Below are 142,481 nucleotides of genomic sequence, written 5' to 3'. Positions count from 1 at the left end.
CAGACAGGTCACAGTGTCCTTGAGGGAGATAAATAAGGGCAGGTGTTACAGATGCTCTGATGGAGTTATACACAAGGTACCGAGGTAACACGGGGGATGGTGTGGTCACTTGTCCTGGTGTGGGGGTGGGGTGGATGGTCAGGAAAGGCTATTTAGATGAAGTGTTGCTGAGCTGAATAGCTCAATAAAAAATACATCTATTTAAAAGATATGTAATAGAAAAGAATGGTGGTATATCACTTAGGCTTTTTTGTTTTTGTTTTTGTTTTTTTTTAAAGATTTTATTTATTTATTTGATAGACAGAGATCACAAGTAGGCAGAAAAGCAGGCAGAGAGATAGGAGGAAGCAGGCTCCCTGCTGAGCAGAGAGCCCGATTCGGGGCTCGATTCCAGGACCCTGGGATCATGACCTGAGCCGAAGGCAGAGGCTTTAACCCACTGAGCCACCCAGGCGCCCCTATCACTTAGGTTTTAACCATCCTCCTGATTTTAAATAGGAAAGATGGTATTCAGTGAAATAGGTGCTTTTCAAATCCTGGAAAGGATGGAGAAGCAGGGCTAGGCTGGGACTCTAGGAGAACAGCACAGAACCGATCACAAGAGGAACAGCCACATTCATCCATGAGAGTCTGGCAATCAAAGAGTCACCACTGATGGGATTTTCGGCTTCAGAGCCACACCTCATCTGCTAGACTCCCAGCAGTAACAGGTGACTCATACTTCACGCACCTCTTTCTGTAGGTTACTCAGTTTTAATTCATGTCTTGAGGGAGTGCATCTGATTGGTGGAAACTAAATACATCCTACATTGCTAGGGAATCTGGGAGTTTGTAGATTTTTAGGTCCTCAAGAAGGACCTAAAGCACAGGAAAACTCACCAGATGGTGGATGAAACAGATTGTGGGCACACCTGGTTGCCAAATTCTCTGTGAGCTGCACACTGACCTCTAATGGCAAAGCCCTGGTACACTGATGAGGAGGTCTGTCTAACAGGACTGGCAAATTAAAGGCCAGAAAGCCCACACCAATCAAACACATGGAAAAGTTTCAAGACTGCAATTTATAATTAACACACACACAGATACACAAACCCATAGCCAGTTACCTGCTGTTCTCAAGGCTATCGTGCTCATGTCTTTTTTTTTTTTTTACATATTTATTTTTTATTGAGATATAGTTGACATATAACATCATATTAGTTTCAGGTATATGACATAGTGATTTGATATTTATATATATTGCAAAATGATCATCACAACAAGTCTAGTTAGTATCTGTTACCACAGTTACAGTTTTTTTTCTTGTGGTAAGAACTTTTAAGATCTCCTCTCTTAGCGACTATAAAATGTACAATACAATATTGTTAACTATAAGTCCTATGACCTAGGACTTATTTATTTCATAACTGGAAGTTTGTACCTTTTGATCCCCTTCACCCTTTTTGCCCATCCGCCCCCCCCCATCCCCTACCTCTGGCAACCATGAATTTGTTCTCTGCATCTATGAGTTTGGGCTTTTGTTTTTAAAAATATCGAATGCTTCATGAATTTGCACATCATCCTTGTGCAGGTATCATGCTAATCTCAGTATCATTCTAGTTTTAGTACCTGTGCTCTGATGTGAACACTCATTTCTTTTCAAATAATGAGAAAGTCATATACCACATCTGACTTTCAAAAGACCTCAGAATGAAATCATTTTTGGGAGAGTGTGTTTCCCAAGTCAGAGGCCCACAGGCCCCAGCACTCAGACTTTCTGTCCTACTTGGGAGAAGACAAGGGTACCTACTATCCCACTGGGTCATGCCCATGTTGTTCATTTCACTTGCTAATTGAGAAGCAGCTAAAAATCTATTCCCGTGGGGTAAAAGCACCACAGAAGCCTGTCCAAGGTGAAGAGGAATGGCCTGAGCTTTGAAAGTGAACAGAACACAGGAGAATTAATGAATCAAAGTCAATGCTCTCAGATATCTTAGATATTAACAGTTTTAATCTTCTTATTTTCTAGATATTGGGATGTGGGCTTGAAGGATGAAAGTGACTTTCCCAGCTTACTGTTCCTAGAAATCATGTCTCCATGTCTCTGAATCTCAGTCCCATGATGCGCCTTCCAGAAAAGCGTGGTAGATGCTCTAATGCCCTGTCCACCCTCCATTGCCTGTTACAGTAATCCATAATTCCTCCCATCTTTCACACCCCCACAGGTTCCTCAGACATCCTGCTTTCCTCTGTCAGCCCTATCCCCATGTTCTGATGGGGATTGGTTTTCTTAGTGTCTTCTGACTCACCATTTTTTTTTTTAAAAGATTTTATATATCTGAGAGAGAAAGAGAAAGAGAGAGAGCACAAGCAGGGGGAGAAGCAGAAGGAGAGGGAAAAGCAGGCTCCCCGCTGAGCAGGGAGCCCAATTGGGATCTCCATCCCAGGATCCCGGGATCATGACCTGAAGTGAAGGCAGACACTTAACTGACTGAGCCACCCAGGTGCCCCTCACCTTTTCTTCATTATCCTCTTTCCTCTCCTTCTAAACACTGCTATACTGTAAAAGGATGAAATAAACATGAGAGTCTTTTGGGGATTTTCTTCTGGGTGTAATTGCAGAGTATGCCTGTCCTTTTGGCTCTTTATTTTTGGAATAAAGAGGAACAGGATCAATAACATCCACTCTGCAGCAAGTGAAAGTTACAAATTCTCAAAATTTTTCTATGAATGATGGCAGTTTAAAAATACCCTTGCTAAAATTGGGTTAAATATATCAAAGTATATGATCTTTTAATATGCAGTAATAGTAGCTACCCACTTCCTTCAGATGGATATTTTATAGTTCCCATTTGTATTTTTTTATTATCTGTAAGTCTTAGGGAACATTGGGCTTACAGATATAGAATCAAGTAAGGCATTAATAAATGACTAGTAGCAATAAATGTTTCAAAAAAGTTTTTAATAAGAATATACATTTATCAGTAACATTAAAAAATTCTGAAAACCAGAAAAAAATTATCTCCAAAGGAAGTCCTGTTTAATTCCACAGATATTTATGGAGTACCACCACCGCTAAAGGAACAGTGAAGTATACAAATGGTAGAAAAAGGGTAGAACACAATCCCTTTATACAAAGAACATACAATTTTTATGAGCAGCAAGACACTCTTCCTAGATGTAATTTATCTCCTGATAATAAATCAAGTGAGTCTAATAAATGTTAGCCGTGGCACTAGATGCTGGGAATTCAAGGATAAATTGCATATTCTCCACTCCCAAAGCACTCACAATGACTGAAATTTTTTCCATTCAGATGAAGACATAAATTTATAAACTACCAGTGGGTTTCAAAACAATAAGACAGCCATCTCAGTGCAAGTCCCTAGTAAAATTCTGGAAACATGTGATTGAACAGATAATTTATAGGCATTTTGGAAAGCCTGGTGATTACTAAGAAGAGCCCATATGAAGTGACCCAAGATAAATCATGCCAAACGCACTTTATTTTTAAGATTTATTTATTTATTTGACAGACAGAGATCACAAGCAGGCAGAGAGGCAGGCAGAGAGAAAGAAGGGGGGGAAGCAGGCTCCCCACTGAGCAGAGAGCCCATTGTGGGGCTCGATCCCAGGACCCCGGGACCATGACCTGAGCTGAAGGCAGATGCTTTAACCCACTGAGCTACCCAGGTGCCCCACACTTTACTTTTAAAATAAAGCTTTTCAATGGTTAGATTTATATCACTATGCTAGTGTATTTTGATCATATGAGAAGATCTGATAGACTTTCCATGGTATTCTTGGAGAGATGGTTTATTACAGATTGGATGGTGAATTTTTTTTTTAAAGATTTTATTTATTTTATTTGACAGACAGAGATTACAAGTAGGCAGAGAGGCAGGCAGAGAGAGAGAGGAGGAAGCAGGCTCCCTGCTGAACAGAGAGTCCGATGCGGGGCTCGATCCCAGGACCCTGGGATCATGACCTGAGCCGAAGGTAGAGGCTTTAACCCACTGAGCCACCCAGGTGCCCCGATGGTGAATTTAAAAAAAAAAAAGATTTTATTTATTTATTTGACAGAAATCACAAGTAGGCAGAGAGAGGGAGAAGCAGGCTCCCTGCTGAGCAGAGAGCCCAACGCAGGGCTCGATCCCAGGACCCTGAGATCATGACCTGAGCTGAAGGCAGAGGCCTAATCCTCTGAGCCACCCAGGCACCCTGAATTGGTTATTTTTTGATGCAAAATATACCATTTGAACCTTAATGACTTACAATATCTATCATTTTATTTGTCCATGTTTCTGTGGGTCAGCATTTTAGCTAGTTCAGCTGGGTAGTTCTTTTGCTGGAATCACCAATGTGACTGCATCATCTGATGGATCAGCTGGGGTTGGTCTAGGGAACCTTCTTGATAGCCTATCTCTAGGTGTTATCCTAGCCCCGACTTCATGTGGCAGTCGCTGGGCAGCAAGAGGGGACAGATACCAAAAGAGTAAGTATAAGCTTCTGCTTGCAATATATTTGCTAATGTCCCATTGGCCAAAGCAAGTCACATAACCATGGGGGAAAGGGGCCACACAGAGGCATGGATCCACTGGAGGGGGGGGTCATAATTGTGACAGTGTACCACCAGTGGTATTTACTGAGCATATTTCTAGCTGGCTGGACAACAATTCCCAAGTAGGAGGACTATAGATGTTCATTTGTATTTTGTTCTGGATATTGGTTAATGATTTGGACAAAGGAAATGAAATATGATTGTAATTTTGATCATGTCATAAAACTATGATGAATAAAATCCTGAAGATGACTGTGGCAGTTTGGATCACTTGGCCCAAACCAATGAAAAAAAAAACCCAATATATCAGTGTTAGATGAAAAGTCCTACAGGGGCATCTGGGTGGCTCATTTGTTTAAGTGTCTGACTCTTGATTTCAGCTCAGGTCATTATCTCAGGGTGGTGAGATTGAGCCCCATGTTGGACTGGTGAGCTGGGTGTGAAGCCTGCTTATGATTTTCTCTCTCCCTCTGCTCTTCCACCCCTACCCCCACTTACATGTGCATGCTCTCTCTCAAAAAAAATGTCCTACATATATATTAGTAAAATAAATTATGATCAGGCAAAATTGAAAGTCAAATGAAATGATATGGAGATTTTATTTGATACCAAATTTATGAGAGGCTAAAATGATCAAGGTGAATTGATAGAAACGTAGTTCATAGGTCATGAAAAGTAACAGTTCCCCAGAACAAGATATTCCCACTGCATTGTGTTTATCTCTGGGTGAAAATTTGTAGAAGGATATGGAGCTAGGGAAAGTTTAGAAGGTGACTGGTGTGTGAGCATTTAAATATGATCTCTTGGAGAGAAAACTGATGGAATATTTGCTCTAGAGAAAAGAAGACTAAAGACTTAAAGAATATACAAAATCTGTTCTAGTACTTGGAAGAACTGTCAAGGAGAAGAAATCTCCAGAGGGCCAAAATAGGATCAGTGGGAGGAAGTTGCCTGTAGATGGATTTTAGCTCAAACAAGTATGTGGTATTTTGACAACCAGAGTTGTCCAACAAGGAATATGGTGTCTTACAAGTGAATGATCTTTCTCCTTGGAAGCTCAAGCAGAGTCTGGAACACTGAGGTGCTGTAGAAGGGATTCTTGGGGAGTCAAGATTCAACACTTCTTTTCCTATATTTTCATTTGTTAAATTAAATAACATTTTCCTCCATTACTATTACCCTTTTTATCGCTACGGTGCTCTTTAAAAGTCACAAACACTGATTTTGTATCCTGCTACATTACTGAATGGCTGTATGAGTTCTGGTAGTTTGGGTGTGGAGTCTTTTGGGTTTTCCATATAAAGTATCATGTCATCTGTGAAGAGCAAAAGTTTGACTTCTTTGCCAATTTGAATACCTTTTATTTCTTTTTGTTGTCTGGTTGGTGTTGCTAGGACTTCTATTACTATGTTGAGTACTAGACTAGGACTAGGACTTCTAGTACTATGTTCATAGTGGTGAGAGTGGACATCCTTGTCATGTTCCTGATCTCAGACAGCCTTCAAATTGAGAATGATATTCACTGTGGGTTTTTCATAGATAGATTTTATGAAGTTGAGGAATGTTCCCTCTATCTCTATAATTTGGAGAGTTTTGATCAGGAATGGATGCTATATTTTGTCAAATGATTTTCCTGCATCAATGAAGAGGACCATGTGGTTCTTCTCTCTTCTCTTATTGATTTGTTCTCTCAAATTGATTGATTTGCGAATGTTGAACAACCTTTGCATCCCAGGGATAAATCCTACCTGGTTGTGGTGGATAATCTTTTTAATGTACTGTGGGATCCTATTAGCTAGGATCTTGTTGAGAATCTTGGCACCCATTTTCATCAAGGATATTGTCTGAAATTCTCTTTTTTGATAAGGCAAAGGAAACAAAAGTGAAATGAATTTTTGGGACTTCATCAAGATAAAAGGCTTCTGCACAGCAAAGGAAACAGTCAACAAAACAAAGAGGCAACCCATGGAATGGGAGAAGATATTAGCAAATGACCCTACAAACAAAGGTCAACAAAGATCAATAAAGAACTCTTCAAACTCAATAAAGATCAATAAAGAACTCTTCAAACTCAACACCCAAAAAACAGATAATCATGTCAAAAAATAGGCAGAAGACATGAACAGACACTTCTCCAAAGAAGACCTACAGATGACTAACAGACCATCATCGCTAGCCATCAGGGAAATTCAAATCAAAACCACATTGAGATATCACCTTACACCAGTTAGAATGGCCAAAATCAACAGGAGAGGAAACAACAAGTGTTGGAGAGGATGTGAAGAAAGGGGAACCCTCTTACACTGTTGGTGGGAATGCAAGTTGGTGCAGTCACTTTGGAAAACAGTATGGAGATTCCTCAAAAAATTAAAAATAGAGCTACCCTATGACCCTGCAATTGCACTACTGGGTATTTACCCCAAAGATACAGATGTAGTGAAAAGAAGGGCCACATGTGCCCCAATGTTCACAGCAGCAATGGCTACAATCACCAAGCTGTGGAAAGAGCCAAGATGCCCTTCAACAGATGAATGAATAAAGAAGATGTGGTCCATATACACAATGGAATATTATGCAGCCATCAGAAAGGACAATTACCCAACTTTTGTATCAACATGGATGGGACTGGATGAGATTCTGTTGAGTGAAATAAGTCAAGCAGAGAAAGTCAATTATTCCATGGTTTCACTTGCTTGTGGAGCATAAGGAATAACATGGAGGACATTAGGAGAAGGAAAGGAAAAGTGAGCTGGGGTAAATTGGAAGGGGAGATGAAGCGCGAGAGACTGGACTGTGAGAAACAAACTGAGGGTTTTGGAGGGAGGGCGGTGGGGGGATGGGTGGGCATGGTGGTGGGGATGGAGCAGGGCACATATTGCATGGAACACTGGGTGTGGTGTATAAACAGTGAATCTTAGAACACTGAAAAAAAGATAAAAGTAAATAAAGATGTGGAAAGAAAAGAAAGAAAAAGAAAAAGTCATGAACAGAATCATGAGTTTTCATTTTGGTTAACAAAACAAAAATATGTAAAAAAAAAAAAGAAGAAAAGAAAAGACAAAGGTCCCCCTTCCTTTGGCCAACTGAAAAGCCTCCTCTCTCTCTCTTTCTCTTGCCATTCAGAGCCTCCTCAGCCAATATTATTGTGTGAAGATAACTTAGTATTTAGATATTTATTTATTTATTATTTATTTTATTTATTTATTTTTTATTTTTTAGAGGGAGAGAGATAGGGAGGGGAGGGGCAGAAATAGAGGGAGAGAATCTTAAGCAGGTTCCATGTTGCAGGCTCAATCTCATGACCCTGAAACCCTGACCTGAGCCAAAATCAAGAGTCAGATGCTTAACTGATTGAGCCGCCCATGTACCTCTAGATTTTTAAATACTTGTGCTGTCATCCTGGATATATCTTTTTTAGTCATTTTTGTTTCCTTTTCTAAAACATGAAGACAATGGTTCTTACTATGGGCTAAGTGAGATAACCCGCAGGAAGTGCCTAGCAGATAGCAGGTGTCCAATAAGTGTTGATGCTTGTCCATCCATGCCCAGGACATCAGGCTACCCTCCATGATACAGCTTTATTTCCATTACACAGTAGCATTCATCTCTTCCAGTGATCCTAGAATAGTGAGCCATGCTTCAATTTGCTGAGGACATTCCTGGCTCACATTGTCTCAGCATAGTTATTAATAGCATCCCACTCATTCTCTAACATCCAATTTCAACATGTCATGGGATCATCCTACCTAGAACTTCCTCAGTGCCTTCCTTAGGGCATCTTTCAGTTCCTTGTTCCTTATACTGTAGATCAAGGGGTTTAGAATGGGAGTGATGAAGGTGTAGACCACGGACACCATCCGGCCCATCTCAGGAGAGTAGCTGGAACTGGGGGACAAGTATATAAAGCTGGTGCAGCCATACTGCAGGAAGACCACTAAGATATGAGAGGAGCAGGTGGAGAAGGCTCGGTGGCGCCCTTCCGCTGACCGGATCTGTAGAATGGCTGCCACAATGAAGACATAGGAGATGGAGATTAATGACAGGGGGATGCTTAGGACGATGAAGCTGATGATATACAGGGCAGTCTCATGAATGTGTGTGTCTGCACAGGCCAGGCGCATGACTGCAGGCATGTCACAGTAGAAGTGGTAGATCTCATTGTTGTTGCAGAATGGGAGATGGAAGATTAAAACAGTCAGTGGCAGCGAAAGCAGGAACCCTAGCACCAGGGACCCTACTATCAGCTCCACACACAAGGGCCAGCTCATGATGCAGGTGTATCTTAAAGGGTAACAGATTGCCACGAACCGGTCATAAGCCATGACTGCAAGCAGGACACAATCAGCTCCACCCAAAAAGACGAAGAAAAACATCTGGGTCCCACATCCATGGATGGAAACAGGAGTTTTGCCCATTGAGAGGAGGTTTGCCAAGGCCAGGGGGGCAATAGCAGATGTATAGAAGATTTCCAGAACTGCCAGGTTAGCCAGGAAGAAGTACATGGGGATGTGGAGGGAGTGGTTGATCTGGACAAGGACCGCAACAGTGGTGTTTCCACTGAGGCTGGTCAGGTACATCACCAGGAAGGCCACAAAAATCCCCATCTGGATCTTAGGGTCAGTGGAGAATGGACGAAAGAAGAACTGTATCTTTGAAGTTTTATTTATTTCTTCCATGGGTAGTGTATTTGATCTGGGAAAAGGAAAACTGGCATGCATCTCTAGGCCGCTCCCATGCCATACGATGCATTTGCACTCCCCTGTCATTGTTAGAGCACTTTCTGAGGTACCTCAGCGATTATGTGCACACACTTTCATGTTGGTGCAGATCATGGAACGTTATAATGCACGCGTTTGGCACCCCTCACCTTTCCAACTCTACCCTCAAATACAAAGCCTGAGAAATCCTCAGCAGTGGGGATTTGGATGCTCTTTGCTTTGATTTTGGTGCCTAGCACAGTGTCTGATATAGAAAGCTTTCCAACTGGTAGTTGCTGAACGAATTAATGAGTAAAGACAATCTAAAGTTCAAAGTTACAAAATAGGTAAAATAGGGCTTTAGTTCATTATGTGAAACTTGAAACAAAAATGTCTTAGGAAACTTTCATTAGATGTATGTTATAACTTAAAGAGAGCCGTGGTCCTGCTACATGGATAATACAGCACAAAACGCAAAACAATTTAGCTCAACACAGAGAGATGTTAGTAACGCATCCTGCTTCCTCTCCTTTATCCAATTTGTTTCTAAATACTGATCATTTGTCCAACAAAAATTTCTTATATCTATTTCTTTGGTCCTTTTCCACTGCCCCAGTCCGTCCTATCCATTGTTATCGGATGTTTGGATTCTTGTGATAACCTCCTATCTCTTCTCCTGTTTCCTTCCTCTTCCGTTCATCGTCCATCCTGCTCTCCATGATCACATCACCCATCTGCTTCAGTGCCTCTTTTTGCTTACATGACAACCTTTGTGCTCCTCTGCTGATTATTCCAGTCTCTCTTGGACATGACTCTTTGAGGCTAATGCCACTATGGCCCCAATTACCCTGTCATGTACCATATGGTCTACTCAATGGCCTCTTCTCCATCACTTCCCTTCCTGTTTCACATACTTCTGTTCTCCTTCCAGTTAGAAATCTAATCCTCTCTCTTTTGCCCTATTAAAACATGACTATTAAATTCTTGGTCATGTTCTTCTTTTATAACATCTTCCTAGGCCACTCCAGTTTAAACCTCTCTCTCTTTTTTCTGAAATTCCGCATTGCTCAGTGTTATGATTTTAGTGCTAATACACTGTCTTTTGCTGTATCTATTGGTTCTTTCCCAAATTATATTCTAGGTTCCCTGAGGACAAGGTATCTTACGACAAATGGTCATTTTATTCCATGTTAAGTGTTAGGCATGGTGAAAAATGATTTATGGGCATTTGTTCACTTGTTCCACAAAACTACTTCAGGAAGCCTGTACTATTATTACCCATTTTACAGTTGAATACAGGCTCAGAGAGGTTAGGAAATGTTTTGGAGTCACACAGGTAGAAAGTGGGAGAGCCAGGATTTAACACCGTCTTCTTGACCACAGAAGTCTTGTGTTTAATCTAGGTTCATACTACACCACTTCCCTCTATACTACTTCAGATTTCCTAAGTGACTTTGTTATTTGATAATATTTCAGCCATCGGTAGAACTCTAGATGGCCTATGGTAAAAAAAGCACCTAAGATATGAGACCAAAAACATTAGATTACATTATTTTCAAACTTGAGAGGCATAATTACAATCTAGATGATTGTTTTATCTAGTAAATTTTGCCCCTAACAATGCAACAAAAAGAATTTCCCTCATTTTTAAAATTTTTTTTTAAAGATTTATTTATTTATTTGAGGGAGAGAGCAAGAGAGCATGAGCGGAAGGGACAGAGGGAGAGGGAGAGAGAATCTTAGCAGACTCCATGCTGAGTGTGGATCCCCATGAGGGGCCCAATCTCATGACATTGAGATCACTACCCTGAAGCTCACAACCTGAGCTGAAACCAAGAGTTGGATGCTTAATTGACTGCACCACCTAGGTGGCCCTCCCTTCTTTCTTTTATAAGGAGTAGAGAGAAAGGGTTTGGTTAAAAACCATGATATTTGGGGACGCCTGGGTGGTTCATTGGGTTAAGCCTCTGCCTTCCACTCAGGTCATGATCTCAGGGTCCTGGGATTGACCCCCACATCAGGGTCTCTGCTCAGCAGGGAGCCTTCTTCCCCTACTCTCTCTTCCTGACTCTCAGCCTACTTGTGATCTCTGTCTGTCAAACAAATAAATAAAATCTTTTAAAAAAATCTATGATATTTGGGTCAAGATGGAGGGAGAGTGGCTTAATTTGTCCTCCATAAGAGATAGCATGGGGACAAAGAGAAGGTCCTCTGTGATCCAGGACTCAGGGTCCTGAGTGATACCTGAATAGTTTTCATAGGAGCCTACATTTTTAATCTCCTGCCTTCTGATGGTTAAGAGTCTAGTCCCAAAACCAACACAATAGCTTTGGGTTGAGCCAAACCTATGTGGGTGATACAAATGAATAACTCATTTCATAAGAACGCTAGCGATGAAAAGTCCCAATGGTAACTTCTGTTCATTTTTTTTTTCTTACTTACCACCCCTTGGACACAGGAAGTCCACCTAACCTCTTGGACAGCAGTCCACCAGATCTCCTCAAAGCACTTGTGTCTAAATGCAATGCATAGGCTGCATCGGCTTCATTTTATTACAAGGTCTAGAAAAGGGAAGAGGAAATTAAACATAGAGAAATACCATAAAATCCAGGGTGCTGAATAATAAATCCAAGTACTGGGGCACTGGGTGGCTCCATCGTTGGGCGTCTGCCTTCGGCTTAGGTCATTATCCCAGGGTCCTGGGGTTGAGCCCTGCATCGGGCTCCCTGCTGGGAGGGAAGCCTGCTTCTCCCTCTCTCACTCCCCCTGCTTGTGTTCACTCTCTCTCACTGTGTTTCTCTCTGTCAAATAAATAAAATCTTAAAAAAAAAAAAGAAATCCAAGTACTGAATTATCCAGTATATTGTCTAACTAGTCTCTTCATTTCTTTATGCAGAAGTTCCCCACTCATTGTGATCTCTGCATTGTGACAAGATGAAGATATAAGTTAGGTTCTATCTCTAAGCTATATCAACTTTAGGCTCTATGCAATGCTTTTGTTAATACAAAGAAGAAACCAATTAGGCACATTTCAAAAGATGGTCTAGAACTTTCAGATATTCCTTCTAGATGATGCCAAAATATTGAAGTAAATGTTGGGCATCGTGCAAAAAATAATGGAATGCTTTGCTGACAATTCTTTATATAAATCTGGAGTGATGGTGGTGGTTGTTTAGGTCTGTGCATGCTTCCTAAACTAGAATGTGTACATTCTAGAGTCTACAGGGTACAAAACTGTGTCCAGGACAAAATGAAGTCCTGGGATCAACATGGTGCAGCTTTCTTAAAAGGTCTCTTGTAACTTGAAGGTTCTTGGAAAATCATTTCATATAAAAGAAACTGGAGATGTATACCTAAAAGGAAGATCTGCATGAATTTTGGGGGATAAAAAGATTTCCATGAAATTTCTTACTTGTGGTTGCTCACGAGGTCCTTAGGAATATAAATTGTCTCTAATGCTGATTAATTAGTAGTTAAGTAGAAAAGTTTTAGATGTACTGATTTAGACCATGGATTGGCTGTTACCCAATGAAAAATAATTTTCCACACTTCCCAAATACACAACTCTGATTTGGAACAGCTCCTTCCTTCTTATTCCAAAGAAAACAACCAAAGTAGTAGTCAATATTTTCTAAAATAAGTATGGCTCAGAGAAAACTCCCAGGGGATAGCTAGTCTTTGGAAAGGTGGTTTATCATCTCCTGAGACTGGTTACCGTCATGCAATGAAGAACATGGCTCCATGAGTTCTTTGTCCTTCATGTAATTCCTGTCCAAGCTGACTAGCGGCCACAGAAGGTTATAGAGGCCCAGAGAATCAGAGCACTGCCAAGTGATCAGGTCTATCTCTTCTGAAAAGGTTGCTGGGTTTGTCCAAGGTCCCACAAGTGGGTCCTTTTTTAATTCATCATTTAAATATACAAGGTACCGTAGAGGATGTGAAGATGATTGAGATGCCATCTGTGGAGTCACAGGGACAAGACTGTTGGCTAGATTTTCCCTTATTCTTGTTCTGTTTAAAACACTTGTTCCTCCCTTGTCAGTTTTACTCAATTTGATTTAATTTAATTTGTAGACAGCATTTATAACACAGGGAGAAAAGGTGGTTAAAAAGTGGTCTTTTAACTAAGTCAGTAAACTGACTCTTTGGTTATATGACCAAACAATCTTAGGACAATGCATATATTAAAAAAGCATATAATTTGGGGGAGATGATCCTCCCAGGAAAGACGGTAGAAAGTAGGCTATGTTGAAATAAATGATGTGTACTCAAATTCCAGCTTTGCTACTTACTAGTTTTGTGATTTGCTAAGTCACTTGCCCTCTCTAAGACCCCATTTGTTCAGAATAGCACCTCACTTCTTCACAAGGTTGCTGTGAGGTGAAAATGAAATTATGTCTGTACAAGAACCTACTGGAATGTCTCGCACATATTAACTGCTCAATAAAATATATTGATTCATTGATTCCTTTCATTATCTATCTTTTTAAAAAATATTTTATTTATTCATTTGACCGATAAAGATCACAAGTAGGCAGAGAGGCAGGCAGAGAGAGAGGGAAGCAGGCTCCCTGTTGAGCAGAGAGCCCGACGTGGGACTCGATCCCAGGACCCTGAGACCACGACCTGAGCCAAAGGCAGAGGCTTAACCCACTGAGCCCTCCAGGTGCCCTTCATTATCTATCTTGAGACTGAAAAAGATTTAAATTGCTGAATGGGTAGAATGCCTGGCAGGTCTGTCTGATGTTTTCTGGGAAAGATATTATGTCATATCTGGTTCCACTTCTAGTTTTCTGTGTCACCTTATATTGCAGAAATCCCTCTTTAAATAGAATGAAGAATGACCACTGTTTCATAAATTAGTTGTTACAGCTAAAAGAGAGCTTATATAAAATGTCTTGGCTTTGGGTTTATCTGGTCTAATTGACTTACATGGCATTGTACTGAATATAGCACAAAGTTAGACTCACCTGAAGAGGAAGGTGAAATCTTAACTCGATTGTAGGAGAAACAGAGAAGAACAATGTTATAACCATCATTCACAGGGCAACAGTCCTGTCTGAAGCACAAGTATTTGTGGCTTTTGGAGATGCTCATACCAGCTGTAAGGTCTATTATACCTAGTCAAACAAAATGTTCCAACGTCAGATGTATCCAAACAAAAGGTTTATTCATCCTTACAAGACATTCTTGAATAACATTTTCTATATGCTTGAATATATATGAATTTCATATATGAATTATGATTTCATAAATATTATTCATAAAATGAAATTCAAATTTTGTATGCATCTATATATCTGAAGAGATTAGATGTCTGAAGAGACTCCTTACTTTCTGGAAGAGACTTCTGTGAGAATTTCCTGGCAGTAGCATCTGGTAAGAAGGAGCCCAATGTGATATCGATTTATTGCTAACACATTGAGTCATTTGGAATTTGTTTCTGAAAGCCAATAATGGTAGCATACAGGCAATTTCACATGGTTCAATACAGTACTTTCACAAACATATTTTGAATATGTCAAATGAAATATTCAGGCATGCGACAAAAAGTTATTCTCCTTCTGAATACCAGTGGGTGACATTTATTGGGCCCTGATACGCTGTGCTAATCATTTTAAAGGCATCATTTCACTTCAGTGGTCCTTTTCAACAGGTCGAAAGACAATATTCAACAGGGACCTTTATTGTCTATATTTTTTCACATGAAGAAATTCAGGCTTCTGGGTTTGACTGATTTTCCCAGCGGTTAAATGGCAAGGTAGAGGGGTGCCTGGGTGGCTCAGTGGGTTGAGGCCTCTGCCTTCGGCTCGGGTCGTGGTCCCAGGGTCCTGGGATCGAGCCCCGCGTCCTGCTCTCTGCTCAGCGGGGAGCCTGCTCCACCCCCTCCCCGCCTGCCTCTCTGCCTACTTGTGATCTCTATTAGATGAATAAATAAAATCTTAAAAAAAATGGCAAAGTAGAATTTAATTTCTATGTCAGTTCAGAAGCAAGTGTAAGCTTCTACCATTCAAATAAACTGTACCATCACTGAGCAATGCACTATCTGTGAAGCTGAATGGTAAGTGTCCTAGAGAGAAAACTTTTTTAATTCTTTTTTTTTTTAACTTTCTAAATTCTAATTGACCCTTATTAACAAAACTATTTCATTGAAAAAAGATGTGCCACAAACCTTTCTCAGTTCATTGCAAGGTCAATGCTCAGTCCCTTAATTTGCGATCTCTCGCTTTCCTTTTTGCTCCTTCTTGTCTACCTCCTCACCAACTACCCATTTAATCAACAATATTTACTTTAATAAATCCTTTAAAAATATTTGTTAAGGCTCTACTCTATGCAAGACATAGCTCAAGTGTCTAGGAAAAAAAGGAAAAGTGTACAGAATGAGAGAAGCCAATGTTCAAAGAGCTGAAAATTGAGAGCAATAAAAATAGTAAAAGTCAAATTCATTTAAGTACCTTCTGTTAAATTCATTTAAGTACCTTATGTTAAAGGACAGCATGCCCGGGGAGCACAGGCATATCTCTCTTTTTTGCAATAATGTTTTTTGAAAAATTGCATGTAATTAGAATTATTTTTGAACATATAAGGGAGATTCTTGATGTGAAGGAAGCTTCTAGTCATTCCTTTTGTAATAGATGTTTCCTAATTTTTTAGCTTCTGTAAGTTTGATGTTTGGAATGATGGATTTTTTTAAACTAGAGAAAGCCTTTGAAGTACTGACATCTGTATGTTTCAGTGCTACTTAGCAATGAACTCTTAATCTGATGTAGAGTATGATTCCTCAACCATTTTGGACCGAACCTCCTTCTTGCCATTCACCAATCTGAAGAGCATGAATTTTGCGGCGTGAGTTCTTGAGTTCCCCTTAAACCATCCGGTATAAAACATTGGTTCTGAGTAGGAACTGAACTTTGACTCTGTGAAAAGTTCCATCCGTAGTTTCTCTTCCCTGGCTAGTGCCTACCATAAAGCTTGACCTAATTACAAGCTAGGGATTTTCCTAATCTCAAATCTGGAGTCTGGGCGGAAATTCTTACCTTATACTGGGCTTGTGTGGACTGCAAGCATTTGCAGATATACTTGGATTCTTTGCTAAACACTGAGGACCCTGGAGTCTGCCCCTAGGTCCTTTTGTCCTCAGAAGATCCCTGGGCAGGGATGCTCACTACTTCTAGATTTCACATATCTCACTGATTCAGGGCACTATGTGAAAACATGTCTCAAACTCAACCGATTCCTATCTAATCAACTCTTAGCTTGAAGAAGGCATGTTCCATCCTGCCTTTTTCTTCTTTGTATAAGGTAACATCCAGGCTTTAACTACTACATCCCCGTAGCCTAAAATCTATCTTTGAATTTCCCCTGACATTCAGACTCGAAATTATCATCAAATAAGGACATTCATAACTAATCTGGCTAAAGGGACATTCTTGGTCTCCTGAGATGACAGAGGTCCGCCTGGGAAGCATAAAGTGACAAGATAAAATACAGGGTTTCTTAAGAATTAAAATTGCATCAGGATTATCCCATTGGTACATCTTCCCTGGGGATTGTCTTTCAGTAACTTGTTGATAAATTCAGTGATGTGGTGAGTTGGGGGAAAGAAAAAATTATTATTTTCACTTGACTCACCTTGAAATCATGTTTTTTAAAAAGTTAATTCCTACATGCAGCGTTCTTTTTCTCCTTCTCCTCCCCCTTCTCCTCCTCCTTTTTTTCTTTTTTAGCGGGGAGGACATATTCTGCAATATCTCCTGCTTTCTTTACTTCCGGAAAATTAATTCCTCCTAATTTTACTTTATATTTCTGATATTCCTTCTTGGTCTGCTTTGCTGGTTTCTTCTTTTCCCCTAACTTCCACTCAAGCTGGGTCTCGGTCCTAGGTCCTCTTTTCTTTTTACATTTTTTCCCCCAGATGATTCAATTTAGTTGTTTGGCTTTAAATACAAGCAACGGGCTGATAATTCTCAAATGCGTTATTTCCAGCTAAACTTGTCCTTGAACTTCAGACTTGTATATTCACTATTTGACATTTCTGTTAGATCACTAATAAGTGTCTTCTGTTCCATACATCCAACACCACACTCTTTACTCACCATCTACTTGGGTGTTCTGTATTGAACCGTCTAAATCCTGACAGTAGTCTCTCAGTAATATTTGTTGAGATTAATGAAGACTGATGCTTCATTCAATATCATCCAAAGACATGGTTTTCTTTTAGTGTTCCCTGGAGAAATGAAGGACCATCTAGAGCTTTTTCTTTTTAGAAAGGTCATTCACAAAATTACGGAATGAAAAGGGATTTTATTTTATTTTTATTTTTTTAACACAATAAAACTTTGAAAAGGGATTTTAGAGGTCATCTAAGTGTTACCATCTCTGATCCCCATATCTCAAAGGCCCTTTGAGATTATTAATGGATTTTCCAAGGTAATTTTAATATTTCAAAAGCTCTAACATATGTCATATATTTTCCTGGGATGATTTTATATTATTGTTATTATTACTACTTTTGTTTTTGTTTATTTGATAGAGTTGGGGGGCACCTGGTGGCTCAGTCTGTTAAGTGTTCAACTCTTGATCTTGGCTTATGTCTTGATCTCACAGTTGTGAGTTTGATCCCAGCATTGGGCTCTATGCTAGGCATGGAGCCTATTTTAAAAAAAGTTGTAGGTAGTAATTTTCAAAACATGGGGTTTGGAGACTATATATATATATATATATATATATATGAATGGCTAAAGGAGGGATACCTGGGTGGCTCAGTCAGTTAAGTGTTTGCCTTTGGCTCCCGTCATGATCCCAGAATCCTGGGATCGAGTCCCACATTGGGCTTGGGCTCCCTGCTTAGCGGGGAGCCTGCTTCTCCGTCTCCTTCTGCCTGCCATTCCCTCTGTTTGTATGCTCACACACTCTCTCTGTGTCAAATAAATAAATAAATAAATAAATAAAATCTTTGAAAAAAGAAAAAGAAGACTAAAAGAGTAGGTCTGAATTCAGACAGACTTGGATTTAAGCCTTGGCTCAGCCACTGGCTCAGTGTGCCTTTGGGTATGTTAATTAAACTTTCTAAGCCTTGCTTACCTTACCTGCAAAGTGCGAATGATAGTACTGCTCCTCTTTAAAATTTTGACTGTGGGGCTCATAGAGAAAACACCGTAAATTTTGTGTGGTGCAGAGAATGTTGAGAGCTACTGATTTCATTCATCCTTACTTCCAAATATTCATCCCCAATATTTTGTGTTCCAGCTGAAATTGACAAATAAGAATTGTATATATTTGAGGTATGTAATGTGATTTTTTTATATATGTATACATTGTGAAATGATTACCACAATCAAGCTAAATAATATATCCATTACCTCATACAGTTACTTTTTTGCGTGTGGTGAGAATACTTAATATATCTCTTCACTTAGAAAATTTCAAGTGTACAAGACATTATTATTAACTGTAGTCACCATGTTGTTACAGGTGGTATCCAGAATCTATTCATCTTATAACTGGAAGCTTGTAATCTTTGGCCAACATCTCCCCAATTTCCCCACACCCCAACCCTTGATAATCACCCTCTACTTTGTGTTTCTAGTTCAATTTTTAAGAGTCCACATATAAGTGATATGACTCAGTATTTGTGTTTGTCTGGTTTATTGGACTTAGCAAAATCTTCTGGTTTATCCGTGTTCTCACAAACAGCAGAATTTCCTTCTTTTTCTTGCCTAATTACTTTGGCTAGGACTTCCCGTGTTAGATCAAAAAGAAGTGGCAAATAATTATGCTCAGAACTGCAGAAAAGTTATCTGATGGACTTCAGCAGAGATGCTTTATAAAAGCGCTGAATAAAATAAGAATAGAAGTAAACTGTTTAAATATACTATAGTTAGCTTTTAGCTGTTCTGTGAATATTTATTGAGTACTTACTGTGTGCCAGGACCTGGGAGTACAAAGGGGAATAAATCAGGAAGGATTTCTGCTCTTGTGTCTACATTATTGAACGCTGCTTCTGACCTAGGCAACTCTTCTAAGTACGTCACATGTATCACTTACTCTGCATAATTACATTATGAAGGAGGTGCTACTATTCTCATCTTTCAGAGAAGGAAACTGAGGACCAACATGTCAAGTAGCTAGCAAGTGATGGCACCAAAATTCAAACCTATGCTGTCCCTAAAGCAGGAATCAGCAAACTGCGGGCTACATGTCACATCTCTGGGCTGTTTTTTTTTTTTTTTTTTTTTAATTTTATGTATTTATTTGACAGACAGAGATCACAAGTATGCAGGGAGGCAGGCAGAGAGAGAGGAGGAAGCAGGCTCTCCTCAGAGCAGAGAGCCCGATGCGGGGCTTGATTCCAGGACCCTGGGATCATGACCTGAGCCGAAGGCAGAGGCTTAAACCCACTGAGCCACCCAGGCGCCCCTGGGCTGTTTGTTTTTTGTAAATAATGTTTTATTGGAATGCAGCTGTGCTCATTCATTCCCCTGTTGTCTACGACTGCAGCAAAGATGAGCAGCTGTGACAAAGGCTGTACGGACCACAGAGCCTAAAACACATGCTTTCTGGGACTTCACAGAGAAAACTTGCTGACTCCTTCTGTGGAGCCTGATAACTTCATGTAAAAACGACTCTATTAAAATCTCACAGCAGGTGTCATTAAAATGGTGGAATAATTAAACCACATTCACAAAATATCAGGTGCTAGACAGGACGCTTGTCATCACCGTGATTAATCAACACTTTTTGGAGGTTCTAAATAATGCAGTCAGACAAGAAAATGAAATAATTGGTCTCAGATGATACGATTTTACACTTAGAAAATGTAAGAAATTTTAATTTAAAACTTCTGTCTGTTAAGGGATCTGGGGTGGGACCTGAGATTCTGCACTAGTACCAAACTCCCAGCTGATACTGATTTTGCTGATTCCCACCGTATTGCACTTAGAATACCAGTGTATTCTTTGCAAGCATGTAGTCTAGAGGGTGGCTTTGAAGTCCTTCAAATTAGATTCTATTTCTAGGTTTCTCTGTTTTAAGATACCTAATTTTGGTCCCATTATTTACTCTGAAGGCCCCAGTTTCATAATCTGTAAAATAGAGGTAATCATGGGTAATAAGGCACATGACATGCTTAGCAGAAAATGTGCCCATAGTAAGTATACAATAACTTCATCTCTATTAATACCTTTTAGAGATCAAATTTCCTTTGACAACCTGTGGAAATGCAGAGGGCAATAGGAAATATCCAAACTACTTATTTTTTAATAAAGCCAGTTAGATAAAGTAACCTGTTGGAGAGGAGAACTATGCATCTTTCTCTCACATCTAGCAAGATCTCTATATAATTGATATTTGAGGAGGAGAAGGGAGGGCAGAAGGAAATGGGTGAGTTTGATTCTGGGACCACCAGTCATCTCATGGCATCCGAGCTTACTGACCATCTTCCTGACTTCTCTTCCTTTCTAGTATATTCTCTGCATCATAGTTGAGTGACCTAGTTGCAACACAAGGGCTAGCATATCCCTCTCCTTAAAAACCTCTAGTGGTTTTCCATAACACTTACAATGGAATCCAGACTTACTGTGGCCCTCATATTTCTGCAGGATTTCAGCTACCTTCCTCTGGCTTCCTCCTTCCTTTTTCCCCATTGCTGACTCCTTTGCATCCATCCACCCACATCGTTGTCTCTGTGCTTCACTAAACCAGTCAAATATTCACTGCCTCAGGACCCTTGCTCGTGTGAATACTTCTCCCTGAATACTTTTCTCCTTCTGTTTATTTTTACACATTCAGGAACCTTGTAAAAATTATTTTATTTTACTTTTTATTGTGATAAGAATACTTAATATGAAATCCACCTTTTAAAATATTTTTGTCATTTTATTTTATTATTAATAAATTTTTAAATTTTAATTCACGTTAATTAACATACTATGTATTATTAGTTTCAGGGATAGAATTTAGTGGTTCATCAGTTGCATATAACAGCCAGTGTTCATTACATTAAGAGCCCTCCTTAAGGCCCAACACCCAGTTACCCCAACCTCCCACCCCATCCTGCAACCCTCAGTTTTTCATATAGTTAAGAGTCTGTTATGGTTCCCCCCTCTCTGTTTGTATCTTATTTTATTTTTCCATCCCTTCCCCTTTGTTCACCTATTTTGATTTTAAAAATTTTCAATTGAAGTTGATATTATATTATATTAGTTTCAGGTGTGCCACATAGTCATTCGACAATTATACACATTACAAAATGCTCACTGCAAGTGTAATTACCATTTGTCACCATACAATGTTGTTACAGTGTTACTGACGACAATCCTTAGGCTGTACTTTAATCCCTGTGACTTAATGATTTTATAACTGGAAGTTTGTACCTCAAATCCCCTTTATCTATGTACAATATAGGATTGTTAGGTATAGGCAAGTTGTACAGCAGATTTCTAGAATGTAGTCACCTTGCACCTGTTCTTTTTGTTTATACTTTCAGGCCTCCATTCAAGTCATTTTCCCAGAGGGGTCTTCCTCGAGTCCTTTAGCTGAAATTGCCTACCCCACCCCATGACTCTGCTATATCTTCCATATGCACTTATCATTACCTACAATTATATATTATATATATACCTGTGTATACACACACGCACACACACACATTTTCTTATTTCCTGTCTGTTCCTTCTTGTGAGGATGTAAGCTTCACCAGGTGGAGGGCTTTTTCTCTCCTGTTCATGGCTCCACCTCCACTTTCCACATCAGTGTCAGAGGACACAGTAGGTGCTCAATAAATAATGTCAGATACATGGGCTCAGTGAGGGGTCTTGTGAAGGAGAGACAGGACATGGTTAACCTCAGGCTCTGGCATCCCTCGGGAGAAGTTTCGGGAAACTGGTAGCTCAGCCTCCCTGGCCCCCAAATGATATGGAATGTTGCCAAGCTCTGAAGGAAATAATGTTTAAAGAGCCCTCTGCTTGCTAACTTACCCTCCCAGTGATTCTCAACCAGCCTGAGGTAGGTTTTGGCATTTGTTTAGAAAAAGACTCTCTGGTGATGGGTTCCCTCATTTTTATTTAAAAAATACTTTAGGGGCACCTGGGTGGCTCAGATGATTGAGCATCTGCCTCCGGTTCAGGTCATGACTTCAGGGTCCTGGATCGAGCCCCCTCAATTTGTGAGGCGCCTGGGTGGCTCAGTGGGTTAAAGCCTCTGCCTTCAGCTCAGGTCATGGTCTCAGGGTCCTGGGATCAAGCCCCGCATCGGGCTCTCTGCACAGCAGGGAGTCTGCTTTCTCCTCTCTCTCTCTCTCTGCCTGCCTCTCTGCCTACTTGTGATGTCTGTCAAATCAATCAATCAATCAATCAATCTTCAAAAAAATTTGCAAAAACACATGCAAACATACTCATTTCTGTCAACACATATTTATAACTGTCTATGGTCTCTCAGGACATTGGTCCAGTTATAAAATTTCACAGCCCTATGATTGTGGTGGGAAGGGTACTTGGCCTTGTTTGTTCGTACTTAAACTGAGAGCCCTCTATTTATACTTCCTGTTTTTTTCCAATACTGTCTTCTCTACTTTTTTCTTCGCAAAAGCCTTCTAAACCACTGAATTCATACGCCATAACATTTAATTACTCTTTAACTATTGGACATTTTAGTTCCTTGTGAGTTGTGCAATTTGCTTCTTTCTTTTAGATACAGGAACAATACTGCTAGAAATAGCTTTATGAGAATACCTCCTTGTTCCTTTGGCTTGCTTCTTCGGAATTAACTCCCAGCAGTGGGACTAGTAAGTACCTGAATTTTTTTTTTTTTTTTAAGATTCCCAACTAACAGGTGATGCACGGTCTCCTAGAGATGGAATACAGCAAATCCTTATTCTGCCACAAGTCCACAGGTTTAATGCTTCACCACAAAGGTGACAAATGTGGGGACACACTCCTGACAAGTCACACGGAATAGGGATTAAGCGTATGCAGTCTTCAGCCTTTTGGCTGGGGTTGAAATCTGTACTTTGATTTCCTCATCTGGAAATAAGGTCAATAATAGCACCTGCCTTAAAAAAGAGAGAGAGAGAGAGAGAGAGAGAGAGAGAGAAATAATAGCACCTACCTCATAAGTTTATTATGAGAAGTAAATGAGTTAATTGGCAGAAAGTGCTTAGAATAGCACCTGACATCCAATAAAAGTTAGTATTTGCTTTTCATTTTATTTTTCTAAAGATTTTATTTAATTGAGAGAGACAGAGAGAGCGAGCCCAGGCAGAGGCAGGAGCAGAGGGAGAAGGAGAAGCAGACTCCTTACTCAGCAGGGAGCCCGAAATAGGGTTTGATCCTAGGACCGCAGGATCATGACCTGAACCGAAGGCAGATGCTTAACTGACTGAGCCACCCAGGTGCCCCAGTCATTCTCATTTCTAACGCAGGAGACATCAGCAGGCACCCCATGCATACTGGCTACTATTTTCATCTTATTCCTTTTTCCAGTTTTCCAAGGCTGTGATTCAGGATATCTGGCTTTTGTCCGTCTGGCTTACCTACTTTTTAAAAAGTTGAGTTGCTTCTGTCATTGGCAAATCGTGTGTGAGTGTGTGCGTAAGGATGAAATATAGAAGCTGCACGTGTGTTGTGTGGCCAAGGGGACAGGCACGTACACTGATGACTCAAGAGTGAACAGTGGAGAGTGAGGGGGTGGGTGGTCTATGCACTGAGTGAGAGGAGCCAGTTTGAAGTTCACACATCCGCCCTCCCGAGGCTGTGCATGGTGCTCCAGGGTTCCTTCCTTTGGTGGGGCTGTTTCCCGGGAATTTCTGATGTGCTGGGCCTGTTCTATGTGGGCATTTAAGGAAAGCAGGCTGGCTGGAGCAACAGACTTCCTTCACTTTCATTCTGGGATGACTGACTCCATGTGACTTGGAAGAAGGACTGAGTGCATTTGTGTGATGACACTTTTCTTCCCGAAACTGTGGTGGTCCATCGTGATGAGGCAAATACTCTCCCTGAAGAAAGATTCTGTATAAATTCTTCACTTTGCTCTAGAAATTTGCAAAATATTGTCCTCTGCCGTTTGAAGGCAATACTGCTTGTCTCTCTTTTTATCGTGTTGTAAGCTTGTAATTAAGATGATGAGTTTTGATGTTTATTATAGGATTTTGGATCTTTCAGGCTCATCACTCAAAGACTGGATTTCTTCTGTGGTGCAGATATTGTAACTTTTTAAATTTCATTTTCTGTGTAGTATTGTATCACCAATATTTTCACGTTAGGACATTGTCCCAAAGTCTTGAACCTTTCACCCCTCCGTCAGCGAGCTTGGCAGGGCTCATTTCTCCACATCGTCCACAGCACTGAGGATTATTCTTAAGATCCAAACCCAAAGGAAACATAACATTAAAACCTGGCTCACATATTAAAAAACAAAAATAATTATTTTGCCATTTTTGTCCCACCCCTTTATTCAGCAGAACAGTATTTTTGGCCTGGCCTGGCCAAGAAGATCAATACAAGGAGAGCTCCGTAGCTTTGGCCATTGGAACGTAATCGAAAACTCCACAAACACTGGAAAATACTTGCATGCATATACAAGCCTACCTTGCAGCAAATTCAAACTCACTGCAATTTAAAGGTCATGTTAAGGACCTAGTGACTTGGAGTAAAGATATGAGTGGTGAGATGGGGCCGTGGGGCATGTTCATGGAGTGATTTCCTGAACTTCATCCCACCCCATGAGTCATGCTAATTATACTTATAAAAATATTTTGTGACTCAGCCTCTCATAATTGTACATGATACTGTAAGAATAAGAGGTTCCTTTGCTTTTTTTTCTTCAGCTTTATTGAGGTATAACTGACAAAATTGAGGTTCTTTTGCTTTTTAAGCTTAGTGTCAATGTGGAGTAACATGATTTTAAAAGTGTTTAAGAGGGATGGGTTTAGGGGTGCCTGGGTGGCTCAGTTGGTTAAGCATCTGCCTTTGGCTCAGGTCATGATCTTAGGGTCCTAGGACTGAGCCCCAAGTAGAGCTCCCTGCTTAGCAGGGAGTCTGTTTCTCTCTCTCCTTCTGTCCCTCCTCCCTACTTGTGCTTTCTCTCTCTCTCTCTCTCTCTCTCTCAATGAAATATCTAAACTCTTAAAAAAAAAAAAAAGAGGGATGGATCTAAAAGTATGAAAGGTTGGGTTGGCCAGAGGGTGAACCCCATAGGAGGGCATTAAACCTTATCCAGGGTAGACCATAAAAACTCAGGTGGACCTATGCAAGAAGACAGAATAAGAGTAAGGTTCACATTTGGTAAACAAAACAAAACAAATTGGATGTTGAATGTTGAAGGAAAAAATACAATCACAAAGTCCTAACTGGGGAGGGTAGCAGTGTGAGCTATTTAACTCATCTGGGCTTCCAGGTCCACATTTCTTTCTTTCTTTTTTTTTTTTTTTAAAGATTTTATTTATTTATTTGACAGATCACAAGTAGGCAGAGAGGGAGGCAGAGAGAGAAGAGGAAGCAGGCTCCCCGCTGAGCACAGGGTCCAATGTGGGGCTCGATCCCAGGACCCTGAGATCATGACCTGAGCTGAAGGCAGAGGCTTTAACCCACTGAGCCACCCAGGCGCCCCTGATCCACATTTCTATTGGCCAAAGATAACACCTGTATTGCCTGCCTTCTAGGCTTGACCTGAGAATCATATGCTCTTTGTATAAATATGAAATTTTTAACTCTTTATTTATTTACTTGAGAGAGAGCACATGCAGGGGGGTGCAAAAGAGGGAGAGGGAGAAGCAGGATCCCCGCTGAGCAGGGAGCCTGACACAGGGCTCCATCCCAGGACCCCACAATCATAACCTGAGCTGAAGGCAGCCGCTTAACTGACTGAACCACCCACGTGCCCCTAAATACGTATTTTTAAGTTGCTGTTGTGGTAACTGGATAATCAGAGTACTAAACAGACGTGTGAATGATCAGGAGTGTTCATATGTAGATCAAGGAAGGAATGGAAATAGGAAAACAGGAAACCCCATTGTGAACCTACTGGGTGCACTAGGCTTGGTACTTTCAGACACAGGATCTCATTTAATTGTCACACCTCAGAGGTGGATGTTCTGCTCTCCTCATGTTTAGAAGGAGAGTGGTGAAGTCTGTAACTTCTCCAAGGTCACACAGCTAGTAGAGTAAGCCCAAGCCAGGCGAGGTAACATGAACTAGATTCCAAAGGAAGCCTTGAGGATAAGTACTCAGCAATTGCAGACAGTGTTTTTAACATGGTTGGGCAGGTTCCAGGCTCAAGACAAGGACAGTCACTTTTCCCATGACTTCTTTCCTCGTACCAGGTAAATGGAAGAGGAAAACCACACAGGAGTGGTCTACTTCCACTTCCACCCTTTCTCAACGGACCCAGCAGTGGCTCGCCTCATATTTGTGGCCCTCTTGCTGTTGTTCTTAGGAAGTCTTGTTGGAAACATCACCATTGGGCTCACCATCTGGAGAGATCACTCCTTCTATACCCCGATGTACTTCTTCCTTTTTGTTCTGGCCATGCTGGAAATTGGCTACTCTACCAACATTGATCCCCTGACTCTCGCTAGCGTCCTTTCCATGGGGCAGATGCTTATCTCTCTCCCTGCCTGTGGGACCCAGATGTTCTTCTTCGTCCTTCTCGGAGGGTCTGACTGTGTCTTGCTTGCTGTCATGGCCTACGACAGGTACGTGGCCATCTGTCACCCGCTGCATTACAACCTCATTGTGAGTTGGCAGCTCTGTGGGCAGATGACTTTAGGTTCTTTGGGGCTGGGATTCCTGTTGTCACTGCCTTTGACCATTCTGAAATGCCGCCTTCCATTCTGTGGCCGCAATGAGATCTACCACTTCTTCTGTGACATGCCTGCCATCATGCGCTTGGCCTGTGCAGACACCCGTGTGTATGAGGCTGTTGTCTATGCCATCGGTGTGGCCGCCGTGGCTGTCCCCTTCCTCCTTATCTGCCTCTCCTACGGCTGCATCGTGGCCACCCTCCTGAGGATGAATTCAGCTAAGGGAAAGCACCGGGCTTTCTCCACCTGTTCCTCCCATCTCATCGTGGTTCTCCTGCAGTATGGGAGCTGCACTCTTATCTACCTTCGCCCCAGGTCCAGCTACTCTCCAGAAGAGGGCCGGGCAGTGTCTGTTGTCTACACCTTTTTTTCACCGTTGCTAAACCCCTTGATCTATAGCATAAGGAATCAAGAGGTGACTGATGCAGTAAGGAGACTTTCGGCAAGAATGTGCTGGTTCAGGAAACCAGAAATATTCCTTGCTAGAAAAAATATTGCCCAAACCAGGAGTAGCGGCATGATCTGAAGGACAAGAAGCTCCAAAGCAAAAAGGAAGGAGTGGAGAGATAAACGTCTCCATGACTATCTTAGTCTGTGAAATGCTTATCACTGCAAATTCCTCTGCTTTTTCGTGGATTCCAGTGAGGAAGCCCTGGATTGGCCCTGCCTGTTTAGCCAGCCTCCTCTCTCACCGTACAGCTTAGAATAAGGACTGCACAGGAGTGTCAGTGAGGAAAAGGATGAATGAATGGACACATAGAGACATGATAGCAGTTCGTATAATGGATGCTGTCCTGTTACCTGTTTTAAGAGCCTGCATCCCCGACAGTACACAGAGCCTATGCGTTCATGTATCCAAACGTCTTTTGACCTTTCTCTTTAGCTGCTCTAGTCCCACTGTCTAATCCCACTGTCTAGTCCCACTTTAAAGTCCCACAAACTTTATTGTTTGTCTGGCCACCCCTTCAACAGTGACCTTTCTCTTTTCACTAAATCACACTTCTTTTTTATATAACTAAGTTTCTTTTCTTTTCTTTTTTAAAGATTTTTATTTATTTATTTGACAGAGGGAGAGACAGTGAGAGAGAGGAGGGAGTAGGGGGAGTAGGAGAGGGAGAGGGACCCTGGGATCATGACCTGAGCTGAAGGCAGACACCTAATGACTGAGCCACCCAGGCACCCCTATAACTAAGTTTCATATGCTTTGGCATTGCTTTTATAATAAGTCTATAAGGTCCCTCGGAATAGATGAAATGGCTTAGTCTTTCTTCGTATTTTCTGGTAAGTGCTGCATACTTAGCCTTAAGGTCCAACTACAAACTTGAGTCCTAACCTTTCCTTTATGTAAAAGAGAGGATGGTGATATCTACAGGCTTCCTACCGCAAGGGGGTTGGATGGACAGACAAGTGAGAATATGGATGTGTGAAAATATAATAGGAAAGTACAGAAGGAGCCACGATCGTTATGTATGTATGTATGTATGTCCTCTGTCCCTTGCCCTTGAATGGCTTTTACTAAGTTGTTCAAGTCCTGCCTTCCTGCTGGTCCCATCAGCCCTTCCCAAAGCAGTTGAGTCAGTGGCTCCTCATCATAGCAGGTGGGTCCTGTGACTCTCACAGGCAAACCCCAAGCCATAGTGGGCAATGAGGAGGGCATTGGTGGCAGGGACCAGATGGAGGATTGAGAGTAGGGAAAGGTATTTCCAAGACATCTTCCTTGATAAGAGCAAAAGAAAAGAATCCCATTCTCTCTAGATGTTTCAAGTGCACTTGGTGATAAAAACCAGCCTCTTGCATATCTGATTGTTTTGCATGTGAGAAAGAAGGGGATATGGAATCCTGATGGTAAGAATTCCTGGGGCATCTGAATATTTTCAGTTGTGCTTGTGTGGAGATTCAACAGATATTTTATTGATAGCAATGGTGTTTGTTAGAATTAATATATTACTTCTCTACTTTTTATTTATTCTGTTTCCAATATGCTTCCACAAAAGATGTGAAGCAGCTTAAAAATACCTTGGATACAAATGTTAAAAACACATAGGCAAGAAGATTGGGGTAAAGGAAAAATTTAGGTGGGATTATAGAGAATATAGTAGTAAAATTCTACATAGAAATGCAAACCATGTGGTCTCTGCAGTTTCTACAGTGGTGACCCACAGGTATCTGAGATTTCTAGTAGCCAAGGAAAAGAATAAAATACAATTCAGTTGGAAAATTCAGAGTTCATATGATAATTTATAGTAGAAATATGGAGAAATATAACACTTTTTTGGGTTAAATCTCAGAGGTAAAAGAATCTTCTCCCAAAATCTTCCAAAGGAGAATATTCCATATTTAGTAACCTACCTGCAATTATAATAATAACCCTAACTATCATTTATTGAGCACTGAATAATGTGCCAGACATTGTTTAGGTCCTCGGTACACGTTAACTCACTTGATTCCTACAATATCTTGTAAGATATGTACCATTATTATCCGTATTTTACACATAAAGAACTGAGGCTCAGAGAGGTTAAGTAATTGTCCCAAGATCACACAGCTAGTAAGTGCTGTCACAGTCTTAACTTCAGAGCCTGTGACCTTAACCACTGTAACATACAGTAAATATGAAATGAATTTTCTAGGGTTAATTCTCCATGTAATCTGATAGTGTGATGTGTTCAAGTCACTTAAAGTAGTTCTGGAAGGGATGATTATGGTCAAAAAGGATGCATCTTTAAATTTTCTAACTTGATTTTGGGGAATAAACCTAAACTATTAGAGCCTGATTGGCCAGCACGTCTTTCCACAAACACTATTTTACTCGACCAGGATCTGGTTAGGAAATGGAGAAGAGGAATTTCCAGGTTATTATTATTATCCAAGAGTTGGAATGCATATATTCTGCATTAATAATGAGCCAAGAAGTTTTTTGCTTAGTACAGAAGATTTGGACATGATTTGGTTTTCTTTTCTTTCATTACACATCTATCAGCATGCTCTAGTTTCATAATGGTGTTCCAATGGAATTAGATTTGAACAGCACAAAATACTGTCATCATATTCTAATTTGATTTTATTTACTCATTGGTCTGAGCCTACTGGAAAGACTCCTAGTGGCATTAGCTATGCAAGGGAAGTGGCCTAGTATGCTCTGAATGTTTGTGTTGCTTCAAAAATGTATATACTGAATCTAACCCCTGATTTGATGGTATTTGGTACTTTTTGGAGGGAATTAGGTCATGAGAGTGGAGCCCTCATGAACAGTATTAGCGTTCTTATAACAGAAATCCCACAAAAGCTCCCTAGCCCTCTCTACCATGTGAGGATATAACGAGAGTGTGGAAGTGGGCCCTCACCCAACCATGTGGCACTCTGATGTCAGACTTCCCACCTCCAGGATTGTGAGAAATAAATTTCTGTTGTTTAGAAGCAACCCACTTTGTTCTAACACCAAGAACTAACTATGCCATGGTCCTACTGCCTAACTAGTTTATAGAAGGTAGTTATTTAGGAAAACATTCCCTTTTTTAACTAAAAATATCAGGCAGGTTGTAACTCAAGTTTAGGTGGGCCCCTGTGGATCCCCAGTCCTCTTCTTGTTGTTCACCAAACTGATGGAAAAGAGTGATTTAGGACATCAACCTTCATCCTTCTTCCTCTATTCCTCCTTCCCTTCCCTTCCCTTCCCTTCCCTTCCCTTCCCTTCCCTTCCCTTCTCTTCCCTTCCCTTCCTTTCCTTTCCTCTCTCCTCTCCTCCCCTCCCCTCCCCTCCCCTCCTCTCTTCTCGCCTTCCTTCCCCCCCCTCCTTCCTTTTTTCCTCTTTCTTTCTCCTTCTCTCTCTCTCTTTCTCTCCTTCCTTCCTTCCACACCTAATTAACTTAACCTGATCAAGATAGTCTTCTGTGAACACTCTTAGGGAGATGGTTGTGTAAATGACCAACAGCAGATATTTAGAGTAGTGGTACAAGCTAGATGGTGCCTCAGCTCTGAAAAAAATGAATCTATTGTAACAGAAAACAGGCTATAAAGTAAAACACATAAGCAAATTGGAAAAATGCAACCTGTTCACTTATGGATGTTACTGAACACAAATCCTTGTATGTATATTTTAAGATTTGATTGTTACTCAAGTAAGTTTGACCTAGAAACTAAAAACTTTAGGAAGGAATAGTAAAAGCCAAATGATTTTATGATTTGTTTGTAGTGAAATTCGAAGCTCACCAGTCCTGGTCTTTACTCTTAGCAAGGAAAATGATCTTTGGGGCCACGCGGTGTTTGCTATAGCGTCTCTCTGGTTGCTCTTCCTAGAGAAGTAAGATATAGGTCAAGATGAAGTTCAAGGGCTTCTCTATCAACAGCAAGATTTACTGACTCCCCTCATCCCATAGAGACAATTTGCCAGCTATGCCTACTGTGGTTTGTGGTTGCCTGTGGGAGAACTGACTGAAAGTTGGGATCAGATGGATGCACTCAATGAATCACTGGAGAATGTGGAGAGACCATGGGGGAAAGAGGTACATTGATCATAGACATCATTGGATGCCTCCCTCTTGGATGCACTCACTCTCTTTCCCAAAGTCCCTGGAGTCTGATTCTAGAAAAAGGATAAGAAGATGACTCAAGGCTGGTACCATTTGCTAAGGAGTCAAGTGGATTTTTCTCCCTGTAGCTTCTTAAAAATGATACTTATTTAACACCTATAAGGCAAAGGCACATTAAATTTGGGAAGGAGAAAACCATCATTAGGGTTGCAGGAAAAAGTAAGAGCGGAGAAGGAGCAAGATGGTAGAGAAGTACGAGAGTCTGTTTCAACTGGTCCCCTAAAGTGAGCTAAGTATCTATCAGAACACTCTGAACACCCATGAAATCAGCCTGAGATATAAGATTATACACTTCTGGATCTCGACAGGGGCAGAAGATCAGTGGAGAGGTAAAGTGGAGTGGGAACACTCAGACTGATATCGGAGGATAAACAGAAGGGGGAGGGAGCCACCAGTAGTGACCCATTGGAAAGTAATACCTCAATATGAAAGTGCCCTGTGATTGGGGACCAGCATTAACTTGGAGTCTGGTTAAAAGCACTCAAAAAGAGTAAAAGATCTTAAGGGGCAACTGGTGGAATCGGGCGGTCATGGGCACGGACCTAAGCCCATGGTCCCAGGACAGTCACTGCCGGTGACCACCCATGCCAGAGAGAGCCCAGTGGTGGCTCCAATCCATGGTCCCTGAGTCCATGGTTTTCTGCTGCTCGCACCACCGCTGGGCTGGGCATACTCCTGCCCATGCCTGAGAGAGCCTGGTGTGGTCTCAGTTCTGGGTCCCTCGGCCCACAGCCTTCTGAGACCTGCGCCTCCAACAGGGGTGAGTGCACCGGGTGCAGGCGTGGACCCCAGACAGCAGTTCTGACAATGGCAGTCACCAGGATTCGGGCTCACCCAGTCCAATATTGCTTGCTGTTTTAGTGGCATGGGGGTGCAGAGACAAGCGGGGGCCTTGGGCGACCGCTGGGATGGTGGCGGGGGTGAGCACTGCCTGTGGGAGGTTGTGGTGTACATATAGATATAAGCTTCAAGGTAATCCTTTTTCCTTATTCAATACTACCCCTATATATAAACCAGTTTTAATTTCCCTAACAACTGTAAATATTTATGCTCCCAATATAGGAGCAGCCAACAACATAAGGCAACTGTTAATCAAAATGAAGAGTCATATTGATATGAATACATTAATTGTAGGGGATCTTAGCACAACACTCTCAGTAATAAACAGATAATCTAAGCAGAAAATCAATAAAGAAACAAGAGCTTTGAATGACACTTTGGACCAGATGGACCTCATAGATATATACAGAACATTCCACCATAAAACAACAGAATACTGATTCTTCTCGAGCACACATGAAACTTTCTCCAGAATAGACCACTTATTGGGTCACAAATCAGGGCACAACTGATACCAAAAGATTAAGATTATTCCCTGATGGATTCCCTGGGGGAATTCTACCAAACATTCAAAGAAGAAATAATACAAATGGCTAATAGACACATGAAAAAATGTTCATTATCATTAGCCATCAGGGAAAGTCAAATCAAAACTGCATTGAGATACCAGCTTTATACCAGTTAGAATGACCAAAATCAACAAGCCAGAAAAAACAAGTATTGGAGAGGATGCAGAGAAAGGGGAACCCTCTTACACTGTTGGTGGGAACGCAAGATGGTGCAGCCACTTTGGAAAACAGTGTGGGGATTCCTTAAGAAATTAAAAGTAGAGCTACCCTATGACCCTGCAATTGCCCTACTGGGTATTTACCCCAAGGTTACAGACATAGTGAACAGAAGGACCATCTGTACCCCAATGTTCATAGTAGCAATGGTCACAGTTGCCAAACTATGGAAAGAGCCAAGATGCCCTTCAATGGACAAATGGACAAAGAAGATATGGTCCATTTATACAATGGAGTATTATGCCTCCATCAGATAGGATGAATACCCAACTTTTGTATCAATATGGATGGGACTGGAAGAGATTATGCTGAGTGAAATAAGTCAAGCAGAGAGAGTCAATTATCATATGGCTTCACTTATTTGTAGAGCATAAAGAATAACTCAAGAGGACATTGGGAGAAGGAGAGGAGAAGTGAGTTGGGGGAAATCAGAGGGGGAGACGAAGCATGAGAGACTGTGGACTGTAAGAAACAAACTGAGGGTTTTGGAGGGGAGGGGGGTTGGGAGGGCCTGGTGGTGGGTATTAAGAGGGGGATGTATTGCATGGAGCACTGGGTGTGGTACATAAACAATGAATCTTGGAACACTGAAAAAATAAAATAAAATTTTTAAAAAATAAGAAAAATAGGCAGAAGAAATGGAAAGAGAAAGAGGAATGGAATTGAGAGAAATCGTGAATAAACTACTGCCACATTGCCTGCTGTGTCACTCAGAGACATCTGTGGCTCTGGCTATAGTGGTAAGAGGTCTAGACTCCAAAGAAATGGAGTCCCAACTCAAGTATGGCAGCTACTCTGCTGCATTGCATTCTGGGGCTTTCCACAAGCCAATGAAACTGTGAGCGCAGCCACCTGCGGGCCCCCCACTGCCTGTCGGTATCTTGTGAGCTGCAGCTTGCCCCTTCTGCTCTAGACAAGAGAACAGTTCTGTTGGCCCTTCTCTGAGTGGACACCTGACTACGTCTCCTTTCTGAAACATGTTCAGTTCAGTGTACATACCGTGAGACTTTAAAATGGCTGGTGATTGTGTTTCAGGAATCGCTTTGCATTTATCTTTCTAGATTGCTTTGACAGCCTCCTGCCAAGTTCTCTCTCTCTCACACAAAAATACCCACACCCCTGCAGGCCTTCATTTTGACCACATTCACAGGGTCTTCAGAGTTACTGGTTCTCGAAAGGAAAGTTTTAGGTGACGCATAAATGAGCATTTAAACATTTGTTTGTATTTACTGAGAAATGAGAGATTACCAAGTAGAACCCATGTAATATACATTGATATGTAACAAAAAGTAAGTTGAATTTAAGTCAAGAAAAACATTAAGTAGTTCATACCAGTAACTCAGATAAAACATAAATCATGAAGACTATTCATTAATGTCTGAAGTTTGGGAAATGTTTTTCCTACATTTTATAAAAGCCTTAACCAGGATCACTATAAACTGTTGTTGTAAAACAATTTAAGGGCACCTGGGTGGCTCAGTTGGCTAAGCGACCGACTCTTGTTTTCAGCTCTGGTCATGATCTCAGGGTCGTGCAGCACACCACACCATGCAATGCAATATCTCGTTGAATTAGTTGCTCCCATTGTGCACCTATGTGGTAGGGATGGAATGACAAGTAATATAATAAACACAATATAGAGTGATAGATACTACATGACAGAAAACAAAGATAGATGCTATAAGACAAAAATATGACAAAGTCATCACAGAGCATGAAGCAGGGAGTGATTTTTCCTTTTTTGGAGGAGGGAAAGGGAAGGGGTGTATATCAGAATATGGCTTCATTTAACACTTGGCTGAGTTCTGAAGGATTCCTAGAATTTGTCCAGGTACCCAACATTAATCTCTACTTGGATAAATTAAAACTGTTTATCTTTGAAGCTCTCTCAAACTTGGAGAGTAAAAATTAAGCAATAATTAGGATATAGCTAAGACTAGTAGCAATTAAGCCAGTTTAGAATATCAAGTCTCCAAACAATTCCTATTTATGTTCAAACATTGACCTACAGGGGATGGTCAAGTTAAAAGCTAAGTTAGCCTCTTGGGGCTTTATTGAACCAAAGCTGGCAGGGAATTCCCCAGAAATAAGATGAGAAGAACTGAGAGCTAAGAGAGAACACAGAATTCTGTCTCTGCAAGACCCAAAGTCCCATGTTTTCCCCTTGGGAAGACACAATAGGGAAGGATTAACAGTGTCTGGATGTGTGCTCCCCTCAGTGCTGCGTGGTTTCTCGGAGCGTCGGTCTCCACGATTCCCAAGATCATTGAGAAGAGGATTCCACTGTGGGCTTCACTCAGCTTCAGGGAAGGATGTGTTTGCCAGGTTCTCCAGGCAGAAGGTAAGGAGAGCAGAGGAAAGACCAGGCTGATTGAGTTGTTGTGTGGTCTAGACCTGGGGAATGGACCAATGAATCCTACCGACCTTGGGATTCCCTGATCCCCTGAGGGGCTTCCTGGGGTGGAATTACAAATGAGTTGGAATATTTGTGCCATCTCCTGGAGCAAATGAAGTGACACAGTTTATGCCAAATATTCTAACAACAAGCAAATCTTCAAAACAGACAGCCCCCTGCTGAGGGTGAGAGAGTAAGTCTGCCTCTCTCTCTCAAACTGTGACCAATTTCCTAGGTTAACCGAGAGTGGTGAGAAAGTGTTATCCGCCCTCCTTGTGGGGGGGGTACATGTTTCATTGGGACACCCAGAAAACATAGTGTAATCTACTCAGTTTCTGAGTTACATGCTCAATGCCTAGTTGGTAGTAGATGCTCAGTAAATAGTTGTTGAGCAAGTGAATGCAGAACAGTCCTGTTAATTATACCCTATGAGGGAAGAAGGTAGAGGAGTATGCCAAGGTTCCTTCCTTCTCACTAAGGAAGAGGAAGGGATCTTTCTTTGAGTGTTCACCAAGTCTTTGGAAGCAGTACTGGTACCACAAAAGAGACTCATCAAAGAAGATGCAACATTATTGAGGCTTTATATTTCCTAGGTAAGAAGAGAGCTAGAATTCCCTGATCCGATGTTCAAGCAGCAAGGGATTATGCATCAGCAAAGGCAGAAGAAAGCAGACAATGAAAGAGAACATTTAACTACCACCAAGTTCACAGGGTTGTCATTTTTATACCATTGAGAGGAACCCAGAGAAGGAGGAAACTTGGGAATGGAGAGTGGAGAGATTTCTCATTCATTTGTCAATACCTTGGATGAAGACACAAAAGGCAAGAATAATTTTTTATTCATATAATATATTTACTATGGTTTGAATACTCCTAAAAATAGAGTGCCTTGCAATAAAACCCTAGCTACAGTAAGATCAAAATTCACTTGTGCGGTATAAAGGCAAGAACGAAACAGAAACAGAGTTACTGGAGTTGAAGAGAGATAAGCAGTTAAATATAAAACTTAGTTTGGGGCTTCCTTACAGCTAAGGCAAAAATGGATTAATAGTCAAGTAGGACGACATATATGTGTTCATTAGAGAGAAACGTGTGTGTCTGGGCAAGGGTGTGGGGAATGTGTTGTGGATTCAGGTGAGTCTAAGGAATGAGAATTAGAATTCCTTATCTAAGGAATGTTGAACATCTCTCTGTAATCAGTGTGATTGTGTTTTGCAGTGGAATATGCTGTTGTTTTTAAGACATTCCACACAGAGAACCTTTCTTTAAAACTGGGTGTTATGGGGCGCCTGGGTGGCTCAGTGGGTTAAAGCCTCTGCTTTCGGCTCAGGTCACACAGAGTTCTAGGATCAAGTCCCGCATCAGGCTCTCTGCTCGGCAGGGAGCCTGCTTCTCGGCCTACTTGTGATTTCTGTCTGTCAAATAAATAAATAAAATCTTTAAAAAATTAAAAACAAAACAAAACAGCAAAAAACTGGGTGTTATACGCAACTGATGATTCATTGAACACTACATTAAAAACTAATGATATAATATGATAATGATATGGTGGCTAACCGAACATGATAAAAAAAAACTTCTGGGGCGCCTGGGTGGCTCAGTGGGTTAAACCCTCTGCCTTTGGCCCAGATCATGATCTCAGAGTCCTGGGATCGAGCCCGACATCAGGCTCTCTGCTCAGCGGGGAGCCTGCTTCCTCTTCTCTCTCTGCCTGCCTCTATGCCTACTTGTGATCTCTGTCAAATAAATAAATAAATAAATATTGAAAAAAACTTCTTTGAAAACCTATTGACGTTCTGAAGGAAATTTTGAGGGATATTGGGGTTATTATGCTTGAGGGATGTGGCTTCCACAACTGATCTAATATAGCTATAATTGGGCATTAGACCAGTTATAGCTTTGAGAAACATGTTCATTAAATTTGTAGATGACAATGGAAGATAAATTGATTGCTTGTTGGAGCACAGAATTGCAATTTTCTGTAAGATCTTGATGGGCTGGAAGAATGAGCTAACTCTGAAGGGTTGGTGTTAAGAAGAAATGAGGATGGGGTGCCTGGAATGCTCAGTTAGTTGAACGTCCGACTCTGGGTTTCGGCTAGTGTTGTGGTCTCCAGGGTCATGAGATGGAGCCCTGAGTCAGGCTTCACGCTAAGCAGGGTGTCTGCTGGAGATTGTCTTTCTCTGCTCCTCCCCCCAACCCCTGCTCTCCCTCTCTCTCATTAGAGTAGATAAATAAAGTCTTAAAAAAAAAAAAAAGAGATGAGGATAAAGAAAAATAAAGAGGGGAAGGAGAGAAGGGAGGAAAAGGAAGGACGGGACCCAACAATGAACTTAGCCCAAGTCAAGAATGTGATATGCCTGGAGATTAACAAACATAAAAATAAATATCTAGATTTAGCACCATCTTGGTCTGCCTCATGGGCAAGTGGGCAGATCCCACGGCCGCATCTGGATGTTAATCCTGGTTCTGACAATGATTGGTTGTATGACGAGGGGTGTGTTATGTCTCTTCAGTTTCGTTGCTTCTCAAATGAGAATTCTAAAAATCAATAACATTTTTATAACTAAAAAAAATAAATAAACCCACATTTTTGGGAAGAAAATTTGAAAAGTGGAGAAAGCATGAAGAAAACGTCATCCCTCATTTCTTCCAAAAACACTATGAAGAGTTTACTGTTGCCCTTTCTGCTGTGGCAACAGAACTGGTTGGTGCCATGCACGCAGTTTGCTTCTTTGTTTTCTTCATTTAACGTCATATTTTAAACATCTTCTTACTTTATTAAACCTCTTAGTATAACATTTTTAAAGGAAATGTAATATTTTGTCACATGGATATACTCTAAGTGACTGAAATGTTACTTTCTATTAAGCATTTGTTTTGGTTCCTTATGAGAAATTATTAAGACATACTGTACACATTTTTGTGCATTTGGCTCCATATTCTGGGCTATTTCCTTAGGGTAGATCCTCTAATGATGAGAGTACTGATTCAGTGCATTTGACATCTTTTTTTTTTTTTTTTTTTTTTGGTGTTGGGGGGTAGGGGCCGAAGGAGAGGGGAGAGAGAATCTTAAGCAGGCTCCATGCCCAGCACAGCACCCAATGGAGGGGGGGACTCGATCTCACAACCCTGAGGTCATGACTTGAGCTAAAATCAAGAGTCAGTGCTTAACCGACTGAGCCACCCAGATGCCCCAATGCATGTGACATCTTAATCATTTCTTGAAAACAGCTGATTATTTTTGGGGTGTCTGGGTGGCTCAGTCAGTTGAGCTGCCAGTTCTCGATTTTGGCTCAGGTCATGATCTCTGTGTCTGGGAATTGAGCCCCTTTTCAGGCTCTGTGCTCAGCGAGGACACGGCTTGAGGATTCTCTCTCTCCCTTTGCAGCACCATTCCCCCCCCCCCCAATTCTCTCTCTCTAAAATAAATAAATAGATCTTAAAAAAAAAAAAGAAAGAAAAACAGCTGATTATCCCTCCAGAAAGGATATGCTTAGTATCAGAGTGCTAAAATGAAGATTCCTATTTCTACTTCAAAAGTACTCAGTATCAGTTGCTGGCATTGATAGGGCCTCAGTAAGTCTCTAGTATTCATGTCAATACGGAATTACATTGTGCCTGGCACTGTGCTAGCGTCCTGGGCATTAGTGAAGAATGGGACCCAATCACCCCTGCCCTCGTGGATCTTTGAGTCCATAAAGGGCACAGAAATACACGAGTGAACACGGAAGCAAATACATTGTTCAGGAATGGTGAAATCCCTAATTATAGATAATAGTACTTTCCTATAACTGTTTGCCTCCTTAGTGTCTAATTCATGGAGGTCAAATATTTGGGGTAGAGGATGTGCTGACTATCCTCACTCCTCAGAGAGAGAGAGGCAGGCAGATATGTGCTCCTAATGTTCCCAGAAAAGGCGCTAAAAATTTCAAGGAACAATACTTTCAGAAACGGATGGGTTTTTCCCTACCATGAATCCAGCCATCTTCTAGCCCTCCCTCCCTACATAAGGCTGTGCCAAACCCATGACCCAGTGGGGGCAGACGCATTTAGGAAGGGAAAACACTTTACTTGCAAAGCATGCAGGGCATCAGACTTTGAAAAGACTGACTAGTCGGATGCAAAAACCCAGCAAATATTCAAAGGATAGAGCCACAAATCAGCAAGAATACTAAGGTTGTATTATTCTGTTTATGGTATAAAATAGCATTCTTACATGATCATCATATTTTCAAAGGTCATGACACATCTTCAGACATCAGCATAGCAAAAATAATAAAAATAAATTCTTTTGGGCATCCATAAACCAGTCAGGGTGATCTTGCTTTGGTTTAGCCCAGGGTACTATGTGGTCTCCTCCCCCTTCTTACTGTGGTATCACGAATTGCTTAATCATTGGAAGAAAGGCAAAGTGCCAGTTTTTGTTTCTGCAAGACATATAGTATGGTGTGTGTGTGTGTGTGTGTGTGTGTGTGTGTGTGTGTGTGTGTGTGCGTGTGTGTGTGTTGGGGAGGGGGGAAATACCCTAGTGTTGTTGTTGTTTTTTTTAAGATTTTTAAAAATTTATTTATTTGACAGAGATCACAAGTAGGCAGAGCAGCAGGTGAAGAAAGAAGAAGGAGGCTCCCTGCTGAGCAGAGAGCCTGATGTGGGGCTCCATCCCAGGACCCTGGGATCATGACCTGAGTCGAAGGCAGAGACTTTAACCCCCTGAGCCACTCAGGCGCCCTACCCTAGTGTTTTTTTATGCTACTCTTCATTCTCCTGCCAGTACCTCTCATTGGCCAAATTCAACCAGAAACCATAAGGTGAGGGAGACTGGCTAATGCAGTCCTTAGTGACTAGCCTCCCGTGGGGCAGAGCAGGGTGGAGAGTGGATCAGGAAGCCGGCCTAGAATAACCAACAAAATCTTCCTTTTGCAAATTATTAAGAGGAAGAGTGGTCTCTGGAAGTGACAGAAATGGAAAAGTGGAAAAAGATGGAAAAGCGTCTAGAGAGGTAGAGTAGCATTACAGAGGCTATGGGTGAGGAATTTCAAGGAGTAGGGACAGCTTCAAATGCAATGCTGATCAAGTCAAAAGTTGGATTCAATGATTTGGAAGCATTGGTGACCTTCATTAGAGTGGTTTCAAGGAGTAAGATGGAAACTGGATTGCCTGTACTAAAGAAGAAATAGGGAATGGTCATAATGGGAAGGAGATAGGGAGGCATCAGAGGGTGATGTAAGATTGTGGGAATGTGTTATGGATATGCTGTAGGTCTTATGTTCTAGGTCCAGTGCTAGTGAGGGTGATGATGGGCTGCCTCCAAGTAGCTTTTGTTATTTCTTTCTGTGAAATTGGAGGCTGGGTCATCTACTATAAGTGAGGAAGGAGGTTGTAGAGGGAAGACTTAAAGAGACCAGGGAGGTTTGCACTTTAGAGGACTGGGAACAGTGCTGGGGTTGGTAATGCCCCTTTGTTATGGCTCCTTCAGCAGGATTTTGCAATCTTTAGTCCTATTCAGCCTGGAATAGGTATGTTGGATATTACAGAAGACAACAGGGTTGACAAAAAGTCAAGGAGCCAAGGATAATGGCAATATTGGCAAAAGACTAATGGAAGAGATAAACCATAGGTCTTGGTTGGGTGGGAAGGGAGTAAAGCCCAAGGAGGCCTATTTGGAGGAACCAGAAGCATCAAGGTGGTCTTGAAGAGTTGGAAGAAATGAAATATTAATGATTATTGCTAACAGTCATGGAGAGTTTACTACGGGCCAGACACATTTACTTCTCAAAACAATCTTAAGAGTTTTGTCCTATTGTTATATTTATAGATAGAGAAATTGAAGCAGAAAGCTTCAATGAGTTGCTCTAGGTCATACTCTTGGTCAGTGGCAGATCAGGGATTAGAATTTAGATGGTCTAATCCCAGAGTAGGTTCTAATCCCAGAGGTTGTGCTCTTGAGAACCAGGGGAGGTGTTAGGGAGCAGAGAGATTTGTGGTCTGGGTATGGTATTCTATGACTTAAGATTTCAGTGTGATGCAAACAGATACTTACACACCTACGTTCATGACACCATTATTCATAAGAGACAGGAGGTGGAAACAAACCAAGTGTCCATGAACAGATGAATGGATAAACAAAATGTGGTATATACACACAATGGAATACTATTCGGCCATAAAACATAAAGGATATTTGATATGTGCTAGCACATGGATGGACTTGAAAACATTATGGTTAGTGAAATAAACCAGATACAGAAGGACAAATATTGTATGATTCTACTTGTGTGAAGGTACCTAGAATAGGCAAACTCAGAGAGTGAGAGAGAAATTGGGATAGAGGTAACTAGAGGCTGGGAGGAGAACATATGGTGAGTTATTGTTTAGTGGGTACACAGTCTTCGTCGGGGATGATAAAAAAGTTTTGGTTATGGGTAGAGGTGACAGTTACACAACATTGTGAATGTATTTAGTGCCCTTGAATTGTACACTTACACACGGCTAAACTTATGAATATTATGCAATGTATATTCTAATACAATAAAAAAGAAAAGGATTTCTGAGGTGAACTACTTCTGGGTGATTACAACAAAAAGTCTGATTTAGAAGTGAGTCGCAGAATTTATTTATTTACTTATGTATTCATTTTAAAGATTTATTTATTAGAGAAAGAGAGCGGGAACGCACAAGTGGGAGGGACAGAGGGAGAGGTAGAGAGAATCTCAAGCAGACTGCACTGAGCATGAAGTCTGACACAGATCTCCATCTCAGGACCATGAGATCCCAACCTGAGCTAAAACCAAGAGTCAGATGCTTAACCAACCGTGAGCACCACCGAGGTGCCCCAATTGTGGAGTTTAGCCTGGAGAAAAAGATGGTTGGGGTTGGGGAGCTCAAGAAAGGGAGAAGCCAAGAGTTGAATGGGTCACCCAGCAGGAGCTCGGTGTCCTGACATTAATCTATCCTCAGGGCGCAGCAGGTTACCATCAACAGGCCCAACTCATTGAGTACATGGAGAGTGCAAATCAAACTGGGATGGTTCACTTCCACTTCCGCCCCTTCTCCAAACTGCTTGAGGTGCAGATGCTGATTTTCGTGGCCTTCCTGATCATGTACCTGGTCAGCATCAGCGGCAATGTCTCCATTTCTCTCATCATCTGGATTAACCATTCTCTGCACACCCCCATGTATTTTTTTCCTGGCCAACTTGGCAGTTCTGGAGATCTTCTACTCTTCTACCATTGCCCCTCTGACTCTGGCCAGTGTCCTGTCCATGGAGAGAGCCCTCATCTCCCTGCCTGGCTGTGGCACCCAGATGTTCTTTTTCATCTTCCTGGGCAGCACTGATTGCATTTTACTAGCTGTCATGGCCTATGACAGGTTTGTGGCCATCTGTCACCCTTTGCACTACACCCTCATGATGAGCTGGCACTTGTGTGTCCAGTTGGCCCTGGGGTCTCTGGTGCTGGGTTTCATCTTGGCCATGCAGCTGACTGTGCTCATCTTCCAACTCCCCTTCTGCAGCAGCAAAGAAATCAGCCTATTCTACTGCGATATCCTCCCTGTCATGAGACTGGCCTGTGCAGATACCTGGGTCCATGAGGTCACGTTGTTTGTGGTCAGTGTCACCGTCCTCACCATCCCTTTCCTGCTTATCACTCTCTCCTACGTCTTCATTGTGGCCGCCATCCTGAAGATCCGCTCGGCAGAGGGGAGGCACAAGGCTTTCTCCACCTGCTCCTCTCACCTGACTGTGGTCCTGCTCCAGTACGGATGTGGGAGCCTTATCTACCTTTGCCCCAGCTCCAGCTACTCTCCAGAGAGGGGCCAGGTAGTGTCTGTGGTTTACACATTCATCACCCCTGTGCTGAACCCCTTGATCTACAGCATGAGAAACAGAGAGCTTAAGGATGCTTTGAAGAGAACAATGATCAGGTTCCTGTTGTCCTAAATACAGTGAAGACTCTGGATGTTCTTCTCCAACATTGCTGGGAAGAAACAAATGAGTGTTCTTTCTGGAAGATGAGGAGGTGGGAGCTAAGAGGTCACTGGATTTATACTGTTACTTCTTCCTGTTATATTCTTTTTGAAAAGTCATTTTTCTTTTCTCAGCCTTGGATTCTTCATCTCTAAAATGGGGATGAAAATGCCCACCAGACTTAAACCTGGGGTAGTTGTCAGGACCCAAAGTGAAAATACTTTGTGACTTTTAAAGGGAGATGACAACTGTGGATGTGGTCATTGCTTATCCTCATCATTACGTATAGAGTCTAGGTCTAGTTCTCAGGTTCTTAGCAGGGTCATATGTACACGTGAGCAGGGACAGAACCAAGAACGAGATACACATCAAACCGAGACCATTGCAACCACTCTGCTGGTTCCTGTGGTGCAAATGCTGGGCTCCTACCTTCTCGAATTCTCTTTCATCCTAAATTCTTCTTCCTGGGAAAAGTGATGGGGAAAGAGCAGGAGTTTAAAAGTTGTGGTTCTTTTTTCTTACATTTATACCCAGAGCTAATCTGTCTCCATCTTAGTATCTGACTCTGCATTAATTATTAGTCTGAGTCTAACTCACTCTCCCCATGCCCATTGGGTATCCTCCCCTCATGTTCCTTCTGTCTCAGATACACACACACACCCACACACAAGTCTCACATTTCTCTCTGTCCCTAGATGCTATGGTCTGAATATTTGTGTCCGCCCACCTCAGGTTCATCTGTTGAAATCCTAATCCCCAGTGGGATGGTATCAGGAGGTGGGATCTTTGGGAGGTATTTAGGTCATGAGGATGGAGACCTCATGGATGGGATTAGTGCCTTCATAAAAGAGACCCCACAGAGCTCGCTGGCCCCTTCCACCATGTGAGGGTACAAGAAGTCTGTGTCCTGGAAGAGGTTCCTCACCCAACCCTGACCTCAGACTTCCAGCTTCCAAAACTGTGAGAAATACATTTCTGTTGTTTCCAAAGCCACCCCAACTATGGTACTTTGTAATGGCAGCCCAGTTGGATGAAGACATGAAGTGGACATAATTGGGAGGATTGCTTTTTTAATTGAGCCTCTCTGGGTCAGGGAGGGGTAATGCTGGTTCAAATCTCAATTCAGGTTGAGGAAAGCTTGTTCTGTGGAGATAAACACTGGCTGGGCACAATGGAGGGAAAGGACTGTAATGTGGCTGTGAGTGGGAGAGTAACTGTTGTAGGATGATCCCTGTTTCAGGTAATGGCATTGGAACATCAGAACATAGATGGTTTACTGTCTTTTTGTAGGGTGGGTGAAGTTCATTTATTCCTCTGCCCATTGATTAGTGAGTCATTTATTGGAGTGCTGGACTGGCTCAGTCAGCAGAATGTGCACCTCTTGAGCTTAGGGTTGTGAGTTCAAGTCCCATGTTGGGTGTGAAGCTTACTTAAAAAAATAAAAAAAAAATTATGAGTGATTCATTCATCCAACAACATTTAAGAAGACAGTAAACAACTATTTATCAAATTCTGCTATGTACTATGTACCCACCTGCGGTAGGTGGGGCAAGATGTAGAGAGGTAAGAGGCAGCTCCTGCCTTGTAGGAAGTTAAGTCTGGTAGTTTTGAAGAATACCTACCATGATAGCCCAATGGCAAGTGATAGAATGCAGTGAGCTTCTGACCAGGGACAGAGAAAGGAATCAAGGCAAGTGTGTCTGGGGGAGTGGCACTGGAGCTGACCATGCAGGTGTCCAGGTCTCTCTGTGTGCAAAGAGGAGCAGGATGGGCATTTCTTTCTTTTAAAAAGATTTTATTTATTTATCTGAGAGAGAGAGAAAGCGAGAGAGTGCATGTGCAGGGGGTGTGGAGGTCGGTCGGGGGATTGGGGGAGCAGGGACAAGCAGACTCAGCTGAGCCTGACTCGGGGCTCAATCTCATGACCCTTAACGGACTGAGCCACCCAGGCGCCCAGGAACGGCATTCCTGAAGGGCGGATTGTAGAGGCAGAAGAATGAGCTCTTTGTACCTCTGTTTCCTATCTGAAAGAGTATAAAATGTTTGCTACATTTTTTTCTTTTGTTTTGTTTTGTTTTTCTGAAAATGTATCACAGGCTTAGAAGGCAGAAACCATGACCAGGATTCCTGTTACATGGAACTGAAATGTTCCCATCTTCCTTTGAAAGACAAGAAGCGGGGGTGGGGGGGCACCTGGGTGGCTCAGTCAGTTAAGCATCTGCCTTTAGCTGGGGTCTTGATCCTGGAGTCCTGGGATCTAGTCCCACATAGGGCTCCCTGCTCAGTGGGGAATCAGCTTCTCCCTCTGCCTGCTGCTCCCCGTTTGTGCTCTCTCTCTCTCTCTCTCTCCATCAAATGAATAAATAAAACCTTAAAAAAAAAAAAGACAAGAACTGGAAAGGATCTTCTTTGGCTCACTTACGGATACTTTGGGCCTCTCCCGTGTTCTAGTGCATATTTCACTAGGCGGTGTTTTCTGCAGGACACGAGTCTTGTTGAATAATTTGTGTTTGGGAGAAATAAACTTTCTGTGGTCAAACAGGTGTGAAGAGCACTGTGATCAAACCCCAACCAGTGGTCTCCTACAGGTTCACTCAGTGCCTGTAATACGCAAATATGTGGTCAGACTCTAGGACGCAGGGTGCATTTCTCTTATGTTTTCTGAACTGTGGCCCCACTAAACTCTTCGATTCCTTACCCTGTTGAACCTGCTGAGGTTCAATCGACTACTCAGAGGGTGGTTTCACTAGTGACTGAAATGGTCCAGGCACTTCTCAATTCCTGGTGCTCCTTGAGAAAAACAAGTGTAGTTATCATGGGTTTGCAGGCTTCTTCTCAAGGACTGCACAAGGGAATTAATGATTGCCCATTTATCATCACAAAAATCCAGGAGACAGACTCTATTGTTTTCTCTGCTTACAGATAAGGAAACTGTGACACAGGGAGTTTCAGTAGCGTGTTCAAGGTCGCACAGCCAGGACAGGCAGAATGTGGGATTTTTGGTGTGGATGCTGTGTGGTTTCAAAGCCCAGGGAACAAAACTACAACCTCTCTCAGCAAGCTATCCCTGTACTATGGAAGCTTGGGGGGATCCCTTCATTTTTCTATACTTAATTTCATAATAAATGGGGGAAGTAATATCTACTCTATTCCTCCAAATTATTGTGACATCTTTGGGGGGCACGGAAAAACTGTAAAAATACAATAAAAGATTCAGCATGGTTGGTTTAATATCCAAATGGAGGGGTGCCTGTGTTGGCACAGCTGGTAGAGCATACAACCCTTGATCCCAGGGTCGTGAGTTCAAGCCCCACCCTGGGCTTAAAAACACAACATCCAAATGGAGAAAGAGATGACATGGGTTATTTTTTTGGTTATAAACATTTTAAAGCCATAGTGATTCACCTGCCTTTCCCCTTTGCTCCACTGTGTTTATCTGTTCCTCTTGATAGGCGTTTTGAAGGTGTTACAAGAAGCAAGAAGAAGTTGTCTTCTGCAACTCAAAGTAACCATAAGCTCCTCTGGGTGAGGCTTCTTTTCTAGGTTCTTCAGGGGAGCACTTGGTGCTTTTAGGCTCTAGGGATTGAGGAGTTTATATAAACAAAACGAGAAATGCATAAGGTTCAAATTATTTACAGTGTCAAGTTGAAGGCACAGGTGTATGGCCTGTGGAGTTTTTTGCTAGGAAAACATCTGAACAACATGATATAAGACCTCTTTCTTTGTAAGGGGCACCTGGGTGGTTTTAGTCAGTTAAGCATCCAACTCGATCTCAGCTCAGGTCTTGATCTCAGGGTTGTGAGTTCAAGTCCTGCAATGGGCTTCATGCAGGGCCTTTGGTCCACTGGGAAAAAAAAAATCAGTTGACCAAAGATATATGGATTTATTTCTAAGGTCATGAACTCAAGTCCCATGTTGGGCTCCTACTTAAAAAAAAAAAAAAGACATGTTTGCAAATATTTTAAACTCAATCCTCCAAAACATGTGGCATTGCAATTGCATTTAGTTTTAAGGAAGGATCATCTTTCTTCCTCAGGGAGAAGAGAGGAGGATCCAAAGGGAATGCATGAGTGTGTATGTGTGTGTGTGTGTGTGTGTGTGTGTGTGTGTGTGAGAGTGTGTTAGTAGCCAACCATTCTTCAGTTTATTCTCCAAATATTTGCATTCCACTTACTTCATAGTAGCCCTAGAAGGTGAATAATATTGGTTTGTTGCTCTTAAGCAGTTCATGGTCTAGGCAGGGAGACAGAGGGGTAAGCAGCTAGATACAAGACAACACAGGGTGGGCTTTCAAAAGAGGTCTGAACAAGTTCTACTGGGAGCAGGCAGGCAATGGGGGCCAAGTGGCTGCCCGAGTGAACAGAAGGGTTCCGGGCTTTTTTTTAATGTAGTGTTCAATGATTCATTATTTGCATATAACACCCAGTACTCATTACAGCACGTGCCCTCCTTAATATCCATCACCCGGCTACCCCCTCCCCTAACGCTCTCCCCTCTGAAACCCTCAGATTGTTTCCCAGATTTCCATAGTCTCTCATGGTTCTTCATCTCCCCCTCTGATTTCCCCCACTAATGTCTGGAGGGTTTAGGTCTTAAGGGAGGAGCAGGGATCTGCCAGACGTGAAGTGGAAAAAGGGCAGAGGTAGGTGGGAAATCCTGGGCACATCTGGCTCAGAGAAGAGGTGGGCGTTAGCTGAGGCTGACAATGGGGTTGTGTGGGTCATGGGGTGACAGTGCTTGGGGCCGGGCCAGAGGGGGCGAGGGCCTGAATGCCATTCTAAGAGGATGGACTCCCTCTTCTTTGTAACGAGAAGCCACTGAGGAGTTCCAATCAGAAGAGAGACGTAATGGAGCGTATCATGGGAAGACTCATTTATTAAATGTGGTAAACGTTAACGGAGTACCTGGTATATTTCTGGCCCTACGCCTGGGTCTGGGTCCACGTCGGTGACGAGGAGAGATGAAGCTACTGTCCTCACAGAGTTTACAGAAGGCGTGTGAGGCAGACCAGTGGCCTGTAGGGCAGACCACGTAACTTGCAGTGTGGTATGGGCTATGATAAAGTCCAGGGTGTCACATGGGCATGTCTGGGGGACACTTAAGTTAATCCTGGAGGGTGCAACCTTTACTCTGAGGCCTGGAGAATGTATCAGGGTTGTTCAGGATGGATATGGGGGAGAAGCAAGCTGTAGGAAGGTGAAGAGTGTAACTCTGGCATTAATTTGGGATTTGACCTCTGTACTGGGTAGCTAAGAGACGGCTCCTGGCTTTCCTTCTACTGTGTAATCCTCTTCACCTCGAGTGTGGGCTGTAGCCCGTGAGTTGCTGCTAGTGAACAGAATACAGCACATGTGATGTCACAGCTGGCATTAGGTTACAAATACACCTTGGCTTCCTTTTCCCTTTCTTGTTCACCTTCCTGCTCTGATGGAAACCAGCTGCCATGTTGTGAGCTGCTCTAGGGAGAGGCCTACATGGCCAGGAGACAGAAGGAAGCCTCCAGCCGATATTTCTTGAGGAACCGAATCCTGGCCACTGCAGAGTGACCTTGAAAGAGACCCCCCCAAGTTAAGCCAAGAGATGAGACTGTTGCCCCAGGCGACACTGCTCTCTGAGGTCTGTGAGAGATTGTGCGACAGAGCCACACAGCTCAGCTGCATGGGGATTCCCAAATCACAGAAGCCAGAGGATGATAAAGGTTTGTTGCTTCCAGCTGGTGGGCTCAAGGGCCATTTGTTATGCAGCAGTATGTAACCAATACAAATGCTGAGGGAGTTGAAAACCATGGGTCAGTAAGTTTATTCTCCATCCTTCCTGTGGTGGGGAAGAGTTGGGGAAGAGAAAGGACCTTCCCCTTAAATTCTCCTGTTCCCCTTATCTCTACTCACCACCATACCTCAAGGTGCAGCAGCCAGAAAGTGGTCTCGCCGGTTCTGCAGCAGCCTCTCGAGGTCCAGATGGGGTAAGGCTCAGTCCTTTTCTCCAAGGGGAAAAGACGTAGACTCAGAGGGAGGAGAGAGAAGGACGTGGAGCTCCCAGATGCCAGGATCCTCTCTTTGGTTTGTTTGTGAAAGTGAAATTAAGTGTTGGCTGAATTATACAGAGCCAAAATGCACACTTGACCTGGACGAGGTTTGTTTAATGGGGGAAACAGCTGCACCCAGACAGAGTGGGTGGGAAACCAAGTTCCAACTGTGGGGCAGAAAAATAAAAATACTTGAGAGAGAAAGGGCTCCTAGCGAGTCTGGAACCTTAAGTCCCTGTCCACCTACCTGGAGACCCTAGAGTCCACTTGGGCTCAATATCAGAGTCTTTTTCACCAGCCCCCAGACTCCCCTTGCCCAGGTCCCATATCCCAGTGAACCTGACTTTTTCCAGTTCCTTGTACACAACTAGCAGGTGGAATCCATACTTCTGCCTGGCGGGGAAGAGCACATATTAATATACTAACAGAAAATGAACAAAACAGGATTCATGCCTAACGAGAGTTTTAAAGAAGGCCTCAAGTCTATAACTACCTTCAAACAGAAAAACATAATAAAAGATGTCTGCTGATGTGGCCCATCTTGGGTTCCTGGACTCCAACTGCACTTAAGAGAGCTCCTAAAAAAAAAAGATTTTATTTATTTGACAGAGAGGCACAGCGAGAGAGAGAGAGCACAAGCAGAGTGGGAGAGGGAGAAGCAGACTCCCTGCTGAGCAGGGAGCCTGATGTGGGGCTCGATCCCAGGACCCTGGGATCAGGACCTGAGCCAAAGGCAGACGCTCAACGACTGAGCTACCCAGGTGCCACTTAAGAGAGCTCTTTACAGTATTTTTTAGTATTTACAAAGTTTTAAGGTAAATCATATAGTCATTTCTGTTATGGGCCCACAGGCTAACCAAGAGTTTATTTTTTCTCCATGGAAACATCTCGTAGAAAATAAAATGTCTTTTTGGTTTCCTAGTTTTATTGAGATAAAATTAACATATGACATGGTATTAGTTTTTTCTTTTTTTCGGATTTTATTTATTTATTTGACAGAGAGAGAGAGAGAGAGAGAGAGAGCGCGTGCGCGCGCACAAGTAAACAGAGTGGCAGGCAGAGAGAGAGGGAGAAGCAGGCTCTCTGCTGAGCAGGGAACCCGATGTAGGGCTTGATCCCAGGAACCTGAGACCAGGACCTGAGCTGAAGGCAGCTGCTTAACCAACTGAGCCACCCAGACGTCCCAAGACATGGTATTAGTTTAAGGTGTACAGCATAATGATGTGAGATATATATATATATATACAGTGCAAAGTAAATTTAGTTAACATCTGTCACCTCACGTAGTTAAAATTTTTTTTCCTGTGATGAGAACATCTTTTAAAAAAAGATTTTATGTATTTGTTTGCCAGGGGGAGAGAGAGCACAAGCAGGGTGTGGGGGGGTGGTAGAAGCAGAGAGAGAAGGAGACTCCCCGCTGAGCAGGGAGCCCCATCCCAGGACCCTGAGCCTCTCAGAACCCTGAGCCGAAGGCAGATGCTTGACTGACTGAGCCACCCAGGGGTCCCAAGAACTTTTAAGATTTACTGTTGGGGCACCTGGGTGGCTCAGTGGGTTAAGACTCTGCCTTTGGCTCAGGTCATGATCCCAGGGTCCTGGGATTGAGCCCTGCATCGGGCTCTCTCCTCAGCGGGGAGCCTGCTTCCCCCTCTCTCTCTGCCTGTCTCTCTGCCTACTTGTGATCTCTGTCAAATAAATAAATAAAATCTTAAAAAAAAAAAAAAGATCTACTGTCTTGGTGACTTTGAAATGCACAATACATTTTTGTTAACTCTAGTCGCCATACTGTACATCCCATCCCCTGGACTTGTAACTGGCAGTTTGTACATTTTGACCTCCTTCTCCCATTTTGCAGCCCGACCTCTGGCAACCACCAATCCGGTCTATGCCTCTGAGTTCGAGGAATCCAAATTTCTTATTATCCCATAAATATATTTTGATAAGGTTATGGAATCTTCTGAAATAAGAGATGCATGAATGCAAACAAAGACCATAGGACGTTCTTAATCTTGAAAAGGTTGGGAACCACTAGTTTTGACCAGCCCCTATGTCACAAATGAGAATGCAGGTTGTGTGATGTGAAGGGACAGCTGTCGTGTGGCAGAAAGTCTGCCTAGAACCCAGGCCTCCTGGCTCTGTGTCAGCAATCCTTCTACAACCCTATAGCAGCTCTCCCTTCATGGAAAGAACAGATTACATTTCTTAAATGTTTGGACAAAGGCAAGGAGCAAGAAATAGCGGTGGAAGTTATAGGGAGGGAAATTTTTGTTTTGTAAAGCAATACACAAACAAAAGTTGGAACTTTTCAACCAGGAAAGATGCTTCCTTGAGGTGTCTGGAAAAACTGTGAAATGAAATGGAAAAAAGAATTATTAGGTATCAGAGGGCATGCTGGGCCTTTCTGGGTTATTTGCGTTTATTACTGATTTGTGCCTCCTGTGGTCTTGTAACTATTTTACAATTCTGTAAATTGTAGAAAACTGCTCAGAAGGCAAATAATTCTTGTCCATAGAGATGCAAATGAGATCTTTCCCATGGAGAAGCCAGTTTTGCATTTAACATACTCATTTCAGCATTCCTGATTGGGTCCTTCTCTTAACAGTTTTTGACACCTTAATTGTTCCCTCATTAATTAGTCAAATAAAATCTTTGATGTGTGTTCATTTTATAGTTGTCTGAGAGTCATGATTTTATCTTTATTTTCAATATTTTATTTATTTATTTGAGAGAGAGAGGGAGCAAGCACTGGGGTGGGGGAGAGACAGAGGGAGAAACAGACTCCCTGCCGAGCAGGGAGCTGACTCAGGACCCTGGGATCATGATCTGAGCCGGAGGCAGAGGCCTCACCGAATGAGCAACCCAAGTGCCCCTGATCTTATCTTTTTAAAAACAATGATCTTTAACAAGGAGGCCTTGAATGTTCCATCTGTGGTTGTGTTCAGGCAGAAGCTGAACGGCTATCCTTGCTCCTTATTCCAGAGTCCTATGGCCCTTTCCAGACTTTAATGTAAAGCTGTTCAAATATCTGTTTCCCTCAGGAGACTCTCTTTTTCTAAGGCGCGGGACCCAGCTATCCATCCCCACTAACAAAAATTTAAGGGAAGGTGGGATACGGTTTCTGACTTACTCACCTTTTCCATGTATGACCACCAGGGGGCGCAGAAGCCTTCCTTTATCAAGGTCGGGAACCCCTCTAAGGGAAGGCCGGGGATGGAAGGAAGCGACCCTACAGGGAACTTCTGGGCTGAGAACCAGAGTTCATCCACCGACCGCCTGCAGACAGTATCTTTATGGGAGGCGATGAAGTCAGCATGGAGCAAGCACTGAGATCGCAGAAGAGGGCAAAGTTCTGTTAGAATGACGAAAGTACTTACAGCCTTTTTTTTTTTAATTTTATTTTTTATAAACATATAATATATTTTTATCCCCAGGGGTACAGGTCTGTGAATCGCCAGGTTTACACACTTCACAGCACTCACCGTAGCACATAGCCTCCCCAATGTCCAAAACCCCACCCCCCTCTCCCAACCCCCCTCCCCCCATCAACCCTCAGTACTTACAGCCTTTTAACCTGAATACAGAGCACATAGTCTCCTCCTGACTTGAGAATTCAGTCTCCGGAACGCCAATCCCACTGGCGGAGCGCGGCCCGCGGCTGGATAGATCATTGGTTCCGCAGGAGGAAGACGAATGGGAAAGAGGGAAGGGCGCGTGGGGTGGGGCATGGAGGGAGGGGTCAGCACGAAGAACCCGCCCACTTTGTCAGAAGACACATCCCACCTGCGGACCCGCACCGCGGAGGAGCCGAGGCGACTTCACCTTTCCAAATAGAGATACGCGCGTCTCCATCTTAGCACCCCGCGCTCTGCGGCGCGAGCCAGTCATTCCTCCACCGTCGCCCGGGCCTCACGGCACACCCAAGTGGGGATTCACTCCGCCTTACAGACGCGGAAACGGAGTCCCCTAGCGAAACGGCGACTTCCCCAAAGTTGCACACATTCTGAGCAGCAGGTGCTGGCTTCAGCGCTGGACTGCGCCCCTTCCTCGGAGGAGCCCCGACTGCCGGCTGTGTCAGACCCAAATTCTTCGCCCCCACCTGCCCCGTCCCGTCCCGTCGCATTCCCAGTTATTTCCTCTAGGAACGCGCGTCCACAGCGTCCACCCGCAGGCCCCTGGACGGCCAACTCCGGCACCTGGAGCGCCCTTCCTCCGGGCGGGACGCCTGGTTCTCCCTCCCACCTGGGAGGCGCAAAGCGCGTCACCCGAGTTCTCGGTTCGCCCGACCGCGCGGGGCTGGAGCTGGGCTCGGCACAGCCTGGAGCAGCCGGGGAACGGCGGGCGGGCGGGCGTACGGGCGTACGGAAAAGGTGGGCTGTCCGTCGGTCCCGCGGGCCCGGCCCTCCCTCAGGACTTCCCCGCCCCCTGAGGGGGCCGCCGCGCGGGTAGCGGGAGCCGTGGGGGCGGGGACCGGCTCGGGCCCTTTAAGGAGGAGCACGGGGCGCGGCCCAGGTGAGGGGCGGGCCCGCCGGGCGGATCTGCGCTGCGCGCCGGCGCCGGCCCGGGAGCCGGATTTGGAGCGCTCGGCGCCGGCGGGGCCGGAGGGGGTGGCGCGGCGGAGCCTCCAGTGGCCTCGGACGCTCCTCCTAGCCCGCGGCCGCCGCCCGCCTCCGCCTCCAGTTCTGTAGCCCCGGCCTGCCGGCCGCCACTTCCGGCCGCTCACCTGGGACGCGCTCACCTGCCTCGGGGCGCCTGGGCACCAGGATGAAGGACCGGCTGGAGCAGCTGAAGGCCGTGAGTCCCGTCGCCCTCGGGAACTGGCGGGCCGGGGGCTGCAGCTGCGCGGGACCGGGCCTTCCCTTTGCTCCCCACATCGGGGCTAGAGGGGGCCCCCGCGCGAGGCTTGAGCTTCCGGAGCTCCAGCTGCATCCGCGCCCCTTCCTCACCCCCCTCCCCTTCTTTTCGGGGTCATGTGCCGGTGATTCATCCCTGGCCTGTGATTTCCGTGGATGCCTGCCGCTCTTCCCCCGCCCAGCCCCCTTCCTCCAAGCTGGACAGTGTCACTCCAGAGCTGGGGTCTGCGGGCGAGGGCTGCCTGAGCCCAGCGGGATTCTCTGTGAAGTCAGGGGTCATCTCCACCTGCCTGCTACTGCCTGGCACTCTGCCCAGGATCGGCCTCCTCTTACCCTCCTTGTCTCCCATAGTGGGGCGTCGAGTCGGGCTGCCCCTCCCCACCCGGAGCAGCTCAGAGTTCCTGGGTGACCTCCTGAGCTGGGAGCTGGTCACGTGCCAGGATGGGCTTTGCTCCCTGCCATTCCGAGGTCTATAATTATTAATTTCTCCCCCATCCTTCTGACACCTCCGTCTTTGGTCCCACTGCACTAAAGCTGAAAAACAGTCTACTTACCCTTCTGAGCTTCTGTTTCCTTATCTTTTGAGTGAGGATGATCATGCCTTAGAGATTTGTTATGATATCAAATGACATAATGGGACTTGATGTAGAGAATTGTTAAAGCGTGGGTATTTGAGTTATTGACTCATTCTATATTCTGTGGGGCAGGCCCTGTGCTAAGCCCTGGGGATTGGGTGACACAGGTTCTGTCTTTATAGAATTTTAAATCTAGCCTTTGACAGATAACAGAGCAATCCCTCTACCTGGGAGCTTGTTAGGTAGTGAGAAGCCTAGGCCTCTCCCCATCTCCGCCCTGCCTGGACCTACAAAATCAGTCTGATTACTCAGGAATCTCCCCAAGTGAGGCAAAACCACATTCAGCTTTGGGGAGCACAGGAATATATAGAACTGGGTTTGCCTTCTAGCTGCACTGCTTACTCGGAGCCTAGTTTTGTCATCTGTAAAGTGTGTGGTTGTGAGGACTGGTAGTGGGAGAGCACACAGAGCCCTTTGCAAGGTGCAGAGCACAGGTAGGATTAATACACGGTAAATATTACGCTGATAGCTGTAAAAGCTCTTTGGAAAAATCCAGTCCTCCTACAAGCATGAGGGACTGCCGGGAGGGCATTGGGTTGGTATTTCTTTCTCCTCCCTTGTCTCTGGTGGGACCTTCATGCCCCCCTCGCCTGCTCTCCCAGCTCTGGGTCTTAGGGCTGCAGAGGGGGCCAGGGTGATGGGGAACGGGGGATGCAGAAGGCATAGCTGCAGAGAGTGGGAGGGAGACTCCCTGCCTCCCGCTCGCCTTGTCATCTGAGCCTGATAACATCCTGGTCACTGACGGGACAGATTTTATTGCCCCTATTTTCATACAAGAGGCAAGTAGAGCCCAGCTTGGGTAGGAGGGGTATCCCAGAGCTGGGCAGGGCACAACCCGGAGAGGAACCCAGGCTCCTGACGCTCTCCACCGGACTCGAGTTGTGCTGGTTGGGGAGGCAGGGAGGAAAGAGGAGTGTGGTTTTGAAGCTCTTCCTCTATCGGCCAGCACACCCACCAGTCCTAAAACGGCGCTGAACTGAACCCGTGGCAGAGGCAACTCCCTTTCTTATGTTAGGAAATCCCTTTCCAGAGGAAGATAGCCCACAGCCCCTTTTAAGCCTACTGTCAACAAATAGCAGAGAACTTTTGAGTTCTAAGTTTCCTTGCCAGGAAAGCCAAGCAAGTCCTTTTGGTTGGTTCCCTGAGCCTCTTTGTCACCCGCTGTCAAATGGAGCTTCACCTCCAGGGAAGGTCAGGGTGCCGCCCTAGTGTTTTGGAGCTGGGAGACGGCCGGAGCGGAGCAGAGAGGACCAGGCTGCAGGTTCAAAGGTTCTGATTGTCCCCCAGCCACTGAAGAGCTGTGTTCCTTCCTATCCTTTATCCTTCTGCTTCTCTGTTCCTCTTTTGTTAAACAAGAACTTGGCGTTCACTCAGAAGCCCCTCCTGGTTCACGTCTTCTGTGAAGTCTGTTCAAGTTTGCTTGGATTTTTGTTTCTAGTCCACACCCTGCCCCCAGCCCCCTGCCGGTAAGAGGTGCCTTCCCTGCAGCAGGGTAACCCTCCCTCTGATTGCTTTCATCGGTGAAGGACATTCATTACCCCGCATGAAACCCGTTTCACAGGGAGCGGTCCTGTGCAGTCTTCTCTGTGGGATCTTTCTAAACCTTTCGGGGAGGTGAGCTGATAACTGCCTCCAGATAGTTGGAGGGCTGTCACGTGCAGGAGATTAGCTTTCCTCCTTGTAGATAAAACAAGATTGACGTTGATGTGTAGAAAGAAGGACTCTGCACAAAAGCTTTGTCAGTAGTGAGAGCTGCCCAAGGACGGACTGGGCTGGCCAGAGAGGTTGGGAACCCTCAAGCCGGAGGTGGGGGGTGGGGGCAGGGTGAGGCAGGAAGCTTGTGGGATGTTGAACATTGTAGGAATTTGAGCAGTGAAGGCAAATGAAAAGATTTCAGGCCCTCATCCACCCTAATGATGTGTGGATGCTTTGTTGTGTGTGAGTCGATTCTAGGTGAGGTGAGGCTCTGGGGTTTCTAGGACTGAAGTCTCAGGGTTGCACCCATAAAGTGGGTCATTGTGCGGTCCCCATAGCGCCGTTGTGGAAGTTGAATGAGATAATCTGAGATAATCACCCGCCATAGGACATGTGAGTTCCTCAACCTGACCTGCTGGGAGCACCGTCCATACTGAGGGGCGTCCCTCCCAGAGGCCAGGGTCACAAGACCTGACTCATCCTTTTCCCTGCTCTTCCTGGTAGTCTTAGTCAGCAGCCTGCTTCCCCGGGGAGGAGGACAGGCTTGCCAGAAATGGGCACTGCTTACCCCCAGCCCGTCTCACAAGGTGGTTCTTACTGATTTCTCACTTAGCCGACTTTGGGGTGCTTGGAGTCCGTGCAGTTCCTGTCCGTGCTCCCTTTTCATTCAGCAAACATGTACCGAGCACCTACCATGGCCCAAGCACCAGTGATGGGTACTGGGCTTTACTGGTGATTACCGCCTGTTCCTGCATGTTTGTAGGAAGTTCACAGGGAGATGCAGGAGAAGCAGAAGATGACAATACCGTCCTTGGGGACGCTACCGTGGGAAGACCCGGTTGACCGGCCTCTGGGGACAAGGCACTAGAGGGTGCTTCCCAGAAGGGATAGTTAGCTGGTTTTGTTGAGACCAAGTCTCATCTCTCCAAGACACGTAAAATCTCCCGAGAGGGGAGGATCTGGGATTTTCTGAGCCACTCTCCCGCTGGTGAGCGCTTCCCTTCTTCACCACGATCAGTGCTTTGGGACTTGTATGTGCTGGGAAGGCTCAGCCTCATCCTCTTGGACCTCTTCCTCCTGGACATCATGTTAGACAGAATTAGGACACAGAGTCTGGGTCTTAAAGAGTAAATGGTCATGTATAAGAGAAGAACCCAAATCAAAGGTAGGTTATGATAGCAGGGAAGCCAGTGATGTTGGGAATCGAGGTCAAGGACTTTGGACCCCTGAAGTTGGCCTGTGAAGGACTGGAAATAACTTGGGGTACATCGGGCCCTCCAAAGCCAGTGCCAATAGGGACACACTGATGAAATCAACCACGTGGGGCTCGAAAGGCCAGATGGACTCTTTTTTCTTTCTCTTCTGTCTGTGTCTTACTGCATCCCCCAAAGGCTCCTTGGCCTCCTGTCACATTTGACGTTCTGGGGTCTCCTTGGGATGGGAGGGATCCTGATGGTAAGGGTTCGAGGGTAACCCCGTCAGAAGCATGAGGCTGTACTTTCCATTTAAAGCTTACTTCATTCAGTAAATATAGATTGGGCTCCTATTGTGTGCCAGGTGCTTTGGCTCCTAACCAAATCTTGACATCCTGATTTGAGAATCTCTTCACCAAATTCAACTTAAGAGCCTTTTCACTGAGCTTCTGTCCTTTAGTGATAAGATTTCTCACTGGTCAGTGGTTTCTTTCTGGGAGGATTCACCCCATGGGAGAGCGGTTGAGCTGGAGCAGACAGGAGGCCCCACTGGGATGAGTGACAGGGGATTGAGCAGGGATTACAGACTCATCAGCCAGAGGCCAGAAGAGAAAACGCTTGGACGCTTGGACGAGAGAAGGGGATTAGATTTATTTTTGTTCCTGGGAGTGAGGGGGACGCCGGGGCCTGGCAGAAGCTGGGGGAGAAATGCTTGTTTGTGTCATTCTCTCTCCCTTCTCCAACTGTCAAAATTCCTACCTATCTTCCAAAACGCATTCTTTACACTCACCCTCCCTAACTGCAGCCTGGATCTCCTCCCTCCATTCCAGGTGCCCACATGGTCCACACTGCTTTGTGGCAAATGCCTCTCCCCTGTGAGGCCAGTGGGGTTTTTGTCACCACGAAGCAGGCTTGAAACCACCTTCATTTGTTTTTTCATGAATTGGACTCTTTGTCTCCTAGGTCCTATTGTCTTTAAGATTGATGATTCTAGGGCCACCTGGCTGGCTGGGACTCTACAGCAGACTATCCTTAATCTCAGGCTTGTGAGTTCGAGCCCCCACTGGGTGTAGAGATGACTTAAAAATAAAATCTTAAAATTGTTAATTCTCTTCCTTGTTGTCACCATATCATCAGCTGCTGTAAAAATGACCTTTTATTGAGCAGCTACTGACTCTCTGACAGGACTTGTGTTAGGGGCCTTACGGACGTTGTCTCTAACCCTGTCAACTGTGCAAGGAAAGGTGGCGGTTTATATGATTCACATTTCACAGGTAGGGAGATTGAAGCTCAGATTTGATTGACATTCCCAGCTAGGAAATGTTGGGATCAAGAATCAAACATGTCTGGCTTTTTTAGGTTTTCCTGCGTTCGTATTTGATCCTCTCCCAGCTACACTGCACTGCATGCCCCTTGATGCAGTGGCAGAGAGGGGATTCCTGTGGGGCCCCAGTGCCTGGCACTCTGCATGGTGGTCATCTAGCCAACATTTGTGTATTGTGTATTGACAAATCCATGGTTGGCCCTTACACAGCCCTTACTGACATCGTTAGGGCTTCGGCTTTCCTCTCTAGTCCCTGTGGGTTGGTGAAATGCAGCATTTACTCAGGAAGCCTGTGACTTTGCTTAAGAAGCCAGGGGTCACCATTTCCATCCTCAAGGACAGGATGGTCGAGTTCTGAGGCTCCTAGCTGTTGCTAAACCCTCAGCCTGGTTCATCATGGAGCATGGCCCCATTCAGAAGGACAATGAAAGAGAAGATGTGGATGCCACGGGTGAAAATGTAGCTCACCCCATTTCTCCCCTGGCAAAGTCTTAGACACCTCTTAATGCTCCAGTCCAGGGTCACCACAGGGCAGCCTCCAGACCCCGAGTGGGCAGCACTTCCCATTCCTCGAACTCTTTATTCTTGTTGGTGGGTAACAGCAGGGACTGAGTGTCGGAAGCTGCCTGCCTGGTGTGTGTGCTATCTGGGGGAGCACAGACCATAGAGCCCCCAGCAGGGGCGGCCGCAGACCATGCATCTGGTGAATGAATGGGGAAGGTCTGCACATGAGCTGACTTGGGATTCTGGAGCCCCCGAGGGGCCATACCTACAGCCACTTGGATCTCAGGTCTCTGTGGCTTCCTCCTGTCACCAGTGTCCCCAGTCTCCCTGGTCAGGTCAGCCAGTTTTCCGGCAATGGGCCATTTCCATGGCAGCGTTCCCCTGCGGGCACTGTGAATGCGGTTCAACCTAAAGGAGGTGAGGGGAACAGCTGCTCTCTGGGGTGCTTAGCTGCCTGGGTCAGGGCAACTCAGTGGGGCATTGGGCTTGCTTTTTTAAAAAAAATAAACTTGTAACTTTGGACTAATTTTGGATTTACAGAAAAATTAGAGAGACAGGGCCGAGAGACGCTGTCTACCTGCGTCTGGTGTCTTCCCTGGATGACGCCTTCCATTTTGATGCTATGCTTGCCAAAGCTCAGGAACCAATGTTGGCCTGTTACTACTCACCGAACTCCAGACTGGATTTGGATTCCACTCGTTTTCCCACGAATGTCCCTGTCTCTGACCTGGGCTCTGGTCCAGGACTCTGGATGGCAGTTGGGTGTCCTGCTTCCTTCACCGTCCCTGGCCTGTGACGCTTTCTCTGTCATTCTTTGTTTTCCGGCCTGGTTGGTATGGCTTGTGTGTTTTCATGCCTTGGAAGAGTGTTTCGGGAGGCCGGCGCTGCAGGCCTGCGCGGGGGTGTAGTGGCGGTTGGAGGCGTTGCTCGTGGCGGTGGGAGCAAGGGCTCTCCTGGCTCAGGCACTCACCATCTGCGCTATCTTGGGAAGGTTGCTTGACATCTTTCTGCTTTTATTTTCTCAGCTGTAACATGGGGAGGGTCCCCAGAAGATCGCTGTAGAGGTTAAATGATAAAGGTAAAGTGCATGTCTTAGACGAGTCCTCAGCCCATGGGGAGCGCTCAGTAGATGGGACCTCGGGTACCTAATAGTGAAGCGTTCTAGAAGGATCGTGATGGGATGGGGTGGAAAGGAAGTGTTGAGCAGGAGGCTGGGGATGAGTAGAGAAGAAGATGGTGTTAGTTCCTCCATTCTGTGTCCTTGAGAACGGGGTGCTGTGGGGGTGTCGAAGGGTGGGGTGCGGAGGGAGAGGAAGTCAGAAAAGAGTGAAGACAGGCTGGAGTAGGGGCAAGAGCTGGAAGGGGACCTGACCTGTCCAGGGGGAAGCAGAAGATATTTTTTAGTCTCTTTGAATGGCTCCTGGGATGTGAGAGGACACAGGAAGAGGGGTGGGCTTCTCACTCCCGTGGCCTTCCTGCAGGTATCCTTTGGGTAAACCTACTCATCTTTTAGCATTTCCCCAAGGGGTCACCTTTGTAACATTCTCTAATAGATGTTTCTCCTCCCCAGGAGGGAATCCCCTAGGATTCAGGCAAGGTTGGGAACCCCGTCTTCTCCTGGGTGTGTGATTCCTTTAGTGCTATCCTCGCTCACCATGTGGGGTTGTAACGACTGGTGTGCCTCCCATCGGAGCTAGTGAGGTCCTGGAGGACAGGGCGTGCTAAACTTGGTCTGTGCATCTCCAGTGTCTGTACTGTTGTCTGGCAAATGATGGTTGTTCAGTAAATACTGTTGGGTGAATGAACGGATGGGACCTCGTAGTGGGAAAGAGGATATGTGGCTGTGGGGTGGGCTGTGACATCCCATCATCTTTCTAAGTTCATGCACCATGAACCCAATGGATTGGACCAGCAGGGTTCCATCCTGGCTTTGTTCCATGTTAGCCGTGTGATTCTGGACGAATTAACCCCTTACCACAGATTCCTCATCTGTATAGACATCTACCCAGAGGACGTTTTCCTCCTTCCTCCTTTTCTTTGGGTGAACTTCCATCCCTTTTCACTGTTCCTTCCCCAGACCTAGCTCAGGTCCCGAGAAGCAGAAACAGTTGGCAATTAACACGGCACTGGGAATGAAACTTCAATGATTTTTATATCCAACGAATGGAAAGCAGGATCTTTTCAAACACATGTAGAAGACTGAAAAATACTGACCGTGTATGAAGACATGAAGAAAATATATGTCAGATTGCACAGAATATGAAATCCTTTAGGCCATGTTCTCTGATGATGACATAATAAAATGAACAATACAGTAATCATCCCCCCTGCTCCTGCCCCCTCCCCCTGGGGGGCTTACCTGCTTTAGAAATTTAAAACATCTTTCTAAATAACTCTTGGATTAAGAAGAAACCAAAAAGGAAATGACAAAATGTTTAGAGTGATAATAAGAGTAGTGGATATCAAAATTTGCTAGAAGTTGGCGGAAGCAAAATTCAGAGACAGCTTTATTTCTTTAAATGCATATTCCAGAAAAATGACTTCATTCAAATAAATGAAGGAAGTTTCAGTTCCGGCTGAGGGACCTTCTGTCCCCACCTGAGAATTGGTATTATTTATTTCTACCACCTTTGGTAGAAACTCTGTTCAGAGGACACAGGCCCGGTTCTAGATTAGGTGGCATGGTCTTGGGCATTTAATATGTACACAGCACTGCTCTCAACATTACGTGTATTGACTCATTTAATCCTCACAACAGTTCCGTGAGCAGATTCTTCATGTTGCAGAGGAGGGAGCCCCACCAGAGTGGTTCAGTGACTTGTTTGAGATCACACAGCAGCTGAGTTGCAGAGCTGGGTTCTCAACCTGGGATGTCAGATGTATCTGTGTGTCTCTGTATAGGTGTGTAAGATTCATAGGATTTTCATGCGTGGATAAATTTTAAATAAATTATTTATTTATTTTGGGGGAAAAGAGAGAGAGAGAGAGGGTAGGGGAAGAGGGAGAGGGAGAGAGAGTCCCAAGCAGACTCTGTGCTAAGTGTGGAGCCCGACATCAGGCTTGATCTTAAGACTCTGGGATCATGACCTGTCTGACTGACTGAACCACCCAGGCGCCCCTGTTCTGGTAACTTTTTCATTCATGCATATAGATTAATCTAGTTCCCAGCGTCCCCTGAAGTCAGCGAGGATGTGTCAGGAGCTGGAGTGGGAAGGATCTTCAGGTCGAGTGCGGAGGGCAGGGACTGGGGCCCTGGTCCCCACGGACCTGCTTTCAAGCCGTCCTGCTGCCGTTACTGGCCAGAGCCCTGGGGACATGGTATTTCACCTGCCTGTTCGAGAGGTGGCTTCGTCTGTCAGTGGAGAGAATAGTATTTGTCCCTCTGAGGGCTGACGTGACAGTGATGTGATCTATTTGGAACCACGAGAGTGTCAGTGACGAAATAGACACCTACTACAAGAAGTAGTGTTGTTGAGGCAGAACCTGTGGCGTGGGGCCGTCAGGGACTTTGGTTCCTGTTCAGTTGTCCACGGACTCGCTGGCCTTGTTGGCCAGCCTGGCCCCGGGCTGGTTCCTCAGTTCTTCATTTTCCAGACAGGGCCACTGTGGGCCTCAGGTTACTCATCCAGAAGACATCTTGAAAGTAAAAGTGCGAGGCTCACTAGGGTGTTGTTCACCATTGATTTCCTCTTGATTCCTCTGACAGGCTTCGGTCAGAAGGGGAAGTGCCCCCTGGAGGCTTTCACTGAAAGAGAAAACAGGCTGGGAGGGAACATGGGTGTTGGAGAAGGGCCATCGGCCGCTGTAAGTGGGGAACACGAGCACCGAGTACCTCTTGAGAGCTGACACGCTTACTCAGAATTTCTGGCTCTTTTAATAGTGGGACTGGAAAAACCAGATGTTGGGCAGTGTGTCGTGGGCATGTGTGTGCGCGCGCACACACTTAGAATCCTTGTCATTGGTGCTCTTTGTCTCTGGGAATCCACAGACCCTCATTCCAGAGGGAAGTGGATGGGGGAGGGGGCAGCAAGGACAGGGAAAGTCTCATGCCATTGTCTCTTTGAATTTAACTGGGGGAGAATCCGGGTTTATGAAGAGGAGTGTGTAGCTCCCAAGCAAAGAGCTATTCCCGCACGTGGAGGAGGAAGTGTACAAATTTGTGTTCACCTGCTTGAGCCAGGAGAGCCCTGCCCCCCCCTCCAGCGGCAATCCTTTAATACCCCACTGGGGGAAGTTAAGGACCAGATGTTCCTTCCTAGTCCAGACTGCTAGTGCCTTCCCCTCTGAGTATTCCCTCATCCCGAAGCATTCCGGAAAGCTCCTGGGCCTTCTGGCATGTCCCGGGACCCTCCTGTCTTCCTGTGGCCTGGCAGCTGTGGCAACGCAGGAATTGGGGACTTCTTCATTTGGGATGGCTCCCTGTATCTTTCTTTGTCCCTCCCCTCTGTCTTGCTGCTCTGATGTGTATGATCCTTGAGGAATAGCTGCTGATTTCGACTTACATTGCAGCCGTATTGGTTTTTTTTTTTCATTTTTAATTAAAGTACTGTCAAAATATGATATCTTAGTTTCAGGCATACAACATAGTGATTGTGACAACTCTCTGTGTTACGCAGAGCTCACCACAGTAAGTGTAATTACCCTCTGTCCCCATACAACGTTATGACCATATCGACCATAATCCCTGTGCCATATCTTTCATCCCCGTGGCTTATTTATTTCATAACTGGAAGTTTGTACCTGGAAAGGAGGGAGGGGCTTTCTTTCTCTATCTCTATTCTCCAGAAAGCATCTATTTGTTGAAGCCTGTGGTTTCCTGGCTAGCTAAGCTTGCTGGTTTGCTTGCCCGCTTCCTTTTTTCTTCCTTTCTTTTTTGACAACAGGACTCTTCAAATGCACTGTTGTATTCAGCCCTGGGGTATAAAGCAGATAAAAGGGAAGGTGTGCAGATTTCAGAGTAGGGAAGAGCCTGCCTGCTTGATTGCCCCTCCCTGGCTTCCCTGGGTGGTTTGGGAGGCACATCTCGAATGTCCTGGGGTTCCACAAAGCGGGGCTGGAGAGCTAAGCTCCTTACTTGGTGAGAAAACCCAGGCTTAATTAGACAAGCGCCCAGCTGGGCTGCTGCTCGCTGTGGCTGCTGGTTGCTCTGGGCGATAGGCCGCTTTGGGAAGGTGCACTGGAATAACAAGGGCATAAGACAGACAACCCAGGTGTGCGCCTAGACGCTGCAGATCAGTGGCTGGGAGACCCCGGGGTTACTTAGAATGTCCATGACTTGCAGGTCCTCAACTATAAAACATGGTCGGGGCTCACTGACATGATGAGCGTGAAGCAGCTAGGGGGTCGTGGCCAGGGGGTCTATGGGTGGCGAATGTTTTCATTAAAGAAGCTAACGAGGGGGACCCAAGTCCAATGGACTGAGGTTAACAGAGAAGGCGGTTAGTGTGGAGTGAGGGGAATTAGGGCTTTGGCCCCTGCACTTTGTGCTCTAGGGCCCTGAATTCTCCCCACTCTGCAGAGGAGGTTGTGGTCACGGCTCCTTCACAGGACTGTGGGGCACATTTGGGAGGCAGGGGTGACAGACCCAGCGCTGCCCCCTGGTAGATCTCCCATCTCCTGGGGTGGGAGGAGGGGGTGGAGTGGGCAGCAGGAGGCTGTGCCTATGGGAGGGGAAGGAAGTGGCCGAGCTCATGGTTCTCAGAGTTTCTGCTGTGGCCCCATGTTGCAGTTCCTGCAATGTTCCTGTTACCACACGCCTTGATTCTTTGATAAAGATGGTGAAGTTCTTTTCTTGGCTGTGCTCAGTCTTGTGGGCCAAAGAGAAAGGGTGCTGCATGCTTGGGGTCCCTGAGGCCTCAGTCCAGAGAGCCTTGGCTGTGTCAGCAGGGACAAGGGGTCTCCCTGGGACCAGTTAGATCTCCCAGTGCAAAAGCCTGGTGGGAGTCCCCATGTCCCATGACTCCGGATAACCCGTGATGACAGACTCTTGGTTGGATTCTCTGACTGGACTCAAGCTGTGCTGTTGTCGTTGATGTTGCTATGTTACATTTTTGGAAGTGGCACAGCCTGGTGGAAAAGACTCTACATGGGAAGATGGGAATCAAGAAACCTGAGCTCTTTTCCTGGCTGTGTCCGTAACTCAGTGTTTGGCTGTGGGCCTTGATTTGCCCATCTCTAAGTGAGAGAATTTGATGATAGAATCTGTAAGGTTGCATTCAGCTCTAAGAGTCGTGTATCTCCCCCTGCCCCCCACCCTTTCCCATTTAAAGATACTTAAATCCAGGTTGCAGCTGTAGAGAAGCTGGCTAGATCTTCTATATGGCGGCATTTTGAGTTGTAACTACATGCTGTCTGTTGCCTAAGGAACTTTAAAATATTATTGAGTCCTCACAGAAGCATTGGTGGACACTATTATTCCTATTTTATGGTAAGGAAACTGAGGCTCAGAGATGCTAAACCAGTCGTGTAAGGCTTGGCGACTAGTATGTGCTGATGTGAGCCTTGGATCCCACGTCGTCTGGACGCCCTGGAGCCAACCTTACTGTCCTAGCCGTTAGTGTGAGAACTTCCTTGAAGGAGGAGAGCTCACTCTTTTAGACAACATGTCTTTATGGCAAGGTGATAGGGAAACTGGTGTGTTCCCAGTGTTGTGCTGGAGACCTTCCAGATGTGCTGTTTTCCAATGCCCATCAATGTCCTAAGGTGTGTAGTGTTATTACCACTTACAGGTAACAACCCCAGAGCAGTAGGAGACTTGATTGGGGTCTCACGGCGAGCAAGTGATTAACAACATGTTTTAGACCCAGGTTGTGAGTTTCCAAAGACTTCTCTTTTCCTGGCTCACACATTCTCTCACTGGAGATGGAGCAGTCTGTGCCCCCCCACCCCCCGGGCCTTCTCCAAGCCAAGAAGTGATGTCTTGGATGGGGGGAAGGTCTGTGCAAATTCCAGGGGCCTCAAAGATTTATGTCACGACGGACAGCTAGGTGCCTGCCTTCCATGCTCCAGGACACAGTTGTTCCCAGCTTCCAGAAACTTCCCTCCGTCCATCCCAGGGTGGTAGCCTCATCCCACTTCCATGATGTCTGTAGAGAGGAAACTCAACAAACACTTGTTAACTCACCTTCCCCGAGGAAGACTGGGACCTTGTTTTCCAGTGAGGGTCACAGAGATCCTTCCCGGGACACGGAGCTCTCTTTGGAGGCTGCCAAGAGGCCCACGTACTGATGATAGTTGATAAAGGAAGTGCTCTGTCTCCACTTCAGAAACTGCTGGCTAACCCTGAGACAAATAATGCATTATATGTTAATAAACAAACAAACAAAAAAATAGAAACTGCCGAGTGCAGGCTGCATCTCTGCAGAGGCTAGTCTATCACTGGGCTGAAACTGATTCCATTTCCTTACATATCTGGCCCCTGGTCAGTGCTCAGTATACACCTGAATGAATGACAAGAGCCAGTTCCTCCAAAACTGAATTTTCTAAATATTAGAAGAGTACTATTCAGGTCATTGGAGGAGTGCTAGGAACCTCTGTGGAACATGCCGGAAGCCGAGGTGCCACTGCGGAAGGGTAGAGGCAAGGGTGACTGCAAAACCAGCAGGTGTCTCTGTTGGGCGCTGCCGCTGGCCGACTCAGCTCTATTCACTGTGCCGTTCATATCCCTCAGGGAGCTGGGGTCCAGGTCGATCCCCTTTACCTTCCCCACACAATTCTGGGAAGGTCCTCTGCACAGAGCAAGGTGTTCTGGGCAGGCAGGGACACTCAGAGTGTCTGTTACAGTAGACGAGGCAACCCTGGCCCCCTGAGGTTTACAGCCGGGGTGGGGAGGAGATGAAGATTGATAAGTGAAGCAATAATTAACAGTAGGTTGTGCTGGGTGCGTTGAGACCTTAGCGGGGAAGTGTCAGGGAAGGCACACAGAGAAGCTGGTCTTGAGATTGACTTTTTTTTTTTTTTTTTAAATTTTATTTTTTTTAAACATATAATATCTTTTTATCCCCAGGGGTACAGGTCTGTGAATCGCCAGGTTTACACACTTCACAGCTTGAGATTGACTTTTAAAGGCTAAGTACAGTTTTTCCAGCTGGTCCTTGTGTGACATTTGAGCAAATGAAAGAATGGTGTGTCCTGGAACAGCCAGGAGTTGCCAGTGCCTGGTCTAGAGAGTTCATCCTAGAGGGTGGAGTGTGGGTGGGGCCAGCCCTTAATGAGTCCTGTGTGCTCTTTTAGGCAATGGGACTTTCAGCCCTGGAGGAGATGGACAGAAGGAATGACTTTTTAGGAAGTCGATTTCAGGGCTTGTAGCACTGCCCTTGAATTCAGTTTCTTGGAATATGGCTGTCAAGTTTGGGTTGCTGATGGTTCCAGACAAGCCAGAGAATGCCATGATGGGGGAGCCAGCTGGTCAGAACAGACTCCGCAGGTGTCTGGAGAGTCTCAGATTTCAATGGGAATTCCCAGTAATTCCATCATCTGTTGAAGGTGGGGTTGGTGTGTGTGTGTGCGTTGGTGGGGAGGTTGGTAGCAGGTAGAGAAGAGAGGCCCCTGGTGGGTTCAGAGTGTCTGGGTGACATGTCTTGGTTTAGAAAGCCCCCTGGAGGTCGTGGAGAAGCAGGTGTAGGGGAATTGTTGCTCCCCACTTCTACTGCCAGGGACCCGTTTTCCCTCTGTGCTTAAAAGTGGTCAGTGTGTCATGTGGTGCTGGGGAGAACGTAGAAACAGCTGAGGCCCTGGATGCTGAGGGGGAGTGGAAGCGGTTCCTTTAGATAGCCATTTTGTGATTTTGCAGAGGAAGTGGAATGAGATCAAGAATGCTGGGGTCCCCAGGGGTTGCCGGGGGCTGAGGGGAGAGCTTCCTTTTCCTTATAAACATGCGTTCTGACAGGGAACAACACACAGTGCTGGGTTTTTTGCAATAGGTGGTTTATGAAAACAGGAAAATCTTTGCTCCTACTGTGAGGATCAGAAGCGAGTGCTGTGGAGGAACCGAGGCTAGAAACTGTTCCAATAGAGATCTCTGGTAGGGCAGACACGCGTTTGAACACTGTGGGGAAGGGGCTGGGAACATGGGGTCCAAATCCAAGAGACAGGCTAGAATCTGTCTCCACATTTTAACTGTGTGACTGTGGCCAAGTTATGCAACCTCTCTGTTTTGGGTTCTCCAACTGGATTGAGTCATAATACTACCCCTACTACTACCCTACCACCTCCAACAACAACAGTAACAACAACATTAAAACCTAGCATTTATTGAGTACTTACAGTATGCCAGGCACAATGAAAACATGTTTTAGCTCCATTGTCTCATTTCTTAACCACCCCCCCTTTAGTGCATTGTCCGCATTTTACAGATAAGGAAGCCGAGGCACGGTGAGGTCAGTAGCTTACCCATCCCTCCCTTTCTCCCCCACCCCCTTGCCAAAAGTCAGTAAGCGGGGCAGCTGTGGTTGAAGTGCAGACAGTGTGAGGTTGGAGTTTGATGCCTCGCAGAGCTGTTCTGAGTTTTAAGGGAGATCCTATATGTATAATGCTTAGTATGGGCGTAGCGCTGGGTGAGGATTTGGTGTCCTTAGCCCCGTCTCGGGTCCTGAGCCTCACTCTGCTCCTTTCTGTCTCCCACAGAAGCAGCTCACACAGGATGATGATACGGATGAGGTCGAGATTGCCATTGACAACACGGCTTTCATGGATGAGTTCTTTGCGGAGGTAGGAGACCATCCTGAATGTACATAAGGAAACTCGGCTCTTTCAAGGGTAGCGAAGGACGGTCGGTCTTTTTCTGGGGTGGGGGCGGCCAGGTCAAGCAGTTGCCCAGAGATTCTCTTCCATACATACTTGGGAGGGGCTGGATCTTTAATCTTACTGAGAAAGTCAGCGGAGGGTTAAATTATACGTAAAGAGATGTTTTTAAGGTCTTATGCTACATGACACCATTTTCATGATACCCTTTCTTGCCTAAATTTTGTGATTTCAATACAGGATCAACCATGGGTGTCACAGTCAAGAGTATAGAAGAAAAAAATATTACTTTTTTTGGTCCGTGATTCAGATAGATCCGATTTGTTGTTTCCAAAAACTCAGGCCCTTTGACTTAAGTCTAGTGATAACTGTAACACTTAAGAAACGAGCAGTTTATGTTTTTGGAAGTTCAGCAGGGGCAGAGATGGGTTGTCCCCATCTGTAGATCCACATAATCTTTGATCTCGAAGGTCCTCATGGGGAACGCTGCTGTTCGATGGTGAGTGGTGGAGTAGAGTCATGGGTTCACATCTCAGCCCTGCTGCTGGCCTGTGGTGGTTCCTTCCCACATGTGGTTTCCGTATCTGGATCGATACTATAATCCTCTGTGGGGTTATTACGAAGATATCCTGGAATAATGTTTGTAAGGTTGTAGTATCTGACCTGTACGTGCCTGATGGATAATCCTTCAAAACAAAAGCAAGAAAAGTTCCATGATGGAAGTTTCTGCCATCATACTGTGGGTTTTTTGTTTGTTTGTTTGTTTTTAATTTAGGCTTTTTATTTTTTTGGAAAGAAGACAAGGAGCACTACATTCTTTCTGCAGGAAGAATGTGGGTACCTCCCGTCTCTAGGTCGGAGATGTGGGAAGTCACCCTCTAGCTCTTGTCTGAATAGCATGGCGGTTCACGGCAGGTCATCTGTGGGAGTCCTTAGCCGGTAGGAGCAAACTGCAGCGCGTGCTGGCCTGATGGGGAAGTTGTCTGTGAACGCCCACAGTCCCCCCCCCGCCCCCCGCCTCCCTGGGTGGGTCTGTCCTTCTGGTCAAGGAGTCCCTGTGAGACCCAAGAGCACTTGAGTTTTGTGAGTCCAGTGCTGTCCCAGGTGTGGATTGTGGCAGGAACATGTCCTTTCAGGGGTGGGGAGGACCCCTGTAGGCACGGTAGCTTGTTCTGATCTTGCCTTGGAGAAGCAGAGATGTTAGAGAACATCTTCCCTTAGATAAGGCAGCTTTGCCAGAAACAATGCTTTGCCCCTTGTAAGCCAGCATGAGGGTCCCCGGAGGGCAGGGTCCCATGTGAGGTGGGAAGATGGTGGGCCTCCACAACGTGGTCCCAATTCCTCAAGCATTTCTTAGCAGTTGATTTTGGTCCAGTCACTTAACGCCCTTGGCCTCTAATTCCTGCTCTGGAAATTGGGAATGTCAGTACGTACTTTCAAGGTACGGGGATAATGTGGGTATCACACATCCGGCAAGGGTTCTCTGAACAGAAAAGTGCTGGCTGCATCAGAGTCATTTTTGGAATCTTAACAAGACCTCGAGGGCTGCTTTTCTTTTTTGCCTTCTTCTTACCAGATGCTTTTCTGTCATTGAGGAAAAGGAAAAAACAAAAAACAAACCCAAACCCTGTCATATTTAGGGTGGGGGAGGGGACTACACCGTGGGGTGGAAAGAGAGTCATCTTTGGAGTTAAGTTCTTTATCTGCTACTAACTGTGTGATCTTGGACATGTTTCTTGACTTCCCCCAGTTTCTGTGAGCTGGTCTGTGACACGGGGAGCAACATAGTCACTTCGCAGATTTGTTGGGGAGTAAAGGAGTTGACCCCCAGAAAATGCTTTGTTTGGGCTTAGGTAAATGTCACTCCCCTGCTTTCCATCTGATGGGGTCCCGGGGATCACGCTGCAATAGGGCGGGGGTGGCGGTGGGGAGGGGGTAAGGGTGGCCATGGACTGTGGAAAGAGGCCACGTAGGCTCTGGTGTCCACGGGTCCTGGTCCAGATCTCAGCACCGCCCTGACCAGCAGCATGACTTTGGAAAAGTTGTTTCACTACCCTGAACCCCAGCTTCCTCTAAAGCAGGACTAGTGGTGTTACCTGCTGGATATTATAAATGTAAATGGAGAACATACGTAGATGTACCGAGCACAGTGGCTGACGTACAGTATGTCTTCATCTGTTTGAGCTGTGCTCGCTGTTCCGTTCCTGATGTGTTTGGGAATGTGGACTGGAAATAGCCTTGAAAGTGGGATAAAGTACGTGCCAGGTAATGGGGGTTTGGACATGAGGAGGGGCCCCTGCATGTGGCTGGTGACACCCTGAGTGCATCCTGTGGGAATAGAGCCAGACAGATGGCTTGGGAAGGCACTCTTGCGATATGCCTTGCTTTCTGGACTTGTTCCAGCAAGCAGGTCCCCGCGGCTGTTTGTCAAGGACTGAGTGTGTGAATCACAACCCGGTCAGAGGAGCAGGTGCAAGGTGCCGGTGAAGTCATGGGACCAGGACGTTTTCAGAATGGGCACTGCACTGTAAAACTCAAATGGGTTCTCCAGCTTCTCAGCCGTTACAGAAAAGAATTGGCTCTTGGGTCCCCAGGCCTTGGATGATTACGCCGGGGGCCAGTAAATGATAAACCTCCAATTAGTGTCTGATTTGTGCCTGTCTGTATTTTCTTTGCTCTGTTTGCACAGTTGGCAGAGAGAACACATTTTCAGAGGAAGCGGACCTGCCCTCGAAGGCAGAAGCATCAGGGGCTTACTCTGTATCCGTTCGTCCCTTCACGAGGATACACACAGGCTTACGTCTCTCACATGGCATGTTAAGGGCTGGGACTAACAACATTTGGTGTGACAGGGTCCTTTGCCCTCTGGTGTCCCTTTATCTGGTGAGTCACCGAGATAGAAACATCAAGGCCCCAGGGGAGCACAGCAGGGGAGAGAGGAAGGTGAGGGAAGGCCCCGGTGGTTCTTTAACTAGACCTGCCCCTCAGAGTCACCTGGGGAGCCCTGTTCAGGGGGCCTGGAATGGCTTAGACTTCCAGCTCTTCAGGAAGTCTGTCCAGATGAGGATGAGTCTTCGCCTTCTGCTTCTGCGGTTATGAACCGCTTCAGAGTGACAGGGGAGCCTTTGAAGGTGTTAAGAAAATGCTGGGCACAGACTGTCTCAGGAAAATCGTTCTGGTGGCAGTTTGTGGAGGTGGGGGGGAGGCCAGCAGTGGAAGGACTAGCCGTCTGGCTGGTGCAGCAGCCTGTGGGAAGGAGGATGAGGACTCTGACCCGGGTCTGGGACTGTCTAGGGGTCATACCACGGCATTCCACCTGGGGTGCTTCTGAGTAACTGTGGCTTAAGCAATAAAGGTGCGTAATCAGTTCTCACGTGAAGACGTCTGCGTTGAGGTTGGTGCGGTGGGTTGGAGGTGGTGGGGGTCTGGGTCAGTATGTCTCTGATCTTCTTGGCTTTTCCCTTGGGACTGGGAAATAGAGTCTGTTCTGATTCCCTGTTGCCGTATGACAGATCACCCCAGTATTTAGGGTGTCAAAACAACCATTTTATCGTGCCGACAGAGTCTATGGATTAGGAATTCAGGCACAGGGCACAGCGGAGGTGGGTGACTTTTGTGCCATGATTTCCGGGGACTTAGTTGGGAAGACTAGAACAGCTGGGTGCTGGAACCTAGAGCGACTTCTTTATTCAAACGTCTGCTGACTCAAGGGAAATCTCTGTAGAGACCCTCTGTTGGAGTGCCTCTGCCTGAACCGTCTCTGTGGCTTGGGTTTCTTAGCCCGGCCAACTCAGCATCCTCAGGGTCTCCTCTCCTCCCTGTCACATGGAGGCTCAGGGCTCCAGCGCAGGGTTCCAGCTCTGGAGGTCCTATGGTACATCACTTCTGTGCTTGGATGTCAGAGCAGTCACAGGCCTGCCAGGTTCACGAGAGCGGTGCATAGATACCGCCTCTTAGTGGGAGGACCATTAAAGAACCAGTGCCACGTTTTAAAACTTCCAGAGCCACAGCTCCATATGACACGCCACCACGGTGTACCAGCATCACAAGAAGTCAGAAACGGGGAAGCCAGAGCAGTCCCCGGATCCTTTTATGAGGTGAGAAAACCACCCAGATCTTCTAAGTTGACTTCCCCTTGGGGCCCACTGACCAGCAGTGGATCACGTGGTCACGGCCACTGAGCTGGGAGGGGCACGAGGGATTGACGTAGAACTGATCCTGACTCATCACCGCCCGGGGCTGACAGCATTGCCGCCCGGCAGACTAGAGTTCTGTTCACAAGAAAGGGCAGGGGCAGGGGATGGCTAATTGGTGCATCAAAGTGCTCGTCAGGGGTGGTGAGCAAATACGTTTGAAAATGCTTCGTACTCTTTTCCTCCCGTGGGGAATTAAAATGTACATGAACTTACTAAAGGCTCTGAGATGTCCCGTAATAAAGAAAACTGTTTAATTTGCTTATCTGAGCATTTATTTTTTTCACAGAACGCTTTCTGACGCATAACTTCTATTAGCAGGGGTGAACAGTGACGTTTCAGAAAATGCTATTATAAAGTTTTTGGTGGTGTTTTTTTTTTTTTTTTTTAAGATTTTATTTATTTATTTGACAGACACAAGTAGCACAAGTAGGCAAATCAGCAGGCAGGGGAGAAGCAGACTCCCGGCCAAGCAAGGAGCCCGATGTGGGACTCAATCCCAGGACCCTGGGATTATGACCTGAGCCGAAGGCAGCCGCTTAACCGACCGAGCCACCCAGGCGCCCCAGACGAAGTGTTTTTAAAAAAAGTCTGTGAGACTGCTTGGCAGTTCCAATGGTCTGTGAAGCTTGCTTGTCTCCCGAAGTTACTTGCATTCACTTATTTGCTCAGTCAACAGACTACACTGCGTCACGCCCGGTGCTCGGCCAGTGACGGCTGTGAGGTAGTGCAAGTAGGAGGAGGTCACTGCGTCAGGGCTGAGACAGGTAAGAGTGCAGGGCGTGTGTGCCAGGGGCTGGGGCGCCTCGCAGGGCGCAGCGGTGCCTACTTAGAGGAACTGGAGGCAGAGGCGTTTCTGCAGAGGCTTCACTTTCATTAAAACTAAGAACCTCAGAGTGAAAGTAACATGGAAACCTCGGGATCGAGTCAAATCTGGCAGGTTAAGGACTCTTCAGTTTCTTCTACAGGTGGAATATTTGGGTGAATCAGTGAGCTGGGCACTGCGAAGCCCTTGCCTGTCATGTGCCTGTTTGCCCCCCCCCCACGACATGCCTCCTCTGTGGCCTCAATTGTTGCTGGGTAGAGCCTGCCTTCATGGTGCCCGTTCTGCTGGGCAGCTCCAGCATGCTCTGGCTCCCATCAGAGGGCCCCTGGCCTTGGGCTCTGGTGACCCTGCTGTTGGTGATTTCCAGTGTGCCTCACCGTCCTCTGTTCGGCCTCTTGGCCCTTCCATCCTAGGGGAAAGAATCCCTGCATTCTGTTATTTCGGCTAAAATAACTAGATAGATTTTTGCTTTCCTGACCAAATTTTGAGTGATGCAAAACCAGAACGTACTTAATTGATTTGAAATTATTATCTAAGAATACTAGTTTTCATCGGTCAGAATGACTCTGAGATTGCTCATTTCTTTTCGTTCGTGAAAGGGGAGTTCCACTGGTTTATCACTAGTCTTGATAAAACCCCGGACAGACTTGACTTCTATTGCTTGGGCTGAGAACTCTCTGTTCCCTTCTAGTCTGTTTGTTTGTTTTCCAAAGCCAAGAAGCAAACAAATCAAAGAGGACTTGACTGAGAACTTATAATACAGGAACTGTTTTGGATTGTCCTAGTTCTGAGGACTAGTCAAGGTGTATGAACTTTGACCCTTACAATCCCATTACTTTGTCACCGTAATGGGGTGGCATATAATAAATATGCAGGAATTAATGTCTAACTAGGGGTACAGAGTATGTGGGAGCTTAGGGGAGGCAGATACTCGTCCTTAAGTACAATGGACAAAGCCTTCCACCCTCCCCCACGGCAACACGCCACTTCTCCAAAGGACGGACTTTCTCTGCTTCCCATTATCTAATTAGATTCCACTGTCTCCTTAGGTCCAGAAGAAGGAGGCCATCCATGCCTTGAAAATAACTCCCTCCTTCTAGTTAGACGGTGGTGATTAGTATAATCTGGTAGTCATAATTGGTTCCCTGAGGCAACACCCAACGTGGAGAGCGATTGACTTGCTGCCCTACTTGATTTCCTGGGGTGGCTGCTGACAACATCACAGGGCATTTTGTTAACGCTGGGGATTGCTGGGAGGTGTAGATGAGGTGTGCTTGTGAAGGCAGGCATAGTGCCTGGTACATAGTAAACGGGCAGTAATTTCTGGCTGTTCCTGGATTTCTCATCATTTCAATTCACTTCATGAGCATGTACTTCTCATTAAGCCTTTGACATGGCATTATCTCATCTTATCCCTGCAGAAACTCTACGAAGTGGGAAACAGGAAAATCCTCGTTTCACAGAGAAGAGAACCAGGGCTGGGTGTGTGTGTGTGTGTATGAGGGGGGTGAGGGGATGGTTCAAGGTTATAAAACTGCTGGGACATGGTGCTGAAACTTGAGCCTGGCCTGTTTGATTCTTAACATTTTCTGAACTGTACTGTCTGAATGGCCACATTACAGACAAGTCATTGAAAAATACATTTTTAAAAATCATTTTAAAGATTCATTTGAGAGAGAGAAAGAGAGAAGAGGGGCAGAGGGAGAGAATCTTTAAGCAGACTCCCCACTGAGGGCAGAGGCTGATGTGGGGCTCAATTTCATGACCCTGTGATCATGACGTGAGCTGAAATCAAGAGTCGGATGCTGAACGAAGCCACCAAGTGCCCCGAAAAATACATTTTGAAGAGTAACATAGAATCAGCAGGCACTGAGGATGTACTGGCTGCAAATTTAGCATGGTGGTTAAAAAAGTTACGACTTTCAGATGGGCTCCCTCCATCAGTAATGATTCTTGAGGACTCTTGGTGCTTAAAGCTCTCTGTAGGAGAAGGAAGCAGTAAGCCACATGATCCCAGCAAACAGCAACTGGGCCCGTCTCACAAGACAGGGAGTGGAACAGGAGCGTTAATGTGACACTGGCTGAATACACAGGGATGAGGGAGAGAAGAGAGAGGAGCCTCCCATTGGCAGTGCTTGCACCTCTATACCTGGTTCAGGAGACAGGGTTTGGGGTCTGACGGACACCTGGTTTCGCCTCTTTCTGCAGCATGGCCTGGAGTGAGCACCGTCCTGTGAGCTGCAGTATTCTCACGCTACAAAAAGGGGCTAGTGAGGGCGAGCTCACAGAAGTGTCCGCTTGTGTTTGACATGCATGTTCGTTAAATCAGTTCAGTTCTTAAATATGTTCTTGTATAAGGTGATGTCAGGACACGGGAACAGCCCCCCAGCAAACACAAACAGCCCTTGGGCTTTTGGATTCAGCCTGGTAGGCTTCATACCAGGTTCGCTCCCCCACCCCCCAGTGAGGCTTCAGTTATCTGGCAAATGCACAAAAGAAAATAAGTTGCATGTAGCTGCCATCATGAAATACCCAGAAAGTCACCTTGGAGGAAAACCAGCACTTCCAAGAAAAAACAGAGACACAGAGTTCAAAAAAGGGAAGCTTTGTGATCAGCCAGTTGCCCCTCCTGAAGGTCTAAATGGGCTCTGTGATTGTTCAGTGAATTGACAGTTCCTGTATTACTAAATCAGAATCCCCGAGATGCCTCCCAAGTGGTAGGGTTGATTGGGACAGAGGAAAGAGGGCAGCCAGCCCGCACTTGGTGGAGGGTGGAGGAGCTGGGAGTGGGAGCCCGTGCTCCCTGGGCTGGGACGCCCCACAGGCAAGCTGAGGGTGCAGCACCAGGGCTCGGCTCTCCCATCCACGGGGTTCGATAGGCCATCTGCCTGCCGGTCTCCGGACATCTGGAATGACTATGGACTTGAGGCTCCGCAGCTAACAGTTTCCTATCTCATCTTTCTACCATTGACCAAAGTTCAGATCAGGGTGTTCTTTGCTTTATGAAATAATATTCCAGAATATATATTTGAAGACATCCAATCTGTTGAACATGCAAAATCTGAGGCCTTATGGTGTGTTAAGATGTGTGAAACCCTTTTTGAAGTGGTTTGTGCATTTTATTCCAGACAGCCTTTTCCCTCAGTCCTATGTGATACAGTGGAATTATTTTGGCAAGACAGTCCCATGACAGAAATGGAACGTGGTGTGATGCAATGACCTTTTATGAGTTGTAAGGGGAGCCAGTGTTTGATGTGAGAGATAAGGGAAGGGAGGGGCAAAGTGGCAATTTCTGAGTTGACCCAAGGGCCCGATTCTGAGGTGGTCACACCTCTAGAGCCTGCCAACATTCACAGGTGGTAACACAGACCCTTGTTAGTGATGGGTGGTCTGGGATTCTGCTAGAAGTTAAAGAGTATGGAGAAGCCAAAAGATCAATGCAAAAAGCATCTTAGAAATAATGCAAAAGTCTTAGAAATAATGCAAAAAACATGCAAAAATCATGTTGGAGTCTGGAGTGCTCTAACATCCAAACATCCCTATTTGAGTGTCATCACACTATGTGACCTGTGACGTCCTCAACCTTTAGGTTCCTCACGTGGACCTCATGCATCACCATGGTTTGTTCTGCCAGCTGCTAACATGCTTCACAAATGCGTGGGTAGCAACTCGTACTTGGATTTATACTCTGATCACACGGTTACATTGACAGTTGTACAATGTATGGTTACATTGACTCTGATCACACGGTTACATTGACTCTGATCACACGGTTACATTGACAGTTGTACAATGTATGGTTACATTGACTCTGATCACACGGTTACATTGACGGTTGTACAATGTATGGTTACATTGACTCTGCTCACACGGTTACAATGACAGTTCATCCTGCATCCTGAAGCAAGAGCGTCTACTCTCGAACTGTGGTTCGTCACAACCACTGTGTTTGTAGAGAGGCAAACTCCACGGTTCCACTGGCAGCAGGGCTCATTTGAGGGTTAGAGAACTCAAGTTTTATTTTTCCTGTTGTCTGTTAAATCTGGAAAGCTCTGACTAGGTTTTCAGACACAAGTGAATTATTTGCTGGAAGAAGGCATGCTGGACACTGCGTACTGAATTGTATTTTACTGTATCCCTGATGGTAAGATCCTGCCAGATGGTATTTTACAAAATTTGTTGGTTAATTGTTGCAGTGTTGACAAGCCTGACCTTCTGGAAGTGCGGCAGGTAGACCTGGCGGGCACTGAGGTCTGTGTCGGGCTCCCGCATCAGCAGGAGCCATGGCGCCTGAGTGCTCCTGCATCCATATCTTGTGGTGCTGGAAATATTTTATGATGCGCACCTTGCATAATCAGGAACTTTAGACAGGTGTAGAAATGGTCTATGGCTGGAGCGTCTGGAGGCTGATCATCTGGGGAAATCCAGCAGAACACGTGTCCAAGGGAAGCTCCGGTGTCTCCTGAGGGGGCCATGCTTCCTAGTCTCTCGCTCTCTCTTCTTTGTTTTCACTCTCTACATTTGTTCTCTCCCATTCATTACCTTCCTTTCCTCTTCCTTTTCTCCTCTCTGCCCTCTTCCCCCTCTGCTGTTCTCATCCTGGGGATGGCTGACGGGTCTGCTTGATGGGGCTTACTGGCCTTGTCCTTTGACTCATCTTCATGGGTTTTCCCGGCTCTTCTTGTCTCTGGTCTGCAGCCTCCCCTCCCAGATGGGCAGATGTGTTCTTCACGAGGAGCAGGGTGTGTGGGTTTTTGGTGACTGCTCTGGATGCTAGTTTATCTGGCCATGCAAAGGGCGCTTACCCAGGAGCAGCAGACTTTTCAGTCTTCATTAGCTGTCCCACAAACCCAGAAGGTGGGCAGCTTTCACCAGTGAGTTCTGCTAAGCTTTTGTCTCAGTTGTGGACATGTTCTTCCTCTCCCAACAAAGGCCATTGTCTTTGTGATTCTAGATCGAGGAAACTCGTCAGAACATCGACAAGATCTCAGAGCACGTGGAAGAGGCTAAGAAACTCTACAGTATCATCCTGTCTGCACCGATTCCTGAGCCAAGTAAGTGTTCCTTAGAGCTGAGTCATCCAGCGTCGGCCCTTGGCACTGGGATTGAGCCAGTCTTTCTCCTGTGAGCAGCAGGGAGTTTGTGCGCCGCCCCATACTGTGGACACACTGGGTGCTCTCCGTTCCCCTTTCCCTGCCTGAGCTCACGCTCCCAGCGCGGCCAGCTCTTGTCTTCATGGTCCTGTGGAATCCACGTGGCTCTGCTCTCCTCTCCTTCCCATCCAGCCTCTCTCATGACTGCAGTGACGCTGACTGCTTCTCACGCACCTCCCCCCCCAATCTCCCACCCTTGGCGGTACCTTTGTGTGTGCTGTTTCTCCACCTGAAATGCTTTTCCCTGTCCCCAACCAGATCCTGCCAGATCAGGGCCACCTTTTTTCCATGAAGTGTCCTCCCATTTGTTGCTGCCACCTCGGCAAACTTTCACATTTTTAGAGTGGTGCTTGAGGCTGAATTTTAGGTTCCTTAAGGACAAGGAATGAGCCAGACAGTATTATCTTGCTCTGAATTGATCAGTGGCTCCCTAGCACCTGAAGGTTAAAACTGGAACGTTTCAGTGGAGCATGTTGGAATTGTCTTGATGCCTGCCCTCTGTACCTTTTCCTCCTGCCACCCTCCCCACGTCTCCCATACTTTAGCCAGATTGAACTTGGGCTGTTCCCCCAAATAGTTCTTGTCTCATGTCTTTTACATGTTGTCCCTTCTCCCAGACACTCTGCTCTTCACCTCCTTTTCTGTCTGGTTAATACTCCTCCTTTCATCAAGACGTGGTCTTACTGTCATCTGTCTTTAGAAGCGTTTCCAGATCCCTCCAGGCTGTGCGACGAGCCTCTTCATCACCGTCCTGTGCACACCTTGACCAGAACTCACACCTTACTCCGCACGGCACATAAGAACAACAGATTGATTCGTCCCTTGTCCCTTAGTAGACCCTGAGCCCCTGGAGGCAGGATCTCTCTTCTCTCTGAAGGCTTGGTGTCTAGCTCAGGTCCAAGCTTGTAGCAGGGGCTGAAACATGGTTTCTGAATGAATAGTCGTGGCCAGTGCTTACTTTGCTCCATAGATCCTAGAATAGCATTGTGCACGTAGTAGGTATGTCATAAATATTTGCCTGAATCTAGTTGGCATCCCTTTTCTCAAAAATCCCATGAAACTCTCTCTTACCTTTGAGTTGAAGCCATTGTGGTAAACCAGATGATTTTCTCATCATTTAATTTTGTGTGCCGGAGAATACTTGGGAAAGCTTTTTTTTAAAATTCAACTTAAAGTTAGTTAACATGTAGTATATTGTTAGGCTTAGGTGGAGTTCAGTGATCATCAGTTGCATATAACACGCAGTGCTCATTACATCAAGGGCCTGCCTTCCCTCCCCTCCAGCAACCCTCAGTTTGTTCCCTAGAGTTAAGAGTCTCTTATGGTTTGCCTCTTTCTCTGTTTTTATCTTGTTTTTCCTTCCCTTCCCCTCCCCTATGCTCATCTGTTTTGTTTCTGAAATTCCACATATGAGTAAAATCACATGGTATTTGTCGTTCTCTGACTCACTTATTTTGCTTAGGATAGTACTGTCTAGATCCATCCATGTTGTTGCAAATGGCAAGATTTCATTCTTTTTTTTTTTTTTAAGGTTTTATTTATTTATTTGAGAGAGAGAGAGTGACAGAGAGCATGAGAAGGGAGAAGGTCAGAGGGAGCAGACTCCCCATGGAGTAGGGAGCCCGATGCGGGACTCGATCCCAGGACTCTGGGATCATGACCTGAGCTGAAGGCAGTCGCTTAACCAACTGAGCCAGCCAGGCGCCTCAAGATTTCATTCTTTTTGATGCGAGTAATATTCCATTGTGTGTGTGTGTGTGTGTGTGTGTGTGTGTGTGTATGTGTGTATGTGTGTATGCACATGAGCGCACGCGCACCCCACATCTTCATCCATTCATCCGTCAGTGGACATCTGTGCTCTTTCCATATTTTGGCTGTTGTGGACATTGCTGCAGTAAGCATTGGGAAAGTTTGTTAAAAGATAGCCTGTAGGGCTCCGGCTGTGGGGGTTTTAATTCTGCAGGTCTGGGACCAGGGTGCCTAGAAAAGTGCCTTTTAAATAGGCTGTCTGTGATTCTAAGGACAGATGCCTGGGAGCGTCCCAGGATAAATACTGCTGGGGGTGGGAACCTGAGAAAGCTCCCACCTCCTCTTGATTGGTGAGGCTCACAAAGCAATTGGTCTAACTGATCCTGCTTGCCTTTGTTTACCCAGAAACCAAGGATGACCTAGAGCAGCTCACGACCGAGATCAAGAAAAGGGCCAACAACGTCCGGAACAAACTGAAGAGTACGAAGGGAGCAAAGGGAACAAGCCAGCCCCAACACCACCCCCTCACTTCCGCTGGGCCCAGAACCACCCCCTCACATCTGCGGGGCCCAGCTTTTCGGGACCAAAACGCATCCAGATGATACACTTGTCCCATCTTCCTTTGCGGTTTGGGCACTGCCCCTGAAAGTTTGCCTGTCCTGGAAGCAGGACTGTAGTCGAGAGAGTGCAGAACTGAAGTGTGCTGCTGGCTGCTGAGTCGTTGTGTGACTTGGTGCTTTAACTGAGTCCCTTGACTTTTCTCTTACCCGTCCCATTTCCCAGTGCCTGCATCCCTGTGGACAGAAATGCTGGAGCTGTCTAGATGCAGAACATGTTATTATTCAGTCTGCAGTCATTTCTTGGGGGGCCAGGTCTCCACCACTTCAGTTTAGACCTTTGTTCAGTGAGACCCCGGTCACAGACTGGGTACCCCTGGGGCCAGAAAGGTCCCTTTCTTCCAACTGCACTTTTGCCCCGTTGGTTTGGGAATGCAGGCTGTTGGTCAGGGAGTGGAGGCAGCACTTACCATTTCTTCCCCCCAAACAAATCACAGTCCCTGTTTTCTTGGGAGAGGGGGAGGTGGCTAGGGGCAGTTTCCAGTAGTAGCTGGGAGAGTGTGCAGAGCCCTGTGTGTTCTTATCCACTGCCCGCTGGGTGGGGGAGGTGCTGTCCTTGCTCTGTTCTGCACACGAGAGGACAGGAACACTAAGGTGACATGGCCTTCCCAGAGTCACACAGCTAGCGAGTGGCAGGGCAAGGATTTGAGACCGAGCCTCCTGCTGACAGAGACTCTTGCTGTTAGCTGGGCCAAGGTACAGTCAGACAAGACTTGGTCCAGTAAAGGGTGTGGGACGTGAGGCCTCTGGCTCCCTGGTGAGCTGGTGTGTCAGGACAGTGGATTCCTGTTGTGTCTACATCCGCGGGCTGGGTGTGAGAGGGGGTGCGGGAGCCTTGCACTGAGCTGTACGTCTTGGAGGAGAGCAGCGATGATGTTGCCGGAGTAAGCTTGCTGTGCTCCGCAGGTATGGAGAGGCACATTGAGGAAGATGAGGTCCGGTCGTCCGCAGACCTTCGGATTCGGAAATCCCAGGTAAGACGTTCCCTCGTCATTTCATCCAGTCTTAATTTTGTTGTTGTTGTTGTTCTTAGCTGTGGAGCCTTTTTTTTTTTTTTCCAAAGTACAGTTCTTGTTTGGACTCATTTGGAAGAACTGGTAAAAGATTTCTGCCCAGGCTGAAGCAGGAGAGGGGCCAGAGTCTAGGCCTTGTGGCCCTTCTGCCACCCGGGGCTTCTCTAAGGAGGCCCTTAGAGAACTTCTGAGGGTCCTCCCCGGGCACAGCTGCAGAATTATTTGCCTCCTGAGGGCATGGAGGTTTTCTCTCTGAAGATTATGGTCATTAGTTGTCCAGTTTGGAGTTAGGCTCTCCGGTGGTGATCAAAGATATGATCCATGTCCTCAGAGAACTGTCAGTCATGTTCAAGTGGCATGAGGAGGCTGTCACATAGGACCCAACAGGAGAGCGGTGGGAAGACTCCGTGATGTGCACGGTGCTCTCAGCATTCACAGAGCTCGGGCAGAGTTGGGGGCAGTCAGAGGGGGCTGGGCCTTGGGTGGGCAAAAGTGGCAACGTGGACAGGCTCAGGGGTAGAGAGGTTCCTTTAAGAGGCATGGGGACAGGAGTGGTGGTTATGTTAGTAGCAGTTGTGGTAGTGATGGGGGTGGGGCAGGGGTGAGGGGCAGAGAGAGAACATGGAGAGAACAGCCTGTCTGGAGAGAAAAGTTAGTTGTGGGCTCGTGGCCATTGAGGTTTTTGTTTTTTTATTTGACAGACAGAGATGACAAGTAGGCAGAGAGGCAGGCAGAGAGAGAGGGGGAAGCAGGCTTCCTGTTGAGCAGGGAGCCCGATTCAGGGCTTGATCCTAGGACCCTGAGATCATGACCTGAGCCGAAGGCAGAGGCTTAATCCACTGAGCCATCCAGGTGCTCCGTGGCTGTTGAGTTTTTATCAAGAACTTAGTGCTGTACTTCAGAGATCTTTGAATACCTGTCCGGGGAACCAGATAGCCTGTGTCCATTTCCTTCAGCTTGCAGTCTGTTAGGAGACAGTCTGGGAGCCTCCTGAAAGCGGAACCAGAGTGGGGGAGGGCCGAGAGGCAGGTGGGTCTCTTGCTGGGCTTCTGCAGTGACTTCGGTTTGAATGTGCGTGCTGCAAATACTGGTGATTTTGCAAAGGTGAAGCCAGTAGGCGTTGATGTGGAGAGGTGGGCAAGGAGTAGAAATCATGGTGAAGACTGGAACACAGGCACAGGGGGCTGTTGAGTGAATGCATTGCGTTATAGGCAAGGGAAGATAGGGAGGTCAGGTTGGGTAAGAACTCAAGAATTTTGGCAGGTTTTGGATTTGGAAGGGAGTCTGGCAGCTTTAGAAAGCAAGCCAAAGGTTGTGCCAGAAAAAGCCAGCTAGTCGTGTGGATGCAGGGCTCTCCTTTGGCCTCAAGATTACCACGTGAGGTCAGCAGGCGGGCAGACAGATGCTGGACACATGGCTTGGAAAAGTCAGCAGACTCTCCTGATGGTGTGAAGTTAGGAAAGCAGAACGCTGAGTCTCATACCTGGTCTTTTGCTTCCAAGACCAATGCTGCCGCAGACTGGGCCATGTGGGGCGAGGGGTGCGGGCTCTCTAACAGTGTGGACTCCCTGGCCTTCCGCTCCCGGGGGCTCACTGCACTCGGATGGTTCCCACAGCACTCCGTCCTGTCCCGGAAGTTTGTGGAGGTGATGACCAGATACAACGAGGCTCAGGTGGACTTCCGTGAACGCAGTAAAGGGCGAATCCAGCGGCAGCTCGAAATCAGTACGTGTGTGAAGTTTGGCGCGCGCCCCTGCGCCTTTCCCTGCCACGGGCTGTCTGTCCCAAGTCGGGAGAACTGGTAGAGCGAGCAGCAGCCCCCCTGCTTGGCCTTCTGCCTGCATTCGCACCCGAGCCCAGGAGAGGCCTTAGATTACCAGCGTGTCTGATGCCCATTGTGGCTGAGGGTGGCACGATGCTTGTTGGGCCCGGGTTCTTTGGTTCCTGGGGGTGCCAGCATTTCCTCACACGGAGGGGAGGTGCCCGCTGACAGTTGCTGTCCTGGGGACCTATGACATCTTTTTGTTGTGTCTTTGACAGCATAGAACATTTATGAGATGATAGTATGGCGCCTGGTGCTGTGAGGAACATGACAGATGTGACAGACATGACGTGACATTCAGGGACTCGGGGCGCTGCAGGGTGCCAGGGGCTCTAAGTGGAGGAAGTGTGTGAAGCAGCACGTGGTCAGAGAAACACAAGTGTGTCTGGGAGTGCTGCCACTGTGCAGCCTGGGAAGAGGGAGCCCTTGGGAAGAGCAGTGTGGGGTGCGGTGGAGGAGGGTGGGCTCACCTGGGAACTGGCTCCCGATCCTCTGAGGCACAGTGCATGGGCCGGTCAGCTCTCTGAGCAGGAAGGGATGTGGTCAGACTCGTGCTTCAGGAAGTAACCGCGTGTCATGCTAAGGGTATACTGGATTAGGGGAGAAATCAGAAGGAAGCAAGACACATGAGGGGCTCTCAGGGGTTATAAAGGCCACCGTCTTTAGAGTGAAGTTACCGTGTTCCCACGTGGTAAAAGTTCCAGAGACTTTTTTTTTTTTTTTTTAAGATTTTATTTATTTGAGAGAGACAGAGATAGTAACAGAGAGCATGAGCGAGCATGAGCTGGGAGAGGGAGAAGCAGACTCTTTGCTGAGCAAGGAGCTCAGGATGTGGGGCTCGAGCCCAGGACCCTGGGATCATGACCCGAGTTGATGGCCAGTGCTTAACTGACTGAGCCGCCCAGGCGCCCTTTTCAGGGAACTTTGAATTGGTGTGCTTTGATCTTGTATTTGATGTTCTACTTCTTTCGTTATAAAGCTGGCAAAAAGACTACAGATGAGGAGCTAGAGGAGATGCTGGAGAGTGGGAACCCTGCCATCTTCACTTCTGGGGTGAGTGTCCAGGAGCTGGGATGCAAGTCCCTGTCATGGAGAGGGGAGGCTGCCATGGAGCTCCGTGTGGTTGGTGAGGGCAGGGCTGCAGGTGCAGGGAGGTAGTGAGGCAGTGGGCTTGGCTGGAGTGTGAGTGGGGGCTGTGGCGGGGGTGCTGGCTGACCTTGGTCTTTGTGTGGCCTGTTGTAGATCATTGACTCTCAGATTTCCAAGCAAGCCCTCAGTGAGATCGAGGGGCGGCACAAGGACATCGTGAGGCTGGAGAGCAGCATCAAGGAGCTTCATGACATGTTTATGGACATCGCCATGCTGGTGGAGAATCAGGTAACGGCCGCGGGCACCACCCTGGGCAGAGGGAGGAAAGCTCAGGTCCTACTGAGAAGGGTGGACTGGAGAGTCAGGTGAGGTGCGGTGGGGGAATCATCGGGAATCTTCACATGGGGTAACAGGATCCCAGTGTCCTGGAAAGGAACGCCCTCCTGTGTCCGTCTTAGCCTTATCCTCTTGCCCGCTCCTTCGGCCTCACTTCTGCCTACTGTGGGGTTCGATGCGCTTGGTCAAGTACTGCCTCCTTCTGTCTCAGCACCTCTTGTGCCCTTTTACCTGGGGATGTGGGTTCTTAATGGGGATGCCTTAAAGCGGTCTCCTGATGGGAACTATCTCATGGGTGACACCAAAGACAGGATCATTTCCCCAGTTCATGGTGAAAAGTTATCTTTCCCAGAGGCTTTAATTTTTTCCCCATTTTTGTTTTCTCTTCTGTGTGTTTTCCCCAAAATTTTGGCACTTTTTGCTAAGCAACAAGAGCAGATAACAAAAGGAAGGAACGGTAGGATCATATTTATGGGAACACTCGAAACACCCATGGTTTGACAGCTTATTTTGTCCTTGGGCTGCTTGCCCAAGGCCGTGCATCCCTGTCACCTGTACACGGTGCTGGCTCCACATGGTCAGGTGGCCACTGGTCCTTAAGACGCAGTCAGAGAAGCCTCGGTGACCGTGCGTGCCGCCGTTACCGTGAACCCCTGGCCGCTCTGCCGCCTGGGAAGGACTGAAAACTGCTCCTTGTGGAGGGGCTGCAAAATCCAACTGAAGCCCGAGCACTGCTTGGCTGGTTTCCGACAGCCGTCCCCTGCTCAGGGCCCAGCGGCCTTTCCTCCGTCCCCTTCTGGCCTTTCGGACCATTCCTCAAGTGCCCTCTTCCCTGCTCTTCTTTTTTCTCTCCTCGCGGCCTTGCTGAGGACTTGGTTTGAGAGTCGAGTGTTGGTAAGTGCCTTTCTCTGCTCACAGAGTGCCGTCAAGCAACGGGTTGGGTTGAGGTTGAGGCAGGTCTCGGTAGGGGAGGGCGTTCCCATCCTAAGATGCTCAGAATTAATTGGAGTGACCAGACTTCCGTGTCAGGAAGTAATCGCTGGGAGATGGTTGGGAACCTCACCAAGAGACTGTTGTCTCTTAATAACCTCGTAGATATAAGATGTAACCAGATAGCTTAGGTAAACCCCGTGCCTGTCACTTAGTGGCTTGGGAGTATCTTGTGGAGAAAGCGGATGTTCCCAACCATGGGCATTTACAGAGCAGCTCCCGTTTGCTAGCACTGTTCCGAAGCACAAGTCCGCACACTTGCCTCAGGCCAAATGAACTTGGTTCAGGTCTGCACGACCAGGAAGAGGCCAGCATCCCAGCTATGCCCTAAGATACTCTTATTTTAGTTCCTCTCCTCATATGCTTAATTAAAAACAGAGCAGTGGTGGTGGGATTGGTCTTAGAACACGTATTTACCAGGCATCTTGACAGTGTGCTCCAAGTGCCCCCCTGCAGTGCCTGTCCCCAGAGAACTGGTTCACTGAGGGTTGCTTGTGTGCGTGACCACCACCAAGGACTGGGGAGCCATAGGTAATCCCATGGAAGATGGAACGTGTGCCCCACACAAGACTTCCCCATGCTCCTCTTTGCACTGGGGATTATAACAGAAAGCCCCATCCCCAGTGAGCTCTGACTGTCCCGGGGCGGGTTTATGGGGTGTGACTTGTGTCTGTCCTTTGCAGGGTGAGATGCTAGATAACATAGAGCTGAATGTCATGCACACAGTGGACCATGTGGAGAAGGCACGGGAAGAAACTAAAAGAGCCGTGAAGTACCAGGGTCAGGCCCGGAAGGTGAGACTCTCCAGCTGCCTTCAGAGAAGAGAGTCCATTCTCCTTGCTGTCTCTTGCTCTTTCTCTCCTCCCTCTGCCTGTCTCCTTTTCTGCTGCCACCACCTCTTGCATCCGGGCAAAGGGAGCCATGATTGACCGTATCGAGAACAACATGGACCAGTCAGTGGGCTTTGTGGAGCGGGCCGCAGCGGATACCAAAAAGGCTGTCAAGTATCAGAGTGAAGCTCGGAGGGTGAGCACCTTAGTCTCCACGGGTCCGGCTTGCTCCTCCTCTCTCTGGTGCTCCCCACCCGTGTCCTTGAGCCTATGCTTTTTCTCTCTGTCCCAGCTTCATCCCAACACCTGTGTCAGCCTTTCCCAGAGAGTAGCTCTTCCTTCCCTGGCGTGCCTTGCATGGATCTGGCACACATGTTCTCTCCCCAAGAACCCACACTTGAAGGCAGTTCTGCAGAGTGGATGCGTTGCCCAGTGTCACTGCTAGTCTTCTCCTAGACAGAGCTCATGATCCTTTCAGATGTCACACTTGACTCCTCTGTTCTTCAGAAACCTGTTCACTCTCCTCCACTCCATTAACCAGGCCCACCCCTCTTTCTCTGCTGTGAACCCGGTGCTATGCTGATCTCCATGTAATATTACCTCCTATGTTGTGGAACACCTGTTATTCCTACTTATAGGTGAAACAGTTGAGCGTCAGAAGTTCCGTAATTGGCTTCATGGTACCGAGTAGTATAGGAGTGGGATTCAAATTCAGATTCCAGTCATGTTCTTTCCCCTGTACCACTGTTATTCACTCTCTTCCACTGCCCCTGTTGCTTGAGGACTTCTAAGCTTCTCTGCCCACTGGGGTAGCCAGCTCTGGTGGCTTGCACTTTTTAGACCGTTCTTTTCTGACTACTTCTCCTGGGCTCTGATACTTTCGTTCTTCAGTTCTTTTTCTTCCTACTTTACCCATTGCTTGTGCAGGGATTCAAGGAGTTGGGAAGTTATTTTACCTGATGAATCCAGGCTGGCTCACAACAGGACCACAGCCCTGACTGGGTCTGATGGGTGGACGTGTGCTTTAGGGGAGAGACAGACAGAAGTTTGAAATTAGAACTATTTGAAAACATACACTTCTTTTTGAAAAGGAAAAATTGGTCCCTTGATACCATGGCCCGTTGTTGCTAGGAGATCCTGTGATGGTTTTTTAATCTGTGCATGCACACAAGACTGAAGTGTGAGCTAAGAGCCGACAGAAGCTCCGTATTTCCATTTGCTGGCCTTGCTTGCCAGGAAGTCACTTAAGATATGTAAAATACCCCAATAGAATGTCTTAATGTAGAGCTATAGTCTTTTTTGGGTTGGTAAGAGGCTTTCAGTGTGGAGGTGAGAGGGGTTGGGTTTTGGATGAATTGTTATTTGGTTGTTTCTAATGATGGTTTGTTTTGTTTCTCTTATCCTCTCCAGAAATTGATAATTATCATTGTGGTAGTAGTGGTATTGCTGGGCATTTTAGCATTGATTATTGGACTTTCCGTTGGGCTGAAGTAATGGTGGCCCGAGTGGCTGCTGCACTGAAATGTAAGTAAATGGAAGGTTCTCGGGGATTCTGGATTGGCTGTCTCTTGAGAAATTGGCCTGGGGTTTCACAGTGCTCTCCTTTTGTGATCGTCCTTGGAAACACAGAGCTCTCTCGGACTTTTCCATCGCCTGTGCCTTCTTTCATCTCCTTAAAATACTCCTCTGGGCTTCTAGCCCTAGAGAAACTTCTCTTCTGGGCCAGGCTCCCATTGGTTCCTCTCCTGGGGACTCTGTCCCAGCGCTTTTCTTACACCGTGTGTCACCATCTTTCCTGACACCTGAGCACCACATTTTTGCTCCTTTCACTCCGGAAGCATGCTCCTAATTGGGAACAATCTGTGTCCTGGGTCTGGGGTTCATCTTCTGAATTCTTGTTGACTTTGGTGGATGTTGGGCTTTGCTTTCCATATCCTTTTTAGTGTCAAGAAAGCTCTGGGTTGGGGTGTGGGGTGGTGCGGTTTTGCTTGTGGCTGATGGGTGGATCTTGAATGATAAAGCAGTTAACATTTTTGAGTGTTGAGTCATGCCAGACCGTGTACTGAACACTTCATACACACATCCTTGAATCCCCACAATACCTTCTGGAGGTAGGTACTGTTGTTTACTGTATTTTACAGGCAAAGACACTCAGGCTTAAAGAGATGTTAAGTCACAGGACAAGTTTGAACACACAGCTGATGAGGGGCCTAGGAGAGTTCTTTCTTACGTCTTAGCTTCTCTTTGTGAAATGAGGTAGCCATTTATCATTGTCTACAAAGTCTAGAGAACCTTGGAGGAGAGCGAGTTTAAAATTTAGGTTATCAATTTCTTTAAAATCTAGTGAAAAGAATAGAGCTGACCACTGAATCAGGGCTTCATGGGCATAGCAGCATGATGGGAATGACCTAATTGGCACTGTTAACACATTTGTAACTTCATAAATACTACTTTTCTGAATAAGGTATAGGATGTAGTGTTAACAAAAACCTCTAAAACAGAAACAGTAAACAGAATTAATTTTTAATATTATTGTTGATTACCTTGTGGCATGCTCACACACTCACACATGGTCCACAGACTTCAGAGTATATCATCAGTGGTTTTAGACCCAGTCCAAAAATCCTGTGCATCATTCCACATCACTAAAATCTCTTGGTGAATCTAATTTTCAACGCAAGATTGTGAGTATACTCTGAATTACTTAATACTTCCCCAAAGTTGGGAGTTTTGCGATTACATTGTTACTATAACGAATGGTGTGATTAATCTATATTTTTCTCATTTTTATTTTCTCTTTATTATGAAATCAGAGAATTCGGATTGCTGAGGTAATAGATACAGATGTCTTCAATACTTGACACATACTTCCATGTTGGTGCCCAGACCTGATCCTTCTTTTCATTTTTGCTTCCGTGTGCCTCTTCCTTCTTCCTGCTCCTGTGAGCCGGAGGGTCTCAAAGTCAGATAATTATAGCACTAAACAACAACTTCTTCTTGAGAATGTAAATGAATCCCTTTTTTTAAATGAGGAGACTTATGAATGTATTGTTTTTAGTTGACTTACCTGATGTCCAAGAGGCTGCCTCTCGCTGAGCAGTGTTGAGTTCTTTACTGTAGTGTGTTCCATGTCCATGAAGTCAAGACTGGTTGCTCCTTTTAGGTCTGGACCCACCTCTCCCTCCCATGTGGCCTGAGGACGAGGTCTCTGAACAGGAGGGAGGGAAGACAGCCTACCTTTGACTCCCTAGTTCTGTGCCAGGTACTATTCTAAGATAGTAACATGGTCCCTGTTTACAGACGGGAAACTCTGAAGCTCAGTGAAGTTAAGAAACTTGTCCTGGCTTACCCAGCCATTTAAGAGGAGCAGCCATGATGACCTCTGAACTTCTCTTTATTCTTTTCATGGTGTAAGAGAAGTGTGGAGCAGAGGAGTAATGGAGCAGAAGATTCTAGTTCTGCAGCTTGTATTTGAAAAGCGCTGATGAGGACCCTGTAGAGAGAACAGGTGCTTTTGTGCAGTGACTGCCTCCTGCTGATGTGACAGCCTGTGTGAAGGATTGCAAGAAGTCCAGGGACTTTTTTTTCCCTCTCTCATAATATAGCTTTTTGTTTCTGTCACAGCAGGATATTTAGTTCCGGATCCGTTCCTGTCTTGGGTTTGTCTATAGGATTTCTCGGGTTTAGTGTTGACTTCTCCATCGCTTTCCTTCTTTGCAGTGACATCTGATCTTCTGTCTCCACCTTCTAGGTTTGTGACTAAGTGTTAATGTTGTTCTCCACCATCATTCTGTGCACTGATCAGCAACTCCTTCCCGTGCCTCTCTTAGAACCCGATTTCACTCCAGCCTGGTGTGGCCACCCTTGTCTCCAGATGGGAATGGAGTTTGAATGGCTTTCCTGAGAGAGAGTGGGACCTGTTCCTTTGTTTCCTTGTAACCGTCCTTGGACCTGACCCAGCAAACAACAGCCCCGGAGGAAGCTAATCTGCCTGATGTAACCCTGAGTTCTCAGAACCTTCTCCTGCCCCACCAACTCTGAAATACCTTCTCTCCCGGACAGTATGAACCAACCCAGCTTCTCTTTGTTCCCTCTGAATGTGTCAAAGTAAGCCTTGCACCTTGGAAAGCCGATTCCAAACCTTCCCAGGGTGCTGTATTTTCTACCTCATGGAGTATTCTTCTCCCAGAAATTGCAACGTATTTTTGAGGGGTATCTTTCACAACACAAAGGGATTCTTCCAAGTGTGGCGACAGTAAGGCTCAGCTCGAGCCTTGTACTTGGCAAGGTCTTGGTCCTCACAGTTTGCTGTCCCTGTGTCTTGAAAATATGTGGAACTGGCAGATGTCATTTTGGTCTTAGCAGCTGACTTGTTTGAAGTTCAGTCTTAAATTAAGCTCTTGGTATGTTCAGCTTCATGGCTGACTTCAGTCTTTATGTTGTGTTCTCTCATGTTTACTCAAGGAGGCACCAGGATGATACGGTTGTCTGAGGTTACCATTTGTAAAGGCTGAAGGTATGAGATATTTGTTTGCCTCTTTGAGTCTTAGAAACTGGCTGTTCTCCTTTGGAGTGATGCTTTGTGAAGCCACTGCCTTGAGGCCAGAAATAACCAGGCACTTAAAATTGGGCCAGGGACAAGGTGCTTGAGTCTCAGGTTCTGGAAATGCTTAGACTGGTGCGAGTATTCAGTCATTCATTTCATATATTCCAGATGTATTTTTATAATCATGTGTGAGACGTACATATATATTTGCCTGTCTCTCTGAGGAAGTAGGAAACTAGAAATGGAGAATATTATAACATCAAAAAAAAACAAAAACCTTGGGCTGGGCTAAAAATTAGGTAAGACATTTGCTTATTTACAAATGAATCACAGCAGAAATAGGATCTTCCTGTGTCATTGAGAAACCTTGTTTTCTGGATGAGTACTGGGACGATCATAGATCTTTGGGGTTAGGACTACACTGATCCCACTAAGTTTTTCTGCTTAGCGGACAGGTATGACAAGTTTTGGCACCTCTCCTTGCTGCTGCATAGGTGAGGCTTGTCCTGAGAGTATCCCACAGCAATCTGAGATCATTCCTGGGGCCTTTAGGATGATCCTGTCTCCAGGGCTGAGTCAGCTGGGGGAGACCGGGGACTACTGAGTAGCTGGTATTGCTACCAGGTAAATGAGCTTGACAGGTTCTTTGTCTCCCCCCAATTCTTATCATGGAGGAAGCAACAGCCAGGAAATGATTTCAAGTGTAGTGACTATGGTGACCCAGTGGTGAGCCCCTTAGATTCCCTGCCAGTCTCCCTGATGTATAGTTGAACTTCGACACTCTAGGATAGAGTGAGCACCTAATCCAGGCACTGCCCCGAGCTTCCTTTGCAAAGGCTGTGTACTCTGTCATTGCTCAGCACTCCGACAGAGCCAAAGGGATACCCTCTTCCCATGGCTATGAAGTCAGACAGTGGACTGGCTCCAGCAACGAGGGAAGACAAGCTCTTACCACAGGCCTTTGTTGAGCCCTGGGGCTTAGTTTGGAATACAACAAGTGAAGGGTTTTTTGTCATTTGTGTTTTTTAAATGTAAACTTGATTATTTTATTGATAATTTAAAAATAAATGACTTTATATTGATTGTGAAACAGTTCTTGCTCTATTTCCCTACAAAATAGTGGTTGGGTGCCACCATGTGGTGGTTTTTGTTTAGGTTTTGGAAACAAGGGTTACAGCTTTTTATCCATGTGCCAGACCGGATGGATCAAAAGTTCTAATTTTTGAAAATGCTTTAACTCTCAAAGAATACGGTTTAACTATATTTGAGTTTCAGGTTTAAGGTGGTCTCCCTAAGAATTCAGTTCACTTATCAGGAGTATCTGTCTCTAGGAGGAGATGGGGTAACTCTGGTGTGGTGGGAACCAGAAAGCAGAACAACCTACTGAACATCCTCAGAGACTGCTGTTGATCTCATTTTGAATCTCTTGCCTGAAAGCAACGCTTCTAGTAACATCCTGGGTTCTTGAAGCCAGATCCATCACCCTTTCCCTTCACGTCTTCCTCCGTGTCTGGATCCACTTTCGCCTTCCTTCCCCTGCAACTCTGCACAGTGATGCTGCTTCTCACATGCTTTTTCTTTCCTTGTCTGGATGAGCAGAAGAAGATCATGATCATGATCTGCTGTATTATCCTTGCGATCATCTTAGCTTCTACCATTGGGGGCATATTTGCCTGAAAAAGGTGAGCCATTTGTGGGGAGATTTTTTTCTTTCACTTACTTGAAACTCTTATATGCTTAAAAGCACTTGTCGCTGGTTCCCCAGATTTGGGAGGGAACAGGTATTAGACTAGAGAAAGGCTGGAGAGAACAATGAGAAAAGGTTTCATAGAGAAATAAGGATGAATAACGCGTTGGCTATAGATGGGGAGGCAGGGGGCAGTCTGCTCTGTTTAGAATGATTTGTAGAAGGATGTTGACTTCCTGCAGCAAAATTTGGGTGGTGGTGTCGGGAATGGCTAAAGGAGAAAGAATTAGTTCTTGCACTGGAAGCACCCCTTTCTAGTAGGAGAGAGCGAGCCAGTAACCCCAGAGTAAATTAATATCCTCTCTTTGAGGGTTAGGACCATTAGTGCAGACTTGCCGAGTAGACTCTTTGCCCCTGCAGAGGAAGCACTTGGTGATCCCGGCTTCGAACATCTTGTTGTATAACCTGTGATTTTCTTCCCCTTCCGTTACCCCTTGTAGTCCTCACCGATGGAGCCTCGGCCGGCATTTTTAATCCTCCTTCCACTTTCTGTGGTGCCATCACTTCTCCACTGCAGATTCCTCAACAGCTACTCCTTTCCACTGTGAAACCTATGATACAGGGTCTCCATCAACCACCTCTTAAAAGTTATGCAAAGGTAGACTTAGGACAGTGCGGGATTGGGCGGGGGGGCAGGGCTGAAGGAACATGAGCTGGTTAGGAAGGTGGTGTCAAGGAGAGGCTGAGGGGTAGAGAACACGTGCCTGTTGGGGAAATAAAACAGAGCCAGGCAGGTATTGGAGCACACCCAGCTCATCAGCAATTAATTTTCTCTGACCAGTACCAGGCCCGTTACGTCTGGTCTTCAGGTTCTTCTAGGTCTCACCTTCGACCAACGCTCCATCTACTTCCTTCTTCAGGGTCTGATAGTCTAAAGTCAAGATGGTTTAACCACAGGTGCCAAGCATGTCTTGGTCACAGCAGCGTCCCCAGTCCTTAGTACAATGCTTGCCACTTACAGATGTTCAAGGATGGGTTGACTTAATTATCTGTAATTAAGCTCTGATTTCTGCTCACGGTTGAGTCCGTGGGTTTTACTTTGAAACCTTTTAAGGCATCAGTGGTAAGTGGGTGTGTTAGTATCAGAGGCTGTGTGCAGATACCTGTGAAGGGACTGATTCATTTATGCAAATATATGACACGCCTCCCCCTACTGTGACACGGTTTTTTTTTATGAATGGCGATGGGAGTTGACAGTCTCTCACTCTACAAAGACTGCTGGTCCCAGGATTGTGGCTCCCAAACAAAAGAAACAGGTTTATACCATGACTGAACTCCCAACGAGCATCAGGACCATGCTCTATGAACTGAAACAAAGATGAGAGGTCAGGTCAGAAAAGTGATAGGCAGCTACCATTTGCATCGTTTCTTATATGGTTCATGTTGCTAGCTGAAACTGAATTTTCTTGGCCAGCAGTGTGCCTAAAACTGTCCTGAACAACGGCCCCAATTCAAAGTTCAGATGTGTTCTAATGCAATTTAGTAATTATATTACAAGAGCTTCACTACAAATAGATTAACCACCACCACGTGCAACTTTGAGGACCATGTAACTGTTTAGATACACTTGCACTTTTGAAAGATTACTTTCTTGCCACACATCTTTTTAAGAAAGTGGGATTAAAAAAAAACTGACGTTTCAAGTCCGTGTGCTCTTTTTCTACCCATTTTCAAAAGCAAATGGTTTGTGATTTCTATCCATTTGTATTTCTTTCAGTTTGAATAGGGGATAGAAAACTGCTGGGTAGCTCTGGAAGAGATGAATCTTGTTACAGACCAGACAGGAAGGTGGAGCCATGGGGATTTGAGACACATGGGGCCTTTATTCATCCAACAGTAACTAATTGAGTGCCGTGCGGCACACCGCACTGTCCTAGAACCTGTGGGGCCACAAAGGTAGAGCCAAATACTCGCCTCCTCGGAGAGTTTCAGACCTAGGAAAGGCCAACTTCAACTTTTATCACTTACTTGTGTTAAAAGGCAAGGGTATGTTCCTTAGCATATTGTCCAACATTCCCCTTTGTCTTCCAAAATTGAGAGATGGGTAGTTGGGCATAAATAAATATCTGTTCAATTAATATATGTACCGGTGTGTTTTTGCTTTCCAAAAACATCTGTAACTAGTAAAGACCAACTAGCTCCTGTGCTATAAAAGGTAGTACAGAATTCTCCCAGTGTCCAAAAGTAGTGTTCCTAAAACTGAAACAATATACAGTGAAAAATTACCATTTTGTAAAGCAAAAATCTTCTTCAGATTTCTTTCAGTTTGAGGAAAACAGGTACCAATGTAGCTCTTTGGTAAAAATGAAGTGATGTGAAGCAGACTTGGACAGCAAGGAAACCCAGGCAGATCTTAAATCCAACTTATACCAGAGATGGGAGATGGAGGCATTTGTTTCAGCCCTGAAGATATGCATCTTCCAGCTGGGGAGAACTGGACCCACTAACAATCAGTGAAGCTGGCTTGGTAATCATTTAAGGATTAGGAGTGACCAATGAGAAGTTATATCCTGAGGTGATACTCAGACTTTATTTGATATAAATATAATGCACTTAAAAAATCAATGGATATTCTACAATTTTTCACAAATCATTTACTCATACTGCTCCTGGGTTAGATTATCAGTGCCACCCACAGACTGTTAAAGGTAGGCTGAGGGGAATAAAAATGTAGATTTTCTTTTGGTAGCCTTTGTACATTTATGTCTCCCATTCTCACTACACACGTTCAGGCATATAGAACTTGCCCCAGTACCGACCCTTCTGGGTTAAGTCATACGGGCTCAGGACTTTCCGTATCCCAAGCATGTTGGCAGTGGCTATGCGCTCAAAGGTCCAGGGGTTTTGGTTGTTCTGTTCCCGTTCCTCTTGATCTTTCCGCATCTTCTCTAGAGTCTCACGGCTCATGGCCTTTGCTGGGAAGGGCAACTTGTGGGCAACCTGGTCCAGGAAACCTTGTACCTCTTTGAATTCACAACGCCCACCCACCTCTACTATGAGACGGCCAGCCTTCACGGGAGTCACGTAGTGATCAATGGCACCTTTGCCTCCCCCCATGCGCTGTCCCATACCCTTGCGGGTGATGGGCTTGAAAGGGGCTGGTACTCTCCATAAAGCAAACATGTTCTTGGGGTCCATAGAGCGGTTGATTGTCAGGCGCATCATTTCAAAATGGCCCCAGTGGAGGTAACCACCACCCAGTGCCTAAAAGTGGATGAAAGAATTAGAAAATATGTGGGGATTTAGTTATCTTGTATGTGCTCTTTCACAGTAACTGTGGCTTCAATGATTTACATAAAAATAAGAAGTTCTGGTAAGTACCATGGAGAAAAGCCTAGGGTACAGAAGTAAATGAAAACAAGGTGGACCCATTTCAATGGATAACCAGGGAAGGCCTCTTTGAGGAGCTGGTATTTATTTACTTAAAAGATTTTGTTTGTCAGAGAAGTGGGGGAGAGAGCACAAGCAAGGGGAGCAGCAGGCTTAACCAATGAGCCACTTAACCATTGAGCCACTCAGGCATCCCGAGGAGGTGACATTTAAAGCTGAGACCAGAATGGCAGGAACCAGCCAAGGGAAAACAAGTTAAAGGAAGAGGAATGGCTTGGTGAGTGTGAGCAGAAGGCAGACTGGCTGGAAGAGAGTGAAGGACAGGGTATGGGCATAAGCCTGTGAGAGGCCGTCCAGGGCTGATCAGCAGGTGGCGGGAAGGACTGTAAAATATTGCTCTGGCTTCCTGATAGGAAATCAGTCCTAGTCCACACCCGTTTGTGCAGCTACTGACATCAAGTCTCCATGGAAGCCACTCTAGAAAGGAAACAGTGTCCTGCGTCTTAAGTCATGGATAGTTTTATTTTCACCAGAAGCCTGTGAGGATTTCATAGTCTGATTATAGGGGCCAAATTGGTAGCCTGCCTTCTCCTGTTTTTGTATTATTTTTGACATGAAAAAGATAAACAATTCAACTGTTCACTGGGTAGTGCACGTCAGTTTAAAGAGCAAATGGTGGCCATTCCAATAAAACCCACAGAGGACGAGAATTAACTCTAAGAGCACGAGATTTTGCTAATCCCTGGCTTCCACCATGCAGCTGCTTGACACGGAACTCACTCACCAGGATTGCAAAACTGCCTTCTGTGAACTCAGTAGCTTCAGCAGAAGGTCCCCGGATGTCCCTCAAGTTCTTAGGTTCTCTTCTCACTTTTGGCACGAGTGGTACCCTTTCAACAAATCGAAGCTTGGGCTTTTCAGGAATGGAAACATCTAAAAGGAGCACAGACAGCCAAGAAGAACTAAAACCACACATCTCCAAGGATCGATTTTCTTCCTACAAAGATTTATATTAATCAAGTGGAAGTCTTAGAGTTACCACTGAAAATAATAATTTCAAAAGTGTATTAGGTTTTTCCTGTGGATGATTTTTTATTGACACTGGATCTTTTGATTATGACAAGTATTAATGGAGATGTTCTGAACCTTTGAAGATAACGAAGTTTCAACTTTCAAAGGAAATGCACTCTACATAACACTAGAAAAGAGACCATCTAGGAAGGTACAGAGATTGAGACTGTCACAGATAACACTGGCTAACTTTTTTTTTTTTAATGTTTACTAAGTGCTAGACGTTGAGCTGAATGCTTTATGTGCAGTATCTCATTTAATCTTTTTTTTTTTTAAAAGATTATTTTTTTCTTTTAATTTTTTATTTCTTTTCAGCGTAACAGTATTCATTGTTTTTGCACCACACCCAGTGCTCCATGCAATCCGTGCCCTCTCTAATACCCACCACCTAGTTAAAGATCATTTTTTGACAGCAAGAGACATAGCAAGCAAGGGAACACAAGCAGGGGGAGTGGGAGAGGGAGAAGCAGGCTCCCTCCTGAACAGGGAGCCTGATGTGGGCCCGATCCCAGGACCCTGAGATCATGACCCGAGCCAAAGGCATAATGCTTAACAACTGAGCCACCCAGGCGCCCCTCATACAATCTTTAAAACAGCTTTAGAGGCTTGGTAATTTTTTAGGGCTTCCCTTTTTAGAACTTTGAAGTTTAGCACACATAATCAAAAAGCCAAATAAAAAATGTACAGGTCAGTGAATTATCAGAAAGTGAATGCATAAACACACCCACATTAACAGTCAACCTGCTCAAGAAACTGAACTTTAGGCAAGTACTATTTTAAATCTCCACTTTATAGGGGCGCCTGGGTGGCTCAGTGGGTTAAGCCTCTGCCTTCGGCTCGGGTCATGATCTCAGGGTCCTGGGATCGAGCCCCGCATCGGGCTCTCTGCTCAGCGGTGAGCCTGCTTCCTCCTCTCTCTGCCTGCCTCTCTGCCTACTTGTGATCTCTCTCTCTGTCAAATAAATAAAATCTTAAGAAAAAAAAAATCTCCACTTTATAAAAGAGGAACCCGAGACCTAGAGACATTTTATAATCTGGTCTAGGCCATCCAGTGAAAACAGCAAAGCCAGATGGATTTTTTTTTCTTTTTTTCTTAAATACTGCACAGCTTCTCTGGATGTTAATGGGGGTGGTGGAAAGAATACTACACTGTACATGAAAATATTTAAGTTCTGCTCTGCCAGATTGTTAGGAAACCTAGAACCTAGGAATCCTTTGATCTATGCTCCATTTCTACAGGGGCTTTTCATGCTGGCACCTGTGCATGTCCTACAATGTGCAGCAGCTTGCTGTGTTGAACGTGGATGGACTGAAATGCAGGCCAGACATGGTATATCTTTTTCATATTGGACATTCTGACAAGTTGGGGGAAAAATTATTAACTTGAAAGGCACTTAAAACATGTCTATGGGGGCGGGGTACCTAGGTGGCTCAGTGGGTTAAAGCCTCTGCCTTCGGCTCAAGTCATGGTCCCAGGGTCCTAGGATGGAGCCCCACATCGGGCTCTCTGCTCCACAGGGAGCCTGATTCCTCCTCTCTCTCTGCCTGCCTCTCTGCCTACTTGTGATCTCTGTCAAATAAATAAATAAAATCTTAAAAAAAAAGTCTATGGTAAAACAGGCACAGCTTTATCATGGAGTCAAATATAAAACAAGGGCCTTCAAGGAAATACCAAATTATTAATTGGCTAACACGGATGTAGAAACTGCCACCTGCTCTCCTCCAGTTTCTTTCTTTTTTTTTTTTTAATAATTTATTTGAGAGAAAGCATGCACAAGCAGGGGGAGTTGCAGGCAGGAGAGGGAGAAGTAGGCTCCCTGCTGAGCAGGGAACCACAAGTGCGACTGGATCCCAGGACCGTGAGATCATGACCTGAGCAGAAGGCAGCTGCTTAACCAACTGAGACACCCAGGCATCCCTCTCCTCCACTTTCTATAAGCAGCCACAGAGAAATTAGTGATGCGGTCACCTCCAAATCCACATGAACTTCTGGAGCATACAGTAGTTTCACAATTATATGTAGAAGATAAAATCCTTAGAGCTCAAGGACACTTTCATATTTTTTTTCCAATTGTTTTTTAAGATTTCCAATATAGTAAAGACATGGTAAATTATATTCACAAAATTGTGGTTTATCTTAATGTTTGTATTTAACAAGTTAATGCTTTTCCCATAGCTATATGACTGCATAGTGTAACATCCTTTAGGGAGAACGTCAGAAGTTCCAATTTTATGGCAATATGCCCTGGCTGGGGACGGGGGGGGGGTGCGCTGGGGGGAACTGCCCCACACAGTACCTACCACAGGGGAGCTACCCCATTACACAGTCGCTCCATAACAGCACCTGTTCTATCCCGACCGTTTACAACACTTCTTGGCACACAGCATGCCCTCTAGAGGTATTCACTGAGCGAGTGAATGGAGGAGGGAACGCAGAACCCGCCTTCATCCTTGCCTACCCTCTTCAGGTCCCATTAGAGAAGACAAACACGAAAGGGACACAAGCTCACCCTCAAAAGTCGGCACCGGGAGCAGCGTCTTGAGGCCAGCGCTGGCGGGCGGGACGGCCCAAGAATCTACAAAAGCAAATCAAATTAAGATCCGAAAGCGACAAGACCTGGGCCTGCTACAACCCAGACCAAAGTCAGTCCTGACGAAGGGCCCTGATGGTGGACCGTGGGGTTCCGCTAAATGGGCTCGCAGGCCCAGCACCAATTCCCACCCCCCCCCCCGGAAGCCACCCGGGGTCTCCGAACGTTGACCCCGCAGGTGGCCGTGGCCCCCCGGCACGAGTCCCCGCGGCTGGACAGCGCCGCGCCTACTCAGATCTGGGGCAGCGGTCGGCGGAGCCGGCTACGCGCCGCACTGGGGCTGGGGAGGTCTTCTGAGGGACCAAGGGCCTCCTGACCTGACACCCGCGCTCGCAGGAGCGGCGCCCCAGCACGAGCCAGCAGCCGCCACATGGCCACTCGGAGTCCGGCAACCGCGGGACTCCCACTTCGAAAGCAGGAGCTCCCTGGACCTCGTCGGGCCGGAAGTTGCATTCGCAACGGTCCGTTCCCCCAGAGATCCCGGCGGAAGCAGAGAAAACCGGGCCGCATCGCTCGGGTTCCCGCGCCGGCGTGTGCTAGTCACGCCCAGCGCCGCGTTAGACTTCTGGAAGTCTCCATACACTCTTGGGGTCTCTCCCTGGTTCCCTAGGGGAACCTCTCCGCCTCTCCGCCGCTTCTCTAGGGGGGGCAGCTTAGAGACATTGGGAAAAGCCCACTGACTGACCATTGCTTGAACTTGTTAGTGGGCGGTGGCAGTGTGGTCGGCGTTCAGTACCCCGTCATTGCCTGTGGTCCTTCAAAGAGTTCAGGAGATAAGGACGTCATGACACCCATTTGCAGATAACATGCCAGGGGTCGAAGGATTTCACTTAGGGTCACACAGCAGAAAACGGTAAGATCAGAATTTGAGTCTGTCACTCCAGGGACCCGAGGGACTGGACTGGATCAAAATTTGATGATCAAGTGAAAGTAATGCGTGACTCTTCTGGGAGGATGATGGTAAAATCATTTTTATGGGTCTGAACCCTTTAAATACTTCGAATGAGAGAGGCTCATTTCCCAAGCTTCTAGGACACAAATGGGATTAACAAGTGGAGACTGATGTCTGTTGTATTTAAATCACGCTGAATCTGTGTATGGTCTTTCCCCCAGGATTAATTTCAGAAATGGCAACAACTAAAACCTGTAATGCATGCAAAGCTACTGGGAGAACTTTCTCTGTCCACAGCGTTAGGCGCTCTTGATAAAAGCTGTCTCAAAAAGAGTTATTGGACTTTATTTTAGCCATTTCCGTCCGTGTAGAGCAGTTCTGAAAGGGTTTTAACTGCCCCCCACTCCCAAGCCAGTGTCAGATTCTAGAGAGCTCTTCCCTACTGTCTTCCACCCAAAGTGGGAGAACTGAATGTGCTCAGGCATTTAAAAATCTCAGGCTGAGTATTGTGTAATTTTGTTTTGGATAGAAAGTAAAGTGTCAGTACAATCTCTCTTGGTTTGGTCTCTGTGTCTCTTGGTGCTCCCCCTCTTCCACCTCCTGGTTTATTTTAAGAGAACTAAGAAGCAAACTCAACGTTTTACATTTAAACAGCAACTATGACAAATAACATCTCTTTTTCTTTGCAAGAGTTGTGCCAGTACTATGGAGGATACAAAGAGGAAAAAAATCAGTGATCCTTTTCTTTAGGAATTTATGTTGAGGTAGGGACAATATTATGAGCCTACAATAGCTAATGTTAAGATTTCAGAAGTTCTCTTATGAATAAGAGATTATTCATTATTCTCTTATGAATAAAGCATGAAAATGGTAGGAAGGACGTGAAGTCTTCCCTGGTCCCTGAAAATGATTTTCCCTCCTTCCCATTCTCACAGCTCTTTATTTACACTTCTCTTCTGATAGTTCCATTGTGTTTATTTGTAGGAAACTGATGTTCTGGGATGAAATGATTTGCCACACAGTTAGTATGATAAAAACCTTGCTGTTCTTACTTTTACTGGAACAGATTTGGTAAAATCTCCCAACAGTTGGTCTTCAGACCACCTGCATCAGATGTTACTGAGACCTTTGTATAAATGTAAGTATCTGGTCCCTACATACTAAGTCAGAAACTCTAGAGGTGGGGTTCAGGATTCCTTTAGTGAATTAAGCCCCATGAGTGATTCTAATGCCTAAGCAAGTTGAGAGTCAATCCTCTGGGAGCACTTTGAAAATTTAAAAAGCAGAGTATAGCTACAAGGCATTGTTTTTGGATCATTCAGTTCTGTATTTGCTGGGATTTGTATATTTTGCCATCTGTATCAAAATTACCTGGCATCTCAGTTTTTAATTTTTCTTATTTTAAAATCATGAGATAACAGAAAGACCTAGTTTTAGGTCTGGTTGTTGACATAAATGACACCCACATGCATGTTGTCTGTGTCTGTGTATGCATATCTGTGCCCACTATCTCACTTTAAAAGATTGAGTTTTTGCTTATCAGATTCTAATCATAATATCATAGTGTAATAAATTAGCATAGAACTTTTGTATGGTGTAGAGATTAGCTTCCACATGGTGTAGAGCATTGCTAAAAGAGCAATGATCCTGATGTGGTGTTTTGGACTCTGGGAGCAAATGGTCAAGAAAGATTTCTATAGATGTTTTCAGGGCAGGAAAGATGGTTTTTATTAACGCACAGGGACGGACCCACGGGCAGAAAGAGCTGCATTAGGATTATGAGCAGTGACTGAATATGTACCTGGAAGTTGGGAGGGGGGGTTAGGGATAGTGTAAGTCTCTAAGGTTTCCAGAAGCTTGAGGGGTCATTTGTTACTGTCTAGTAAAACCTCAGTCAGGAGACCCTTCAGATGCAGATCAGGGGGCTAATGATGATTGCTAGCATATATCTTGGGGGGTGGGTAGAGATACAGGAAATTTCCAAAGGGACTGATCTTCACTAAAATGTATCAGAGTGCTTATTATCCACATCCTTGCTGAGTTGTCTTGCACAGCTTTGTTTAGAGCTCTGCCAATATGAAAGGAGAGAAATGATACCCAAATATTATGTTTATAACAGGCTGTTCGAACAGGATTGTGTCTGACTCCACTTTGCCTGATGCGCCAGTGTATGTGGTAATCTGCACATTCCAGAGTGAGGTGCTGGGCCTTCTGGACAGGCCTGATGGATTGACTGATTTTAGATTTTATTTATTTATTTGAGAGAGAGGGAGAGCATGAGTGCTCAGGGGGAGGTCAGAGAGGGGGAAATCTCAAGCAGACTCCATGAACCAAGTGTGGACTTGATCTCAGGACCCTGAGATCATGACCTGAGCCACAACCAAGAGTCGGAGCCTAACCATCTGTGCCACCCAGGAGCCCCCTGGGCAGGATTTATAAAGGAGGTGGTAGGAAATGGCTTTGTTATTCTTAGCTCTTTACTTTTTTCCAGACTCTAAAAAGGACTGGGAAAATCAAGAAAAGAAGTGGAGACTGGAAATTACATTAAAGATTTCTTTGGACTGAGTTGTTGGTATATTGTTCCTCTCTAAGGCACGGGATTGGGGTGCTCCATCAAGCTTCATGAGAGAGCATTCAAGACCACTCAGCTGGATATGGGCCCACTGTTTGAGAGGGATTGGTGTTTGACAAAAGTCTGTGTTTGGAGGTTTGATGCAAAGTAGAGGGTTGCAATTGGGAAGTAGTTACATTTCCATTGATGGTGGGTCAGAGGTGTGCATACCTTCTTCAGCAGACATGGACCTCCAGGCAGTGTGCTGGTTTAGGGATTTCTTATATCCCATCTAACAGGCCCCCACTGAGAAGCAGGGAGAAAGATGCTGGAAGAGATGAAATGATGGATGTCTAGGGCCTGAGGGAAGACTTGTATGCAACCAGCCAGTCATTCAGCAGAGATGAATTTGCATGCATCAAGATATAGCCTCAGCAGTCAGGGTAGGGTGTGTGTGTGTGTGTGTGTGTGTGTGTGTGTGTGTGTGTGTGTATGTATGTGTTTTTCTGAAGAATCCATAAAGCACCCATGAGAGAATGAGTATACTTTAAACTATACCAGGAGCTGAGTCAACTACTGTTGGGTGCTGTATCATTTTGCTAGGGCTGCTCTAACCAAGTATGCCAAACTGGGGGGCTTAAACAACAGAAGTTTATTGCCTCACATTTCTGGAAGCCTGAAGTCTAAAATCAAGGTGTCAGCAGGATTGGTTCTGTTTGAGGGCTGTCAGGAGAGGGCTGTCCTAGACTTCTTTCCCAAGCCTGTGGATGGCCATCTTCTCCATCTTCTCCCTTTCTCTCTTCCTTTATATGTGTCTTTGTGTCCAAATGTCCCCATTTTATTAAACAGTAGTCCTATTGGATTAGGACTCACCCTATTGACCTCATTTTAACTTGATTACCTCTGTAAAGACCCCTTCTCCTAACAATGTCACATTCTGAGGCACAGTGGATGGGGGCGGAAGTGGGGAATGGGGGGTGAAGGGGGTGATTGGGGCTCCAACACATATTGGTGGGTTGGGGGGGAGGTGGACATACTTCAACCCATATCAGGTGCCATGCCAGTCTTCCCAGAGGGGTCAGCAACAGAGGTGAGAGACAAGGGGCAGGAGAGATCCTACATGACCGGTAAAAGTGCAAAGTGAGGAAATAGAGAACCCCCCACCCGACCTCATTCCCATTTTGTTTCCGCTATAGTCACCCTATCTGGAGCAGACCTGAACTAGCAGAGGGAGGCAGCTTCACCTTTAGACGGAATTCAGAGTTATGACTATTACACAGTATTGGGCATTTTAGTTACTGAAATCAGAATTATCTTTTTTCTTTCTTTTTTTCTTCTTAAGTTAGAGAACTGAGAAAATATAGAAAACCCCCCAGCCTTACAAAGTTGGTTTGGGGTTTGGGTAAGCAGGAGCAGGGTAACCTAAAGTTTTTTTTTTTTTTTTTTTCCCGAAAGATTTTATTTTTATGTAATCTCTACCTCCAGTCTGGACTCGAAGTCACAACCATGAGATCAAGAGCCACATACTCCACCGACTGAGCCCTCCAGGCACTCCTAAGGTTGATTTCCAATACCATTTTCTGAGTCCTACTTCATATAATTTACACACTGGATATACGTTAGTTTGCAATTTTTCAATGACTAGTGATGTTGAACTTTTTCTCCTACTTTTTTTTTTCATATGTTTGTCCATTTTCTCATATGTGATTTGTTTGTGTACTTTCTCTATGATTTAATTGTACTGTTTCTTTTTTTATCAATTCTAAAAGCTTATTGTATATTAATCATATTAACTCTTGTTTGTATATGATTCAGTTTTTTACAGTGTTATTATATCCTCTAATTTTATTATATTATTTATTTTATTATATCCTTTAAGTTTTAAATTTTCATGCACAGTAAAATCTTTCAGTTATTTTCTTAAGAGTTTTTGACTTTGCTAATATGCTTATAAGGCCAGAAGTAGGGATGTCCTTTGGCAAGTTGAAAATTCTCATTTCATATGTGATTTTTTTGGGGTCCCTGGGTGGCTCAGTCAGTTAAGTGTTGGATGTTTGATTCCAGCTCAGGTCATGATTTCAGGTCCATGAAGTGGATCCCTGCATTGGGCTCCATGCTGAATATGGAGCCTGCTTATGATTCTCTCTCTCTCCTTCTGCCCCTCCCATGCTAATGCATGCTCACACTCTCTCTCTAAATAAATAAAATCTTTAAAAAATACGTGATTTTATAATATGCTAAATTCTCACGTAATATATTTTTTAACATTTTATTCCATTCCCATGCTCTCCCTGATCTGAAACCAGTGCTACACTGTTTTAATTATCGTGACTTTATTACATATTTTTTTAAAGATTTTATTTATTTATTTGACAGAGAGAGATCACAAGTAGACAGAGAGACAGGCAGAGAGAGAGAGAGAGAGAGAGGGAAGCAGGCTCCCCGCTGAGCAGAGAGCCCGATGCAGGACTCGATCCCAGGACCTTGAGATCATGACCTGAGCCAAAGGCAGCGGCTTAACCCACTGAGCCACCCAGGCGCCCCTTATTACATATTTTTATATGTTTGGTCAAATTCACTTTACTGTCCAAAAAACATCATGGCTGTTTTGCATGTTTGGTCTTCAAGATAGAATTTGGAACTATTTTGTTCTATTATCTTTCCCTTTCTATTTTTATTATCTTGGCCAGGATTCTTGTTGTAGTTGTTGTTATTCCTCTTCTTCTTCTTAAAAATCTCAAAGGTGTTTGTGCTTCTGAGCAAGATTCTTTGTCATTTCAAAGACTTACAGGATCTTAGTTGGAAGGGGCTAGAGGAGGGTCTCTGTAGTTCCATTTCCTCATCAGGGTGTGATCTTCAATCGCAGACTTGGCATACGTCACTTGTGTATCTAGTTAAAGGAAAGTACAGTTGGATTTGGTAGCAATCTTCCCACCTCTCCCCTGCATCTTCACAAAAACAGTAACGCAGAAAATTGACCACTTCCCTGAAGGAAGTTTAGGCTTTACCATCCATGGCCAGTAGAGGTCGCAAAAACACTTATGATAGTCTCTCAAAGCATTACCAAACCCATGCTTGGACAGTTATGCAGCAATGAACATATACAGACTACATTTTATTACAGCACTTCCTCAAAGTGGAATTGTAACTTGTCATAGAGCCATTGTCAGATTGCTCACCTGTCCCCCATCCTTGCCAATACAAATAAACACACCCAGTTCATTGCAAAAGTTGGGGGACAGTGGTTCCCTCTCTCTCGCTCACACACACCCCTTCCTTTCATTGCCCAATTTATTGATAAATAAAAAAGTAATCTTTGTTAAAGGTAATTTTTCCCATTTTCTAGTTGTTCAATTATTGTATCGAATGGAGAGAATGTAGACACTAGAGAAGCAAACAAATCAGTTACCAGTAATTCCATCACAGTTAACCACTCTAATACTCTGGCATGGATGGCATCAGAGTGATCATGAATGTCTTTCTATGTCAGCAAGTATTTATCTCCCACACAAATTTTACTGACAGTTAAGAAAATAAATTTAAAAGAGCTGCCAGGGTAGCTCAGTTGGGTTGAGCATCTGGCTCTTGATTTCAGTTCAGGTCATGATCTCAGGGTCATGGGATCAAGCCCTGGTCTGGCTGCACGCTCAGTGTGGAGTCTGCTTGGGCTTCTGCCCCTGCCCCCCATAAAAAAATAAAAATCTTTAAAATTAATTTTTATACCATAAAATTAATTTTTATACTTCTTTTAAAAAATTAACTTTTTAAAAAAGTATAATTAACATACACTGTTATATTAGTATCGGTATACAAGTAGTGATTGAACACTGCATAAGTGTACCTTTTTAAAAAAAAATTTTTAAAATTTTTTAAGATTATTTATTTATTTGTCAGAGAGCGCAGGAGCACAGAGAGCTGCAGGCAAAACAGGCAGAGCAAGAAGCAGACTCCCTGTTGAGCAGGGAGCCTGATGTGGGACTCGATCCCAGGACTCTGGGATCATGACCTGAGCTGAAGGCAGATGCTCAACCAACTGAGCCACCCAGGCGTCCCAGTGTCCATTAAAAAAAAAATTACTTATTTATTTGTCAGAGAGAGAGAGAGAGAGAGAGAGAGACTGAGCACAAGCAGGAGGAGTGGCAGACAGAGGGAGAAGCAGGCTCCCTTCTGAACAATGAAACCTGATGTGGAACTCGATCTCAGGACCCTGGGATCATGACTTGAGCTGAAGGCAGACACATAACAGACTGAGCTACCCAGGCGCCCCTCCATAAGTGTATTTTCAACCTTCTCCATCTATTTCACCCATCCCCACCCCCCAGGTCTCCTCTGGCAACATCAGTTTGTCCCCTCTAGTTAAGAGTCTGTTTTTTGGTCTCTTTTTCCTTTGTTCATTTGTTTTGTTTTGTTTCTTTCTTTCTTTTTTTTTTTTCTTACATTCCACGTATAAGCCAGTAATTCCTTTACTGGGTATTTGCCCAAAGAAAATGAAAACGCTAATTCAAACAAATATATGCACCCCTATGTTTATAGCAGCATTATTTACAATAGCCAAATTATGGAAGCAGCCCAGCTGTTCATTCTGTAGATGATGGATAAAGCAGATGTGGTATAGCTATGCAATGGACTATTACTCAGCCATAAAAAAGAATGAAATCTTGCCATGTGCAACAACATGGGTACTCTAGAGGGTATAATGCTAAGTGAAGTCAGTCAGAGAAAGATAGATACTGTATGTCCTCACTCATATGTAGACTTAAGAATTTCAGTGACTTTTAAGTATCCCAGCATATGGATCCACCAGGGTTTATCTCTCCATTGCCCTGTTGTTGGGCATGTAGACTGTTTCTGTGTTTTCTATATTATGAATATCAGGGCATGTTATGAGAGGTCACTTATTCACATTCCTGGAGGGTGCCTTCCACCACAGCACCAGCGCTGGGCTTTTCCTGGGGTCCAAACATACCTAATGGTATGTTTGGGCTGGTGGCTCACACTTCTTTCTCCCAGGAGCCCCAGTTGCCAGAGGGTAGGCTCTTGCTCTGAGCAGCTGGGGGCGGAGACCTGCGAGGGGGCAGGTGAATCTCTGCCTTGGGGTCAGTTCAGGAAGTATACTGAGACTGCATGTCTAGGGTTTGCTCTCTAATTGCCTCAGCACACATTTTGATTCTGGTATATCTGTGCCCTATTGTGATTCTCTCCTTTGTATACTTTTCAGAATTGGGATTTTGGAGGTTGTAGTTGAGTCTGTTTTAGGTCTTTTGATATAATTTTCATATCCTTCACTAGAAAGTTGGTACCAGTGTTGACTCCTACCAGCAGAGATTAGAGTTATGACTGTCTTTGAAAGCTTAATTTTTCTTTCAAATGTAGGTATAGGGTGTGGTTATAGATCTGTATTTCTATTTACTGTGTAAAATACATGTTACATGTGTGGTGTGGGATTTTAAATATATATTTATATTTAATATATAAAATAGATATCAAATATAAAATAGATATCAAATTTTATATTACATACTGTAGGTTATACTTATATATTAAATGTGTGTATTTATCTACAAATTATATAAAAATGTACATTTAAACTAATTTTACCCAGAATGAACACTAGAAATGCAAGGGGAGAGTATGAACATGATTTACCTAGTTCTAAACCATCTGGGAGACTCATGAAATAATTTTGGTCATTTCACTAAGTGATTTGAAAAATAGTACTTGGTATAAGAAACAAAAATAGGTTTTTTAAAAATAGGAGTTTTTAATATATATCACTTCATTTGTAGAAATAAAGGAATCCATTTGTTAATTAATCACGAAGATCAGAATGAAGTCCAAAGACATCACCTGGGCTCTCTCTCCTCCCCTCATCCTAGGTTCAAATGATGACTAGCAGTCATTGCCTTGAGAAGCTGGACTTTTATCATGGGTCACAGATATTAAGACTTCAGGGAAGTTTGAATCATTTATTCTACATAGTGGTTTCTGTGTTTTTAGCAGGAATATAGCAGCATTGTAGATATCCAGGGTATTTTTGCATAGACTTGGAATAAAGTGAACAAAAATTCCACCATCTTTTGGAGATGTTTGAGAGAACCTGAACCCACCTTGTCCTTAGTACTGTGTGAAATTGGCCGTGATGTGCTCACGGTCGGAGGGTTTGTAGTGAGCAACTCCTGGAAACAAGCAGAGAAGAACATGAGGAGACCATGGTGTATGTAACCACCCCCACCTCCCAAATGACCAGCCCCCTTGCTAGAGGAGGAAAATCATCCCAGAGTGCAATGGGCAGCTTGATGACTATGGAAGAGCATGGAATTGAGATTTAGGGAGTCTTTGTTTCCAGGCTCAGAGTTGCCACATGGAGCATGTCTTTGGACAAGCCCCTTAAATTGTGAGATCCTCCTTTGCCTCATGTTTAAAACTGCACTAATAATATTTACCCCACAGAAACATTTCAGGATTAGGAATAATGACTGCCAGATGCCTAATATAGTATCTGACACATAGTAAGTGTGCAAGAAAATGACTTAGTTAAGCCAAGTTTAGAACATTCGAGGTAGGAACTCATGTTCACTTTTGAAGGTTTTGCCAAAAGTAGGGAAGGGCAGTGGGTTGAGAATTCTTGTGTTTCAGGGCAGAGAAGTTAGATGATGGCAGTATTGATGATCATCTTTCAAGTCACAGGGCATCAGAAAGAATAAGATCTTTCTGAGAACTTTTTGGATCTCAGAGGCCTTTCTGTTTCCCCTTCTTTCCCCAGAGAAGAAAGGTAATTGGCAGACATGAGACTAACCCTGATTTAGGTTCCTGGGCAATTCTTGAGATAAAGGTGATAGGAGAACTAATAATACTTATACTGAGCATTTGTGAGTGCGTGCTATGCAGGAGACATTGTACTTACTCATTTTAAACATGTTATTTCTAATTTTCATACTAACCCAAGAAATGGCTATTACTGTGTTCATTTCATAGCTCTGGAAACTGGTTCTGAGAAGATTCACTCCTTGCCTAAAGCAGCTAGTAAGTAGGAGAAGGGGCTTCTAACCAACCCTTATGTAACCTTGAGGTCTTTATTATGTGTTTTGCTGCAATTCAGCAAATTCTGACCAGCCAGATTTTGTTATGTACCTGATAGACTCTAAGAAAACATCTCTCCCATCGTAATCTTGGATAATGAAGCATCTTACAAAGCCACAGCCTCAGCTCTGCTGTGACCCTGCGTGGCCTCACATCTCCCTGCACGGTGATGATTAACATCCTTTAACTAGCGAACATCTTCCTTAGACAAAATAGCACGCATGGCTCTTTAACTTAGAGTTATTTTTAGTATTTGTGCAAAATTTTAAAGAATGTTAAGGTTTTGCTGAAGTCTGAATTTTATTCTTGCCTCTTACCCACAAAAATAAACCTTCTTCTATTTGGAAATTTTTAAAAAACATTAGAGCAAGAAGAAAAATGAATGCTGAGTGAAGCTGTGGGGGAAGGATGGTCATGATACAGTTTGGAAGCATGGTCTGGATGATCGCTCAGTCCCACCCTAGATGCAGGACTTGTCAAGTGCCTTTAACGCCTCCGAGACTTAGTTTCTCTCTCTGTAAAAAAGAGAATCACCGATATCTACAGAGTTGACATGTGGCATATGATAACATCACTGCAGGAAGAGCTAGGTTTCCCCTTCCTCATACTTGTTTCCCACAGGCTATGAAGTCACTGTGGTTTTATATTACATGATGATATTTAATTTTTAAATCCTAAAGTGGCCATCTTCTTGGATCACATACTACTTTTTCTACCTTTTTTTTTTTTTTTTTTGTCTCTCATGTTATCTGGGTTTTCCTTTTTCAGCTCCTATTGCTTTAAGTAGGTCAATCCACTTTTCTTGCTCACTGGATATGTCCCCATTGGCTCAGGATGGAGTCAGGATTCTTGATTTTCGAAAAAGCTATTTTAGAAAGCCAGCCACCTGTTCTATCATCCATCTACCTACTCATCATTTATCTGTTATTCAATTGAATCAATTCATATATATGAATATATATATTCATAATACATGTGTACATGTACATGTATAGTTTATCACTGTATACACAAGTATCTCACATATCTCACATGTGAGACATACAGTCTCACAGTTTTCGATTAAATGAATGAATGAATTAAATAAGTAAATGAAAGAAAGCAGCCTGCAGACTATGGAAGAAAGTCCCAGATTCCTTTCCTTTTCTCACCTTCACTCAGAGGTGTCTTGCCACTAAGGAATTGCCAGTATGTCCGCTCATGAAGATTTTCAGTGATATCATTGATAGAAGAGACGACAAGGCCCCAGGATGTCATTGTGGTTTCAAATCTGTAAGAATAAAAAATATGTGATTAACCTCATTTATGTCAGGCAATAAGGGGTTAAGGTGAAGGGACAGAGACATTCTAAATACTTTAGAGATCATATAAAAGCCTTGAAGTATCATGTCATCCACATAAAGTAACCCCAAATTACTAGAATTCATAGAGCAATTCACCAGTGTGGCAGGATACAAAATTAATGCACAGGAATCGTTGCTTTTCTGGGAAACAAACAGAGTTACAGAGGGGAGGGGAGGTGGGGGATGGGGTAACCAGGTGATGGGTGTTAAGGAGGGCACGTGTTGTGATGAGCACTGTTATACATAACTAATGAATCACTGAAAAATAATCAAAAGCTAATGATGTACTATACAGTGGCTAATGGAACATAGTTAAAAAAATGTCTCCCTTTAGGTAGAAATAAAATTAATGCAAATTAAAAATATGTTTATTTTTAAAAATGCTTAAAAGAGAAATTGCTAATGACTAATGAATATGAAATTACTTCACTTAGTATTAAATGATATTTAAATGAATGGGGTTTTTTAAAAAACCTATCAATAAGCAAATTTTAAAAAATGTAAATGCCCAACAATGGGTGAATACTTACACGAGTGATGAGATGAATATTCAAAACTGAATTTTTTTTTTTTTGGCATTGACAAAATTGTATTTTTCCACACTTTTAAGTGACATTAAAAATGCTCACGCAGTAATTGTTAGGTGAAAATGTGGGACACAAATTTTACATGAAATAACTATCCCACCCATGTGAGGGGTCACAGCTATCTATAACATGCACAGAAGAAAACACCTACCAAATCATAAAGAAATGTCAACTGATTACATTATGGACACACTTGTACATGCTTTGTCTTGTTCCATTTTTAAAAAATTTATTTGAATTCAATTAATTAACAGATAGTGTATTACTAGTTTTAGAGGTTTTGCTCGTTATGCATCACCCCCCAATGGTCTACTGTATGTATTCATGACATGCGCGGTCAGAAAAAGAAAAATCGGGCAAAATTATAGTTAAGCTCAGAGAAGTAGTAAGGTATATTCCGAGGGTATTTAAAAACTAAGTATTCTTGAAACGCAACTTTTGTCCTGACCTGTCTGTGGGAGTCAGGAGAGTATGGAACTTGGCTGTGGACAGCAGGCACAATGTATAGCACCTAATCCTGTGGAACAGGTTCCACATCCCACTCAGGTGTCACTTCCTTGGGCTTGGTCAGTTTTTCTCTCTGGCATCTCTCTGCAGAATTTGGATCACATCATTGTCCTTTGAAGGTCTCTCCTCTTTTCCTTTCCTGGCATTTCCCCTCTGCTCTTTCTGTGAGCTTAGTTTTCTCCATATTTCTCTACTGCTTCCTCTTCTTGCAAACTATGAAGACATCTCAAGTTTAATTTTATTTCTCAGGATTTATTTCTGTATTTTGTCCTCTCCTGACAGTGGAAGGAACATGAGCTTCACAGTCAACTTAACTAGTTATATGTCATGGGATCTTAGGAATGTTACTTAGCCTCTTTGGGACTATGTGGTGCTATCTGTAAAATGGGCATATAGATCATGGTTGGTTTGTTTGTTGTTTTTCATGTGGACTTACGCCCAACATGGGGCTTGAAGTCACGATCCTGAGATCAAGAGTCGTCTGCTCTGCTGACTGAGCCAGCTGGCACTCTGGACTCGTGGCTTGTTGGGAACTTGTCTCTGCTACCTCTGCACAGTTCCTCAACTTCAGTCATCCCCTCTATCAGATGACCGTCTGACCTCTTTCGCCTGTCCTGACCTCTTTTTCTAGGCCTTCATCTAAACCTCCAAAAGCTCCCTAATGTTGCTGTTTTGAACACCCACAATTAGACATGTCTAAAGGAACTAAGTCTTTTTCTCTGAAAGACATTCTTTCCTCCTGACACTCCTATCAAAAGTTTGGAAGCTTCTCTCTATTGCCACCTCCTTTCCCCCAGTACTCACAGAGCCAAGTGGCGTCTTCCTTGGTGTGAGTCTCTTTATCCTAGAAGAGGTCTTCATCACCTCACAGATTCGTTACCTCAGGCTAGCCCCAGATCTCCTCCTTGTCTCCCATTCTCGAACCAATTAACGTTTTACAACGTGACTTTTCTTACTTAAAAACTTGCAGTGCTTTCTCTAATAGGAAGTCTGATCTCCTTAACCTGGTTTTTCAGACTTTGTATCACCCAGCCTATCCTTACAGGTTACTCACTTGATTCACTATTCTCTTCTCTAGTCAAGCTGGCCTACTCACTGACCCTGAAGTCCTTGCTTATTCTTGTCTCAAATGCTTTGTCCTAGCCATTCCCTCTTTCTAGAATACCATCTTTCCCCATCTTCCTAACAGTACTTATTTTTCAAATGGGCTCCAAAGCCACAAGCCTTCCTGGACTGTTCTAACCCACAATAGACTTTCCCCCCTTTGAATTCCTGTTTGTAAAACTCCATCATATGTTGACTTGGGCGATTGAATTTTCCTGAGCCAGCTTTGATAGTTACTAGATTGCACGCTTCTCAAGGGGTGATGAAATGATGTTAAATTATAAGAAGGGAAAAAATGTAAGAAAATGAAGGAAGGAAGAGAGAATGGGAATTCAGGTGGGGTCTGGGGAGAATGGTGAACATTGCTTACAGCACTCACTTGAACATGGGATTTCTGCTTTGTGCTTCCTCTAGGACAACAAGTAGTACCGATCCACCTTTCACACTAACGTCCATGGTCTCATTGAAGAGCAGACCCACTCCCCTCAGCTGGTTATTTATGGTATATATGATGGTGATGTTGGATGCTGTGGTGGGAACAGGGCTGGGTTGAGTGGGGAGAGTTGGTTGCACTTCAACACCTGTGAAGAGCAAAGAGGTCACATTTGTTAATGATTATAGGGTTTGTATTATAGGTGAAAAAAATCTCTGTTATTGGCAACTTATCCTAAAGAAACATTTCAAGAAATGGCAAAGATTTTGTGTCTTTTTTGGGTGGTTCTGAGGAACTTGTGTGATCTATGAAGCTCTCATTTCCAATCTAGAGAATTGCTCATAGCTGAAGAGCTGATGGCTCATTTTAACTGTTTCTTTTCTTTTTTTTTAGTATCTTTTTTATTTTTTTATAAACATATAATGTATTATTAGCCCCAGGGGTACAGGTCTGTGAATTGCCTGGTTTACCCACTTCATTCACAGCACTCACCATAGCACATACCCTCCTCAATGTTCATAACCCCACCACCCTCTCCCACCCTTCTCCCCCAGCCCCCCTCAGTTTGTTTTGTGACATTAAGAGCCTCTTATGGTTTGTCTCCCTCCTGATCCCATCTTGTTATTTTATTCTTTTCCTACCCCCCAAACCCACCACATTGCATCTCCACTTCCTCATATCAGGGAGATCGTATGGTAGTTGTCTTTCTCCCATTGACTTATTTCGCTAAGCATAATACCCTCCAGTTCCACCCACGTCATTGTAAATGGCAAGATTTCATTTCTTTTGATGGCTGCATAGTATTCCACTGTGTGTGTATACATATATATACACACACACACAGTGGAATACTATGCAGCCATCAAAACAAATATATATATATATATATATATTTATATATATATAAATATATATATATATATATATATATATATATATAAATATATATATATACCACCTCTTCTTTATCCATTCATCTGTTGATGGACATCTAGGTTCTTTCCATAGTTTGGCTATTGTGGACATCGCTGCTATAAACATTCGGGTGCACGTGTCCCTTCGGATTACTGCATTTGTATCTTTGGGTTAAATACCCAGTAGTGCAATTGCTGGGTTGTAGGGTAGCTCTATTTTCAAGTTTTTGAGGAACCTCCGTGCTGTTTTCCAGACTGGTTGCACCAGGTTGCATTCCCACCAACAGTGTAGGAGGATTCCCCTTTCTCCGCATCCTCACCAGCATCTGTCATTTCCTGACTTGTTAATTTTAGCCATTCTGACTGGTGTGAAGTGGTATCTCACTGTGGTTTTGATTTGTATTTCCCTGATGCCGAGTGATGTGGAGATGGCTCATTTTATAGTGAACATTAGTTTTGTTTAAAGAATTTATAACCAGGGGCGCCTGGGTGGCTCAGTGGGTTAAAGCCTCTGCCTTCGGCTCAGGTCATGATCCCAGGGTCCTGGGATGGAGCCACGCATTGGGCTCTCTGCTCAGTGGGGAACCTGCTTCCTTCCACCTCTCTGCCTCCTTGTGATCTCTCTCTCTCTGTCAAATAAATAATTAAAATATTTTTAAAAAAAGAATTTATAACCAGAAGGGAGTATGGTTAGCCCCAAGTCATGTGTTTTACATGGTTGAGTTCTGTGGATTTGTGGGATTTTTGGTAACACTGTGAATCTGGAAGCAAAGGTAGTAAGTTTCAGACCATTTAACAAAACACCTGGGCAACTATAGTGTAGAGTCCTTGGAAAGACTCCATGGCCACCTTGTCCAGGTTGGGAAATCACTGGGAAGCAGCCTGAGGAGTTCGGTGAATGTAGCTGTGTTTGGTGTGATTAGGATTGGGTTCCTTGATTACAGTCTCTATAGACTCTGTACTGAGATACGCAGGGAATTTAGTAATCTCTGCTTATCTCAGCAAATCCGTGCAACATAAGACATGAGCACTTTATACTAGTATTTGTCTAGAAGGAGGAGTTGGAGGTATCTTTGCTAAGACTCATTATTGCTGGGGGGATAAAATTTTATGCAGGACTTCCACTTTCTTTGTGCATATTTCTACAAAGTTTGAATTTTTAAGTAGCCCTGTATGATATTTTTAATTGGCTAAAATAGAGATATTTAAAATAAAAAGGTAATATGCCAGGTTTCCATCCCATTCCTTTGGTGTGCCAGGAGCACCAAGGCCTTGTATTGAGATCCCCAAGTCTGGGCTTAAAAGCCAACTCTTTTTCTCATATGTGTCTCAGACCAGCTCAATGATTGCTCACACTTTCTTTCCTATGCACTACATGTGGCTTCTATTTCTACTTAATACTTATTTCATTCTTCCAAATGTTGTAGTTTTTGTCTACATATCTGTATCCTGACCTTGTAAAGAGCGGGTATCATAAGATAGTGCATAAGGTTTGGTGCATTTGTCAAATGAATGAAGGAAGTTATGTATCATCTGATTGTTAGGACCATGGACCTCCCCTCTTCACCAGCGTCTCACAAAATGCTATGTAAGTAGTAGGTGCTCACTTAATGTGTACTGAGTGAAGTAGACATGGGGGCTGAATTCTGAGGACAGGCTGCCATGGCTGTGTGTTAGCACACAACACTTGGGTATTGGATATCAGATGTGGCTCTGCCTACATAATGAGCCTGTGTGCCACTTAAAATTGATCCACATAAGGAGCCACTACTTTACGACATAAGGAAAGGCAGATGTTAAGAGTTCTTACCAGGGCTGCAGGACACATGAGGCACATCCAGGTATGTCTTGCCTTTCAGGGAAGGGAGGATTTGGGCAATGGACATGGGATTGTGGAATTTCCCCTGCTCAATCTCCTGAAGTATTGTGTCCATGGTCTTCTGGCAGTTCCACTCCTTGTTAGGTTGCTTAGGTGTCACAGAGAGAGCCTGGGGGCAGGAGAGAGAGGGAATGAGAGATTGATTAAGCATAGCTGAGAGTTGGCCTCTATAAGCTTTACAAGAGATATACTTGATCACTAATCTTGGGGGGATCACTCAGAGTCCAAAACTGAGCTGCCCAAGGTTTGGGACATTGTCTGTCTTGTTCCCTGCTGCGTCCCCACCTCTTAGATCAGGGTCTGTCACATAGCAGTCACACAACAAATATCAGTGTGCCAGTTAGATTTGGGGAACACTACTGGGGCTGCTGTATTTATAGCATGTTTGTATAAAACAGTTCTTGAATGTAGAATGAAGGCGAGTCCCAGGGAAAGCAAGCTTCAGGAGCAGTGTTAGTCTGGGACATCTGGTCATCCAAACATAGCAGTGCTCTTTGTTTTGTGTTGTCCTGCACAACCTTTGGTGGACTCCTCCTATACTTTGTGATCATGTCAGGACAGTTAGTCAGAGGTTCCACAAGCCTGGCCACAGGGGTGGACCCATGGCCTGGGCTGGGGTAATCCTAGAGTGCCATCCTTTTGCTAACAGTGATTAGTGGGCACCCCACTAGCCAGCATCCTTCCCTGACATACAGACATTCAGAGAGAGAAGCATGTCTTTTCCTCCTGCTGGGGTATTCAGCTGGGACCATGTAAGTAGTCACTGGGCTGTGACCATCCTCCTCAGCCACTTTGAAGAAACCATGCCATAGGAGACACTGAGGAAAACCAGGGCTGAGTGACGAAAAAAGAATAGTGCCTAAAAGCAAAATCTGAGCCCTTTATTCTGCTTAATCCTGAAACCATTTAATCTAGCCCTGAACCTTCTAGTTTATAACATGAAATAGTAAATCCCCATTTTTTTCTTAAGCAAAAATTATTTGGGTTTCTGTTATCTGAAAAGTGGTTCTTGATTAATGCTCCAAGCAATTCATTCTACTTTGCTGAGATTTGTATCACATGAGTAAAATAGAAGTCACAATTTCTTCCTACCTTTGTGGGTTCATTTGAGGTTCAGATGTGGGACAATAAGCAAAAGCATTTTGTTATGTGTAATGTGTAAGCTATTATCACCACCTCCTTCCCTTTAGGGTTGTGCTGACCATGACCCTCAGAGTAAGTCAGTGGTTTGAGATTGCTGGTGACTGATTCACCTGAAGTTTGGAATAGGAAGTGAGAGAAGAGAGTCAGATCAGAAATGGATAAGGAAGATGTGGTCCATATACACTATGGAGTATTATGCCTCCATCAGAAAGGATGAATACCCAACTTTTGTAGCAACATGGACGGGACTGGAAGAGATTATGCTGAGTGAAATAAGTCAAGCAGAGAGAGTCAATTATTATATGGTTTCACTTATTTATGGAGCATAACAAATAACATGGAGGACAAGGGGAGTTAGAGAGGAGAAGGGAGTTGGGGGAAATTGGAAGGGGAGGTGAACCATGAGAGACTATGGACTCTGAAAAACAATCTGAGGGGTTTGAAGGGGCGGGGGGTGGGAGGTTGGGGGAACCAGGTGGTGGGTATTAGAGAGGGCATGGATTGCATGGAGCACTGGGTATGGTACAAAAACAATGAATACTGTTACGCTGAAAATAAATTAAAAAAATTAAAAAAAAAGATAAAGGGCTGAAAAAAAGAACACTTGACTGGCAAGATGGAATTAGAAAATTTCATTTTTTTGAGGGCCTATTTTAATATCTTATTTTTTATACATCAAATTTTCATCAATCTATGATTATTATGAGCACACTGAACATTATCACTAATAACTTGATATGTTCCTGGGATTTATTTATTTATTTTTCCAAGAAAGAGAAAGGAATTCTTATAATTTTATTTTCACCCTTTACCTATGAGGTAGGGAGGAATTAACACCTGCGTTTTACCAGTAGAGAAACTGAGACAAACACCACAAGGAATCTACCTCAAGTCATACTAGCTTGTCTTCCCCAGAGATATAATTATAAGAAGCCTGGTGTCTTGATCCCACAATCCAGTCTTATCATACTGGCATGGGCTCAACAAAGAAGCATAGGTGATGTGTTTACCTGCATGGCAAGGCCAGTACTGTAGATGTCTCCAATGATTCCATTCTCTTTGATCCTCATGCTGACATTCTTCACGACTTCCTGTAGTACCTCACCGAACAGAATTTTGTAACCTTCATCTGAACCTCCTGGGATCTTGTTGTACATACAAGTCAGGGCCAAGGTCGCCATAGCTCCTGTGTCTGTGAATCATGGTTGGAGGGAGGTGGGTGAGACAACCATCACCCAACAATAGGAAGAGCTAACATTTACTGTGTGCTTATTGCATTCCAACTACATTATCTTCTTTATTCTTCAGGACAACCTGTGAGATAGGACCTATAATGAACTCCACTGAAGGGATAAGGAAATGGAGGCTCATAGAGGCCAAGTAATGGCCCAAGGCCACACAGCTGGTAAGTAGCAGTGCCAGGACCTGAACCCAGATCTAAGGCTCATGTTTTTAATTCATGTAGACTGGTGCTTCATTCAGTCTCATTTTTCTTGTCCCAGTGTTTATCTTTTAAAAATTTCACCGGTTCTGGAAGGCCTGGCCATCACCACCTCTCAGTGAAACCTTCTTTGGTCTGCCCAGTGCCACAGGTACAGTCTCTTTTCTGAACTTTTCAAAAAGTAGGCTCCACACCCAACATGGAGCCCAATGTGGGGCTTAAACTCCTGACCCTGAGATCAAGATGCAAGCTGAGATCAAGAGTTGGACACTTAACTGAGCCACGCTGGTGCCCCTCTTTTCTGAGCTTTTTTATCATGTGTTGTTTGGACCTGTTTTGCAATCTCAGCACTCTCTGCTCTGTTTTATCGTTACTGTGCTCTGTGAGCAACTGGATGGTGGGAACTTTGCACCCCCCCCAGGGCACCTGGCACAGGGGCATTTTCATTATTTGCATGGGAAAGTGTATGTGGATTGAATGAGCAAGCTATCGCAGGACAAGAGAGAACAAGTGAAAGACTTGCCAGATGACTTCTTTCTCTGATCTTCTCCCTCCTATAATCACCACCTGAATAGTATGACCTCATTAAGGATGACAGTGTTGTTGAAACCATTGGTGGCCAAGAAGTCAAATCTCCTGAACTGACAGACTCACTAGCAATGCATGAGGTCCCAGATGGAAAACGGAGACCTGTCTGCTCTTGAGCCACAGGGAGGGCACTAGAGTACTTGCTTATGATCTGAAAGAGACTGAAATGGGAGAGTTTGCCTGAAACAAGAGAGGTTGCAGGGGCAGGGTGGCTAACGGGGTGAAAACCCGAGATACGCTATTGCTTGAGAGTCCAAAGGAGGAAAGGTGACCATGAATGAAGGGCACGGGATAATGTCCACAGAGAGGGTATTATTCAGGGCAGGTATCATGACCTGCAGAAGGGTGGACGGAAAAGGACATGGTGCTGTAGGGGAAAAAGCTTCTCTTGACAAGCAACGGTAAGGTTACAGAATGAAGAAGTAACATGGTTCCAGTGTATCCTTGAAGGGGAGGAGCATCATGGGTTTAGGGTTCAGAGATTATCTGTTTACTAGAAAGAGAATATCAGGGTGTTATAAGGAGAAACATCGAGAGGAACAGAGAGTAGAATCATCAGTAGTGATAAAAGAGAGAGTTCAGGCGGCCTGGGTGGCTCAGTCATTTAAGTGTCTGACTTGGTTTCAGCTCAGGTCATGATCTCAGGGTCGTGAGATGGAGCCCTGTGTCTGTCTCTGCGGTCAGGGTGGAGTCAGCTTGAGGTTCTCTCTCTCCCTTGCCTTCTGCCCCTCTCCCTGCTCTCCCTCTCTATAAAATAAATAAATGAATCTTTTATATATATATATATTTATGTATATCATATATATATATATATTTTAAGATTTTACTTATTTGAAAGAAATAAATGAATCTTTAAAAAAAAAGATTTCAGGGTAAGACTTGAGTCTAGACATTGATTTAATAATTTAAGAATTTGTCTGGGAATAACTGCTGACTTGTGTGACTTATTTATTGTTCCCGGTAGAGATTCTGTCATTGTCAGACATTTCAAGTATCGCCCTGGTTTCTTTGTTTTACTGTCGCCCTTTCACTTATTCCTTAATTCACATGTCCAGCAAATGTTTGTTAAGTGCCTTCCATCTGCAGACATTTTCATGACCCTTGGCTCCTCCGCCATGGAAAGCTCCCCCCCCCCCTTTCCCCTCCTGCCGCCCCCCCCCCCCATGTCCTTGATATTCCCAGCTCAGGGCAGTGTTTGGAAGTGACAACCAACTCACCCATATAGAAGGGGGAGGAACCAAACTTCAGGATCTTGGCAAAGCGGGCTGCTATGGGTAAGGTTCTTGTTGGGTTCTCCTGGCACAATGCCAGGACCGCCAGACTGGGCCCATAGAAGGTTGAAGCTGGAACACTGGGACCTGGGAAGGGGACAGAGGGTCTCTGTAAGATTAACATTCACCATAATGAGGACTTCTGTAAAAAAGGTAAAAGTCAAACCTTTAAAGTAGAAATTTCTAGAAAACCTGTCCAAAAAAGAAAGACTCCATATTGGCAAAAGCTAACTTTAACATTTCTCAGAATAAGAACGTCACCCAGCAGGACAAGAGAATAAAAAGGATGACTGTCTTCAGGTGATGGCATAAGTCTGTTTCCCAGGATGGTGATCTTCTCTAGTACATTTGGAATCGAAGTGAATATCTCACTGTGTGGTTATCCGAAGACTCCTGAGTGGAGATAACTTGTATCCCCTCCCTCATTTTCCACTCACCCATCTTTTTTTTTTTTTTTTAAGATTTTATTTATTTATTTGACAGAGATCACAAGTAGGCAGAGAGGCAGGCAGAGAGAGAGAGAGAGAGAGAGAGGGAAGCAGGCTCCTCCTGAGCAGGGAGCCCCATGTGGGGCTCGATCCCAGGACCCTGGGATCATGACCTGAGCTGAAGGCAGAGGCTTTAACCCACTGAGCCACCTGGGTGCCCCTCACCCATCTTTTTTGTTCTAGGTTTAATACTCTCAGGAAGGCCCATTTGCCTCACCCTCCCCTCCCTTCTGCTGAGGTCTTACTTGAGGGTGGCCAGCTTTCCATTTGTCTCTGCAGAACTGACACTTTATTCCCAGGATCTTGGCAGGAGGAGTTGAGGGCCATGATGGTAAGGGCAAGTTGACCAATGGTCAGGTCTGTAGAGGAGAGAATAAAACAGTCACAAAGGTATTCTCAGGACAGAGTGTGCCAGGGATCAGGGCTGAGCTCTCTGATCTGATCTCCAGATCATTTTGATTTTTTAATAATACGATTAGAGTCAATTATCATATGGTTTCACTTATTTGTGGAGCATAACAAATAACATGGAGGACATGGGGAGATGGAGAGGGGAAGGGAGTTGAGGGAAATTGGAGGGGGAGATGAACCATGAGAGACTATGGACTCTGAAAAACAATCTGAGGGTTTTGAAGCGGTGGGAGGTGGGAGGTTGGGGGAGCCAGGTGGTGGTTATTGGAGAGGGCACGTATTGCATGGAGCACTGGGTGTGGTGCAAAAACAATGAATTCTGTTACGCTGAAAAGAAATAAAAAAAATCTTCTTAAAAAAATATCAAATCTTGTCAAAGGGGAAAAAAAAACAATACGATTAGATAATTTTTTAAAAAGTTTTTTTTTTTTTTTTTTTTTTTTAAAGTCATCGTTATACCCAGCCTGGGACTCAAACTCACAATCTGGAGATCAAGAGCCACATGTTCCCACCATGGAGCCAGCCAGGTCCCTCTAGATAGTTTTTTGATCTTGTTTTTCTTAAGGAAAGAAGTATGGAAAAATGTTGAAGGAGGGTTTAATCGAGTGACCACTGTGTGACTTGACAACTTCATCAGGAATCCCTGGTATGTTTTTCTTTTTTTTTTTTTTAATTTCTTTTCAGTGTAACAGTATTCATTGTTTTTGCACCACACCCAGTGCTCCATGCAGTCTGTGCCCTCTCTAATACCCACCACCTGGTTCCCCCAACCTCCCACCCACCGCCCCTTCAAAACCCTCAGATTGTTTTTCAGAGTCCATAGTCTCTCATGGTTCACCTCCCCTTCCAATTTCCTTCAACTCCCTTCTCCTCTCCATCTCCCCTTGTCCTCCATGCTATTTGTTATGTTTCACAAATAAGTGAAACCATATGATAATTGACTCTCTCTGCTTGACTTATTTCATTCAGCATAATGTCTTCCAGTCCCGTCCATGTTGCTACAAAAGTTGGGTATTCATCCTTTCTGATGGAGGCATAATACTCCATAGTGTATATGGACCACATCTTCCTTATCCCTATGACCCTGCATTGCACTACTGGGTATTTACCCCAAAGATACAGATGTAGTGAAAAGAAGGGGCATCTGTACCCCAATGTTTATAGCAGCAATGGCCACGGTCGCCAAACTGTGGAAAGAACCAAGATGCCCTTCAACGGACGAATGGGTAAGGAATCCCTGGTATCTATTTAGAAAAGCAGCATGAGCACCCATACAAATTCATACCTGAAAATAATTTTAACTTTACTATCTAACTTGATCCTCAGGGCAACTCCTGTGAAGTAGGCAGAACAGAGATTTGATTATTATTATCATTGTTATTATTACTGTTAGAGTCCTTGTTATTAGAATCATCTGCATTTTGCAAATGAAGGCGTGAGGTTGGTCTGTGACCTGTTCAAGGTTTCAGAGTTAATAAATGGTGGAGCCAGAGCTGCAAGCCCCCTCTTTTTACAACTGGTCTAGAGCTTATCCTGCTTTCCTGTGTAACTCTGCTGATGCTCTGACTTCACGAACCTTTCTTTCCAGGTACATAGGGAAAGGTGTTTGGGTGATTCAGGGACAATCACAGGTGGCACTGGTGTGTGTGGGGATGTGAAGTTGGGATCTGGGGCTGGAGAATCAGGGAGCGTGTGGAGAGGCTCTGATTTCTCACCTGCACTGTCACTGGCCATGAGCTTGTCAGTTAGGAGCTTCTGGGCCTCCATGTCGTAGGCTCCAGCCAGGTTCATGGCAATCAGGATGCTGGGATTGGGGTGGGCTGAGCTGGTCACAGAGTTCTCCATGAGCACTTGTATGCCATGAACCAAGGGCTGCTGTGCTGGGGGAACAGCTGAGAAGAGAAAAGCCATTTACTAAACCCCTAATCTACTCTCTCTCATCTCAGAAACATGCTTCCCATGTGTCACTCTGTTAGAAGACAGGATTAGTTAGCATTAACATTTTCAGGGACACCCATTAGCGTCCCTAACAGAGATGGAGGGGCACCTGGGTGATTGAGTCATTAAGCGTCTGCCTTTGGCTCAGGTCATGGTCCTGGGATCCTGGGATCAAGCCCCACATCTGGCTCCCTGCTTAGTGGGAAGCCTGCTTCTTTCTCCCTCTCCCACTCCCCTTACTTGTATTCCCTCTCTCGATGTCTCTCTCTCTGTGTCAAATAAATAAATTCTCTAAAAAAATAGAGATGGAGAAAACATTGACATTTTCTTTTGAGGCCAGTTAGACCAGTTAGATGTTGGATCTCCTCAAACAACCCTCATGTTTAACAAAGTGACTTCTCACTTAGGAAGTTCAAGCAATATGGCTCATGGCCATTTCATATTATTTTCAGCAGATTCCTAGAAATCACTGATTTCCTTGTATTTTTTTCTCACTCTTTTATTTTAAAGTTAACTTTTTTCAGGGGGGGTGCCTGGGTGGTATAGTTGATTAAGTGTCTAACTTTTGGTTTTTGGCTCAGGTCCTGACCGTAGGGTCCTGGGATGGAGCCCTATGTCCAGCTCTGTGCTCAGCATGGAGTCTGCTTGGGAGTCTCTCTCTCCCTCTCCATCTGCCCCACCCCACCTCACTCTCTCTTTCTCTCAAATAAATCCTTAAAAAAAAAGTTGGGGGAAATTGAAAGGGGAGGTGAACCATGAGAGACTATGGACTCTGAAAAACAATCTGAGGGGTTTGAAGTGGCGGGGGGGTGGGAGGTTGGGGGAACCAGGTGGTGGGTATTAGAGAGGGCACGGATTGCATGGAGCACTGGGTGTGGTGCAAAAATAATGAATACTGTTACACTGAAAATAAATTAAAAAAAAAGTCCTTTTTTTAAAAAAAAAGGATTTTATTATTTATTTATTTATTTGAGAGAGAGAGAGAGAGAGAGAGAGAGACTGAGAAAGAGAGTGAGAGTGACCTGTGGGCCAGCAGGGAGAGGAGCAGAGGGAAAGGGACAAGCCGACTCCTTCCTGAGAGTAGCACTCAAGGCTGGGCTCGATCCCACCACCCTGAGATTGTGACCTGAGCTGAAAGCAGGAGTTAGACGCTCAACTGACTGAGCCACCCAGGTGAACTTCCTTTTTAAAAGATTTTTTTTTAAATCTCTACACTCTGCATGGGGCTCAAACTCAATCCTGAGATCAAGAGTTGCATGCTCCTCAACTAAGCCAGCCCGGCACCTCCTTTTTTTCTCAGTCTTATATGGAAAATATGGAAGACATGGGATACGAGCTGTCCTCAGTGAGTTCCAACATCCCCCAGCAGTGGCACTTGGTCAGAACAGCTCTGAGCATCTCTCTTTGTGCCACCAGCCATTGTTCCTGCACCACTATTTCAACCTCTTCTAAGGTAAAATGCATAGACTTGCCTCTCCAAGCACTTACAGGGTTCAGTCAGGAAAGATGCAGCACACACTCACCCTGACTCGCCCACTTGGAACTCCTAGAGTGATTGCTGTTTTCAATCACTTTCTCCTCAGCAGACCTCTATGTGTGAGGTTTCCCCCTGTGCCCGGGGGAACTGCTCCCCTGATCTCTCTGGAAAAACCACCATACTCACAGCATGAACTTCGGGTCCAGGTGCTGGTCCCAGCTGCAGCCCAGAGAAGGTTCAGGAGGGGGAGGGTGAACCGGGTCATCCCACTCTCTCTTGTTTAGTCTACAGCTCCTGTGTACAGATCCCCGTGTTTGAAAGCAGGGTGTTTCTCTACTTTCTCTTATATGTGCTTCTTTTTGTCAAACAGTCTGGCGTCCTCCCCCTTCTGGCCACTCCTAACTACTTAAGCTGACCCCTCCTTCTCTGATAGAACTAATTTCCACATGCTTATCTAAGTTCCGGCCTATCCATCCTCCCAGGTGTGTGGAGGTGACTTCTAGGTGGCACAGTCGTAGGAGACACTTGGGGCTGAGTGTGCAGTGATGGCCATGACAGAGTGTCCTTCCCCACAATTCTGGGTCATCACATCAGGAGTGTGGCTGGTGTGCGAGTAAGCATAAACCGGCCTTCCTCCTGGGCCTTTACACACCTGCCCAGACAACCTCCTGGCTGTTGGTCAGTAGCCGCTTCACCGAAGGTTAGGCAGTTCTTAAGGCACCACCTTGCTTTTGGTTCGAGACACTTGCTTTGTGAAGTTGGCCTTTTTGCAGTTAATAAGTTGCTGTGACCTGAGTCCCAGCCTAGGCCCTTTAAGGTTGATTGACTTCAGGTGAGCAATGGACCCAAGCTTCCCAGAAACTGTATGTTTGTTTTTTAAGTAGGCTCCATGCCCAGTGTGGAACCCAAGGCAGGGCTCCAGCTCATGACCCTGAGATCAAGACCTGAGCTGACATCAAGAGCGGATGCTTAGTGGACCTGAACCACCCAGGGGCCCCGCCCAGAGATTGTTTCATTTGATTTTTCTTTCTTTATCTGGGAACAAAGCAATTTCAAACACCTAGGGCTTTCAGATACTATCTTTTAAAGTAAGTAATTAGAAAATGTGGATCAATATATTAAATGTTAAATGCAGCTATATTAAAGCAAAGTATACCTTCCTATAACATATAACTAGAAATAGTATTTGAAATTATGAAGGGAGGGGCTAATTTTTTTTGGTAACTACTGGAATTTAAGCAGCTTCATTTGGTGGGGCCGTTCTTTAGTGACTCCGATCTTAGAATAAAATTCCAAGTCATTTTTAATGACAAGACCCTGTCAGTTCTGGCTCCTGGTTGCCTTTTGGACCTCCCCTCCAACTGCCTTCTCCCTTGCTCCCTCTGCTCCAGCGGCACTGAGCTTCTTGTTCCCTGAACCCATCACCAGCCTTTGGATTTGCTGTCCACACTGCCCGGGACACTCCTCCTCAAATATTCTCATTGTGGCTCCCACACTTCCTTCATGTCTTTGCTCAAGGGCCAGTTCTCAAAGAGGTCTTCCCAGACCATCTCTCTTATGTAGAAGACAGTGTCACCCCCCTGGACACCCACTGTGCTCCTTCCCTGTTAGGGTTCCTCACCCTCTGTCACACTGTGTGATTTGTTTACTGTCTGTCACCCTCTCCATTGGAATGTCCACTCCAAGGGGGAAGGGTCTTTGTTTCTTGTTCACTGTTCTATCTCCAGCTTTTGAGCTACTGTACTGCTTATTTCACAGTAGGAACAATAATTTTTGGATGAGCAAATTAATGAACAAATATAGGACATTTTTTTTTCTTTCTCGGGGGAGTGTTGGTGGTTTTGTGAGATGAAAGCACAGGATATATATTGGAGTGCATTAGACAGCTTTTGACATGGCCCCGTGTTCCCACATCCTGATATCCATGCCCTTGTGAAATCCCCTTCCCCAGAGTGTGGGCTGGCCTCACTTCTCGTGAATATAATGCAGGAAAAGTTATATGATGAGGAGACAAAGGTCCAACTTCCCTCTTGCTTGCAGTCTCTCTCTGGCTCTTCTTGCTTCTTGCTCTGAGAAAGCCAGCTGCCATGTTCTGAGCTGCCTGGTAGAGAAGCCTCTATGGAAGGAACTGGGGGTAGCTTCCAGTCAACAGCCAGGGAAGCAGAAATCCTGCCAACAACCATGTGAATGATCTTGAAAGCTGATTCTTCCCCAGTTGAGATTGCAGATGAAGCTTCATTTGACATCTTGATTGTGGCCTCATTGAGAGACTCTGACCCACAGAAACTTGAGATAATATATCTTGTTGTTCTAAGCCATCAAGTTTTGTATTATTATCTACTATGTAGTGTACAGTGGGGTGAGACCAGAAAGACAGTTTGAGGGGTTTGCATGTCATGTGAAGGAGTGGTAGGCACAATTATGCCCACCCCCAACACCATACAGGTATCTACATCCTAATCTCTGAAATCTATGAATATGTTAGGTCACATGGCAAGGGGGAACTAAGGTTGCTAAAATGAGCTGATTTTAACATAAGAAGATTATTTTGGTTTATATCAGAGGATCCACTGTAATCAGAGGTCCTTATTAGTGGAAGAGAGAAGCAGCAGAGTGAGTCAGAGAAGGGGATATGGTGATGGGAACAGAGGTGGGAGTGATCTGAGTGCTGCTTTGAAGGTGGAGGAATGCTAGCTTCCTCCAGAAGCTGGAGTAGGTGAGGAAATGGGTTTCTCCCCTAGAACCTCTAGAAGGAACTCAGCCCTTTCAACACCTTGATTTTATCTCAGTGAAACCCCTTTCTGACTTCTGACCTCCACAACTGTATGATGATGTGTTTGCCTTAAGCCAGTAATTAGTGGTAATTTGTTGCAGCAGCGGTAAGAATCTAACACAGGATTAGGATCCCAGCATGGCACTGACTTTGGGTTTCAGTGCCTGATTGTGCCCATCCTGAGATAAGCCACAACCCCTTCATGTGCCTGCTCTTTAAACACACTTTTCCTTATAAATTGCCACAGCCGTGGTTGTTGCAAGACTGGTTATGATACAATTGTCTCACTTAGCAAATAACTTCCAGAACAGAAACCACACAGGCCATACATTTCTTAACTCATATATTTCAACAGTCCTTGACTAACTATTGAGGGAACTATTTTTTTTTTTTTTGAGAGACGGGGTGTGGGGAAGATGGGGGAGGGGCAGAGTGAGAGAGAGGGAGGAAGAGAATCTCACGCAGGTTCCATGCTGAGCACAGAGCCTGACTTGGACCTTGATCTCAGGACTCAGATCATTGACTGGGCCAAAATCAATAGTCAGATACTCAACTGACTGAGCCACCCAGGCATTCCTTGATGGAAATTTTTCAATTTATTTGCCTGTTTTCTCCCGTGCCTCACTGTCTGGCATCCAAGCACCCAGACTCTCAATGGACATCTGAGAGGTTTATTTGTGTTGATTATTCTCTGCTGTGGCAGCAGAGGGAAGTTTCTCCCCTCAGACCCTCTTGGTTCTGTCGTAGTGTTAAGCCTTAGAGCTTCTTATAAGACAGGTGTGGCCAGAGCTAGGATTCCCTGGGCAATGTCAGTAGAATGCAAAGGGAATGTTACTCCATTTCTCTCCATGTCTGTCTTTGTGATTAAATCCATTCCTATCAGATAGCAATGTTACTATATTCTACTATGGAGCCAATGGTTGGGAGAAACTGAGCTCTGTCTGTTAGGAATGGAGGCTCATGGTGCTACAGGGAAGTGTTAGAAACACAGTGGCATTAACTGAGATTTTATGTTTGATCCAATGAGAGTAATTAAATGAGAATTGCCAAGGAAATGACTTTTTCATGCTGTGATAACATGTTATTTGATTCTGTGTCAGTGTGCCAACTAGAATATCCTTATACCACATTTGGGATAATAGGTCTAATATAAATTGTGTGCTTTACTGATGTTGAGTGGTTATTATCGAAAGTGACCTAGAATCTTTGTGAAATTGTCTGCATTCTCAAAAGGACCTATTCCAACTTCATTATTTGAGATTCAATTTCAGTGTCCATTGGAGGTTCAGTACTTCCTGTAATTTTTTGCTTGAGCGTCATTATTTTTCCTGATTGACAAAACCAACCATATGTGCTGGTTTTTTTTTTTTTTTTTTCGAGGATATTACCAGTTTCTAATCTGTCTTTTTGAGTGTAATTATTAACATGGTTTACTTTCACTCTTTACAGTGTTGAGGTTGGATGATAAGTTGTATGGTCACACTGTGTATCATAGTCAGGAATAGCAATTATGTAACATTCTGCATATTTATCACCATAAGCCATTATCCCTCAATTTCACATAGCTTGTAGAGTCTACAAACAGGTCTGACAGCTGCTGCCCATGTGAACAGCACCATGGAGGTCTCCTGTCTCTAACTTAGCTTTCAAAATGAGACCTAGACCCAAGGGGATAGAATCCATTGCTGTCTAGTGATGAGGTCATCTGTCATATCCAGTTAATGAAGGATAGGTGGAGATGACCCTGAGGGTTGAGGACCAGTAACAGAAAGCAATGGTCAAAGCCTGACTATGAAGCAGTGTTGCTGGTGGAGGGGAGGAAGCTAAGAGTATCATGAAGGGAACACAGGAGAAAAGAGGGAGACGCTTATAAAATAATTTAACTAATTCTGCCTGAAGGCGTCTTCCTTTTGGGGTAGCTTTATTTAAAGATTTTATTTATTTATTTGAGAGAGAGCGAGGTAAGGAGCAGAGGGGGAGGCAGAGGGAAGGGGGGAAAGAATCTGAAGCAGGCTTCATGTTCAGCATGGAGCTAGCCATGGTGCTAAACCTCACTGAGCTCATGACTGAGCAGAACTCAAGTATGCGACACTTAACTGACTGAGCCACCCAGGCACCCCTGACTTATTTTTATTTTTAGATATATTTATTTGAGAGAGAGAGAGAGAGAGCTGGGTGAGGTGCAGAGGGAGAGGGAATGGGAGAGAGAGAATCTTCAAATAGACTCCTCTTTGAACAGGTAACAGGTAACCCAACACCACTGATCCCAGGGCGTTAAGTTCAATGACCTGAGCCAAAACCAAGAGTCAGCTGCTGAACTGACTGAGTCATCCAGGCACCTGTAGGTGCCCCTGACTTAATATATATATATTTAAAATGTGAATTCTACTGAAATCATCAAAGGTGATTTTTTCTGCATATGTATTTTTTTAAAAGATTTTATTTATTTATTTGACAGAGAGAGAGAGAGAGAGAGAGATATTCCGCATGTGTATTTTGATGATACGAATATCAGAGTGATTTTTATGGTGAAATAAAGGAAAATACATGTGGAAGAAGAAAAAAATGGAACCCAAGGGAGATAGCTGGAGAGTATTCCTGAGACTTTATGGATTGGTCTTTTATGTAGAAGTCTCACCTTTCCCTCTTTCTTCAGAGCAGTATTTTTTCTCTCTACCCACTGCCTTTCTGAGGTCAGTATGTCCACTCAGTTAGTCCCTTACATCTGGGCCTCAGAGAACTGCCTCCCTAGAGATTTTCTACCTGATCTCATTGGCTGATGCTTCAACACTAGATCTAGAACCTTATCTCCATTCCCACTCACTGCCTGAGGTCACCCACACAGTTAGCAGTGGAACATTGAGTAGAACTCAGTTTAGACATATGGTCTAATCTCTTTTCCCTTCCCCTTCCTTCTATCAATAATCCCCCTTTAAAATGAAATGATTAGAAAATGCTCCTTTTGTATTGTTGTTGATCTTTTATTGAACACATAAAGAGAGAAGGGGAGGTTATTGATGCTCCTATTAAAATGGAGATGAGATTTGCGACGACGTGGATGGAACTAGAGGGTATCATGCTTAGCGAAATAAGTCAATCAGAGAAAGACAACTATCATATGATCTCCCTGATATGAGGGAGAGGAGATGCAACATGGGGGGTTAAGGGGGTAGGAGAAGAGTAAATGAAACAAGATGGGATTGGGAGGGAGACAAACCATAAGTGACTCTTAATCTCACAAAACAAACTGAGGGTTAATGGGGGGAGGGGAGTTGGGGGGGTGGGATTATGGACATTAGGGAGGGTGTGTGCTATGGTGAGTGCTGTGAAGTGTGTAAACCTGGCGATTCACAGACCTGTACCCCTGGGGATAAAAATATATTATATGTTTATAAAAAAAAAAAGAAATAAAAAAAAAATTGAAAATAGAGCTACCCTAGGACCCAGCAATTGCACTACTGGGTATTTACCCCCAAAACACAAACATAGTGATCCAAAGGGTCATGTGTACCCCAATATTTATAGCAATAATGTCATGTCCACAACAGCCAAACTATGGAAAGAGCCCAGATGTCCATTGACACATGAATGGACCAGAAGATGTGATAAGCACACACACACACACACACATGAATATTATGCAGCCATCAAAAAATGAAATATTGTGGGAGATAGGGAGAGGGTGGTTGGGTTATGGACATTGGGGAGGGTATGTGCTATGGTGAGTGCTGTGAAATGTGTAAGCCTGATGATTCACAGACCTGTACCCCTGGGGCAAATAATACTTATATGTTAATAAAAATTAATTAAAATAAAAAAATGAAATCTTGCCATTTGCAATGATGTGGATGGAACTAGAGGATATTAAGCTAAGCGAAACAAGTCAATTAGAGAAAGACAATTATCATATCTCACTGATATGTGGAATTTAAGAAACAAAACAGAGGAGAGATCATAGGGGAAGAGAGGAAAAAATAAAACAAGACAAAACCAGAGAAGGAGACAAACTGTAAGAGACTTTTAATCATCGGAAACAAACTGAGTGTTGCTGGAATGGATGGGGTGGAGGGATGGGGTTACTGGGTGTTGGAAATTGGGGAGGGTATGTGTTATGGTGAGTGCTGTGTGTTGTGTAAGACTGATGAATTACAGGGCTGTACCTCTGAAATTAATAATATATTATATGTTAATTATTTAAATTTAAATAAGAGAAATGTTAAAAAATAAAATAAAACAGGCTATGGAAAAACACAACACAACACAACACAATACTATAAAACACTGGGTACAATGCTTGTAAGAAAAGGATCAATGAAGGATGCCTGGGTGGCTCAGTCAGTTAAGTGTCTGCCTTTGGCTCAGGTCATGATCCCAGGGGCCTGGGATTGACTCCCCACACTGGGCTCCTTGTTCAGCATGGAGCCTGTTTCTCCTTTTGCCCCTCTGTCCTTATTTATTTATTTTTACTGTGTTATGTTAGTCACCATACAATACATCATTAGTTTTTGACATAGTGTTCCAAGATTCATTGTTTATGTATAACACCCAATGCTCCATACAATACATTTCCTCCTTAATACCCACCACCAGGTTCACCCATCCTCCCACCCCCCTCCCTTCTAAAATCATCAGTTTGTTTCTTGGAGTCCATAGTCACTTATTAAATAAAATCTTTTTTAGAAAAAAAAAATAAAATGGAGATGAGAGAAAAGGAATTTATGAGGCCAATCTCTGTCTCTAAGTCCACTGTTTGAATTTATTAGTATGTGCTCCAGCGAACCTCCAAATCATCTCCTGCATGGACAACATAACTACCAGCTCCTGAAAAGGAAGAATGAAAAGTGGATCAAATGATTCTTTTAAAGATTTATTTATTTTAGAGAGAAAGAGAATAGGAGCAGGAAAGGGGAGGGGCAGAGGAAGAGGGAGAGGGAGAGTATCTCAAGCAGACTCCTCACTGAGCGTGGAGCCCTACTCAGGGCTTGATCTCACAACCCTGAGATCATGGCCTGAGCTGAAAAGAAGAGATGGACTGAGTCATCAGTCATCAAGAGACTGAGTCATTCAGGTGCCCAATGGTTCAAATGATTCAACTACCAAATCACCAAATAATGGATCTCACTTTCTCAACACCTTGGCACATTCCCCACCAAAGCTCACACACTCACATTGGGATGTTTGGGGCATTGTCACTCTGTGGGGCTTTTTAGCGCTCTCTCCCTTACCTTGGTTTAGGTGTTCACCATTGCTCTGGAGCTCCCAGTAGGTCCTGTCATTAGTGCTGGCCTTTATGCCCTGAACACTGATTATGTAGGGGCCCCATGTGGTCTCCTTTGTTTCGAACCTGTGGGGACAATAAATGAGTTTCAAGAACTTAGAACTTTCAAGGGCAACTTTAATGGGCATTTCTTAAACTTCAATGGACCTAAGAATCATTTGAAGCCATTATCAAGAAAAGCAGATTTCTTGGCCCTATCCTCAGATCCTTTGATTCTGTAGATAAATAGGTGGTGACTAGGAATCTGCATGTGTCATAAACACTCCAGGTGGTTCTGATGCAGGCACCGCACAATCTCTGCTGAAGTAGAGGAATGAAGCCTGTTTCTGCCCCTGCCTCCCTTCGTGGTAGACACTTTGTATTCAACAACTGCTAATCTTCTACCCCAAGATAGTAACGGTTGAAGAGACAAAAGCAGAAGAAGAAAATGTTAACCTCACATCCTAGAGGCATCATAAGTAAGTAGGTTTTCTCTTAGGAAAGAAGAACAGGAAAGAGCAACTTAATATTTCATATTGTGTTTATTAAAAAGTGACATGGCCAATGTTTGTTTCACATTCCCTGGCCACATTTCTCTGCCTTCCTAGGAGCCCTTGAAAGCAACTTTTAAAATACTTACATTGTGTGTGTGTGTGTGTGTGTGTGTGCGTGCTCATAACATTTACAGTACATACTGTATATATAAAATTTTCTCTATGGCATCTTACATCATGTTACTAGACAAAGTAAATAATTGCTGATTAGGTTTAGGGAGTCAAGTGAATCATACCTTTCAGAGGCAAAGTTAGTATCTTAATTTTAATATTTGACCTCTTTAGGCCAGGAAACCCAAATCTAGGGCTCCATGAATCTGAAAGAGGGGAGCATGGAGAGACTCAGGGCATTTGTGAAACCTCTGATTTAAAGGACAGGTTTTGTGTCTATGTTTACTTGTCTGGGATCAGAAGCCACTGCACTCATCTGATTTTCAAAGGGGTCAGTGATTCAAAGATAATGACCCAGTGTTCTGAACACAAAATGGCTGAGCTAAGAGGTTCTCTTTGTTGAAGGAATTTTACTGACAGAAGAGAGATCCCTTGGACTTATTCACCCATTAAGTGAACATTAATTTAGTACCTACTGTGTGTTGGAAGATGGAAAGTCTCACCTTATTTTAACCCCTGCCATGAGATGTAGAGGGACAGCAAAGTACTAATGAAGATGTGTTTCAAATATACTTTTATTCAGGTACTTACGTGGTCTTACTGAGTCTTTCAAAATCACCCAAATACTTTCACCTTAGGTTAGGCACAGACATACCTAAATAGAGTTGGATTTTCTTTCTGAGCTTGTTCCATCACATTTAGGAAGACAGAACCATCTGTCACAGAGACCACAATGCGATCTTTTCTGTTATCAATTACCACAGAGTAATTTACTTGGATTTGTGAAGGTGAGACAGCAGGTGTCACTGATATAATAGGCTCCTGAGTGGAAGTGTGGAAGGAATCTGGCAGAAACAGAAAAACAGAGAAGAATTGATATCCAGAAAAATAAAAATGATGTTCAAGTTTACAAACACATCCAACCCCTCCCCCAGGCCTGCTTTCCTTTAGGTAGAGGAGGATTGCTACAAGGAGCAAGAATCATCAGCCAAGGGGCGGATCTCTTGTGTGCCTAAACCAGATAGGCACCAGCTTGTAAATGTGTGGTTCAGCTTCACTCCCAGCTGTTTAAACAATGCAGGTTCCCTGTCTCCTCTTTCTCATCAACCCTCCTGAATTTTTCTTTTCTTTTCTTTTTCTTTTGTATAGCCTATAATGATGCTTCCCTTTTTTGGGATGCCTTTTATTTCTTAACATTTATTGAAGACATATTAAGTATCAGGCACTGTACTAATCATTTTACACAGCTTATCTTATTCAGTCCTTACAAATATCCATGTTAGGTATGTTTATCATTTACATGTTTTATATTAGTAAACTGAAGTTTAGAGATTAAACATTTTGTCTGAGGTTTCTAAACCTGCAAGTGGCTGAGCCAGGAATGAACATAGATAAAAGTCAAATCTTCTTTCATCCCTGGTTTAAAAATCAGTTGTTTGAATAAATGATTCATGTTCTAATTTTCTTATTATAACCCTTCCATATTCCTTCCATATTCCTCTGAGTTCCCTGAGGGCTCACTCATTGTGCATAATGGAGAGTCAGAGAGCATACTTTGTTTAGAATGGGAATGATGCTCAGAACATCTCTCTAACCATCAGAAAACATCCCTTTGAAGATAGACATTACTGAATCAAGTCTACATTGTTTATCAGTGTTTGAAACAAGAACAACCATCTACGACACTGTTAGGAACAAATCCTCAGGTGGTTATAATCACTGGTGACACATGGAGGACCGCATTCTATCTGGGAACTGTTATGCTTTAGGGGTTTATCTGGTCAGTTTTGGTCCCTAAGAACATCTTAGTCTCACATTCTTTGGGTATTCTGCTCTGTAGTACTCTACCTGAGCTGTAGACACAGGAAGAGTCTTTGTTAACATCCAAGTAGGTCTTTCCCATCAGGGCCGGTAAGATTTGAGCTGCAGCAGTTGGCATACGGAATGCTCCTTGAGAAATTTCTGTGAGCACTGTATCCCGTGTTTTTTCACAAACCCATTGATTTTCGTTGTAATAGTTGGGTGAGACAAAGAGAGCCTAATGTGTGAGAGAAAGAATGAAAGGGAATGAGAATGAATGAGAGAAAGGTCAAATAGGGGGAAAGCCTACATCTAATGAATTCAGTAAATATTTATTGGACACTAACCACAAGGGGAAGCACCTTGGACAACTAGGATACCTTTCCCGACACCAAGAAGTTTAAAAACTAGTTTGGGGGGAGATGGAGAATTGCTTAATAACACAACCAGTAATGGCATCAATAAGAACAGACTTTACCTATTCACTCTTGTAGCCTTGACACGGAACAATACCTTTCACATGGGAGATACCTGATAAATGCTGTTAACAGACAATCATGGAGGAGTCCCTAAGGCGAATGCCTTAAGAGAAGCATCTAGTGCCATGGCTTTTCAGAAGAGGGAGAGCACATACTTGAGGAAGGTAGTACTTGAGGTAGGCCTTGATATGACAGCATTTCAGTAGGAGACAGGAGAGGAGCACTATACCCAGAGGGAATAGCATGATCAAGGATGCTAGAGTAGGGGAGGCCAGGGCATGGCCTGTCTCTGATGACACTGTCTGCAAAATCCCTGGGGAATTCCTCATGGCCTTGGAGGACTGGTGTACAGGGGAGACTCAGGGTGATTGTGGAAGAACAGGCAGAGAATGAGGTTGGGGCCACATTGGTGGATCCCGGAGCTTCAGAGTGAGGTGTCTGACATTATTTCCTTAACAGTGTGGAGCCAAATAGATTCTTGAATAGAAACTATAGAAGCAGCAAATGTAAACCAGAGGGGACAGCATGACGGGGTAGGAAAATTTAGGAAGGTATCAGAGTGAGTAAGACAAGGACAAAAACAGGTTGGTCCTGCAGACGTCACTGTAGTTTCTAAGGGAAGGACGGTTCCTCTTTTCATTTTTCCTGAAGACCTTTTAAGTTAACCAAGAAGTCAACAAGCATTTGTGGGATATTTTTTAAAAAGGATTATAGGGGTGCCTGAGTGGCTCAGTGGGTTAAGGCCTCTGACTTCGGGACATGATCTCAGGGTCCTGGGATTGAGCCCGTATCGGGCTCTCTGCTCAGCAGGGAGCCTGCTTCCTCCTCTTTCTCTGCCTGCCTCTCTGCCTACTTGTGATATCTGTCTGTCAAATAAATAAATAAAATCTTAAGAAAAATAAAAATATAAAAAGGATTATATTTCATTTCATCTTCAAAACTGTCTTGTAGGCAATCAGCCCCCAAGCCTGCTGTGAATAAATATCCCCTGTAGGGTTTTAAAACCAGACCAAGCTGGGTGTTATATGTAACTAGTGAAACATTGAACATTACATCAAAACCCAAGTCATGTATTATATGTTGTCTACTTGAATTTAAATGAAAAAATGTAAAACTGGACCAAGGCCCATGCTCCACCTCTCAGTTTCCATATTGACTGACTGATGGAGCCTAAATATTAGTGTTTTCCAAAAGCTCCTCTAGATGATTCATATGTGCAGCCAGAATGGACAACCAGTGTTCTGTGAAGGCCAAACTCAGCAAGACAGACAACAGGCTCTCACCAACAGTAAACACAGCCTGCGTGATTGGACCACTCTTACACCCCCAGCTTCTTGTAATTTTTCTCAAGGACCCTTACTGGCCACATTGAACACGTTGATCTTGCTAAAATGTTCTTTCATGCTTCTGGTCTTTGTCCTTGCTGTCCTCTCTCCCTTGGAAAGCCCTCTCATCCTGGGGTGGCCTGGCAGACCCCTAGTCATACTAAAGACGCAGTGAAATTTTGTTTCCTGTCAATCTTCCTTCATCTCTTCTTGTATCTACCCCTTAGGGTCATGTAAATCAGTGAGTGAGTGCAGAAATAAAGCCCCAGACTTCAAGGAACATATACAGGGCAGAGTAGGTGCCAAGTATGAGTTTTGAAACCAACTGTTTAGGTTCCCTCTCCATGTAAATCACTTTTTGGCCTTGTAATGTTAGGCAAGTTACTGATATTCCATGACTCATGCGCTTATTCTGGGAAATGGAGCTAATAATATTTTACTCACTGGGCTGTTGTGTGCATTAATGAGCATGCCAGTAAATACTAGCTGGTATTACTGGCACTGCCTCTTATCACTTGGACAACCATAATCTAATTTGGGAGATAAGAGGCAAGCACCAAACGCTGGCATATGGCATATGGTGAAATTGCATTTGATAGAACAACATAAGAGGTTGGAATAGACTCTAAAATTAAAAAAAGTTGTAGTCAGGAAAAGCTTCATGGAAGCACTGGACATGGAAATGTAAGGATCTAAGGTGAGGAGACTACATTTCGATCAAGGGAGAAGAATCACATAAAATCAGTTCGTATAGGAAACAGAGTGGATAATATCTTCTGGGGCTAGGAAGAAGGGATATAGATATTTCTTTCCTTCATAACTCTCTTCTCTGTCTCCTGTTTTACCCTCTGACTTACCTGCATAGCTTCTCCTGTACTATATATGTTTCCGAGGAGACCATTTTCTGTTTTCTGAGACAGAATCTTGTTTATCAGTGACTCTGTATAATTATTAATATTCTCTATATCCTTTCTATCTATTTGTTTCTGCCCTCTTGTTTTGTTCTTCACACAGGTCAGAGCCAGGACAGCTATCGCACCAGTATCTGCCAGGAAACAAAACATTGGTGATAGGGTGACCAACCATTCCAGTTTGCCTTGGTCTGAGGGGTCTCCTGGTAGGTAGGATTTTCATCACTAAAAGAGGCTCATATCTGGACAAACTGGGAAGATTGGTCATCCTAGTTGATGATGGGAGAGAAGGATTTGAAGAGATAGCAATCATCTCTTCAGCACTAAACACTCAAATATTTCAAGATCCCTTTCTTATGTTCAGTATCCCTGTGCCTTGTACACAATAACTCACCTGTTGGTCATAGGAACACATACAGATTTGCAGGTGCATATACATGGACAGTTTTCCACTTCTACATCTTGGCTGTTCTCATTTTTTTTTTTTTAATCTCTCAGCCATATTGGCAAAGGAATTGGGAGAATTCATGATGATACCCCAAGCAACATATGTCTTTGCAATGTTCCAATGTTTCCATTAGTCTGATTAGAAAAATAGCACTTAAGAGAGTTGTTTTCCAATAAAGTTTCTTAAGGGGGAGGATAAAGCAAGAGTTTGGAAGAAGGGAGGATAAAATATTTTTTCCTGGCTTGTTACTTAGTTCCCCTGCTGGATTCTTTAAGTGTGGTACCTTCCCTCTCCCATAGAATGAAATCTCACCTTACTATCCAGAGATACTGAGTGGTGATTCTCTTTGGGCTTCTTGGAGAAAGATAAGCTTGTGTATCTGGATCCATAGGGCTGAGCAACAATACTAGCTGTCTAGAGGGGGCTTCTTTTTGGATGTGTAAACTGACCCAGGAGAAAATTTCTAGTCCTTGTCTATTGAAGGTACAGACTTTATTAAACAAAATATTGGGCCTTGTCCATGGAGAGGTTGTGTTGTCCAAGTAAGTCCACACATTCAGTGCTCCCAAAAATTAGAGAGAGAGGTGAAGTTAAGTTAAATGAATTCCACTGTTTTCCTGCCTCTATCCTTACACTTCCTAAAATGTCTTATATGAAGATTTTCACAATCTATCTTTATTTTACAGATGGGAAAATTAAGGTCAAGAGTTAATATCCATTGGTTATATAATTCAAAGAAGGAGTAGTGTAGGAACTGGATCTTTCTACTATATTAGATATCTAGAAAGATGCTTAAATGCCCCCCAATATTCGTTCTTCTCAAAAAGAAAATTCTCTTCCCTGATCACTAGGGTAAAGAGGATAAAAATAAAGTCCAAGTACTTACAGGTAGAAAAACTCAAAGGAAAAGACTTACCAGTGACTGTGTCCTCTATGCCAAGGGACCTGGGTGTAATCACTCACCTACTGAGAACTGTCCATGAAAATGGTAATTTTTATTTTCAGGATTGAGGAATTTAGCAACTTCAGTGATTGAGTAATTCCCACTGAACAGACACAAGGCCAAAATGTCCAGGCTGAGCTGGTAGTAGTTAGTCAGTGGATTACCATTATGATCTTCTGTCAGAGAGGAAAGAAATATCTTACTCATGGAAATAATAGTGGAGTAATAAACTTTCAATCCTTTCCTACCTGCTTTTTAAGAATTTCTTTACATTTAAGGAAAGGTGAGTAATAGAGGGAGAAAGATCACTCATAGAATCATCAAACCTAAGAAATGTAAAGGTTGTTAAGA

At 44.6% G+C, this 142,481-nt stretch overlaps 7 protein-coding genes across 8 annotated transcripts in view; 3 read left to right on the top strand and 4 right to left on the bottom strand.

Annotated features, from left to right (window-relative positions):
- Positions 1–8,286: 8,286 nt before the first annotated feature.
- Positions 8,287–9,216, bottom strand: LOC111150293 (olfactory receptor 10V1). Its single transcript, XM_022507744.1, has one exon. It carries the CDS (start codon positions 9,214–9,216, stop codon positions 8,287–8,289), a length of 930 nt encoding a protein of 309 aa, XP_022363452.1.
- Positions 9,217–26,532: 17,316 nt separating this feature from the next.
- On the top strand, positions 26,533–27,560 carry LOC111150269 (olfactory receptor 10V1-like). Its single transcript, XM_022507712.1, is given in 2 exon segments — positions 26,533–26,554; positions 26,557–27,560. Coding segments are annotated over 2 exon segments (1,026 nt in total).
- A 14,994-nt stretch (positions 27,561–42,554) lies between these two features.
- Positions 42,555–43,585, top strand: LOC111150278 (olfactory receptor 10V1-like). Its single transcript, XM_022507719.1, is given in 3 exon segments — positions 42,555–42,617; positions 42,619–42,825; positions 42,827–43,585. Coding segments are annotated over 3 exon segments (1,029 nt in total).
- A 10,785-nt stretch (positions 43,586–54,370) lies between these two features.
- On the top strand, positions 54,371–92,175 carry LOC111150120 (syntaxin 3). Of its 2 annotated transcripts, none has more exons than XM_022507485.1 (11): positions 54,371–54,428; positions 69,463–69,546; positions 79,553–79,652; positions 81,906–81,980; positions 83,024–83,091; positions 84,747–84,855; positions 85,932–86,005; positions 86,195–86,329; positions 88,051–88,161; positions 89,608–89,721; positions 92,028–92,175. In XM_022507485.1, exons 1-10 carry the CDS (start codon positions 54,399–54,401, stop codon positions 89,689–89,691), a joined length of 870 nt encoding a protein of 289 aa, XP_022363193.1. In that variant the 5' UTR covers positions 54,371–54,398; the 3' UTR covers positions 89,692–89,721; positions 92,028–92,175. The 2 variants fall into 2 exon arrangements, with proteins under 2 accessions (XP_022363193.1, XP_022363194.1); XM_022507486.1 differs by having other exon boundaries at positions 91,949–92,085.
- A 4,821-nt stretch (positions 92,176–96,996) lies between these two features.
- On the bottom strand, positions 96,997–101,914 carry LOC111149720 (mitochondrial ribosomal protein L16). The gene is made up of 4 exons (XM_022506957.1): positions 101,800–101,914; positions 101,402–101,467; positions 98,605–98,753; positions 96,997–97,694 (listed from the first exon to the last, which is right to left on the bottom strand). The coding sequence occupies exons 1-4, from the start codon at positions 101,852–101,854 to the stop codon at positions 97,209–97,211; spliced, it is 756 nt and encodes a 251-aa protein (XP_022362665.1). The 5' UTR covers positions 101,855–101,914; the 3' UTR covers positions 96,997–97,208.
- A 5,700-nt stretch (positions 101,915–107,614) lies between these two features.
- Positions 107,615–127,794, bottom strand: LOC111150230 (gastric intrinsic factor). Its single transcript, XM_022507654.1, has 10 exons — positions 127,716–127,794; positions 125,830–126,006; positions 123,949–124,062; positions 123,162–123,302; positions 120,926–121,107; positions 118,704–118,881; positions 115,926–116,127; positions 113,157–113,275; positions 111,033–111,101; positions 107,615–107,815 (listed from the first exon to the last, which is right to left on the bottom strand). Exons 1-9 carry the CDS (start codon positions 127,792–127,794, stop codon positions 111,040–111,042), a joined length of 1,254 nt encoding a protein of 417 aa, XP_022363362.1. The 3' UTR covers positions 107,615–107,815; positions 111,033–111,039.
- Positions 127,795–135,061: 7,267 nt separating this feature from the next.
- The window catches only part of LOC111150277 (transcobalamin-1-like), a 13,308-nt gene continuing 5,888 nt past the window's right edge, over positions 135,062–142,481 (bottom strand). Inside the window, exons 4-9 of the mRNA XM_022507718.1 lie at positions 142,151–142,306; positions 140,686–140,873; positions 138,073–138,262; positions 136,880–137,069; positions 135,528–135,646; positions 135,062–135,123 (exon numbers count right to left, since the gene is read on the bottom strand). Coding sequence (XP_022363426.1) covers positions 135,062–135,123; positions 135,528–135,646; positions 136,880–137,069; positions 138,073–138,262; positions 140,686–140,873; positions 142,151–142,306 — 905 coding nt within the window. The remainder of the gene's footprint in view (positions 135,124–135,527; positions 135,647–136,879; positions 137,070–138,072; positions 138,263–140,685; positions 140,874–142,150; positions 142,307–142,481) is intronic.

This window comes from Enhydra lutris, unplaced genomic scaffold, assembly GCF_002288905.1.
Source record: "Enhydra lutris kenyoni isolate GAN:26980312 unplaced genomic scaffold, ASM228890v2 scaffoldscaffold22, whole genome shotgun sequence".
Lineage (NCBI taxonomy): Eukaryota > Metazoa > Chordata > Mammalia > Carnivora > Mustelidae > Enhydra > Enhydra lutris.
The sequence above is the reverse complement of the archived record's forward strand: the minus strand, read 5'-3'. Positions and strand labels throughout refer to the sequence as shown.

Coding starts and splice junctions, on each gene's coding strand:
- LOC111150293 (XM_022507744.1), bottom strand. CDS start 9,216: ATGGAAGAAATAAATAAAACTTCAAAGATACAGTTCTTCTTTCGTCCA.
- LOC111150230 (XM_022507654.1), bottom strand. CDS start 127,794: ATGACCCGGTTCACCCTCCCCCTCCTGAACCTTCTCTGGGCTGCAGCT. Junction 126,007..127,715: donor CTGGACCCGAAGTTCATGCT/GTGAGTATGGTG, acceptor TTCTCTTCTCAG/CTGTTCCCCCAGCACAGCAG. Junction 123,303..123,948: donor GGAAAGCTGGCCACCCTCAA/GTAAGACCTCAG, acceptor TCCCCTTCCCAG/GTCCCAGTGTTCCAGCTTCA.
- LOC111149720 (XM_022506957.1), bottom strand. CDS start 101,854: ATGTGGCGGCTGCTGGCTCGTGCTGGGGCGCCGCTCCTGCGAGCGCGG. Junction 98,754..101,401: donor CCCGGTGCCGACTTTTGAGG/GTGAGCTTGTGT, acceptor TGCTCCTTTTAG/ATGTTTCCATTCCTGAAAAG. Junction 97,695..98,604: donor AAGGCAGTTTTGCAATCCTG/GTGAGTGAGTTC, acceptor ATCCACTTTTAG/GCACTGGGTGGTGGTTACCT.
- LOC111150120 (XM_022507485.1), top strand. CDS start 54,399: ATGAAGGACCGGCTGGAGCAGCTGAAGGCC. Junction 69,547..79,552: donor TGGATGAGTTCTTTGCGGAG/GTAGGAGACCAT, acceptor TTGTGATTCTAG/ATCGAGGAAACTCGTCAGAA. Junction 88,162..89,607: donor ACCAGGGTCAGGCCCGGAAG/GTGAGACTCTCC, acceptor TATCCTCTCCAG/AAATTGATAATTATCATTGT.